Here is a 144,179-nt window from a genome sequence, read left to right as displayed (position 1 = left end):
TGGGTCTTCTGGATTCAAAGTTTCTAGTTGATGGGCAGATCCTGTTTGTGACAGGGAAGGCCTTGACACAACTGGTGACCTTTCGTACCTTTTCTTAGGTTGGGAGAAGGGCTTCAGACAGTCATTCATGCCCTAGTCATCTCATGGTTTGACTACTGCAATACACTCTATATGAGGCTGCCCTTGAAGACCCCCTGAAAACTTCAGCTGCTCCAGAAGATGATCGCACAAGCATTAATGGATGTGCCTCACTATCCCCATGTAACACCTCTTCTTTGCAAGCTGCAGTGGTTGCCAATTTGTTACAAGCTGCAATTCAAAGTGGTGTTTATTACCTCTGAAGTATTTCTTGGTATAGGGCAGTGATGGCTAATCTTTTTGGACTGAGTGTCGAAAACTGGAGCCTGCACGCACCAAAGCACCGGAACCTGAAAGAGAGCAGCTGGCCAGTGTGCAAGCACACAACAGAACCTGGAAGAGCAGCTGGTGATGGCGTGCATTCCCACAGAGCAGGCTCTGCATGCCACTCTGACATGTGTGCCATAGGATCGCCATCATGGGTACAGGGCCTGGTTATTTGAATGAACGTGTATCCTCCACACATTAGCCATCAGATTCAATCCTGCAGGGTTGACATACTCCAGGTTCCTTCAGTTTAGTTCAGTCATCTATTTGAGTCACTGGAGGTGTGCTTTCTCTGTAGGTGTGTTTTCCCTAGAGGAATGAGGTACCCCAAGATCCAATGATCTCCATTTTGCTGTTGTTTAGAAGATCCATGAAAACTTGCCCCTTCATCCAGGATTTGGTGAGAGAAAATGAACAATCTTGCTTCATTATGGTTGCAAACTTTTAATTTTATCATGAATGTTTTTATTGTAATTTTTTGATTATGTTATAATTATCATTGTACAGTCAAAAAATTCCTAAATTCCATTTTTAAAAATTATTTTCATCTGAATCTCACAGAGTTGCTTCACTGGCTAAGGAATTTGTTTATCTTGCAAATGTTAGAAACAATGAGGACTTTATCTGATAGAATTTCTATTTCTAAACTGCATTAAACATTAAATCAAATGCTTGTATGGGTGTCTTCTTCTCAAAATTCTTTTGAGGGCTCCTGTCCATACAACATTCAATTCGGAAGGACTGTTACATACAATTAAAAATATAAGGCAATATTTTAGGGCAGAAACCTCTTTCTTTTCTTTCTGTTTCCAGAGTTTTTCTTGTAATTTCTATTGAAAGATCTAAGAAACTTAAAAATATTGTAATTGACCTTTAAAATAATGTTTGGATAGCCATTAAAAATTACAAAATTTTATTGTAATGTATATTGATTTCACCACCAATAGCAATTGGGAGCATCAACTTATACTGAAGAATAGACATTTTGCCCCCTTGCGGTGATTTTCAAGATCAATGAAGTATTTACTAATAGTTCTCAACTTAAGCCTGTTAGTAATTAATTTGCCTCTCTTTCTTATATCAATTATATAGAACAATTATATCAAAGTACCTTGGTCCTGCTCTTTTTTAGGATTTGAAAGTTTTTAGTGTACTTTTTTTCCCCTGATACTGGTCATGTGACAATATTTCAATGTTACAATTTATACAAGCAATTTTATAATATATTAATAAATACAAAGCTAGCATTAGACTATTTAGAAATTTTTGTATCTAAGCATTAGTTATATCATAATCTTTAAAACCTTCCACTTGTTCATTATTGCAAATAACGAAATTAGCTATAAATGTGAACATACTGTATAGAACTAGGGTTGCTGTTCTTTTTTGGAGGGAAGGACTTTTTCTGGCCAAAACCTTTTTTAATCAAACCCACTTTACTTATCATATAAACTGTATTATGTTAACCAGAAAAAATAAACATATATAGCCATTTCAAACACTGTTAATAATGAATAATTTAAATAAGCAACAGTGCTTAATTATTCTTATACCTATTGAACATATTGGGAAGCAAAATTTAATTCAAATCATTGGATGGTAAGGCATTAAACTTCATGGAATTGGTTCAGCCAAAAGATATTTAAATTTGTTTGGATTTAGGGAATCAAAAGATTCTGAGGAATGCATGGAAATGGCAAGGTGAAAAGAGATGGGAGTATATCCTGTCTGTGAACAAATTGATATTATGATTCCAACAAAGTAGTGATGTTAACCTTTAGAGAAGTTTTGTTATATGGAAAAACCTACTTCAGATTACCAAATTGGTCCCCATAATCAGTTTACTATAACTTCTAATCTATTGCATGTCACTACACTATAATTTCCTTGACCTGTTGACCTGTCAGAAAGCATCAGGCCCTATTGTTCTGCTAATTTGTTTTTTTAAATGTTAAAAATCTTTCAACTTAAATATTGAAATCTGCAATCTGTTTGTCACACAACGTTAGCTGCTCCTCAGGGACTTACACACATAGTTCAGACACAAATTTGGTACCAGGCTGCTTCATTATCACCAAGGCCTTTGAGTTTGATCAAATGATAATTGATCCTACTGTGTTTGCCTTAAACCGCTAGAGAAATTTGCATCACTTTCCCTCCCAGAGAGAGAAAAATATTTCATCTTTGTAATTACCTATGTTGAACTTTTTAATTATCCACGCTGCTGTTTATTAACAACTCCACTAACTATGTATGAAGCAACTCATTAGGCTAATTGCCTAAAATTGCCTTGAAAAACCATAACATTATTTTTTTTTAATGAAATGGCTTTAGCTGGCCAGAAAAAGCTTTTTCTTCTAAAGGAAATTACTGAAGAGTTTTTTAATGAATAGTGAGAACAAATTGACTTCAAGCCAATTAATTCCCATGCAAAGATTTGTATGAAGAATAAATGTAAAAAATAAAAATAAAAATCTACTAAATGCAATTATATTTCCCTTGTATAACACCAACTGTTACTATTTGTTGACCAGAATAAATTATAATAACTATTATTATTCATCCTGCTCAGCAAATAGTAACATTTGGTGTTATTAGTTGCTATGGAATAATTTTATTTGATTTTAATTTATGTAATAATTATTGTTCACACGAATACACTCAAGGGAATGATGAAAGCTAGAAAGACTGTCTGTGGACAGTATCAATCCAGCAGTGGGTTCCAGTGGAAGTTAAATCTCTACATTTACACATAGATTATTTTCTGAGATTCCTACACATTTTTTCTCCAACACTTTAATATATGATTTTATATACTGATTATAGAACACTAGAATTTTGAGCATCTTGTTTTGCACAGAGACAATGTCTCCCACTTCTTCCAGAGGCAAAAGGGGACAAATTACATCTTAAAATAGTTGATCCACTTATATGTATCCTTATATTGCATACAACTTGGCCTATATACAATTGTGAGCAGTGGCGGATTAAAGCTCACTGGTGCCCTAAGCACTGACAAATCTTGGTGCCTCCCTCCCTTCAATGAAGAACCAATCTTCATTGGATTTTTTTCCCCCCTCAACTTTGTGGTGCCCACTTTGGGCCTGGTGCCTTAAGCACGTGTTTAGTCTGCTTAATGGTTAATACACCAGTGATTGTGAGGGCTTATGAAGCCATTCAATTAGATTTTCTTAGGATTTTGTTTGGTACTTCCTAATGCATTCCCAACACAGTATTCAGGCCTGAAACTAACATGCCAAGTATTAAGGCTCAAGCCTAATCTAGAGTTTTACTCAGCACTTGTTTGACTCTAAAGTCCTGATGCTTCTGCTTGTCTCCATTATCTCATTGGCACAGTGTTATTATACAGAACTTTGTCATCTTGGCTCTCTCCTGAATATTTAGGCAGTTAACCCTGGAGAATCAGGGTTAATTGCCTAACTGACATCACCAATGCCCCTGAATTATATCACCAAATGTTAGACAGTCACCAGTCTTCTACTGTGAGGTATCTGTACAACTACAGGTTAACACTAAAAATATAGATGGGCCTTTTTCAGAGCTTGCTTTGATGCCCTCCCATTAGCTTTACTGATGAGAAACTTTGCTCTTGTGGATCCGGTTAGAGTTAGAAACTCTTGTTCATGCCTCAAATGGGCATCTTTTTTATAATACCCCAAAACATGCTGTGATCGCCCCAATCATTTACTAATATATGGACCATATATTATATAGTCATTATTTTTAGGGAAACTAACTCCACAGTCATATACCAGGTGGCCAAATATCTTCACCAAGTTATACAATTCCACAAAACTTTTAATTAGATATATTGTTTTATTGCCTTATTATTTTTTCCTTCCCCAGTAACAAATAGTTGTGCCAAATAATTTCTCCTTTTTTTTATTGTAAAGGTTGGTTAAAGACCATAATATAGTTTTGTTTTTTCTTTTCCCCTCATTTCAATAAAGTATCCAAATAATATTTAATGGCATAATGATAATCATCCTTAAGGAAAAAATACTTTTGTGGTTCTTTTCTTTTTCTAAAGAACAATAGTAACATGCTTCCTGTTGTCACACACGGGTGCAAACTAAGCAACACATGTATTTCTAAACCACATATTTTAAATATTTGGTCAGTTGCATCTTCTTTATTTTCAGCTGTTGGATCTGCCTCCCTGAAAACTGCCTATCAGCTGATCCAGGCTGCGGGGATTTCCATTGCCCATTGCTGTGGTTGCCTCCCATTGCTACTGCCACCAATGGCTGACTCCATGTCTCCATTTTTGGCTTCTGCACATCCTGTTTTTGGCCTCCGTGTCTCCTATTTTTGGCCTATTACTGGCAGTGGAAATCGCCACCTATCCATGCTACCTGGAACGGGCCAAAAATAGAACATGTGGAACATGTGCCGAAAGCAGGATGCACAGAGGTCGAAAATGGAGCATACAGAGGCAGCGATAGGTAGAAGCGGCAATGGGTGGCGATGGTGGTGATGTCCGGTGGTGATCCCTGCAGCCTGGGATAGCTGATAGGTGGTATTCTGGGAGGCAGATCCAACCGCCAATCAGCTTTTGGTGCTAAATCAGGCTGTGCTGAAGCTGACCAGGCTGTTTGCTGCAAGGAGGCAAATTGTTGGAAGGCAGAGGCCGAAGGGTGGGGGCTGGTGGGTGGGTGGGGCTTCAGCAACATTCGCTCTATAAGATGCACATACGTTTCCACTCACTTTTTTTGGGAGGGGGGAGTGCATCTTATATACCTAAGAATACAATAAAAGTCATTTTTCTGAGTTTGAAATCTATCAAATTAAGAGCTTGCTAGATGGAAGATGAAAACTTTTGGAAGTTTAAAAAAAATGGGGCTGGGAAGTAACCAACCTGATTCTATAGTTTATTCCTAAAATCTAGTATTTTGAAGAAGTTTGGCTCTGAAAATGGATGAAAGTACAGAAAGTTTTACAGAAAAAAAAGGTCTTTCGATCCTCTATATACCAAAGTACAGTTGCAACAAATGATTATATCTGAAGTTATTGCACTTCAGAATATACAACATTCAAACAAAATGATCTACGATCTGACTCAATGAATAGCAATTACCCTGCTTCTATGTAGCTTTTGTAACAAATTGCAATTGGTAGAATGACCAATATTATATGTAAGTTTCCCAACAGATTGGTAAACTAAAGAGCAAATTAAATAAAGCAGTGAAAAGTCAAAAGAACTTCAACTGTTCTGTTTTCTAACAATTAATAATACTGCAGTCAGGTAAGTATGTTTTTGATCTGAATTATGATTCAGCATACAACTTTCACATTTTTTTATATTGGCCTCCTACACTACTTTCAAATATTTACAACTCCAGAAATTGAAGTTGGACCATTACTAGAACTTTTTAAGAAGAGATTGCACAGCCAATTATCCGGGATGGTATAAAGTCTCCTGATTGATCAAGGGGTTGGACTAGAAGATCTCCAAGGTCCCTTCCTACTCTTGTAATTTTGTATTCTATTCCTTTCTCTGAAAGAGCTATCTATATAGTATGAAACATTCCACTATAGAATTCTCTTACAAACATTTCTTATCATTTGCTGCCATCTAGTGGACATACTTAAATATATTGACAAATTAATTATTTGGTGTAGTGAAACAACATGTTCATAGTAATCATAAAATATTCTATTTTTTTTGATTTTGGAAGAGGATTAATTATAATGCTTATGATTCAGATTGTTATCATTCTTAATTTTGTAATTTTAATGACACCATTTAACATAACATTAATGAAAGAACATAAATGTTCCTTCTGAGGGGCAACTTAATAATAAAATTAAAAATAGGAAGACTGACTACTAATGCTTGTAGTAAAATTGTGGAATATATATATATATATATATATATATATATATATATATATATATATATATATATATATATATATATATATGTGTGTGTGTGTGTGTGTGTGTGTGTGTGTGTGTGTGTGTGTGTGTGTGTATAGTTAATATTTCGGGTTTCTTCCCGTGTAATTGTGGATATATCCCTAAAAGGGTAGAAGCGACGTTTCGGCAGAATCCCATCTGCCATCATCAGGCTTATGCCAGTAGTCATTTTGCACTAACATATAATAACATATAACTAATATATATATATGTAGGTCTTTGGTTATTCGGGTCTTCTCCCACGTAAAATTGGAAGTGTCTTGGCGACGTTTCAACGAAGTCTCATTCGTCATCTTCAGCTGGTGTTCTCGGCTTCGTGCTTCCAGGAGCAATGTGAGATCGCAGCTGTCTCTTCCTTTTAACTGCTAGTGGGGGTGTGAGCTGATTGGGTGGGAACTTGGCTGTGTTCTGATTGGGTGGAGGTGTGTTCTGATTGGTTAGGGGCTTGGCTGTGCTCTGATTGGATGGGGGGTTGGTTGTGCTCTGATTGGCTGGGGGTGTGTTCTGTTTGGGTGGGGGCTTGGTTGTGCTCAGCTTAGTCTGAGTTGCAGGGGGATTTGAGCTGGTGAGCTGCGTTGTTGTTGTTTGGCTTCGTGTTTGTGGCCGTGCGAGCTCTTCATGGTGGGTGTCAGTCTGCTTCATGTATGGATTGGAGGGGTTTAAAGTGGCTAATGATGCAGCTGCAGTCTGGCTTCTGGTCCTTGGTCGTGGCTCATTATCAGTGTGGGTTTGAGTCTGTTTTCTGCATGGATGTGTGGTGGTGACATCCTGTGTGGCTTTCGTGAGTGTGGGTCTGCTGTCATTCGTCGTGTTGGGGACTCGTTTGTCAATAAGGGCAGGTTTCCAAATGGCTGGTAGGTGGGAGGTATCGTCTCGTTTGTTCATGCTGTGTGGGCGTTTTTCTATCTCGATGGCTTCTCTGATTATTCTGTTGTTAAAGTGTTCAGTTTTGGCAATAGTTCTGGTCTTTTTAAAGTCAATATCATGTCCTGTGGCTTTAAGGTGTTGGACCAGGGAAGAAGTTGGTTCCTCTTTTCTAACTGAGTTCTTGTGTTCTTCTATGCGTGCACTTATTCGTCTGTTGGTTTGTCCGATGTATGTGGTGGGGCAGGCGGTGCATGGGATTTCATATACTCCTTGATTTTCTAACTCAATTTTGTCTTTGGGGCTCCTTAGGATGGTGGATATTTTTCGGTTTGTGCAGAATGCTGTCTTGATGTTATGTTTGTGGAGGATTTTGCTTATTCTGTCTGTGGTGCCTTTTATGTATGGGAGGAGGGCTTTGCCGTTTTCTTGTTCTCTGTCTTGGATTTTAGTTATAAAATCATTATAAAAACCTTCTTGTTTGAGATCTTCTCGATATCTAGAAAGTATTTGCATATATGAAAACCAATCCATCTTATATCCTTGATCTTCTATATCTTGCTTTAATTTAAGTTCACCCTTTTCATCCAATAATTCCTTATATCTTATAATTTGTTCCCCTTTAAACGTCACTGGATATGAGAAAGCTTCAATTGTAGATATCCAGACCGGAATCTTCAAATAATGATGTTTTTTAATCTTCTCCCCGTTCAACCATAAGGCTTCACATATTTTATGTCTTCTAAAATACCCCTGTATTTTAGTTCCTTTATATCACAAAAAGGCATGCCACCCCAAATATTACCTAGAATATTTCATTCTTCTATGAGAAGGGGGAATGCTAACTTTCTACAATGCTTTAATACCTGGACATTGAGTTTCCAAACTTGGAAATTCCAGTTCTTTTTTTCCATAGTTGTTATGCTACCAATATGATTTTAATTTCACATTTCAACACCTTATAGAATGTCATTGTTGGTTTTCCTTCAAGGGTTCCACCTATTAAAGAAACTAAAATTCCAGGAACCTCAGAAGGTCTTAAATTAACCTTTAAACTGTATAAATTGTGAAGCATATATTGAAGTCAAATACAATCTACTTTTTTAGCTGTGGATTATAAAGAATTTTCTCATCTGGAATTGTAGCTACTTCTTAGCCAACCTCCCCTGTCCTGTGACTTCTTGAAGTTTGTTTGATTTTGTTTTTGACTGGCATCTTAATATTTATAGTAAAATACCATTTTTTAAAATCATCCCAGAAGGCTGCAGGGACTTTACCTTCTCAGAATTCAGTCATTGGATGACAGGGGAAAGATTGTTTACTAACTGCTGCATTTTACTCCTTTTCTGACAGTGGCTTCCACCTGCTGATCCAGGAAAAGTTCTGAGTCCTGAACACCCAATTCACCCACCTTCCAGAATAGTGCAACCTTATCAACAAGGCGATAGAAGAACCCTGATATAGAGTCATTGGCTTAGTCTTACTAGGATTCAATAGTATCTTGCACCTACTCTCTTCTATCCAGGCCTGGGTCAAGATGTCAATAGCATCTCCTGAAGTATCATCATAGTATTGTTGATACTAGAACTGTTATATGTTATCCTTCAGGGGCTCCCTAGTTCCTCACATTTTATTAGACAGCATTCCTTGAAGTTAACAGTTTCATAGATGGCTAGATAGTTATTTTGATTTCAATGCTACAAAATAAATTTCAGCAATGCAGTGTGGAATCTCAGATATTCTGGTGACATATGAGTACTGTAGTGGCAGGTAGCAAGAAAAACTCTTTTTGTGTCACTATATGAACACACTAAACACACTAAAGCAAATTACTTACCACCAATAGTATTTTATTTGTTTACTGATTTATTCTAAAATTTCTATGTTCCCCATTTAATCAAATAACTTTGAATAATTAAGAAAACATATATGCACAACATAATAAAAATAGTAAAAGGAACAATGAAAGATTCCCGATAAAAATAAGGAACTTCTCATCCGAATTAGAACAAGGCACACAATATAACCTATGCTAAATGAGGAAAGAGCTAGGTTTTTAAGACCTTTCTTCAATGCCTGGGACATTTCAACTACAAGGGGAAATAAATGCTTGGAATTTTTTCTGCCTATAGAGGCCTTAACAAACAAAAACAAACAAAGCAAAACAAAGCAAAATAAAACAATATGTGAACTATATCATATACTTTTTCCATCTGCAAAAAGGTATTACAAATTGAATATGCATATCTCTAATTTTATCAGAAGTAAATGTTTAAACAATGATGTCTTGGGAATAATTGATTTCTTTTTCTATGTCTTCCCTTGTGAATTGGGTTTGTACAAAAAAATAATAAATGGTAGCAATTGCATATAATTCTGGGAATATAGGACTCTCTTCTCTGTGAATTCTGTCTAGCAAAGCATCTAAAATGCATCTAAACCCTATATGTTTTCTAGCATAGATATAAGGGATACATTCTCCATTGGTAAGTAATGGACCGGTAAGTAATCATAATGGTAAACTCAGTAAGATTATTTTTTGCCTGCACTTGATTAAATTTGAAGGAAACAAAAGAGGCCTTTTCATTGACCATTTGTTTTACTGTTAATTTGTTTTAGAGGAAAATACAGTGATGTTGGGGCTCTTTCACAATGAGATCAGTGAGGTTACAACAAAAGAACAAATCTCATAAAGCATTTTCCAAAGATAAAATATCTGTTCAGGGGAAAGATGAATGACAAGATTGCTGGTTTACTTGTATTGACCAGTGGGAAGTGTGGAATTTTATTTCAGACACTATGACTTGAATGTTTCAGTTGGAGAAAAATGTGTTCTTTCAACTGTTACAAAAGTGTTGTAACAGCCAACACTTTCATGTGTTGGCTGTTACAACTCTCCTCCATGCTGCTTCTCCATGGCATTCTGTAAGTGTATACGTGCACTCGTATGCCTTAAAATAAGTTTTGATTAGTGACTGAAATTTTCTTGGTAAGATTTCAGAAGTGGTTTATCCTTGCCTGATTCCTAGGGCTGAGAGGTCATGACTGGTTTAAGGTCATTCAGCTGGCTTTATGTCTAAAGTAGAACTAGAACTCACAGTCTCCTGGTTTCTAGCCTGCTTCCTTAACCACTACACCAAACTGATTTCCCGTGCCATTATAGACAAAGAAATGTCATATTGTAAGAGATGCATTTATTTTTTTCTTGTATGAACTTGAAAAAGATATTGATACCATCTGATAAGTCATACATTAATGAATGTTTTACCATACTGCAGAATAGTATTATAATATCACACAACGTTACAAAATTGGCATTTTTATTTTTATTTGCCTTTAAATGTGTACTAATATGGAATTAGAGTCTTCATTATAATTAAGCCATTCACTATGAACCTAATTTTTAATTTGGAACCATCAATTTATACTCCATCCATCCATCCATCCATCCATCCATCCATCCATCCATTCAACATGGTTTCTGCCAATTTCATTTTAACTCATATATAGTGGAATTATAATTAACACTTCAATGTACATCACTTTCTTCTTATGCTGAACATTATCTGGATGTTGACATATGACTTACTAGGTACATGAGTTGAGATATATCCTCAACTCTCATTTGGTTTGGGAGTGGGAAAGAGATTTAAAAGAAATCTTAGAAAATGAAATTATTTTTCATTGTACTTTATTTTCTACAGGAAGACACACTTATCCACATCTATGTATGGATAATCGAACTCAAGTTACCGAATTCATCCTTTTAGGATTCATTGGCAATCCCTGGCTTCAAAAGTTACTCTTTGTCATTTTTTTGTTCATTTATTTGATCACCCTTATTGGCAATGTAATGATTATTTTGGCTATAAGAGCTGACACTCATCTTCACAGCCCCATGTATGTCTTCCTTTCATATTTAGCACTTCTTGATATTGCTTTTTCCTCAGTCACAGTTCCTAAAATGCTCCGAGACTTACTTTCTGAGAGAAAGGCTATCTCAGTTCAGCATTGCTTTACCCAGGTCTTCTTTATTATGTGCCTTTCAGTGGGAGAGGGTCTTCTCCTCTCTGTAATGGCCTATGATCGGTTTATAGCTGTGTGCCACCCCTTGCATTATACAGTGATGATGAGGAAACAAGTTTGCACTATCCTGATTTGTAGTGCATTATTCACTGGATTTCTCTATGCTCTATTGAACACTCTTCTACTGAAAACTTTACAGTTCTGTGGGCCCAATGTCATTCATCACTTCAGCTGTGAGGCCCCACAACTATTCAAACTTTCCTGTAGCAACACCTTTGCAAACCAAATGGTGATTTTTACTCTCGGTTCATTATTAGGGATGGGGGCTCTACTTATTATATTGGCCTCCTATATTCTTATCATCTCTTCTGTTTTAAGGATCCGGTCCATGGAAGGGAAACGCAAAGCTTTCTCCACTTGCACATCTCACATGATTGTTGTTTTGCTTTATTATGGAACAATTTTTTTTAGATACCTGAAGCCAACCTCCAAAGATGCTGATAATCAAGAAATTGCTCCATCTATTGTTTACTTCATTGCAACACCAATGCTAAATCCCATAATTTACAGCCTCCGTAATCAAGAAGTGAAAAAGGCATTTGTTAAAATAGTGCAGAGTAAATAACAATGAAAATTGAAGGTGTAATATTAGCAAGCTTCCTCTAGGGCTGTTCAAAAGTACATTCCTATAAGTAAGTAAAATTTACAGTTAAGAATTCTCTGCCTTAGATGTTCAAACAGATAGAATGGCAAAATAAGGCCAGGGCCTTATAGGGTATTTCCTATATATCCTATATCCTATAGGATATAGGATATATTTCCCTCACTTATCACCTGGAAAGACCACTGGTCCTAATACTTTTTTCTAAAAGTTCCTTAGACTGAGGAATTGATTGATTCTATATTCATATGGTCCTTTGACAACAGTGATGCTCATTCTGAGGACTTCTGATGCACATGAAAAGGTTCTCAAAGTGATGTGCTCTGTGTTTCATGAATGGAAGATGATAAGCAGTAAAGTTGGTCAGAGTAGCATTGAGAAGCAATGGCATTCCCATTTTTGACAAAAAATGTTCTTTTCTGTCCATATTCATGAGTTAATGATGAAATAAAATGCAATTAGAAGTAAAATAAAGAAGCAAAAATATTGTAAATGGCCAAAGATGAGTGAAGAAAATAGTGAAATATAAATATTTGATGCTAATTGTTAAATTTACAAATGATTTCTTGTGATTTTTATAGAATGTATTGTTTATACAATATATTGCTTGGAATTGCAGACTTGTTGTATATTTCATTGACACTTGTTTATATGTTGAAACTTTATCCCACATTCCCATCTGTATAATTTCCCCATAAATACATTATCAAGTCACAAATTAGTGATAAATCACAGAATTGTACTGTGGAAGGATAGAAAATCTAAGATTTCTATCCACTAAATCATTTGTGGCAAAATCACCATCAGTCAGGCAACTTGGAACAGTTTATATCCTGCAATGATACCTCTAACACCACCAAACATCAGCTTTGTCTATCCAAAATCCTTTATCCACCTCAGTAGGTGGATAAAATGCCAAATCCAGTCTGCATATTTGGCTGACTTTGAGATGAGCCATAATAATAACAATACCTGAAAGTTGAATCATGACAAGTGGACTTATTTTCTTGTTGGTTTGAAACATTTTTCTGCTTATCGAAGTAGCTTTTTCAGTCTGAGCAAGTTGGTAAAGAGGAATCTGAATAGGCAGAGAATTGCTGGAATATACCAACTCCTAACATTCTTTGCTATTATTAAATGTGACCTTCCTGGTGAACCTGTGAAGCGGTCTTAAACTTCCTGGGAGCTGATGAGACAGCACCATAAAAAATATGGGACAGATTGTGCCTGAGGTTTCCACCTCTGTTAAGGGACGGATTTTCCAATTTGGCATAAATGGATTCCTTCATACCTCTCTCAAATCATCTATCTATTCTGCCCAAATTGTGACCATTATTGTTCTCAAAGGAGTGTCTTTTTTCTTTTAAATGAAAGTATATATCAACAAAAGAATAATACCTGTAAGTAGAAATATATAGAAATAGAACAACTTTGGCAAAAAGAAAGCAAAGGTAGTACCAATAGTAATAGGCACCTTGGATGTCCAAAAGGTACTTTTTCAAGAAGCAACTGAACTTTCTGGTTTTTCTTTAAAGACATTTTACTTCTCATCCAAGATGTTTCTTCAGCTCTGACTGAATGGTGGTGAATGGAAGGATTTATACTCCTTGCAGACAACTAGTCATTTGCATTATTTTAGAGAGTCATTAAGGCCACCTGGAGGTTTATCTGTGTCATTGGGGTCACTAAAAGAATGCAAATGACTAGCTGTCTGCAAGGGATATAAATCCTTCCAATTCCCACCATCATTCAGAGCTAAAGAAGCTTCTTGGATGAGAAGTGAAATATCTTCAAAGAAAAACCAGAAAGTCCAGTTGCCTCTTTAAAAAGTACCTTTCGGACAACCATGACCTGGATGACTGAGAATCTCCATAGACAACAGGAACCTTGGATGCATTTCCAAAACAACTGGAGCACCACTTAAATATCTTCAGCATTGACAAAGTCATCGTCAGTCAATTGCAAAAAGGCAGTTTTACTTGGAACAGCTTACAGCCTGTGATGATATCTTTAACACTATAAAAAAAAAACAATATTTGTCTATCCCAGGTCCTTGGGAAGGATTCAATAGGTGGACAAAAATGCCAAATCCAGGCTGAATATCTGGCTGATTGTGCAATGAACCATAATAATATTATTAAACAAATTTTTAAAAAAGGCCTATAAATATAAGTAGAATAATTGTACCAAAAGAAAGCAAAGACAGTACCAATAGTAATAAGTACTTTGGTACAATCCTAAAAGATCTGGAGCACCACTTGAACATCATCAACAGCCTTATTGGGACAATTTACATCCTGTGATATCTTTAATACCATCAACAACAATATCTGCCTATCCTAGTCCTTGGGAAGGACTCAGTAGATAAATTAAAATGCCAGAACAATTTATAACAAAAAAAATTGTTCACAAATGAAAAAAATAAGATGGAAACAGTCAGTGGGAGATACAGAAAAGTCCCTTCAGCTGCTGGGATTTCCTTGTGCAAAAGAGCAGTAATTCTTCATATTAAGTTAGCTTTGTGTTAAGCTCTATTAGAAAATAGCTAATTATGGAAAGCAAGGGAAAAAAGGGAAGGACAAAGTTTTGCCTTTCAGAAATTGTAGGCTAAGCTGAATATCAGTAAAGGACTGACATCAGGACATTAAAAGGTTTACACCAGAACCATTGCATTTATTTCAGAGAAAAAAAACACTGACTTTTGACAGTCAAGCATTTTTTTTAATAAAGTGGCTTCCAAGAGCTTCTTTGGATCACTGGGAAGTGAGAGATTGGGAGTTTCAAATAAGTTTATGAGGGTCTCAAGTGTTAACTTAATGACTTACTTACTTACTTACTTACTTACTTACTTACTTACTTACTTACTTACTTACTATTTATTTATTTATTTATTTATTTATTTATTTATTTATTTATATATTTAAAAGGGGAGGGGGAAGCCACACAAAATTACAATTGTTAGTTAAATTTTGGTAGAATGGTTTTTGTTGCCCCCAAAATGGAGGGGGGAAACACATGTCTCTCCTCATTCCTTTTTTATGTAATGTTGTTAGTATTAATGTCCTATTCAAAGTTAAGAATGGCAAATGACAGCTTTATGTCAGCTTATTTCTCCTCACAAATAGGCACTGTATGATCTTGTAAGAAATAAGAGGTGATCTCATCTCTACTTATTCATCATTAATATATGAAATGTTGAGAAAAAATTAAATATTAAGATTGCGCTCCTCCAATATTTGCTTGATGGTGCAGAGTTTAACATTGCAGAAACCCATCCTTTCTCCTGAATATATTACCCAATTCAATGTTTTACAGTAAGCTACAGTTGCTAATTACTATTGTTCCACCCTATAATAGCTTTGTGTTCCCTATTTTTAAAGGAGAACTAAATGATACTGCCCACCTTCTCCTTTACAGAACATTAGTCCTTTTGGTCAGAAGATAATATGTGACTTCCTGCCTGCTTATACTATAATATGTTAGCATCTTTTCTATCTTCCTATTTTGCCAGTCATTATAGAAATCTGGACATTTCTAAGCAGCTGTTCCTTCAATACATACCCAAACATATTCTGATTGACTTTTATACAAGCTATTTGGCAATGACCCATAAATGTGATACTTTCTTTTCTCTGTTCTTTAATTTTGAATATTGGAATTCCCACGAAGAATGAATCTGAATTAATAATAACCAGTAAGTTCAGCATTATTTTTGCAGGCTATATGGTTGTGTACATGCCCTTATGTTTCAGTCTGTTACCTTTTAAAGTATTTGAAATCCATTTAATACACTTTTCCAAAACTGGTTATCTATATCTACATCTAGCAATAGCACTTAGACTTATATACTGCTTTACAGCCCTCTCTAAGCAGTTTACAGAATTAGCATATTTCCCCCAACAATTTGGGTCCTAATTTTTCCCACCTTGGAAGGATGGAAGGCTGAGCCAACCTTGAACCTGGTGAGATTTGAACTGCCAAATTGCAGGCCGCCAGCAGGCAGCAGAAATAGCCTGCTGTACTGCAACCACTGTGCTACCATGGCTCATTTATTCTACATCTACATCTATCAACATTTGCATCTACATATCTATCTACATCTGTCTGTCTGTCTATCTCTGATTTATCACTTTATTATTACTATGGAATATCAATTTACAATAAATAAAGAAAAATCAGTACTTGATTTAAAACAGTACTTAAAAATATTGTAATTTTAATAAATAATTATTAAACATCTCTTGGTTTATTATCAAATTATTTTATTTTCTTATTTGCCATGGGATGGGGAAGAAATAGTTGATAAATAAAAAAATGGTACTTTATTTCTGTATCTGTCTGTCTGTGTACTCTTTTGTAGCCTAATTTTACCAGGAAACATGTAAAGCAAATTATTTAGAAGCTTTCAGGAAATCAGTAGTTAAATTTTATTTCTAGTAAAATAGCTGTAGAATTTTATATTCCACATATCAGTATAAATTGATGTACTGATGGAATTATTTTGCCTCTTGGAAGCAAAACATCTGGAGAAGTTTTATAAGAGAGAAAGAAACATCTTGATAATATTATTTTTAAATCTTTTCAGTTTAAACCCAACCATGTTGTTTAACAAATTAAAGCAAGGACGAAAGGAAAGGAAAGGAAAGGAAAGGAGGGAAGGGAAGGGAAGGGAAGGGAAGGGAAGGGAAGGGAAGGGAAGGGAAGGGAAGGGAAGGTCAAAAAATATTTCCAATGAAAGATAATATACTGTATGTAGCACAGGAATGAACTAGACAATGAAATGTCTGCAAGGAAGCAACCAAGTTCAGAAAGGACCAAGATCCAAAAAGGTATTTTTCAGAAAAACTGTGAATTCAACTTCAGGGACTGGCACTTAGTATTTTAGAATTCATGCTACCCAAAACTTTCTTTAATGCTCCCTTAACTTCTTGGTTTCTCAGACAATAAATGAAGGGATTCAGCATTGGGGTGACAATGGTGTATACAACAGAAACTAGTTTGTTAAGATCAAATGGGTGGATTCTCTTTGGGCGAGCATACATGAAGAGAGTTGCTGAAAAGAAGATGACAACCACACTGAGGTGAGCAGCACAAGTTGAGAAGGCTTTCTTCTGGCCCTGGAGAGAGGAAATGGTCAATATAGTACGAATAATGCAGACATATGAAACAATGGTAACTGAGAGTGGAACCAACAAAATGATCAAAGCCAAGACAAAGTCCACTATTTCAGCCACTGTCATATCTTCACATGCCATATTTAACAATGGTGAAATATCACAGAAGAAATGGTTGATGATATTGGGACCACAAAAGGGAAGCTGTGATATGAAGATGACTTTTAACATTGAAGCCAGAAAACCAATTAGCCATGAACCCACAGCTAATATCATACAGAGGTGCTGGGTCATGATGGTTGAATAACGAAGAGGATTACAGATAGCTGCATATCGGTCAAATGCCATTACCGCAAGGAGGATACACTCAGTACATATGAGGGAGCTGAAAAAGTAGAGTTGTGTCATGCACCCTTCAAATGAGATAAATGTGTCTTGCACAAGGAAATTGATTAATAACTTTGGGACAATAACACATATATACCATGTCTCTAAAAATGAGAGGTTGCTAAGAAAAAAATACATGGGTTTGTTAAGCTGAGGAGTGATTTTGATAGCAATAATGATAACAATATTCTCAAAAAGAGTCAGATTGTAGGCTACAAGGCAAATCACAAATAGAAGTGTTTGTAGTTCCATGCTGGTTGGAAATCCAAGCAAAATGAATCCTCGGATAGTACTCTTATTCTGGTGATCCATAGTTCTATAGTAATGAAACCTAATTCAGACATAAGGAGAGAAACAAATTTCAGTGAAGAAAAAGGACATGAAGAATTAGAAGAATGAACACTTCTGAAACATTAAAATCATGAAATGGATATTAATCTACATTAATATATTAATCCACTAGCAGGCAATCTATATACCTTTCTTAGTTTAAGCTCACTTTCTATCTCTACCTATTTAATTTAATCAATATTTGTATGATTTATTCTTCTGTTATAGTATTGTGTGAGATGAATTTTCAAAAACTCTAGCTAAATAGTAAAAATTTATATGGCTTTAAAAGGAGACAAAGGACAATATTGTTTTATAGTTTCTAATATGATTTCTAAGAAATGAAAGAATAGAGAAATTGATTTTCAATTCTTCTGACAGAAAAATTGAAATTTTAGGTCTTAAAATCCTTGTTACTGAGAATCATGTAGTACTATCTTCATTGACTGGAACTGCATTTTGTAGTAAATAAATAATTTTTTAATAAATTCAGTAAATTTATTTGGAAAACTTAGACATCCTTTAGAAATTTCAGCATGACTTTGAAAAGATATTATATATTTTTCTATTAATCAATGGATCTATTAATCAATATAACAAATTGATTTTATATATAAGCATAACACTGGGAAGAAGGAGAAGTAGGAATAACATTAAATGGTTCCTATTTTACTAAATAATTCTAATTAACTTAACCTTTTTAATTTCCTTCAGTTTTTACAAAAGGGTTTGAAAAGATATTCTTGTGTGTATTTCTCTCCCCCCACCTCTCTCTCTCTCTCTTTGTATTTTTTTTTTAAAACTGTATTAAATCTGTTCCAGTTTTTAAACTGCAGTGAAAATTGTGGGAAGTTATAATATTAAAATTCAGTATTTTGCTGCTGAAATTCATGATTATTATTAAAATGACATTCATTAAGTTTGGGATCCCATATCCTGTACCTCTACCACTGCAGGGTGAGAATTCAAGGTTTAGCTACTGAAAAGCAACCAGTATCACAACTTTCTCACAACCAATATTTTTTATCATGGAAGCCTATACACATTGTAAAAATGAGGTTATTTCAGATATTGGCATTAAAAATATAATAACGGATGTCTATCTTTATATCTTATATCAAATATCCTTACATCATGGGCAGGTGGAATTCAAATTATCATGACACAGATTGACAAGGATATCTTGAGATTCTTAAGGCTGATAAAATTTATACTATCCTTCCCTTCCTTAGCTTATCCAAATCATTTCTAAGAAATAGGAAAAGTATTGCAATTATCTTGGTTAAATGATATGGATATACATTTTCTTATAACTATTTCTAAATATAACTATTTCTAAAAATGCATTCTGTGAAAATTCACTCAAATTTGGATAAGTGAATGTATTTAGTCATCTTAGATTACTGTTCAAATCTCTGTTATAGTTGTATTTTTTGTTAAGTTTGAGACAAATGGTAATTATTTTTATATAATTTTATTAAATATTTTAGAACAATTAATAAGAACGAATAAAAATTAAATTACAACAAATAAAATGAAAAAGAAAGAAATAACAGAAAAAGCCAAAAATGTAATAAGAAAATAAAAGAAAGTAGGAAAAAAGACAAACATATAAAGAAAGTTATAAAGAAGTGGTTCTAATATTCTTCAAAACAGTTATAAATACAATTGTAACCACTCTCTCTAAAATTAAATGACTCTTTTGTTTTTATAATCTATCCTGTTTTATCATCAAAATCATAAATCATAATGGTAATTCTTAAAAAATTAAGAGATAGCTTTGTTTCATCTTTAGTATATTTTGAGGAAATAGAATAAAATAAATAGAAACTGTTGAAGCTGAAACAACGTGAAATTTAATGACATTACTAACTGAAAATGCAAATAACAGTTACCTGTGAAAACATCTTTACAGCATATATTTCAATGGAAAATATTCTGTGTATAGATTAATACAGTAGTAATATAAGGATAACAAGGTGAGTCAAATTATGGAGATACCCCACATATTTCATTCTAGCTACTAGTGATTTACCGTCAGTCCCTAAAAATATTGCAGTTGAAATATCAATTTACCTTTTCCCCTAAATTTGGTAGTGTGTGCTCTTATGATACAGAAGTGTCACTCTAAACATACTTATGTGGAATTATTTTGAGCTTACTTCTAAGCAGATTGTATAGGCATTGCAGACATTAATTTTCAGAATCACAAAGCAGAAATAGTAGAAGCTTCTTTTATAAAGGCAGAAAAAAAACATCCCTCTTCTATGGAATGAACATTTTTGTGTAGATATTGACTGTGTTCCTTAACCTTAGAAAATTAATATTTAATTCTCTCATTTGATCATAACATCAGTACCCTTTATTTCACCTCATCTTCTCTTTTATTTCTTTTGAAACATTTTCATTGCCAAAAGTAATGAAAAATCATCAATTTCCTAAATAGAAATTGAATGGAATTCATTAAGCAAGCCAGCAAACACACAAAACTTCTTGCAACCCTTACCTGCATCTGTAAATATTTCATATTATTGCTTATAAACATTTGGTTGAATTTTGAACAAATCAAATATATTTGTTAGTTTTAAAAGAAAGGAGAAATGTAATGGATCTCTGAGCCAGTTAGAAAACAGTTCAACTAAATTTCCTCAAGTTTGATCCACTTTTGATAGAAAATTAGCTATTCAAGTAAGGAACTATAATGACTACAACCATCGGTTGAACTGAAAATTTTCAGGACAGATCCACTAACTTGCCTGAATTGCTTAGATATTTAAAACTTCATCTGGTCTGATTCTTCTTTTAATTAACATGGGAGCTTCAAGTTTTTTTCTGGTTGGAATAATGCACCTGAAAAATAGGTAGCAAAATCAGAATTAAGGGTTACGTTGTTATTGTATGCTTTCTGACAAGTGCAATTTGCATACTTTTGAGATCTATCTATTTTGTTTTCATCTATTATCATTTAACTTGTCTTTTTAATCATTAGTAGATAAAATGGTTTGGGCCTCTGAAAATCTCTACATTTATTTATTTATTTATTTATTTATTTATTTATTTATTTATTTATTATTTATTTATTTATTTATTTATTTATTTATTTATTATTTATTTATTTATTTATTTATTTATTTATTTATTTATTTATTTATTTATTTAATTTGTATACTGCCCTTCTCCAACAGGACTCAGGGACTCAGCCATGGTAAAACACAATATAAAAAATTTAAAAGCAGTTTAAAAGACATTAAATAATTTTGGCCATCAATTTAAAACAACCCAGTTAAAACCAATTACAAATTAAAACCGCAAGGATGGGATCAAGCCAGCCCGGCTAGATGAAATAGATGTGTTTTCAGGGTCCGACGAAAAGTCCAGAGGTCTGGTATCGTGAGTATCTCTGGGGGTACGTCATTCCAGAGGGCAGGTGCCGCCACAGAGAAGGCTGTCCCCCTGGGGGTTGCCAGCCGACATTGTCTGGCCGATGGCACCCTGAGGAGCCCCTATCTGTGCAAGCGAACTGGCCAGTGGGAGGCTATTGGGGGCAGAAGGTGGTCTCATAGATACTCCGGCCCTAAGCCATGGAGCACTTTAAAGTGGTCACCAACACTTTGACGCGACCCGGAAGACCACAGGAAGCCAGTGCAGCTCGCACAGGAGAGGTGTCACATGGGAGCACCCCGTTGCTCCCATAATCCCCCATGTGGCTGCATTCTGGACCAACTGGAACCTCCAGGTGCACCCCAAGGGGAGCCCCATGTAGAGAGCATTACAGTAGTCCAGGCAGGAAGTGACGAGCGCCTGAGTGACCATACGTAGGGAGTCCCGATCTAGAAAGGAACGCAACTGGCATATCAAGCGGACCTGATAAAAAGCCCCCCTGGCCACAGCCATCATATGCTCTTCTAAAGACAGCCGTGTATCCAGCAGGATGCCCAAGTTGCGAGCCCTTTCCATGAGGGCCAATGATTCACCCCCAATAACCAGCGATGGCACCAGCTGGCTATATCAGGATGCCGGAAGCCACAACCACTCGGTCTTGGAAGGATTGGAAGGGAGCCTGTTTCTCCACATCCAGGCCCGCATGGCCTCTAGGCACTGGGACATCACTTCAAGGGTATCATTGGGGTGGCCTGGGGTAGAGATGTACAGCTGAGTGTCATCAGTGTTCTGATGGAACTCCACCCCAAAGCCACGGATGATCTCACCCAGCGGCTTTACATAAATGTTGAGCAGAAGGGGCGAGAGGACCGACCCTTGTGGCACCCCGCAAACAAAGTGCCTCAGGGTCGACCGCTGCCCCCCTGCCAACACAGATTGCGACCGGTCAGAGAGGTAGGAGGAGAACCACCAAAAAATGGTGCCCCCACCCCCAACCCCTCCAACCGGTGCAACATGATACCATGGTCGTGACATGATATCAAAAACCGCTGAGAGATCTAACAGGATCAGGATAGAGGAGCAACCCCTATCCCGAGCCCTCCAGAGATCATCCACCAATGCGACCAATGCCATTTCCATGCTGTACCCAGACCTGAAACCAGACTGGAGTGGATCTAGATAGACAGCTTCATCCAGGTACTGTGGAAGCTGCCGTGCCACCACACTCTCAACAACCTTCGCAATAAAACGAAGGTTGGAGACTGGACGATAGTTAGTCAAAACAGCCAGATCCAGAGAGGGCTTCTTGAGGAGGGGCCTCATCACCACTTCTTTCAAGGCAGCCGGTAGGACACCCTTGCTCAAGGAAGCGTTAATAATCCTCTGGAACCAGCCTCGTGTAACCTCCCGGGAAGCCAGCAACAAACAGGAGGGACACGGGTCCAACAAACATGTGGTCACGTTCAGCCATCCCAGAATCCTGTCCACGTCCTCTGGAGCCACAGGATCGAACTCCTCCCAGATAACACTCTCAAGACCTGCCTCAGTCATCTCGTCTGGACTTACTCAGTCAGAGGCCAGGCCTTCCTGAATCTGAGCAATCTTGTCATGAAGATACTGCACAAAATCTTCAGCTCGACCCTGCAAGAGATCATCCCGCGCTCCCAGATGGAGGAGGGAGCGGGTCACCCTAAACAGAGCGGCTGGGCAATTATCTGATGATGCAATAAGGGTGGCAAAATAGCTAGATTTTGCCACTTTTATTGCCACTAGTTAGGTCTTAATATGAGACCTCACCAGTGTTCGGTCGGATTCGGAATGGCTGGTCCTCCAACCGCTCTCCAGGCATCTTTTCCGGCGCTTCATCTCCCTCAGCTCCTCAGAGAACCAAGGAGCTAGGTGACTTCGGTGCCAAGTCAGAGGCTGCAAAGGCACAACGTGGTCCAAAGCCCCAGCGGCCGCACTGTCCCAGGCGGCCACCAGGTCTTCAGCTAAGTCATGAGCCAGAGACTCAGGAAATGGCCCAAGCTCCATCTGGAACCTATCAGGATCCATTAGGCGCCTGGGGTGGAACCACCTAGTCGGTCCCTCCTCCCTGCGATGGGATGTAACGGTTAGAAAGTCAAGTCAAAGGAGCGAGTGATCAGACCATGACAAGGATTCGATGACTATCCCCTTGATAGGCCACTCGACCACTGACCAGAGATAAAAACTAAGTCCAGAGTGTGCCCGCCCATGTAAATAGGGCCCTGAATTAACTGAGTCAGGTCCATGGCTGTCATGGAAGCCATGAACTCCCGAGCCACCTCAGACGTTTCACCGATGGATGGCAGGTTGAAGCCCCCCATGACCAAAAGTCTGGGGGTGTCAACCGCCACCTTGGCTATGACGTTAAGCAGCTCAGGCAGGGTCATTGCCACATGGCAGGGAGCCAGGTATGTGATCAACAAACCCATCTGCACTCCACGGCCCCACTTCACAAGAAGGGACCCACATCCAGCTATCTGTGGAACAGTGGTCTCCCTCGGATCAAGACCTTCCTTTATAATAACCGCCACCCCCCCGCCCCTGCCCTGAGCTTTTGGCTGGTGGAATGCCTGGAAGCCTGGTGGGCACATATCTACGAGGGGAACTCCCCCCTCCTGGCCCAACCAGGTCTCCGTAATACCTGCCAGGTCCAGTCCCCCCTCCTGAATAAGATCGCAAATGAGGAGGGTTTTATTTACCACAGACCTGGCATTGCACAACAACAGCCAAAGGCTCAGGCCCTAAGAGTCTGTGCAACTAGGGGAACGAGAAGGGCTATGGGGACCGGGGTGTGCCACCGCTTGAAGATAGCGAGTGTGTGCCCCTGCCACGTGATTTGGCCCCCTGCTCCCGCCATATCTGCCCCTCCCACTCAGCGTATTGATAGAAAAGCCCTCAGTAGAGTGAACTCTGATATCCCCCTTACCCCTGGAATCCACACCCCCCATGGCCCAACTGGCAGCCAGGCCAGACCCCTCGCCCTGTGGGTTATCCTCCAAACCCACACAACCCGCCCCCTCCCAGAACCCCTTAAAAATCTGTCTAAAAATTTCCCCCAAAAACCCCTCAATCCCCTTTTTGCGACATGCCACCTTTTGGGGTTCCAAAGCCCGTCATAAAGGTAGGCCCTTGATAGAGTAGAGGGCCACACCTGCGAGAGGGGGGAATCTTGCAGCGAAAGGAGGTCTGCCGAGGTATAGGCCAGTTCACAAACATGGGAGGTGGTTAAGGACGACTATGGGTGCCGGAGCTGGTAATGCCGGGAGGAGTAGATGTAATACAGCTGAGCATGGGGAACTGGGAAATCCACCGCTCTCTCACCACGATGGAAAGTCAACAAGCGGCTGCAACAATTTAGTCTGGGGGGAATTAGCCACAGCTGCCCTCTCACGGCGACTAGACGGTAGAAGAGCCATCAGCGGAGTCATGGTTCATCCTTCCGGAATGAGGCAGCAGACCCAAGACTTTCAACACCAAAGCCCATAGCCTGCTGATCCTCTCCACAATGCTGAGGCTGATAAAAGGCATTGGAGGGAGGCCAAGGTTAACAGGCACAGTACCAGAGGGAAGGAGATCAGGTGGCAACACAAATAGGAGGGGTGATAATAAGGTCCCAAAACAGCTGAGGCTGGCAAGAATGGTCTGGCCAAAGCAGGTCAGGGCAGCAGTCAAGGGAAGCCACAAAAAAGGGGTGAGGAGGGATTCCAAGGGATTTCCAAGGAGGAGACAAGAATGGAGAATTGCCAATCCCCCTCTGGCCCATTTCCATCATCCCCAGTTCTCTGGGCCCACTCACCCTGCAGTCATGTCGTGTCCTCTCGGGGCAATTTTGCCCAGATCTTCCGAGGCCACAAATTGCTCGGGGGGTTACAAAAACCCAATACAATCCCATCCGGGAAAGCATCCCTTTCAGCCTTCAGCTAGAGCCAGCTGCCAAACGATATGGAGCTCTGCCCTCGCCCCAGCACCGGTTTTGCCACCATCCGCCACTTTCGTCCCCTCAGGTGTCTGATGCTTCTACAAGCCGCCAGGGTGCTGCAGAGTTCCAAAATGGCCAGGAGTGGCTTCCACGCCGGCAGGGGAGCGCTAACCCAGCCGCAAATTCTCTGCGGCCTGAGCGCCATTGCGGAAGTCGCCACCGCCCTCCCAGCAGCGCCCAGATGATGCAATCCCTCAGTGGTGTCTCAGGGCCGTCCAGGAGCCTGTCCCCTATCAGGAGCGGCTCATCCAACTCGCCAGGGTCTCACCAGAAGATGAAAATCGGCCTCCCCACCCCTAATAGTCAAAAACCCTCACCATCCTCCCTCAGCCGATACTCCAGAGGACTGCCATCTTGCACATGCGCAAGGGACGGGTTCCTATATATTATGTATATACCATAATTTTTGTAGTATAAGATGCACCAGAGTATAAGACACACCTACCTTTTTTGGTTGTTTGTTTTTATTTTTATTTTTTTAATTTTTTAGACAAACACACATACAAACATACAATGTACTTTCTTTGAACAGAGTGTTTGGCTGGTTCACAAATTTAAACAGTGTTTAGTTATTTCAATTAAATTTACAATTTCTATATTTCCTTTTTGCCATATTTATTCCTCATCTATTTTTTTTAAAAAAAAACCAATATTACCCTTCATTCTCATCTCTAATTTATTTATTTATTTTATTTTATTTTATTTTATTTTATTTTATTTTATTTTATTTTATTTTATTTTATTTATTTTATTTTATTTTATTTTATTTTATTTTATTTTATTTTATTTTATTTTATTTTATTTTATTTTATTTCTATACCGCCCTTCTCCCGAAGGACTCAGGGTGGTGTACAGCCTGATTAAAAGCACAAAGACAGACAAAATTTAAAAATAATTAAAATCATTAAATGATAGATTCAATTATAAAACCCCAAATTTAAAATCCCATATTTAAAAACCAATTAAAATCTTTACATTGATAGCCCAGCCTGACGGAACAACAAGGTTTTGAGGACACAGCGAAATACACGAAGATCAGAGATTATACGAATTCCTGGGGGCAGTTCATTCCAAAGGGCAGGGGCTCCCACAGAGAAGGCCCTCCCCCTGGGTGTTGCCAGCTGACATAATTTGGCCGATGGCACCCTGAGGAGACCCTCTCTGTGGGAGCGAACTGGCCGGTGGGAGGCTACTGGTGGCAGAAGACAATCTCGAAAATATCCAGATCCAATGCCATGGAGCGCTTTAAAGGTGGTAACCAACACCTTGAATTGCACCCAGAAGACCACTGGGAGCCAGTGCAGCTCGCGCAGGAGGGGTGTCACGTGGGCACAATGAGTTGCACCCATAACCACCTGCGCAGCCGCATTCTGGACCAGTTGGAGCCTCCGGGTGCTTTTCAAGGGGAGCCCCATGTAGAGATCATTGCAGTAGTCCAGTCGGGAGGTGACAAGGGTATGAGTGACTGTGCGCAAGGCATCGCGATCCAGAAAGGGCTGCAATTGGCGGATCAGACGAACCTGATAACCCCCCCCGGCCATGGCCGTCATATGTTCTTCTAAAGACAGCCATGCGTCCAGGAGGATGCCCAGATTGCTAGCCCTCTCTGTGGGGGGTAAAGACTTACCCCCAATAGTCAGTGATGGCACCAGCTGACTATATCGCAATGCCAGGAACCACAGCCACTCAGTTTTGGAGGGGTTGAGTCTGAGCCTATTTCTTCCCATCCAGACCCGCACGGCCTCCAGGCAGCGAGACATCACATCAAGGGCATCGTTGGGGTGGTCTGGGGTGGAGATGTACAGCTAAGTATCATCAGCGTACAGGTGGACTCTCACCCCAAAACCACGGATGATCTCACCAGCGGCTTCACATAAATGTTGAACAGAAGGGGCGAGAGGACCGACCCCTGCGGCACTCCCCATACGAGGCGCCTCGAAGTCGACCTCTGCCCCCCTGTAACACGAACTGCGAGCAGTCGGAGAGGAAGGAGGAGAACCACCGCAAAACGGTGCCCTCTATTCCTAACCCCCTCAACCGCTGCAGCATGATACCATGGTCGATGGTATCAAAAGCTGCTGAGAGATCTAACAGGACCAGGACAGAGGAGCAACCCCTGTACCGAGGCCTCCAGAGATCATCCACCAACGCGACCAATGCTGTTTCTGTGCTGTACCCCTGCCTGAAGCCCGACTGGTACGGGTCCAGATAGATAGCTTCATCCAGGTGCCTGGGCATTTGTCATGCCACCACACTCTCAACAACCTTTAATCTTAATCAAATTCAATTTTTCCCTTCTATTCTATATTATACCCCTTCCCATTGTCATCTATTTATATCCATCCTCACATTGGTTGATTATTTAATATTACAATTGTTTAATACAAATTCAACATTTTTATATAAACCCATTAGTTATATAACTACCTTTTTTGTATTTTAATCAATATGAACATGAATATTCCAATTATTTCCATCCAATCCAATTTCTTACAAATCAATTAATTATATTTACCAATAATAATAAACCAAATAATTTTCCCCATATATTCCTCCAGACCACAACTTAACCATTTCTGCTTTCAACACAATATACAATTAATAGTATCTCAATTATTACAATTCCCTAGTTAAATAGAGCTTTTTTTCTTTTGTGTTTTAAAATCTTGAACTCTCCTCTTTTGCCCTAAATTTCCCATTGTTTGCACCTACCTTTTTTGGTGAGCAAAAAGAAAAATAAATCTTTCCCTGTCTCATTTTGTCATGTTGCAGAGCCTGCTTTACTTTCAGTTTTGTTTTTTCAGCATAGCTAGGGGAAAAAAAATCTGCTCCAGCACTCTTTGCAGCTAGCAGGAGAGCCCTGTGCAAAACAACTGAGAGCAAATCAGCTGAGAGTCGGGAGGCCGATCTAATCAACTTGTGATAATTAACCTATACTGGAGGTGAAAGGGGCTGTTTTTTCTTGCTGTTTGCTTGCAAGGAGGTAACTGCTGCGAGGCACAGGCCAAAGGGTGGGGGCCAGTGGGTGGGCAGGGCTACATTCTGTGTATAAGATGCACTTAAATTTTCACCCCCTTTTGGGGGATAAAAAGATGTGTCTTATACTCTGAAAAATACGGTGTGTAGATATATTAAGTAGAATTCAAGGCATAGATGTAATAAAAATCTATTTTTTCCCTGATCTTTAAAGAGAAACTATGGACTTCGAGTTCTCTGAGGAGGGAAGTGCTATACATCCCAATTTGTTTGTTTGTTTGTTTGTTTACTTACTTACTTATTTGGCAAACATATCCAACATAGTTCTTCTATGTTCCTCACAATCTGACAGAGTGACTGGCCCAAGATAGGTTTCATGGGACTAAGGGACACTGAATGTATAATATGTAGCACCATGTTGCCTACCTATAATTTCTCGGCATGGATGAATTTAAATGCTGATTTAATAATAATAGCTATGATCATGTAATGAAAAATCCCCAGCCCTTTTTAATGTGCATTGCATTGCACAATTTTGACTTTTATAAGGTCACTTATATGCATCTAGTCCAAGATTGGCTTTAATGTGGCAATACTCTAAAGAAAAATGTAATGGACAATTTTTATCTTATCTCATTATTGAGAAAATATTTGGACTTCAGTTTCAATGGTTTTGAAAGACGTAAATTATAGTGAATATTGAGCAGGGTTTCTAACTTAGAAATAATACAAAGATGACATTGATTATACTTGTTGATGATCTCTAGGAACAGGATTAATGCATTTATTCTGCCCTTCTTAATCTCTCAGTAGTATTTGAAGCCATCAGCCATAGAATTCTGAAGGTGAACCATAATCATTCTGGTAACCCTAGAAAATAGGTTAATCTCTCAGCCCAGTTTAAGCCTCTGGAGAAAAAGCCTTTTACAGAGACCCAACAGGTCAGAGCCATAAAAGTCACAGATATCATTGGGGATAAAGCTTCTCAATTGATTAAAAAGTCAGGCACACACACTTCAAATCTTTTTAAAATAATAGCCTACTTTTGTTATTCTACTATTGTAGAAACCATACAGAAGATATGAAGCAAGAATTAAGAATTGATAGGACCAATAGCAGTAGGGAAGAAGGGTTCAAACAATGATGTCCTGCATATCCAAATCAAGATCAGGTCATCTCAGAAGCATGATAATAGAAAAGTGATCATGAGAAAGTAATAACACCAAAGCATATTTTCATTTCCATAGTAGATGAGGATGAGAAAGAGGATGGCTTCTGACAGCAACTTTTTGTTTCCACTATTTTTTAAATAAAAAGGAAAACAGTATGGAAAACATTGGGTAGCATGAATAATATGTGAGATATATATATCACCCCCACACTCCCATGCCCACCCACCCACCAACCCACCCACCCCCACACACGTGTGTGTGTGTGTGTGTGTGTGTGTGTGTGTGTGTGTAAAGAAAAAAGCAGATATCCTGCGAGCTCTGGAATTTAAAATTTTAAAATAATTAAAATTTTATTTAAGTAAGCTTTCGTCAGCCATCTGCTGACATAGTCAGAGTATTAAACTACCATTACAGAGATCTCTGCTTTTATATGCCATTAATCAATTTGGCCCTTGTAATAGGCCCTTCCAGCCGTCTCCCACTTGTAATCAGCTGTGTTGTTTTTGCTGTCGTCATGCTGGATGATGGAGGCTTAATCTGGAGCTCGCAGGTTGTCTGCTTTTCTTTACTAATATACCTGGAACTCGTATTTTTAGAATAGTTTGTAATATATGTAATATATATAGAACAAAAGAGCTGTATGAATGGATTGTTGGAATCATACCTATACTCAGCAATGTATTCCTAACTCTGTAGTGAAAACAATTCTTTTCCTTATTTCATTTACTAAGGAAGGAAAAGAAGATCATCAGGCACAAAGAACTAAAGTTTCTTACCCTTTTCATCCTATTCCCAGCTATATTCAGCTAAATATATAGAAAAAAGTCACTAAAAGTAGAATTTCTTAACACTAGACCACCTGATATCTGTCCCTAATTTTGAAATTGGAATTATTGTTTAAGATGGAAAATTTATGTATAAATACCTATTAAATTTAGATCACTTGTTATATTTACTTAAATGCAATTTATGGTGGCTTGTCTCCAGCATTTCCAAATTTCCGACCTTTTTCTACATTTTTTTTATATTTCTTCTACTTCTTCTTTTTTATATTTACTTAAAATTATATATGTTTATCATTTAAGACTGGCTATTACAGGTATACAGTTCTGCAAAAGATATTTGCCAGTGAAATCCAGTTTTTCTCCTACAAATTTTTAGTATTGTTGTCTACTAAGGAGCAATAGCACTTAGACTTATATACCACTTTACAGTGCTTTATAGCCCTTTCTAAGCAGTTTGCAGAGTCAGCATATTGACCCCCCAACAATCTGGGTCCTTATTTTACTGACCTCAGAAGGATGGAAGGCTGAGTCAACCTTCAGCCTGGTGAGACTGGAATTGTCAAACTGCTGGCAGCCTGAAGTACTGCATTCTAACCTCTGAACCACCATAGGTCTTTGTATGTTATGGAATACCAATACACATATGCAAAACAATAAAAATATTATTTTTGCCTGCTGAAATAAATTCCATTAATCATCAGTCTAATGATCACTAATCATATTTTCAGGACTTAAATTGCAAAGCATTTTTTTCAGTGCTTCCTTGACATCCTGATTCCTTAAACAATAAATGCATGGATTCAGCATGGGAGTAACAATAGTGTACACAACTGACACAAGCTTATTCATGTTAAAAGAATGGATTCTCCTAGGTCTTGCATACATGAAGACTGCAGCTGAGTAGAATATAATAACCACTGTGAGGTGGGAGGCACAGGTAGAAAAAGCTTTACTTTTTCCTTGCCTCGTAGGGATACGTAAAATGGTGCCTATGATAAATGCATAGGAGCCCATTGTGACAGAGAGTGGAATTAAAAGGATAAGAAGAGCAAATACAAAGTCAACCATTTCAGCCACAGTGCGGTCAGTGCAGGAGAGATTAAGCAAAGGGGAAATGTCACAGAAGAAGTGGTTGATGACATTGGGCCCACAAAAACTCAAACGTGAAATGAAAAAAACTTTGAGCATAGAAATTAGGAAACCAGTGAGCCAGGAACCCACTGCTAGCTGCAAGCAAAGCTGGGATGTCATTATAACAGGATAGCGCAGTGGGTGGCAAATGGCAACATAACGATCATAAGCCATGACAGCCAACAGGCCACATTCAGTGCAGGCTAGGGATAAGAAGAAATACAGCTGAGCCATGCAGCCTGCATAGGAAATGCTTTTATCTGTTGCCAAGAAATTAATCAGGAGTTTTGGAACAGTCACAGAAATATACCAAGTCTCCAGGAAAGACAAGTGGCTGAGGAAGAGATACATGGGTTTTTGGAGGGGAGTATTTGTCCTGATGAGGATGATGATCATGGTGTTCTCCACAAGAGTGAGGATATAGATACAAAGAAATACTACAAATAGCAATCTCTGAAGTTCTAGAACTGTGGGAAAACCCAGGAGGATAAATATCTGGACTCTGGTTTGGTTGTTCAATTCCATGCCTCATATACCAATCTGCAGGGGAAAATTCAGTATATGTGAAAGGATGAATGGAAATATCAATAAATGAAATGAAGGTTTCTTGCAGTTCTTCATCTCAGAGTTTGCTAAATATTCAGAACTTGGATAATGCTGTTTCTGGATTCCTGAAAAGGCAATGTTATACACAATGAAAAAAAAAATCAATACATAAATTATACAAGTAAAACATGCATATGCACATATACACACAAATTGGGCTTGTCTGTGAATTCCTTTTGGTCAATTATTTACATTTTTATTTAAGTTTTTGAATAGCCACTTTTCCTCATTCTATCCTACTTCTATAATTATAATTCTGAACTTTTTGGATTAGTAATATAGAAAATATTACATATTTTGTGGCTGTATTGAATTCTTTATATAGAACATTGTTCAAACATAAGGCAGATAAGAAGGAAAGAAGGAAGGAAGGAAGGAAGGAAGGAAGGAAGGAAGGAAGGAAGGAAGGAAGGAAGGAAGGAAGGAAGGAAGGAAGGATTTTTAAAAAATTTCAACATTTAATGAACTTCAGAAAAATAATATAAATAATGGTCTAAGTTCATATCTTTTTCATCTGTCTATATTTATATCACCTCTGAATAGCCAAATTATTTACTATGCAAATTAAAATAAAAGTAGTTATAATTATGTAAAAACAAAAATAATTAAGAAAGAGGAAAATACAAAGATTTAAATTAAATTTAAATCATGAGAAGCATGAAAATCGATTAAGTTCTAACATCTAGATATTATATTCTGCTATGTCCAAATTACAATGAAAACATATTGAAATGACTCTTACCTTCTTTTCATTCATTGGCATGACATATTTAAGATCAAGCAATCAGATGAAATATCTTGTTCCCAACCAAGTAAACAAAATATAAATCAGGAGGCAAAGTAAATATGCAATATCTAAGATATAATTTCTTGGATTTCTGTGAATACTACAAAGTGACTTAAGGAAATAAAAACGAAGAGAAGATGAATTTAGCACACATATATGAATACATTTCCCTTCCTTAGAATTTTTTTAAAAAAATAATTATCACTGAAAGAAAATAAAGTTCATCAGAAGTGAGAAAATTGAAAGATTACAGCTTGCAGGTTGCTTTTACTCCAGTACTTTTTTTGCTCAGCAAGATCCTTAATTTAGATTTATTCATCCTAGTTAATATGTCAAATGTTCCATAGTATAGATATGGTTCAGCATCACAGCATGACACATTCATAAAGATAATTTTTGAAGTCTCAACAGAACCTTTATTCCTCAGTGCTTCCTCAACAGCAATCCTGCTTGTAACTTGACTCAAGCTTGTCAACAGTTTGGTCCTGCAGCTTGATATAACATAAAATATTATCAAGCTGAAGCTGTGCAATATCCCCATCTGTGGGCAAGAAACTCTTCAGGGAAGAAAGACTAAATGTCCTTTTAATATGTAACATTTTAAAGAGGCAGAGAAAAAAGTTGAGTAAGTCGAAGACCAAGGACTTAGTTTCAGGGCTAGACCAGCCCATTATAATTGGGAAGCTGAAATTAACCATGTGCAGATAGGTCAAGTGTAAAAAAATATACTATGAAGTACTATAAAGTTTTGTGCATAGCTTTCATCCAGTTTGTGGGGTGTGTCCAATTATAATCAAAAGAACCCTGATAATCCCTTTAACCTAGTGAGTGTTCAGTATAAATAGCATCCAATTTATTTTTAATTTATTTTTATTTTATTTTTTTGCATTCAAGTGGTCAAACTTACAAGAATCTTACTGAGGTATGCATAGCAAACACTTTTGTTTTAGTAAATTGCCTATAACTGCTCATGGCATCCAGAGTCTTTAAAATAGGAATAAATTTAGAGGTTGGTATTTTTCAGCAACCCAATTTTCCAGCATCTTGAGCTCTTTCTTTTTTAAAATAAAAATAGTCAAGTGAAGCAGGAAAACTAACCATCACTAAGGGTTTGCTTTTGTGTGTGACCATGTTCCCATAGGATTCGTATGATGAGCATGTCCGAACACATTCCATGCTGCCTGGAATGAAGTTCCATAACCCAAAGCCATAATCTAAAGCACTAGGAGGGAAATGTTGTTAAACATCTATCATAACTGGTGAAGTTAGCTTCATTATCAGTGGTCTAGATTTCTGCTCTTTTTGATTGATAAAAACCTGCAGTCGGCCAATGAGTACTGCATAGAAGTAGTGGTTAATACTATCTCATGAGAAGTGGTGGAGTCTCCTGCTTTGAAAGAAGAGCTTATTTCCTATCCCTCAAGAAGTCATATCCTGACGCTATAACTTTGGAACTCTATTAGCATTGGTCAACCTGTCCATTGTAGAAGCACTGAATTCAAATCATAATAGTAAAAATAGGGGAGGTTAAAAGAAAATATAACTTTATATGCTTTTCTATATAAGGCAAGGCAGAAAGAGAAATATATAGACATTCTCACCACAATGACAGCAAAACAAAATTGTGGAGGTTTCCTACCAAAGGAGAGAAATCCACAGCTTTTAGCTTTTACATACACTTGCTAAGGGAAAATACATTTTTTGCATGGGTACCATTTCATTTGGAAGTAGAGAAATAAGAATCATATTTCTGATCTGAAGAAAAAAAAACAGAATAAAATTTCCTTGTTAGCTTGTTCAGAGTTCTGGTTTTGAAGGCCTTTGTTACATGGCTCCTCCAATAATTGGAAAGGAAAAAAAGGACAACTTTCTATATATAGATCTCAACCCATCATCCCAATCTATCATTGTTTTACCAAAAATCATCCATTAGCAATGCAAATTGGAAATGTTGAGGGGTTATGTGCATCAATTAGGCTTATTTTTATTCTAGCATACTTTTACTATTATTTTTATTTCATCCTGTTAGTAAAGTCATTGAATGCAAGATGAAGGGACTTTAGAAGATGCCTCACATTGGATCAGGTTTAAATAATTATTAGCTGGGAACAATCTCAGAATTATTAAACAACAACAGCAGTCAGTCACCAAAGGATTTCTAGAATAATTTGGTCTTTGCTGTTTTTTGGTAGACCATCACAATTAGTGTAATATCCAAAGGAATGTGTTCTACAATTTGGAGGTTATACTGCAACTGAGAAAGGCTTCTCCATGTTTGTTTTATTAGATTTATATACCACCCTACTCCCGAAGGATTCAGGGCAGTGAACAGGCACAGAATAAAATACATAAATACAAAAGTTAGAAACAATTTAAAACCAAATTAAATAATTTAGCCCAAGACAATTAAAAATCCCAATAATTTAAAACAAATTAAAATTTCAGTTTAAAAAATTAAAAAGAAAAGGGAGAAAATTAGGCCAATGTCTTCAGTCTTCTTTGTTTAATCAACATTCAGACTTATTAGACAGGGGAGAATTCACTAAGTGTATCTAGAAATAATCACCACTACTTTCCAGGCAGAGGGGATGTTCACCTGGTTTGGACTGGTTCGAGCGAAATGGTAGCAAAAATTTTGAGTAGTTTGGGGGAACCGGCAAATCACACCACCGGCTGGCCCCGCCCACCTCACCCTATATATCTTGCTTTGCCATGCGGCCTAGCTAATCTCTGCACCTCGTATCCGTGCCTCGCCCGCTCTGCTCACCAAAAGTAAGTATGCCGCCCGCTTGCCCTTTGCCTCGGGTTGGGGCCCAGGGACACACCATTCTCCATTCAGAAAGCACTACAGTGGAGATCTTGTAGCAGCTTCTTCCATCCTTTGCCAAGCCTTGGTTGCTTGTGCAGATGCTCCATGTGCTATCCAAGTCAGCAGATGCTTCTCTCCACTGCTGCTCTTGCTGGGAGAGCATCTTGTACAATTTAGCAGTTGTCAGCTGCCACTTTCTTCTAAGTCCATCTGGAAAGCACTATGGCTGACAGAAACAGCATTCAACATGGCTGCTGGTTCTCTGTGCCACGGATAGGACTTAGAGGAAAGCAGTGGCTCACAGCTGCAAAATTGCACAAGACACTCTCTGACCAATGCCGAGAGAAGTGATGCAACTAGATTTTTGCTTTGAGGGCAATACGAGATGTCAACATCAGGAACTGGAGGAAGAATCACAAACACAGTGAACTGTGAAACCATATACTTTTTAAAGGACAGTCTGTTTTACTTCATACAATGGTAAGCTTTCTTGATTACAGGAATATAGATTCATTCTGATTCTCTTAAGGGTTTTTTATTTAAGATTTGTTGCTTCTTCTTGCTCATCTACTCTTATGAGCTATATTTCAAGTATAAATTTATATTAGTAGCATTTATGTTTAAGTAAGCAACCCTAGAACTAGGTTTAATGCTCTGCTTTAATTAACCATACTTTATTGTGTACACCATAATAATTATTTATTCAATACAGAAACTTCAGTTTTATCTGTCAAGATTCATGACAGATGACTGGTCCACCTCCTCTGAGTGAAAGAGAGGCAACATTTTCTCTAGAAAATGGATTTCTAGGTTTTTCTAAATTTTTCTAACACTGTAATTTTATAACTTGGGACACTGAACTGAAACTACATTTATGCTATACCAAATTACCTTAAACAGAATTTAACAATGTGAACTTTTTGGACTTCCGGTTGGCACCGCAGGCTTCGTGGACGGTCTTCTTAGACCACCAGCCCCGCGATTTCGTAAAAGCCGCTTTGACAGTGCAAATCGGCTGTCTGGCAGCTGAAAAACCTCCCCTTCGGGAGAAGAAGGAGAGGTGAGCCGGTGGGTGAGAGTAGAGCTCCCCGAAAGTCCTCTGGAATAACTCCAGAGGCTTGGAGGGTGAGAGCTCCCCAGTCAGCCCGCCAAGAAGCTCCGAATCTGGGACAACTCTGTGAAAACAGAGCTAGAAGCCGCGACCAATCCTGCTGTCAAAAGTGAGTTTGATTGATTACAAGCGCAGGCAGAGTGGAAACAGGAGAACAAGCCGTAAAATAACAGAGCTTAACTCCGGATTTACATTGTTTCAAATTGAATTTTTTTGAGTTGGAGGCTGAAGATGGCACCTTGTTATGGGTGTGAGAGTGAAAGTCAGAAATGAAAGTGCTTATTGAGAACTTTCTGTGAGAGTGGATTAAAGCTGCTGAGAATTGAGAGCTCGTGGAGAAAAGACTATTCTGTCTGATAAATTAGAGACCATAAATTACAAACTTTGCAAAATTGTTCAAGGGACTTTATGGCTTTGAAAGGAAAAAAGATATTTTTTTTTAAAAAAATGGCTTCTAAACAAGTTAAGCCAGGAGTTGTTAAAGGAGGGGGAGGTTCTCCAGTTGTGTCAGTGGTGACACAGAAAGCACAACTTCTGGCTGATTCACAGAGTCAGGAGGCTGCTCTTAATGATCTCAAAGAATTTATGAAAGAAGCCATGAATAATCAAGCTGCAGCAATGAATAACTTAACAGTACTTGTGGAAGGGAAATTAAAGAAAGTTGAGGAGGATATAAAGTCAATTAAAGAAGTTGTTGCAATAAAGCATGATGAAATAAGAGATGATATTGTTTATGCAGTATCAGGTTTGTCAAAACTTTTTATTCAGCTGGATGAGAGAGTGCAAGAAATTAATGACCATATATGGTGGACTTGTAAGAAAATCAAGGCATTTTGGATAAAAATTTGGTGGGTGATGCAGAACATTTTGAAAAAAAGGTTGAAATTTACTCCTCAATTGTTTTTACTGGGTATAATGATGGATTGTACAGTATTAGAGACTAAACTGATTTTGAACTTAATATCAGCAGCTAGGCTGTTGGTAGCGCAATATTGGAAGAAGGACTCTTTGCCTACTATTGAAGAATGGACACTGAAAGTAGCGAATTTAGCGGAAATGGCGAAAGTTTCAGCATATTTGAAGGACTATACAGAAGAAAGATACATATTGGAATGGAGAAGATGGATTGATTATATTCAAAATAAGTATCAGACAAGAAAATATCAAATAGCTTATGAATGAATGTTAAACTTCAGAAGTATTATCTTATCAATAGTGTAATTAAGGTTTCGGGGGGGATTTGGCAGTTTAAGAATAGTTAGCATATGATTGTTAACAAAAATACCCTGTATTTTGCTCTGGGAAGTCTGGGGGGAAGGGGGGATGGGAGGGGGGAAAGGGGTTTGGGGGTGGTGGGGAGGGAATTGGGGTGGAATTTTTCTTTGTAAAACTTTTCAATAAAAGTAATAAAAAAAACAATGTGAACTTTTTAATAATGTATGTTAGAATCTTTCAATAAATTATTTTGCAATCAATGTCTTAACTTCACTACTAACTCACCAGTATTTTGTTTATGTTCCTCTTGTTATTATTACTATTACCAATAGTCAGTGTTGGGATTCAAATAATTTAACCGTTTTGTCCAGGGAAAGGTTGCCTGTTGTGGGAGCCTGGCCCATCCCCATCCTTCAGCTCTGCCGCACATGCAGGATGAGCCATCAGCGACAGCCAAGCTAACCCTGGGCAAACTGGTTGTTAACCCCCCCCCCCATTCATCAAAGTGAATCCTGGGCACTGGGCTGCACTGAAATGGAGAAACAGGCAATGGAGCAGCCATCACGAGGGAAGGAGGAGGGAAAGTGGCCTTATCTTTCCCTCACACCAGCCACTCCATTGTCTGTTTCTTCACTTCAGCAAAGCACAGTGTCCAGGATCGACTTTGATTGTGTGTGTGTGTGTAATTTAACTACTGGTTCACTTGAACTGGTGCAAACCAGCTGAATCCCACCACTCTACACTATGTAGAGTAGTGCATAGAAAGAATTTCGGGTAGATTTTAAGAATATTTTAATTTGGAGATTTAAAAAAAGGCAATAGTCACAGTTAGGTAATGTTTTATGATGTCATTTTTTTTTCTGAAAGTCTATGTTAGTGACATATTCTCACATTTCTATTTCACTTACCCTTAGTTAATAAAAGGGATTTTGCCAAACTATTGCTATATTTATTTTTATTTATTTATTTATGTAATTTATATGCCACCCTTCTCCCGTAGGACTCAGGGCGGCTTACAAAAATAAAACAAAGAATTACATAAACAATTAAAATCAGTTTAAAATATATAATTTATAATATTGTTTTACTGGTATTTGTCTTAAATTATTTTTTCTGTTTGGAATAATTCAGTCAATTGCTATTTTACTTTAAGTTTTAACAAACACATTTGCTCTCTCTCTCTATGTCATACACAGTTTCTATCATGAATGTGGGTATGTGGGATTGCCCGATCCGGTAGCGATGGAGGCAGGTGATTCGGAGAACTGGTAGCAAAAATCCCTGCCCCCCCTCATGCCCAGCTGAGCTGCACAATAATCAGAGGCTCTTTTGTTACCTTCTAAAAGCATTTTTTCTACAACCTCTTTGGCCAAAAAATGCTTTTAAAAGTAAAAAAAAAGAGCTTCCGATGATCGCACGGCTCAGCTGGGATCGTCAAAGGCTTTTAAAAGAAAAAAACCCTTTTTTGTCTTTTAAATGCCTCTGACGATCCAAGCTGAGTTGCCTGATCGGCAAAGGCTTTTTAAAAAAGTCTGCCGATCAGGCAACTCAGCTTGGATTCACCAAAGAGGTTATAGAAAAAATTGTTTTAAAAGTAAAAAAAAAAAAATTGGCCACACCCACCCAATCATATTACCCACACACACACACACCAAGCCACGCCCACAGAACCGCTAGTAACAAATTTTAGATTTCACCACTGGAATAAACTTCTGTTTTGACATTTGTCTGGCAAGGAAACTTTTCATCTACATTAAATGCTTGACTAAGCAATTTCCCTGTAAGCTTGAATTAGCATTTACCCAAATATATCCTTACAACATCATACATAGAAGACCATTACTCTGATGAAGAAACATGTTTTGAATAAAGAAAAAACAACAACTCTGCCTTCTTAGCTATTAGAACTTATAAATAGAAATGCTTGACTTCAATGAAATGTTGGCAAGGAAATAGCCAAGCTCAAAGAGACCAAGAATTCTACAGTTTGACTCTTAACTATGTATATTCTCTTCTACTGGAATTTTGAAACAGTTTGGCAGTAATCTGGGTCCTAGGATGTCCTATTTAAGCACCTTACTTTAATTCACAAATCTTTATTTGTGGATTATTGGCTTTATTTTATTTTTCTTTAAAATGTGGAAAATTAAAATGCACAATATTATGATGAAGACTTTTTTAAAATCTGTGTTTTCCTTTTACTGTTCATTTCTGTTCAGAACTAAGTTTTATACTGCCTACTTTTAATTTGTCTTTTCTCCCAGAGATTTTAAGATTGTAAACTTTATGCTCAGTTGTGAATTGTAAACAAGAGATATTCTGATCAGGTGTAAATTATCAGAAATTATCTTCTGAAGCTACAATCCTTATGAGGGAGATAATCATCTTCAAAATTAGTCCTTTAGTCCCAAGGTCCAGAGATTAAAAAAAATAAATGAACTGAACTGAATGTACAGTATATTAACGTAAAAATCTTTTTTATTGTTTTTCTGAAGTGAATAGTATCAAAAATCTTCAGCCTTTGGAAAGAGGGACAGAGTTGTAAATCATAAATAAAAACTTTATCAATAGAATGGAAGGACAGGATAATAGGAGCATTCATACACAGAGTTAATATGCTGGCCCTCCTCCAGGTGTTGCCATGAAGTTTCAGACACTTAAATAGAGATTAAAATAGTGTAAGTGGTTTTCACCTAAGGAATAAGATGTGCATGCTAGATTTCTAATACAAGAGATTGCTTTTTATCTTCTTAATCCTAGATGCTACCTGAAATAATTACAGCACAAGAAAGCAATCTGGAATGTTTGCTATGTTCCTTTATATTGCATTTTAGGACTGTGAAAAAAACATATTGTCCATGGCTTCAAAACTACCAAATAATTTTGTCTCCCACCATATTAGATTTAGCATCTGTTAAGGCAACAAGTGTGGTTTTATTTTTATATAGAAGATGATAGATAGAATAAAATAGAATAGAATTCTTTATTGGCCAAGTATGATTGGACACATAAGAAATTTGTCTTGATGCATATGCTCTCAGTGTACATAAAAGAAAAGATACATTCATCAAGAGCCTTGATAGTACAGTGGTCTAAGCACCCTGTTATTAACACAGCTGCCTGCAATTACTGCTGGTTTGAATCTCTCCAAGGCTCAAGGTTGACTCAGCCTTCCATCCTTTTTAAGGTAGGTGAAATGAGGACCCAGTTTGTGGGGGCAATAAGCTGATTTTGTATAAATATACAAAAGTATGAAGGCTATTGCTTAATGCATTGTAATGCATTGTAAGCCGCCTGAGTCTATGGAGAAATCAAATTAAAAAAAAAGAATCATAAGGTACAACACTTAATGATAATCATAGCAACAAGGTTACAGTCATACAGTCATAAGTGGGAGGAGATGGGTGATAAGAACGATGAGAAGATTAATAGTAATGCAGACTTAGTAATGAGTTTGACAGTGTTGAGGAAATTATTTGTTTAGCAGAGTGATGGTGTTTGGGAAAAAACTGTTCTTGTGTCTAGTTCAGGGGTGGGTTGCTCCCGGTTCGCACCGGTTCGCAAGAACCGCTAGTAAAAATTTGTAGGAGTTCGGAGAACCGGTAATAACATTGGCTGGCCATGCCCCCAAACTGGTCATCACCCCAGTCGCTTCTCGCTCACCCCGCCCACCTCATTAGAGGCTTTTCTTTTTACTTTTAAAAGCATTTTTTCTACAACCTCTTCGGCCTAAAAATGCTTTTAAAAGAAAAAAAAAGCCTCTGATGATCGCGCGGCTCAGCTGTGATCATCAGAGGCTTTTAAAAGCATTTTTTCTACAACCTCTTCAGCCGAAGAGGTTGTAGAAAAAAAATGTCTTTAAAAGCCGCTGGCGATCCCAGCTAATTTGCCTGATTGTCAGAGGCTTCTAAACATTTTTTCTGCAACCTCTTCAGCCGATACAGATAGTTCTCGACTTACAACAGTTTGTTTAGTGACCATTCAGAGTTACAACAGCACTGAAAAATGTGACTTATGAGCATTTTTTACAGTTATGATCTTTGCAGGATCCCCATGATCATGTGATCAAAATTCAGATGTTTGGCAACTAGTTCATATTTATGACCACTGCTGTGTCCCAAGGTTGTTTGCGACCTCGGACAAGAAAAGTCAATAAGGAAGCTAGGTTTGTTTAACAACCGGGTTTAATTTAATTTAATTAATTCAATTTATATGCCGCCCCTCTCCGAAGACTCAGGGCGGCTCACAATACATTTTAAAAAATCATTATAAAAAAACATTTAAAAATTAAAAACATTAAGAACATTAAAAACTCATTGACGCCATTCATGGCTGGATCTCGCCAGGTCACAAGAGCGAGATCAACTGCCCCAGGCCTTCCGGAAAAGCCAGGTCTTCACCGCTTTCAGAAGGCCAATAGGGTGGGGATGGTCCGGACCTCAGGAGGTAACTGGTTCCAGATAGCTGTGGGCAACCACAGAGAAGGCCTTCACCCGTGGGCCCGCCAGCCGGCATTGTTTAGCTGACGGGACCCGGAGGAGACCAATTCTGTGGGATCTTACCGGTTGCAGGGACTATGCAGCAGAAGGCGGTCACGAAGATAACCTAGCCCTGAGCCATGTAGGGCTTTAACCCATGTAGGATTACTAACTAATCAAATGCAGTGATTCACTTAACAACTGTGCATAAAAATAATAATATGGCAGAAAACTCATTTAACAAATGTATTCCTTAAAAAAAAATGGGTTCAATTGTGGTCATAAGGACTACCTGTATGATGTCTACTACTTTTTCAGATGTAAGGATAGTAATAGGTATGACCTGGGAATCTAATATATATGAGCATATATTGTATATTGTATATTATACAGAAGGAAATGTACCGTATTTTTTGGAGTATAAGATGCTCTGGAATATAAGAATATTAGATTTTGGGGTGGAAAATAAGAAAAAAAAAATCTGCATCTGCCTACCAGCACTCATTGGTATTCATCTGGCTAGCATCCTGTCAGTGTGCGAGAGAGTTGAGGGCTGTTTGGAAACTGGAACAGTATTTGCTTTGTGAGCAACAAGGAATGAGAGAGCAAGGAGCCTGGGCATGGCTTAGCTCACCTGTTATGTACTAAAGCTGCATGCTGTGCTGATATCTGAAACTAAAACTGAAACTGAAACTCCTCTCTTCTGCTTTTGTTTTGCTTGTATTTACTACTACATTGAAAAATCTGCTTTTGGTATTGTATATTTACTTCATGTGTTATATTATTTATAAAGTCAAGTTATTGAATCCTGGTGAATCAGTTACTTGTGTAACTGATGATGAGTTATACAGTGATAAGATGATAAGCAGTAAAGTTGGTCAGAGTAGCATTGAGAAGCAATGGCATTCCCATTTTTGACAAAAATTGTCCTTTTCTGTCCATATTCATGAGTTAACGATGAAATAAAATGCAATTAGAAGTAAAATAAATAAGCAAAAATATTGTAAATGGCCAAAGATGAGTGAAAAAAATGGTGAAAGATAAATATTTTATGCTAATTGTTAAATTTACATATGATTTCTTGTGATTTTTTATAGGATGTATTTAGAATTTCAAACAATATATTGCAGAATTATTGTATATTTCATTGACGCTGGTTTATATGTTGAAACTTTCCCACATTTCCATCTGTATACTTTCCCCATAAATATATTATCAAGTTACAAATTAGTGATAAATCACAGAATTGTATTGTAAAAGGATAGAAATTCCAAGATTTTTAAATCCTTAGTCTAAATCCCACTAAATCATTTGTGGCAAAATCACCACCAGTCAATTGTCAAAGGCAGCTGATCTTGGAACAGTTTATATCCTGCGAGGATACCTCTAACACCACCAAACATCAGCTTTGTCTATCCAAAGTCCTTTATCCACCTCAATAGGTGGATAAAATGCCAAATCCAGTCTGAATATTTGGCTTTGAGATGAACCATAATAATAACAATATTTGAAAGTTGAATCATGGCAAGTGGACTTATTTTCTTGTTGGTTTAAAACATTTTTCTGCTTATCGAAGTAGCTTTTTCAGTCTGAGCAAGTTGGTGAGGAGGAATCTGAATAGCCAGAGAGTTGCTGGAATGCACCAACTCCTAAAATTCTTTGGTATTATTAAATGTGACCTTCCTGGGGAACCTGTGAAGTGGTCTTAAACTTCCTGGGAGCTGATGAGACAGCAGCATAAAAAATGAGGGACAGATTGTGCCTGAGGTTTCCACCTCTATTAACGGAAGGATTTTCCAGTTTGGCATAAATTAACTGTACCAAAAGAAAGCAAAGACAGTGCCAAAAGTAATAAGTATCTTGGTACAATCCTAAAAGATCTGGAGCACCACTTGAACATCATCAACAGCCTTATTGGGAGAATTTACATCCTATGATATCTTTAATACCATCAACAACAATATCTGCCTATCCTAGTCCTTGGGAAGGACTCAGTAGATAAATTGAAATGCCAGAACAATTTATAACAAAAAAAATATATTCACAAATGAAAAAAATAAGATGGAAACATTCAGTGGGAGATACAGAAAAGTCCCTTCAGCTGCTGGGATTTCCTTGTGCAAAAGAGCAGTAATTCTTCATATTAAGTTAGCTTTGTGTTAAACTCTATTAGAAAATAGCTAATTATGGAAAGCAAGGGAAAAAAGGGAAGGACAAACTTTTGCCTTTCAGAAATTGTAGGCTAAGCTGAATATCAGTAAAGGACTGACATCAGGACATTAAAAGGTTTATACCAGAATCATTGCATTTATTTCAGAGATAAACAACACTGTCTTTTGACAGTCAAGCATTAATTTTACAAAATGGCTTCCAAGGGCTTCCTTGGATCACTGGGAAGTGAGTGATTGGGAGTTTCAAATAAGTTTATGAGGGTCTCATGTGTTCACTTAATGACTTGCTTGCTTACTTACTTACTTACTTACTTACTTACTTAATGAGTTACTTACTATTTCTTTCTTTCTTTCTTTCTTTCTTTCTTTCTTTCTTTCTGTATGTATGTATGTATGTATGTATGTATGTATGTATGTATATATGTATGTATGTATTTAAAAAGGGAAGGGGGAAGGCCACACAAAATTACAAATGTCAGTTAAATTTTGGTAGAGTGGTTTTGTTGCCCCCAAAATGCAGGAGGGAACCACATGTCTCTCCTCATTCCTTTTTATGTAATGTTGTTAGTAGTAATGTCCTATTCAAAGTTATAGAATGGCAAATGACAGCTTTATGTCAGCCCATTTCTGTTCACAAATAGGACTGTATGATCTTGTAAGAAATGGGGGGTGATGTCATCTCCACTTATTCATCATTAATATATAAAATGTTGAGGAAAAATTAAATATTAAGATTGCCCTCCTCCAATATTTGCTTGTTGATGCAGAGTTTAACATTGCAGAAACCCATCCTTTCTCCTGAATATATTACCCAATTCAGTGTTTTACAGTAAGCTACAGTTGCTAATTACCATTGTTCCACCCTATAATAGCTTTGTGTTCCCTATTTTTAAAGGAGAACTAAATGATACTGCCCATCTTCTCCTTTATAGAACATAAGTCCATTTGGTCAGAAGATAATATGTGACTTTTTGCCTGCTTATACTATAATATAAGGCTGTCGGCCCCTAGGGGGAGAGCCTTCTCTGTGGGGGCACCGATGATCTAGAATGAGCTCCCCCCAGAGATACGGAGGATTCCGGATCTGCGCACCTTCCGCCGCGAGTTGAAGACACTTTTATTTCATCAAGCTGGCCTCGCCTAAATCTTCTCCCTTTTAAGTGTAAATTCTAAATTTTTAATGTATTTTAAAATATGGGTATCTTAAATTATTGGTATTAATTCAGCCAAATTTATTTAATTCATTTTATTCGATTTTAAATTTTGTATATCTATGTGTTTTATCTCATGGCTGTGCACCACCCTGAGTCCTTCGGGAGTAGGGCGGTATAGAAATTCAATAAAATAAATAAATAAATAAATAAATAAATAAATAAATAAATAAATAATATTTTAGCATCTTTTCTATCCTCCTATTTTGCCAGTCATAGAAATCTGGACCTTTCTAAGCAGCTGTTTCTTCAATACGTACCCAAACATATTCTGATTGATTTTTATACAAGCTGTTTAGCAATGACCTATAAATGTGATGCTTTCTTTTCTCTGTTCTTTGATTTTGAATATTGGAATTCCCAAGAAGAAGAATGAATCTGAATTAATAATAACCAGTGAGTTCAGCATTATTTTTGCAGGCTATATGGTTGTGTGCATGCTCTTACGTTTCAATCTGTTACAGTGGTGAAATTTAAAATTTGTTACTACCAGTTCTGTGGGTGTGGCTTGGTGGTAGTGGGTAATGTGACTGGGTGGGCGTGGCCAATTTTTTTTACTTTTAAAACCATTTTTTACATGTAAAAACCATGTAAAAATGCTTTCAAAAGGCTCTGACGATCCCAGCTGAGTTGCCTGATCGTCAGAGGGTTTTTAAAAAACCCTCTGCTGATCAGGCAACTCAGCTGGGATCATCAGAGCTTGGATCGTCAGAGCCATTTAAAAGAAAAAAAGGTGTTTTTTTTTTCTTTTAAATAGCTCTGACGATCCAAGCTGAGTTGCCTGATTGGCAACTGAGGATCTCTGGATCGTCAGAGCCTAGCTCGTCAGAGGCATTTAAAAGAAAAAAAGCCTCTGATGATCGCGTGGCTCAGTTATGCATGGAGGGTGGGGGCAGGGATTTTTGCTATCGGTTCTCCAAACTGCTCATCGCCATCGCTACCTGCTCACCCGAGCTGGTCCGAACCGGGAGCATTTCACCGCTGATCTGTTACCTTTTAAAGTGTTTGAAATCCATTTAATACACTTTTCTAAAACTGAAGTTATCTATATCTACATTTACAAATAGCAATAGCATTTAGACTTATATACTACTTTACAGGCCTCTCTAAGCAGTTTACAGAGTTAGGATATTTTCCCCAACAATTTGGGTCCTAATTTTACCCACCTTGGAAGGATGGAAGGCTGAACCAACCTTGAACCTGTGAGATTTGAACTGCCAAATTGCAGGCAGGCAGCAGGCAGCAGAAGTAGCCTGCAGTACTGCACTTTAACCACTGTACTATCATGGCTCATTTATTCTACATCTACATCTATCTACATTTGCATCTATATATCTATCTACATCTATCTGTCTGTCCGTCTGTCTGTCTCTGATTTATCACTTTATTATTACTATAGAATATTATTTTACAATAAATAATACTTTAGTTCTTTATTTCTGTACCTGCCTGTCTGTGCACTGTTTTGTAGCCTTACCAGGAAACATGTAAAGCAAATTATTTAGAAACTTCCAGGAAATCAGTAGTTAAATTTTATTTCTAGTAAAATAGCTGCAGGATTTTATATTCCACATATCAGTATAAATTGATATACTGATGGAATTATTTTGCCGCTTGGAAGCAAAACATTTGGAGAAGTCTTATAAAAGAGAAAGAGATCTTGATAATATTATTTTTAAATATTTTCAGTTTAAACCTAACCATGACTTCACTAACAGTAGAATTTCTTAACATCAGACCACCTGATATCTGTTCTTAATTTTGAAATTGGAACTATTGTTTAAAATGGAAAATTTATGTATAAATACCTATTAAATTTAGATCACTTGTTATATTTACTTAAATGCAATTTATGGTGGCTTGTTCCCTGCACTTCCAAATTTCTGACCTCTTTCTATATGTTCTTATCTTTTATATTTACTTAAAATTATATATGTTTTTCATTTAAGACTGGCTGTTATAGGTATACAGTTCTGCAAAAGAAATTTGCCAGTGAAATCCAGGTTTTCTCCTATGAATTTTCAGTATTGTTGTCTACTATGTAGCAATAGCACTTAGACTTATATACAGCTTCACAGTGCTTTATAGCCCTCTCTAAACAGTTTGCAAAGTCAGCATATTACTCCCCCAACAATCTGGATCCTCATTTTACTGACCTCAGAAGGATGGAAGGCTGAGTCAACCTTCAGCCTGGTGAGACTTGAACTGCCAAACTGCTGGCAGCCTGAAGTCCTGCATTCTCACCTCTGCACCACTACAGCAGTTATGGAATACCAATACACATATGCAAAACAATAAAAATATTATTTTTGTCTGCTGAAATAAATTATATTAGTCATCAGTCTAATGATTACTAATCATATTCTCAGGATTTAAGTTGCAAAGCATTTTTTTCAGTGCTTCCTTGACATCCTGATTCCTTAAACAATAAATGCATGGATTCAGCATGGGAGTAACAATAGTGTACACAACTGACACAAGCTTATTCATGTTAAAAGAATGGATTCTCCTAGGTCTTGCATACATGAAGAGTGTAGCTGAGTAGAATATAATAACCACTGTGAGGTGGGAGGCACAGGTAGAAAAAGCTTTACTTTTTCCTTGCCTCGTAGGGATACGTAAAATGGTGCCTATGATAAATGCATAGGAGCCCATTGTGACAGAGAGTGGAATTAAAAGGATAAGAAGAGCAAATACAAAGTCAACCATTTCAGCCACAGTGCGGTCAGTGCAGGAGAGATTAAGCAAAGGGGAAATGTCACAGAAGAAGTGGTTGATGACATTTGACCCACAAAAACTCAAACGTGAAATGAAAAAAACTTTGAGCATAGAAATTAGGAAACCAGTGAGCCAAGAACCCACTGCTAGCTGCAAGCAAAGCTGGGATGTCATTATAACAGGATAGCACAGTGGCTGGCAAATGGCAACATAACGATCATAAGCCATGACAGCCAACAGGCCACATTCAGTGCAGGCTAGGGATAAGAAGAAATACAGCTGAGCCATGCAGCCTGCATAGGAAATGCTTTTATCTGTTGCCAAGAAGTTAATCAGGAGTTTTGGAACAGTCACAGAAATATACCAAGTCTCCAGGAAAGACAAGTGGCTGAGGAAGAGATACATGGGTTTTTGGAGGGGAGTATTTGTCCTGATGAGGATGATGATCATAGTGTTCTCCACAAGAGTGAGGATATAAATACAAAGAAATACTACAAATAGTAGTCTCTGAAGTTCTAGAACTGTGGGAAAACCCAGGAGGATAAATATCTGGACTCTGGTTTGGTTGTTCAATTCCATGCCTCATATACCAATCTGCAGGGGAAAATTCAGTATATGTGAAAGGATGAATGGAAATATCAATAAATGAAATGAAGGTTTCTTGCAGTTCTTCATCTCAGAGTTTGCTAAATATTCAGAACTTGGATAATGCTGTTTCTGGATTCCTGAAAAGGCAATGTTATACACAATGAAAAAATAATCAATACATAAATTATACAAGTAAAACATGCATATGCACATATATACACAAATTGGGCTTGTCTGTGAATTCCTTTTGGTCAATTATTTACATTTTTATTTAAGTTCTTGAATAGCCACTTTTCCTCATTCTATCCTACTTCTATAATTATAATTCTGAACTTTTTGGATTAGTAATATAGAAAATATTACATATTTTGTGGTTGTATTGAGTTCTTTATTGTAGAGCATTGTTCAAACATAAGGCAGATAGGAAGGAAGGAAGGAAGGAAGGAAGGAAGGAAGGAAGGAAGGAAGGAAGGAAGGAAGGAAGGAAGGATTTTTAAAAAATTTCAACATTTAATGAACTTCAGAAAAAAAATATAAATAATGGTCTAAGTTTATATCTTTTTCATCTGTCTATATTTATATCACCTCTGAATAGCCAAATTATTTACTATGCAAATTAAAATAAAAGTAGCTATAATTATGTAAAAACAAAAATAATTAAGAAAGAGGAAAATACAAAGATTTAAATTAAATTTAAATCATGAGAAGCATGAAAATCGATTAAGTTCTAACATCTAGATATTATATTCGGCTATGTCCAAATTACAATGAAAACATATTGAAATGACTCTTACCTTCTTTTCATTCATTGGCATGACATATTTAAGATCAAGCAATCAGATGAAATATCTTGTTCCCAACCAAGTAAACAAAATATAAATCAGGAGGCAAAGTAAATATGCAATATCTAAGATATAATTTCTTGGATTTCTGTGAATACTACAAAGTGACTTAAGGAAATAAAAACGAAGAGAAGATGAATTTAGCACACATATATGAATACATTTCCCTTCCTTAGAATTTTTTTAAAAAAATAATTATCACTGAAAGAAAATAAATTTCATCAGAAGTGAGAAAATTGAAAGATTATAGCTTGCAGGTTGCTTTTACTCCAGTACTTTTTTTGCTCAGCAAGATCCTTAATTTAGATTTATTCATCCTAGTTAATATGTCAAATGTTCCATAGTATAGATATGGTTCAGCATCACAGCATGACACATTCATAAAGATAATTTTTGAAGTCTCAACAGAACCTTTATTCCTCAGTGCTTCCTCAACAGCAATCCTGCTTGTAACTTGACTCAAGCTTGTCAACAGTTTGGTCCTGCAGCTTGATATAACATAAAATATTATCAAGCTGAAGCTGTGCAATATCCCCATCTGTGGGCAAGAAACTCTTCAGGGAAGAAAGACTAAATGTCCTTTTAATATGTAACATTTTAAAGAGGCAGAGAAAAAAGTTGAGTAAGTCGAAGACCAAGGACTTAGTTTCAGGGCTAGACCAGCCCATTATAATTGGGAAGCTGAAATTAACCATGTGCAGATAGGTCAAGTGTAAAAAAATATACTATGAAGTACTATAAAGTTTTGTGCATAGCTTTCATCCAGTTTGTGGGGTGTGTCCAATTATAATCAAAAGAACCCTGATAATCCCTTTAACCTAGTGAGTGTTCAGTATAAATAGCATCCAATTTATTTTTAATTTATTTTTATTTTATTTTTTTGCATTCAAGTGGTCAAACTTACAAGAATCTTACTGAGGTATGCATAGCAAACACTTTTGTTTTAGTAAATTGCCTATAACTGCTCATGGCATCCAGAGTCTTTAAAATAGGAATAAATTTAGAGGTTGGTATTTTTCAGCAACCCAATTTTCCAGCATCTTGAGCTCTTTCTTTTTTAAAATAAAAATAGTCAAGTGAAGCAGGAAAACTAACCATCACTAAGGGTTTGCTTTTGTGTGTGACCATGTTCCCATAGGATTCGTATGATGAGCATGTCCGAACACATTCCATGCTGCCTGGAATGAAGTTCCATAACCCATTAGCTTCTAAAGCACTAGGAGGGAAATGTTGTTAAACATCTATCATAACTGGTGAAGTTAGCTTCATTATCAGTGGTCTAGATTTCTGCTCTTTTTGATTGATAAAAACCTGCAGTCGGCCAATGAGTACTGCATAGAAGTAGTGGTTAATACTATCTCATGAGAAGTGGTGGAGTCTCCTGCTTTGAAAGAAGAGCTTATTTCCTATCCCTCAAGAAGTCATATCCTGACGCTATAACTTTGGAACTCTATTAGCATTGGTCAACCTGTCCATTGTAGAAGCACTGAATTCAAATCATAATAGTAAAAATAGGGGAGGTTAAAAGAAAATATAACTTTATATGCTTTTCTATATAAGGCAAGGCAGAAAGAGAAATATATAGACATTCTCACCACAATGACAGCAAAACAAAATTGTGGAGGTTTCCTACCAAAGGAGAGAAATCCACAGCTTTTAGCTTTTACATACACTTGCTAAGGGAAGATACATTTTTTGCATGGGTACCATTTCATTTGGAAGTAGAGAAATAAGAATCATATTTCTGATCTGAAGAAAAAAAAACAGAATAAAATTTCCTTGTTAGCTTGTTCAGAGTTCTGGTTTTGAAGGCCTTTGTTACATGGCTCCTCCAATAATTGGAAAGGAAAAAAAGGACAACTTTCTATATATAGATCTCAACCCATCATCCCAATCTATCATTGTTTTACCAAAAATCATCCATTAGCAATGCAAATTGGAAATGTTGAGGGGTTATGTGCATCAATTTAGCTTATTTTTATTCTAGCATACTTTTACTATTATTTTTATTTCATCCTGTTAGTAAAGCCATTGAATGCAAGATGAAGGGACTTTAGAAGATGCCTCACATTGGATCAGGTTTAAATAATTATTAGCTGGGAACAATCTCAGAATTATTAAACAACAACAGCAGTCAGTCACCAAAGGATTTCTAGAATAATTTGGTCTTTGCTGTTTTTTGGTAGACCATCACAATTAGTGTAATATCCAAAGGAATGTGTTCTACAATTTGGGGGTTATACTGCAACTGAGAAAGGCTTCTCCATGTTTGTTTTATTAGATTTATATACCACCCTACTCCCGAAGGATTCAGGGCAGTGAACAGGCACAGAATAAAATACATAAATACAAAAGTTAGAAACAATTTAAAACCAAATTAAATAATTTAGCCCAAGACAATTAAAAATCCCAATAATTTAAAACAAATTAAAATTTCAGTTTAAAAAATTAAAAAGAAAGGGGAGAAAATTAGGCCAATGTCTTCAGTCTTCTTTGTTTAATCAACATTCAGACTTATTAGACAGGGAAGAATTCAATAAGTGTATCTAGAAATAATCACCACTACTTTCCAGGCAGAAGGGATGTTCACCTGGTTTGGACTGGTTCGAGCGAAATGGTAGCAAAAATTTTGAGTAGTTTGGGGGAACCGGCAAATCACACCACCGGCTGGCTCCGCCCACCTCACCCTATATATCTTGCCTTTGCCATGCGGCCTAGCTAATCTCTGCACCTCGTATCCGTGCCTTGCCCGCTCTGCTCACCAAAGGTAAGTATGCCGCCCGCTTGCCCTTTGCCTCGGGTTGGGGCCCAGGGACACACCATTCTCCATTCAGAAAGCACTACAGTGGAGATCTTGTAGCAGTTTCTTCCATCCTTTGCCAAGTCTTGGTTGCTTGTGCAGATGCTCCATGTGCTATCCAAGTCAGCAGATGCTTCTCTCCACTGCTGCTCTTGCTGGGAGAGCATCTTGTACAATTTAGCAGTTGTCAGCTGCCACTTTCTTCTAAGTCCATCTGGAAAGCACTATGGCTGACAGAAACAGCATTCAACATGGCTGCTGGTTCTCTGTGCCGCAGATAGGACTTAGAGGAAAGCAGTGGCTCACAGCTGCAAAATTGCACAAGACACTCTCTGAGCAATGCCAAGAGAAGTGATGCAACTAGATTTTTGCTTTGAGGGCAATACGAGATGTCAACATCAGGAACTGGAGGAAGAACCACAAACACAGTGAACTGTGAAACCATACACTTTTTAAAGGACAGTCTGTTTTACTTCATACAATGGTAAGCTTTCTTGAATACAGGAATATAGATTCATTCTGATTCTCTTAAGGGTTTTTTATTTAAGATTTGTTGCTTCTTCTTGCTCATCTACTCTTATGAGCTATATTTCAAGTATAAATTTATATTAGTAGCATTTATGTTTAAGTAAGCAACCCTAGAACTAGGTTTAATGCTCTGCTTTAATTAACCATATTTTATTGTGTACACCATAATAATTATTTATTCAATACAGAAACTTCAGTTTTATCTGTCAAGATTCATGACAGATGACTGGTCCACCTCCTCTGAGTGAAAGAGAGGCAACATTTTCTCTAGAAAATGGATTTCTAGGTTTTTCTAAATTTTTCTAACACTGTAATTTTATAACTTGGGACACTGAACTGAAACTACATTTATGCTATACCAAATTACCTTAAACAGAATTTAACAATGTGAACTTTTTGGACTTCCGGTTGGCACCGCAGGCTTCGTGGACGGTCTTCTTAGACCACCAGCCCCGCGATTTCGTAAAAGCCGCTTTGACAGTGCAAATCGGCTGTCTGGCAGCTGAAAAACCTCCCCTTCGGGAGAAGAAGAAGAGGTGAGCCGGTGGGTGAGAGTAGAGCTCCCCGAAAGTCCTCTGGAATAACTCCAGAGGCTTGGACGGTGAGAGCTCCCCAGTCAGCCCGCCAAGAAGCTCCGAATCCGGGACAACTCTGTGAAAACAGACCTAGAAGCCGCGACCAATCCTGCTGTCAAAAGTGAGTTTGATTGATTACAAGCGCAGGCAGAGTGGAAACAGGAGAACAAGCCGTAAAGTAACAGAGCTTAACTCCGGACTTAAATTATTTCAAATTGAATTTTTTTGAGTTGGAGGCTGAAGATGGCACCTTTGTTATGGGTGTGAGAGTGAAAGTCAGAAACGAAAGTGCTTATTGAGAACTTTCTGTGAGAGTGGATTAAAGCTGCTGAGAATTGAGAGCTCGTGGAGAAAAGACTATTCTGTCTGATAAATTAGAGACTATAAATTACAAACTTTGCAAAATTGTTCAAGGGACTTTGTGGCTTTGAAAGGAAAAAAGATCTTTTTTTAAAAAAAATGGCTTCTAAACAAGTTAAGCCAGGAGTTGTTAAAGGAGGGGGAGGTTTTCCAGTTGTGTCAGTGGTGACACAGAAAGCACAAATACCGGCTGATTCACAGAGTCAGGAGGCTGCTCTTAATGATCTCAAAGAATTTATGAAAGAAGCCATGAATAATCAAGCTGCAGCAATGAATAACTTAACAGTACTTGTGGAAGGGAAATTAAAGAAAGTTGAGGAGGATATAAAGTCAATTAAAGAAGTTGTTGCAATAAAGCATGATGAAATAAGAGATGATATTATTTATGCAGTATCAGGTTTGTCAAAACTTGTTATTCAGCTGGATGAGAGAGTGCAAGAAATTAATGACCATATATGGTGGACTTGTAAGAAAATCAAGGCATTTTGGATAAAAATTTGGTGGGTGATGCAGAACATTTTGAAAAAAAGGTTGAAATTTACTCCTCAATTGTTTTTACTGGGTATAATGATGGATTGTACAGTATTAGAGACTAAACTGATTTTGAACTTAATATCAGCAGCTAGGCTGTTGGTAGCGCAATTTTGGAAGAAGGGCTCTTTGCCTACTATTGAAGAATGGACACTGAAAGTAGCGAATTTAGCGGAAATGGCGAAAGTTTCAGCATATTTGAAGGACTATAAACAAGAAAGATACATATTGGAATGGAGAAGATGGATTGATTATATTCAAAATAAGTATCAGACAAGAAAATATCAAATAGTTTATGAATGAATGTTAAACTTCAGAAGTATTATCTTATCAATAGTGTAATTAAGGTTTCGGGGGGGATTTGGCAGTTTAAGAATAGTTAGCATATGATTGTTAACAAAAATACCCTGTATTTTGCTCTGGGAAGTCTGGGGGAAAGGGGGGATGGGAGGGGGGAAAGGGGTTTGGGGGTGGTGGGGAGGGAATTGGGGTAGAATTTTTCTTTGTAAAACTTTTCAATAAAAGTAATAAAAAAAACAATGTGAACTTTTTAATAATGTATGTTAGAATCTTTCAATAAATTATTTTTCAATCAATGTCTTAACTTCACTACTAACTCACCAGTATTTTGTTTATGTTCCTCTTGTTATTATTACTATTACCAATAGTCAGTGGTGGGATTCAAATAATTTAACCATTTTGTCCAGGGAAAGGTTGCCTGTTGTGGGAGCCTGGCCCATCCCCATCCTTCAGCTCTGCCGCACATGCAGGATGAGCCATCAGCGACAGCCAAGCTGACACTGGGCAAACTAGTTGTTAACCCCCCCGCCATTCATCAAAGTGAATCCTGGGCACTGGGCTGCACTGAAATGGAGAAACAGGCAATGGAGCAGCCATCACAAGGGAAGGAGGAGGCAAAGTGGCCTTATCTTTCCCTCACACCAGCCACTCCATTGTCTGTTTCTTCATTTCAGCAAAGCACAGTGTCCAGGATGGACTTTGATTGTGTGTCTGTGTGTAATTTAACTACTGGTTCACTTGAACTGGTGCAAACCAGCTGAATCCCACCACTCTACACTATGTAGAGTAGTGCATAGAAAGAATTTCGGGTAGATTTTAAGAATATTTTAATTTGGAGATTTAAAAAAAGGCAATAGTCACAGTTAGGTAATGTTTTATGATGTCATTTTTTTTTTCTGAAAGTCTATGTTAGTGACATATTCTCACATTTCTATTTCACTTACCCTTAGTTAATAAAAGGGATTTTGCCAAACTACTGCTATATTTATTTTTATTTATTTATTTATGTAATTTATATGCCACCCTTCTCCCGTAGGACTCAGGGCGGCTTACAAAAACAAAACAAAGAATTACATAAACAATTAAAATCAGTTTAAAATATATAATTTATAATATTGTTTTACTGGTATTTGTCTTAAATTATTTTTTCTGTTTGGAATAATTCAGTCAATTGCTATTTTACTTTAAGTTTTAACAAACACATTTGCTCTCTCTCTCTATGTCATACACAGTTTCTATCATGAATGTGGGTATGTGGGATTGCCCGATCCGGTAGCGATGGAGGCAGGTGATTCGGAGAACTGGTAGCAAAAATCCCTGTCCCCCCATGCCCAGCTGAGCTGCACAATAATCAGAGGCTCTTTTTTTACCTTCTAAAAGCATTTTTTCTACAACCTCTTTGGCCAAAAAATGCTTTTAAAAGTAAAAAAAAAGAGCTTCCGATGATCGCACAGCTCAGCTGGGATCGTCAAAGGCTTTTAAAAGAAAAAAACCCTTTTTTGTCTTTTAAATGCCTCTGACGATCCAAGCTGAGTTGCCTGATCGGCAAAGGCTTTTTAAAAAAGTCTGCCGATCAGGCAACTCAGCTTGGATTCACCAAAGAGGTTATAGAAAAAATTGTTTTAAAAGTAAAAAAAAAAAAATTGGCCACACCCACCCAATCATATTACCCACACACACACACACCAAGCCACGCCCACAGAACCGCTAGTAACAAATTTTAGATTTCACCACTGGAATAAACTTCTGTTTTGACATTTGTCTGGCAAGGAAACTTTTCATCTACATTAAATGCTTGACTAAGCAATTTCCCTGTAAGCTTGAATTAGCATTTACCCAAATATATCCTTACAACATCATACACAGAAGACCATTACTCTGATGAAGAAACATGTTTTGAATAAAGAAAAAACAACAACTCTGCCTTCTTAGCTATTAGAACTTATAAATAGAAATGCTTGACTTCAATGAAATGTTGGCAAGGAAATAGCCAACCTCAAAGAGACCAAGAATTCTACAGTTTGACTCTTAACTATGTATATTCTCTTCTACTGGAATTTTGAAACAGTTTGGCAGTAATCTGGGTCCTAGGATGTCCTATTTAAGCACCTTACTTTAATTCACAAATCTTTATTTGTGGATTATTGGCTTTGTTTTATTTTTCTTTAAAATGTGGAAAATTAAAATGCACAATATTATGATGAAGACTTTTTTAAAATCTGTGTTTTCCTTTTACTGTTCATTTCTGTTCAGAACTAAGTTTCATACTGCCTACTTTTAATTTGTCTTTTCTCCCAAAGATCTTAAGATTGTAAACTTTATGCTCAGTTGTGAATTGTAAACTGATCAGGTGTAAATTATCAGAAATTATCTTCTGAAGCTACAATCCTTATGAGGGAGATAATCATCTTCAAAATTAGTCCTTTAGTCCCAAGGTCCAGAGATTAAAAAAATAAATGAACTGAACTGAATGTACAGTATATTAACGTAAAAATCTTTTTTATTGTTTTTCTGAAGTGAATAGTATCAAAAATCTTCAGCCTTTGGAAAGGGGGACAGAGTTGTAAATCATAAATAAAAACTTTATCAATAGAATGGAAGGACAGGATAATAGGAGCATTCATACACAGAGTTAATATGCTGGCCCTCCTCCAGGTGTGGCAATGAAGTTTCAGACACTTAAATAGAGATTAAAATAGTGTAAGTGGTTTTCACCTAAGGAATAAGATGTGCATGCTAGATTTCTAATACAAGAGATTGCTTTTTATCTTCTTAATCCTAGATGCTACCTGAAATAATTACAGCACAAGAAAGCAATCTGGAATGTTTGCTATGTTCCTTTATATTGCATTTTAGGACTGTGAAAAAAACATATTGTCCATGGCTTCAAAACTACCAAATAATTTTGTCTCCCACCATGTTAGATTTAGCATCTGTTAAGGCAACAAGTGTGGTTTTATTTTTATTTTATTTTTATATAGAAGATGATAGATAGAATAAAATAGAATAGAATTCTTTATTGGCCAAGTATGATTGGACACATAAGAAATTTGTCTTGATGCATATGCTCTCAGTGTACATAAAAGAAAAGATACATTCATCAAGAGCCTTGATAGTACAGTGGTCTAAGCACCCTGTTATTAACACAGCTGCCTGCAATTACTGCTGGTTTGAATCTCTCCAAGGCTCAAGGTTGACTCAGCCTTCCATCCCTTTTAAGGTAGGTGAAATGAGGACCCAGTTTGTGGGGGCAATAAGCTGATTTTGTATAAATATACAAAAGTATGAAGGCTATTGCTTAACGCATTGTAAGCCGCCTGAGTCTACGGAGAAGGGCGGCATATAAATCAAATTAAAAAAAAAGAATCATAAGGTACAACACTTAATGATAATCATAGCAACAAGGTTACAGTCATACAGTCATAAGTGGGAGGAGATGGATGATAAGAACGATGAGAAGATTAATAGTAATGCAGACTTAGTAATGAGTTTGACAGTGTTGAGGAAATTATTTGTTTAGCAGAGTGATGGTGTTTGGGACAAAACTGTTCTTGTGTCTAGTTCAGTGGTGGGTTGCTCCCGGTTTGCACCGGTTCGCAAGAACCGCTAGTAAAAATTTGTAGGAGTTCGGAGAACCGGTAATAACATTGGCTGGCCATGCCCCCAAACTGGTCGTCACCCCAGTCGCTTCTCGCTCACCCCGCCCACATCATTAGAGGCTTTTCTTTTTACTTTTAAAAGCATTTTTTCTACAACCTCTTCGGCCTAAAAATGCTTTTAAAAGAAAAAAAAAGCCTCTGATGATCGCGCGGCTCAGCTGTGGTCATCAGAGGCTTTTAAAAGCATTTTTTCTACAACCTCTTCAGCCGAAGAGGTTATAGAAAAAAATGTCTTTAAAAGCCGCTGGCGATCCCAGCTAATTTGCCTGATTGTCAGAGGCTTCTAAACACATTTTTTCTGCAACCTCTTCAGCCGATACAGATAGTTCTCGACTTACAACAGTTTGTTTAGTGACCATTCAGAGTTACAACAGCACTGAAAAATGTGACTTATGAGCATTTTTTACAGTTATGATCTTTGCAGGATCCCCATGATCATGTGATCAAAATTCAGATGTTTGGCAACTGGTTCATATTTATGACCACTGCTGTGTCCCAAGGTCGTTTGCGACCTCTGACAAGAAAAGTCAATAAGGAAGCTAGGTTTGTTTAACAACCGGGTTTAATTTAATTTAATTAATTCAATTTATATGCCGCCCCTCTCCGAAGACTCAGGGCGGCTCACAATACATTTTAAAAAATCATTATAAAAAAACATTTAAAAATTAAAAACATTAAGAACATTAAAAACTCATTGACGCCATTCATGGCTGGATCTCGCCAGGTCACAAGAGCGAGATCAACTGCCCCAGGCCTTCCGGAAAAGCCAGGTCTTCACCGCTTTCAGAAGGCCAATAGGGTGGGGATGGTCCGGACCTCAGGAGGTAACTGGTTCCAGAGAGCGGTGGGCAGCCACAGAGAAGGCCTTCCCCCGTGGGCCTGCCAGCCGGCATTGTTTAGCTGACGGGACCCGGAGGAGACCAATTCTGTGGGATCTTACCGGTTGCTGGGAGCTATGCAGCAGAAGGCGGTCTCGAAGATAACCTGGCCCTGAGCCATGTAGGGCTTTAACCCATGTAGGATTACTAACTAATCAAATGCAGTGATTCACTTAACAACTGTGCATAAAAATAATAATATGGCAGAAAACTCATTTAACAAATGTATTCCTTAAAAAAAAATGGGTTCAATTGTGGTCATAAGGACTACCTGTATGATGTCTACTACTTTTTCAGATGTAAGGATAGTAAGAGGCATGACCTGGGAATCTAATATATATGAGCATATATTGTATATTGTATATTATACAGAAGGAAATGTACCGTATTTTTCGGAGTATAAGATGCTCTGGAATATAAGAATATTAGATTTTGGGGTGGAAAATAAGAAAAAAAAATTCTGCATCTGCCTACCAGCACCCATTGGTATTCATCTGGCTAGCATCCTGTCAGTGTGCGAGAGAGTTGAGGGCTGTTTGGAAACTGGAACAGTATTTGCTTTGTGAGCAACAAGGAATGAGAGAGCAAGGAGCCTGGGCATGGCTTAGCTCACCTGTTATGTACTAAAGCTGCATGCTGTGCTGATATCTGAAACTAAAACTGAAACTGAAACTCCTCTCTTCTGCTTTTGTTTTGCTTGTATTTACTACTACATTGAAAAATCTGCTTTTGGTATTGTATATTTACTTCATGTGTTATATTATTTATAAAGTCAAGTTATTGAATCCTGGTGAATCAGTTACTTGTGTAACTGATGATGAGTTATACAGTGATAAGATGATAAGCAGTAAAGTTGGTCAGAGTAGCATTGAGAAGCAATGGCATTCCCATTTTTGACAAAAAAATGTCCTTTTCTGTCCATATTCATGAGTTAACGATGAAATAAAATGCAATTAGAAGTAAAATAAATAAGCAAAAATATTGTAAATGGCCAAAGATGAGTGAAAAAAATGGTGAAAGATAAATATTTTATGCTAATTGTTAAATTTACATATGATTTCTTGTGATTTTTTATAGGATGTATTTAGAATTTCAAACAATATATTGCCGAATTATTGTATATTTCATTGACGCTGGTTTATATGTTGAAACTTTCCCACATTTCCATCTGTATACTTTCCCCATAAATATATTATCAAGTTACAAATTAGTGATAAATCACAGAATTGTATTGTAAAAGGATAGAAATTCCAAGATTTTTAAATCCTTAGTCTAAATCCCACTAAATCATTTGTGGCAAAATCACCACCAGTCAATTGTCAAAGGCAGCTGATCTTGGAACAGTTTATATCCTGCGAGGATACCTCTAACACCACCAAACATCAGCTTTGTCTATCCAAAGTCCTTTATCCACCTCAATAGCTGGATAAAATGCCAAATCCAGTCTGAATATTTGGCTTTGAGATGAACCATAATAATAACAATATTTGAAAGTTGAATCATGGCAAGTGGACTTATTTTCTTGTTGGTTTAAAACATTTTTCTGCTTATCGAAGTAGCTTTTTCAGTCTGAGCAAGTTGGTGAGGAGGAATCTGAATAGCCAGAGAGTTCCTGGAATGCACCAACTCTTAAAATTCTTTGGTATTATTAAATGTGGCCTTCCTGGTGAACCTGTGAAGTGGTCTTAAACTTCCTGGGAGCTGATGAGACAGCAGCATAAAAAATGAGGGACAGATTGTGCCTGAGGTTTCCACCTCTATTAACGGAAGGATTTTCCAGTTTGGCATAAATTAACTGTACCAAAAGAAAGCAAAGACAGTACCAAAAGTAATAAGTATCTTGGTACAATCCTAAAAGATCTGGAGCACCACTTGAACATCATCAACAGCCTTATTGGGAGAATTTACATCCTATGATATCTTTAAAACCATCAACAACAATATCTGCCTATCCTAGTCCTTGGGAAGGACTCAGTAGATAAATTGAAATGCCAGAACAATTTATAACAAAAAAAAAAATATATTCACAAATGAAAAAAATAAGATGGAAACATTCAGTGGGAGATACAGAAAAGTCCCTTCAGCTGCTGGGATTTCCTTGTGCAAAAGAGCAGTAATTCTTCATATTAAGTTAGCTTTGTGTTAAACTCTATAAGAAAATAGCTAATTATGGAAGTCAAGGGGAAAAGGGAAGGACAAAGTTTTGCCTTTTAGAAATTGTAGGCTAAGCTGAATATCAGTAAAGGACTGACATCAGGACATTAAAAGGTTTATACCAGAATCATTGCATTTATTTCAGAGATAAACAACACTGTCTTTTGACAGTCAAGCATTAATTTTACAAAATGGCTTCCAAGGGCTTCCTTGGATCACTGGGAAGTGAGTGATTGGGAGTTTCGAATAAGTTTATGAGGGTCTCATGTGTTCACTTAATGACTTGCTTACTTACTTACTTACTTACTTAATGAGTTACTTACTATTTCTTTCTTTCTTTCTTTCTTTCTTTCTTTCTTTCTTTCTTTCTTTCTTCCTTCCTTCCTTTCTGTATGTATGTATGTATGTATGTATGTATGTATGTATGTATGTATTTAAAAAGGGAAGGGGGAAGGCCACACAAAATTACAAATGTCAGTTAAATTTTGGTAGAGTGGTTTTTGTTGCCCCCAAAATGCAGGGAGGAACCACATGTCTCTCCTCATTCCTTTTTATGTAATGTTGTTAGTAGTAATGTCCTATTCAAAGTTATAGAATGGCAAATGACAGTTTTATGTCAGCCCATTTCTGCTCACAAATAGGACTGTATGATCTTGTAAGAAATGGGGGGTGATGTCATCTCCACTTATTCATCATTAATATATAAAATGTTGAGGAAAAATTAAATATTAAGATTGCCCTCCTCCAATATTTGCTTGATGATGCAGAGTTTAACATTGCAGAAACCCATCCTTTCTCCTGAATATATTACCCAATTCAGTGTTTTACAGTAAGCTACAGTTGCTAATTACCATTGTCCCTCCCTATAATAGCTTTGTGTTCTCTATTTTTAAAGGAGAACTAAATGATACTGCCCATCTTCTCCTTTATAGAACATAAGTCCATTTGGTCAGAAGATAATATGTGACTTTTTGCCTGCTTATACTATAATATTGTAGCATCTTTTCTATCCTCCTATTTTGCCAGTCATAGAAATCTGGACCTTTCTAAGCAGCTGTTTCTTCAATACGTACCCAAACATATTCTGATTGATTTTTATACAAGCTATTTAGCAATGACCTATAAATGTGATGCTTTCTTTTCTCTGTTCTTTGATTTTGAATATTGGAATTCCCAAGAAGAAGAATGAATCTGAATTAATAATAACCAGTGAGTTCAGCATTATTTTTGCAGGCTATACAGTCAGGTCCAGAAATATTGGGACATCGACACAATTCTAGCATCTTTGGCTCTATACACCATCACAATGGAGTTGGAATGAAACAAACACAATGTGTGTTAACTGCAGACTGTCAGCTTTAATTTGAGGGTATTTACATCCAACTCAGGTGAACGGTGTAGGACTTACAGCAGTTTGTATATGTGCCTCCCACTTATTAAGGGACCAAAAGTAATGGGACAATTGGCTTCTCAGCTGTTCCATGGCCAGATGTGTGATATTCCCTCATTACCCCAATTACAATGTGCAGATAAAAGGCCCAGAGTTCATTTCAAGTGTGCTATTTGCATTTGGAATCTGTTGCTGTCAACTCTCAAGATGAGATCCAAAGAGCTGTCACTATCAGTGAAGCAAGCCATCATTAGGCTGAAGTAACAAAACAAACACATCAGAGAGATAGCAAGAACATTAGGCGTGGCCAAAACAACTGTTTGAAACATTCTCAAAAAGAAGGAATGCACCGGTGAGCTGAGCAACACCAAAAGACCTGGGAGACCACGGAAAACAAGTGTGGTGGATGACCGAAGAATTCTTTCCCTGGTGAAGAAAACACCCTTCACAACAGTTGGCCAGATCAAGAACACTCTCCAGGAGGTAGGTGTAAATGTGTCAAAGTCAACAATCAAGAGAAGACTTCACCAGAATGAATACAGAGGGTTCACCACAAGATGTAAACCATTGGTGAGCCTCAAAAACAGGAAGGCCAGATTAGAGTTTGCCAAACAACATCTAACAAAGCCTTCACAGTTCTGGAACAAGATCCTATGGACAGATGAGACTAAGATCAACTTGTACCAGAGTGATGTGAAGAGAATAGTATGGAGAAGGAAAGGAATTGCTCATGATCCTAAGCATACCACCTCATCAGTGAAGCATGGTGGTGATAGTGTCATGGTGTGGGCATGTATGGCTGCCAATGGAACTGGTTCTCTTGTATTTATTGATAATGTGACTGCTGACAAAAGCAGCAGGATGAATTCTGAAGTATTTCGGGCAATATTATCTGTTCACATTCAGCCAAATGCTGCAGAACTCATTGGACGGCGCTTCACAGTGCAGATGGACAATGACCCAAAGCATACTGCAAAAGCAACCAAAGAGTTTTTGAAAGGACAGAAGTGGAATGTTATGCAATGGCCAAGTCAATCACCTGACCTGAATCCCATTGAGCATGCATTTCACTTGCTGAAGACAAAACTGAAGGGAAAATGCCCCAAGAACAAGCAGGAACTGAAGACAGTTGCAGTAGAGGCCTGGCAGAGCATCACCAGGGATGAAACCCAGCGTCTGGTGATGTCTATGCGTTCCAGACTTCAGGCTGTGATTGACTGCAAAGGATTTGCAATCAAGTATTAAGAAGGGAAAGTTTGATTTATGATTATTATTCTGTCCCATTACTTTTGGTCCCTTAACAAGTGGGAGGCATATATAAAAAACTGCTGTAAGTCCTACACCATTCACCTGAGTTGGATGTACATACCCTCAAATTAAAGCTGACAGTCTGCAGTTAACGCACATTGTGTTTGTTTCATTCCAACTCCATTGTGGTGGTGTATAGAGCCAAAGATGTTAGAATTGTGTCGATGTCCCAATATTTCTGGACCTGACTGTATGGTTGTGTGCATGCTCTTATGTTTCAATCTGTTACAGTGGTGAAATTTAAAATTTGTTACTACCAGTTCTGTGGGTGTGGCTTGCTGGTGGTGGGTAATGTGACTGGGTGGGCGTGGCCAATTTTTTTTTACTTTTAAAACCACTTTTTACATGTAAAAACCATGTAAAAATGCTTTCAAAAGGCTCTGACGATCCCAGCTGAGTTGCCTGATTGTCAGAGGGTTTTTTAAAAACCCTCTGCTGATCAGGCAACTCAGCTGGGATCATCAGAGCTTGGATCGTCAGAGCCATTTAAAAGAAAAAAAGGTGTTTTTTTTTCTTTTAAATGGCTCTGACGATCCAAGCTGAGTTGCCTGATTGGCAACTGAGGATCTCTGGATCGTCAGAGCCTAGCTCGTCAGAGGCATTTAAAAGAAAAAAAGCCTCTGATGATCGCGTGGCTCAGCTATGCATGGAGGGCGGGGGCAGGGATTTTTGCTACCGGTTCTCCAAACTGCTCATCGCCATCGCTACCTGCTCACCCGAGCTGGTCCGAACCGGGAGCATTTCACCACTGATCTGTTACCTTTTAAAGTGTTTGAAATCCATTTAATACACTTTTCTAAAACTGAAGTTATCTGTATCTACATCTACAAATAGCAATAGCATTTAGACTTATATACTACTTTACAGGCCTCTCTAAGCAGTTTACAGAGTTAGGATATTTTCCCCAATAATTTGGGTCCTAATTTTACCCACCTTGGAAGGATGGAAGGCTGAACCAACCTTGAACCTTGTGAGATTTGAACTGCCAAATTGCAGGCAGGCAGCAGGCAGCAGAAGTAGCCTGCAGTACTGCACTTTAACCACTGTACTATCATGGTTCATTTATTCTACATCTACATCTATCTACATTTGCATCTATATATCTATCTACATCTATCTGTCTGTCCGTCTGTCTGTCTCTGATTTATCACTTTATTATTACTATAGAATATTATTTTACAATAAATAATACTTTAATTCTTTATTTCTGTACCTGCCTGTCTGTGCACTGTTTTGTAGCCTTACCAGGAAACATGTAAAGCAAATTATTTAGAAACTTCCAGGAAATCAGTAGTTAAATTTTATTTCTAGTAAAATAGCTGCAGGATTTTATATTCCACATATCAGTATAAATTGATATACTGGTGGAATTATTTTGCCTCTTGGAAGCAAAACATTTGGAGAAGTCTTATAAAAGAGAAAGAGATCTTGATAATATTATTTTTAAATATTTTCAGTTTAAACCTAACCATGACTTCACTAACAGTAGAATTTGAATACTGAATTTTCAGTATTGTTGTCTACTATGTAGCAATAACACTTAGACTTATATACAGCTTCACAGTGCTTTATAGCCCTCTCTAAACAGTTTGCAAAGTCAGCATATTACTCCCCCAACAATCTGGATCCTCATTTTACTGACCTCAGAAGGATGGAAGGCTGAGTCAACCTTCAGCCTGGTGAGACTTGAACTGCCAAACTGCTGGCAGCCTGAAGTCCTGCATTCTCACCTCTGCACCACTACAGCAGTTATGGAATACCAATACACATATGCAAAACAATAAAAATATTATTTTTGTCTGCTGAAATAAATTCCATTAGTCATCAGTCTAATGATCACTAATCATATTCTCAGGATTTAAGTTGCAAAGCATTTTTTTCAGTGCTTCCTTGACATCCTGATTCCTTAAACAATAAATGCATGGATTCAGCATGGGAGTAACAATAGTGTACACAACTGACACAAGCTTATTCATGTTAAAAGAATGGATTCTCCTAGGTCTTGCATACATGAAGAGTGTAGCTGAGTAGAATATAATAACCACTGTGAGGTGGGAGGCACAGGTAGAAAAAGCTTTACTTTTTCCTTGCCTCGTAGGGATACGTAAAATGGTGCCTATGATAAATGCATAGGAGCCCATTGTGACAGAGAGTGGAATTAAAAGGATAAGAAGAGCAAATACAAAGTCAACCATTTCAGCCACAGTGCGGTCAGTGCAGGAGAGATTAAGCAAAGGGGAAATGTCACAGAAGAAGTGGTTGATGACATTTGACCCACAAAAGCTCAAACGTGAAATGAAAAAAACTTTGAGCATAGAAATTAGGAAACCAGTGAGCCAAGAACCCACTGCTAGCTGCAAGCAAAGCTGGGATGTCATTATAACAGGATAGCGCAGTGGGTGGCAAATGGCAACATAACGATCATAAGCCATGACAGCCAACAGGACACATTCAGTGCAGACTAGGGATATGAAGAAATACAGCTGAGCCATGCAGCCTGCATAGGAAATGCTTTTATCTGTTGCCAAGAAGTTAATCAGGAGTTTTGGAACAGTCACAGAAATATACCAAGTCTCCAGGAAAGACAAGTGGCTGAGGAAGAGATACATGGGTTTTTGGAGGGGAGTATTTGTCCTGATGAGAATGATGATCATGGTGTTCTCCACAAGAGTGAGGATATAAATACAAAGAAATACTACAAATAGCAATCTCTGAAGTTCTAGAACTGTGGGAAAACCCAGGAGGATAAACATCTGGACTCTGGTTTGGTTGTTCAATTCCATGCCTCATATACCAATCTGCAGGGGAAAATTCAGTATATGTGAAAGGATGAATGGAAATATCAATAAATGAAACAAAGGTTTCTTGCAGTTCTTCATCTCAAAGTTTGCTAAATATTCAGAACTTGGATAATGCTGTTTCCGGATTCCTAAAAAGGCAATGTTATACACAATGAAAAAATAATCAATACATAAATTATACAAGTAAAACATGCATATGCATATATACACACAAATTGGGCTTGTCTGTGAATTCCTTTTGGTCAATTATTTACATTTTTATTCAGGTTTTTGAACAGCCACTTTTCCTCACTCTATCCTACTTCTATAATTATAATTCTGAACTTTTTGGATTAGTAATATAGAAAATATTACATATTTTGTGGCTGTATTGAGTTCTTTATTGTAGAGCATTGTTCAAACATAAGGCAGATAAGAAGGAAAGAAGGAAGGAAAGAAGGAAGGAAGGAAGGAAGGAAGGAAGGAAGGATTTTTTAAAAAATTTCAACATTTAATGAACTCCAGAAAAAAATATAAATAATGGTCTAAGTTCATATCTTTTTCATCTGTCTATATTTATATCACCTCTGAATAGCCAAATTGTTTACTATGCAAATTAAAATAAAAGTAGCTATAATTATCTAAAAACAGAAATAATTAAGAAAGAGGAAAATACAAAGATTTAAATTAAATTTAAATCATGAGAAGCATGAAAATCGATTAAGATCTAACATCTAGATATTATATTCGGCTATGTCCAAATTACAATGAAAACATATTGAAATGACTCTTACCTTCTTTTTATTAATTTGCATGACATATTTAAGATCAAGCAATCAGATGAAATATCTTGTTCCCAACCAAGTAAACAAAATATAAATCAGAAGGCAAAATAAATATGTTATATCTAAGATATAATTTCTTGGATTCCTGTGAATACTACAAAGTGACTTAAGGAAATAAAAATGAAGAGAAGATGAATTTAGCACACATATATGAATAAATTTCTCTTCCTTAGAATTTTTTTAAAAAATAATTATCACTGAAAGAAAATAAAGTTCATCAGAAGTGAGAAAATTGCAAGATTATAATTTGCAAGTTGCTTTTAGTCCAGTACTTTTTTTTGCTCAGCAAGATCCTTAATTTAGATTTATTCATCCTAGTTAATATGTCAAATGTTCCGTAGTATAAATATGATTCAGCATCACAGCATGACACATTTATAAAGATATTTTTTGAAGTCTCAACAGAGCCTTTATCCCTCAGAGTTTCCTTACTCAATCAGATACAGGTTTACATAAGTTGTTAAAAAAATACTGTATTAAAGTTTGGCTTTTTTTATTTTTTTTTTTGAGAATTGAAGCGTTTCTTTTCCAAACTGTAATGCGAAATGTAGTCTTTACTGGGTGGTAAATTCAGCATTTTTTGAGGTGTATTCAAATACTTTGTAACTACTGGAGAAACAATTTTCTATCTATCCAGTCTAATATATTTTCAAGTTCATATGTAATGGAAAATAAAGACACAATTTTTTTATGATTACATATCTTCTCTCTCTCTCTCTCTCTCTCTCTCTCTCTCTCTCTCTCTCTCTCTCTCTCACACACACACACACACACACACACACACACACACACACACACAAACAGAGAGGCAGAGAGAGAGAAAGAGAAAGAGGAAACAGCTAAAATTTATCTTTGTAACTATGGTATTCATATTGCGTAAGTTTATTTTACTAACTGAACAGAACTTACAGCAAAATTCAGTTCACTGTTCTTTCTGGATACTAATTTACTAAATGAAAGATTATATAATATTCCTCATGCTGCTCTAATGCTGTCTCTAAAAGTGAGCCAAAAAATTGAAATCTAAATCTCTAACATAGGAATTTCTGCACCAGATGGAAAGATCCAGTCTGCACATGGAACTGATCAGAATCTGTGAAACTGACAGATACAGGATATCAAAACATGCTTCAGCAAATGGTATTCCATGTTTTATCTCAATAAGATATCTAGATGTGAAATGATGTTCTTCTTCATATTAGTATTCTTATATAGGATGTTAAAATAACAAATATCTTATACTGTATTAACGATTTGGCATGGTTTCCACTATATACATTGCTATGTGTTCCTGTTACAAATTGCTTGGGAATGGATTGTTTTCTGAAAGGTAGGTAGTGACATGTAAAACAAATAAACGAATAATTATTAATGAATGGGACTACAAATTTCTAGATTGTTCCCACTAACAGAACAGGAAAGCATCTACAACTGGACATCCAAAATAGACAATATTGTCCTTTATCAATTTCTTACTATCAAAATGGTCATTGGCATGCCTTTCTGCTCCACTTACTTTTTATTTCCATGTTTTATCATCCTGAGCAATCTTGACCATTTTGATTTAGACCATATAAAAGTGGCAGCCTCAAAATTGCTTGAGTGGGAGAGTTACTGAAAGGCAAATACAGTCCCCATTTCCCAAAGTAGCTAATTTTATTTCCCACCCTTCCCCACAAAAAGGGTTATTACTTTTCTTGCTTGACTACAAAACCCAGCAGAAACATTGCTGAATCCTTTTAGTGTACTAAGAAAAACAAATTAACTGGTGCAAAGCCAATTCATCTGCATCTATTCCACAATTATCAGCTACTTAGTTGATGGTATATTTGTCTTGATTTTTTCAAGGCCAGGGTGACATCTATAGCCAACCAAGGTAGATGACCACTCTCCAATCATGACCATATCATAGAAAAGAAAAAACTAACCAAGAGGTAAGGGAGAAGGAGAGACTGACATTGAATGTCGAATTGGGTGTCCACTGGGACACTGTAGCAGCAACAGTAACTCAATAGGGCTGCTAGGATCAAAGATCATGAAAACCTGTCACATTTTTTCTTTAATCCTACCTGGAGCTTGGCTTGGAAGCTTGGCTTGATGCTCAGCAGCAATCCTGCTTGTAGCTTGACTCGAGCTCGTCAACAGTTTGGTCCTGCAGCTTTATATAACATAAAATATTATCAAGCTGAAGCTGTGCAATATCCCCATCTGTGGGCAAGAAACTCTTCAGGGAAGAAGGACTAAATGTCCTTTTAATATGTAACATTTTAAAGAGTCAGGAAAATAAGTTGAATAAGTCAAAGACCAAGGACTTGGGTGTCCTACTGAGGTATGCATAGCAAACACTTTTGTTTTAGTAGATTGCCTATAACTGCTCATGGCATCCGGAGTCTTTAAAATAGGAATAAATTTAGATGTTGGTATTTTTCAGCAACCCAATTTTCCAGCATCTTGCGCTCTTTCTTTTTTAAATTTTTAAAATAAAAATAGTCAGGTGAAGCAGGAAAACTAATCATCACTTTGCTTTTGTGTGTGACCATGTTCCCATAGGATTCGTATGATGAGCATGTCCGAACACATTCCATATTGCCTGTAATGAAGTTCCATAACCCATTAGCTTCTAAGGCACAAGGAGGGAAATGTTGTTAAACATCTATCATAACTGGTGAAGTTAGCTTCATTATCAGTGGTCTAGATTTCTGCTCTTTCTGGAACTTTGGAACTCTATTAGCATTGGTCAACCTGTTCATTGTAGAAGCACTGAATTCAAATCATAATAGTAAAAATAGGGGAGGTTAAAAGAAAATATAACTTTATATGCTTTTCTATATAAGACAAGGCAGAAAGGGAAATATAGAGACATTCTCACCACAATGACAGCAAAACAAAATTATGGAGGTTTCCTGCCATAGCAAAGGAGAGAAATCCACAGCTTTTAGCTTTTACATACACTTGCTAAGGGAAAATACATTTTTTGCATGGGTACCATTTCACTTGGAAGTAGAGAAATAAGAATCATATTTCTGATTTGAAGAAAAAGAAGAATAAAATTTCCTTGTCAGCTTGTACAGAGCTCTGGTTTTGAAAGCCATTTTACATGGTTCCTCCAATAATTGGAAGGAGAAAAAAGGACAAACTTGCTATATATAAATCTCAACCCATCATCCCAATCTATCATTGTTTTACCAAGATCATCTATTAGCAATGCAAATTGGAAATGTTGAGGGGCTATGTGCACCAATTTAGCTTATTTTTATTCTGGCATACTTTTACTATTATTTTTATTTCATCCTGTTAGTAAAGCCATTGAATGCAAAATGAAAGGACTTTAGAAGATGCCTCACATTGAATCAGGTTTAAATAATTATTAGCTGGGAGCAATCTCACAATTATTACACAACAACAGCAGTCAGTCACCAAAGATTTCTAGAATAATTTGATCTTTGCTGTGTTTTGATACATCCATCACAACTAGTGTAATATTCAAAGGAATGTGTTCTACAATTTGGGGGTTATACTGCAACTGAGAAAGGCTGCTCCATGTCTTCAGTCTTGAATCAGCATTCAGACATATTAGACAGGGGAGAATTCACTAAGAGTATCTAGAAATAATCACCATTACTTTCCAGGCTGAGGGGATGTTCAGCTGGTTTGGACCGATTTGAACGAAATGGTAGCAGAAAGTTTGAATAGTTTGGGGGAACCAGGAAACCACACCACCAGCTGGCCCCACCTCGCCCCACCCCACCCTGCCCCACCTCGCCCCACCCACTCTTGCCTTTGCCATGCGGCCCAGCTAATCTCTGTGTCTTGCATCTGCGCCTTGCCCGCTCTGCTCACCAAAGGTAAGTATGCCACCCGCCTGCACCAATTATATATTACTACAAAGTTTGGCTGGGTGCTTTTAAAAATAAAATATGAATAAAAGCAGATGCAGAACAGAATGGAAAAATATGGAAGAGAGTGAAAATAGAGTTCTATTTATTTCTGGACAAGAACAGAATTTTTAAAAATATTCAACACATTTCCTAGCTCAATATAGCTGAACTGCTATTATGAACCAAATTAGAATCAAATAACTGGGGAATTTATATCTAAAGATTATTACATGCATTAGGCGAACTGATTTTTAATTCCTTGTTACATCACTTTTTTAATAGTTCTAGGAGCCAATTAGACAAAGCAAAAACAACCCCCCCCCAAAAAAACTTTTTGAGTTTGTTCTCTTATTGAGGAGTCAATACTCAAATACTGTATAAAAGCTTCCCTATTATTTGTAATCTACATAATAACCACAATGGTGACTTGGACAATTCAGTGGAAAACATCATCTCAAAAGAAATGTGTGACAAATCGTCTGGTTTTGAATATTATTATTTTGAAGTGAAATATAATAGGACTGTAAGTGGTATTTTGTAACACAGTATGAAAGAGATCTTGCAGTTTTCATATCACTGAAATTATTGAAATCACATTTGTAAAAGTAAAGGTAGAAACTTAATAGTAAGCAAACAGTAAGAGGAATATATGCAAGCAATTCTGCTCCATAAGATGGCAGATATCAGAATGTCTTTTCTTTCAGTTCTAAGTTAGTTTATTTACAGATTTTTCTTACTGTTATTTGTATTTATGGTATGAAAGATAAAAGTGTGAGACTCCTCCCTCAAATTGTCATCAGAGACTGAAGATTCATCAGTCTTCTAGAAACTGCCTTTGTCTTGTTTTGGGAAAAATATTAAGTGTCATCATTTGAGAGAGTTCTTCATCAGATGAGAATACTTACATTTTTAAAAATTACTTTCATTGCTATTAATTCAAGCTATTTTCCTCTTTATTTTTCTTCCCACAAAGTAGTACTGGAACAAAACTCCCATAATTTTATTATTTCACACACAAGATCTTCCACACATCTCCTACACACAAATGAAGGAGTAAATAAGTAAGTTAAGTAAGTAAATATATAGATGATTGTTGGGAGTATTATTTTGGTGCAGGCTTTTGTAAATGAGAAGCTTTTCTTTCTTTCTTTCTTTCTTTCTTTCTTTCTTTCTTTCTTTCTTTCTTTCTTTCTTTCTTTCTTTCTCTCTTTCTCTCTCTTTCTTTCCTTCCTTTTATTCCTCAAATATTTTGTTGTGTTTAAAATAGTTACTTTTATTTTCATCAAAAAGTAACATTTTGAACTGAAAGGCATTTTGAGCACCATTTGGGAGCTGAAAGCTAGAATATAAATATGATAATCAAAGAGAGAGCAGCAGATGTCTCATTATTTCAGTACTAATATATTCATATCCCCCCTTCTTCTGTATTCCAGTTTTTTAGAAAATGCCAACCAGATTTTAACAGCCCCATGTCCAAAACATTTGCTGGCAAAGAAATGTCTCCCACCTCTCACACAATTCAAATTACATTTTTCCTCCTTTAGGCCCAAATTTATCACTTGTGGGTTGACATTTTATCTCCTCATAGTGATGCAACTAGATTTTTGCTTTGTAGGCAATATGAGATGCCAACATCAGGAACTGGGGGAAGAACCAGTCAAATACAGTGAACTGTGAAACCATACACTTTTTAAAGGACAGTCTGTTTTACTTCATAAAATGGTAAGCTTTCTTGATTACAAAAAGTCACAAGGAATATAGATTCATTCTGATTCTCTTAAGGGTTTTTTTTTATTTAAGATTTGTTGATTCTTCTTGCTCATCTACTCTTATGAGCTATATTTCAAATATAAATTTATATTAGTAGCACTTATGTTTAAGTAAGCAACTCTAGAACTAGGTTTAATGTTTTGTTTTAATTAACCATACTTTATTGTGTACACCATGTTTGACTGGTACACACAACACATAAAACATGATTTACAAAATACATTAATTGAGAAACAAATCAATGAAATTCAAAGTTCTATACAATGTATCAACCATTCATGTGGTATTTTTCTTAGCAGGCTTTTATGTGTGTGATGTACTTTATATTGTCTCAAATATCAATGAAAGTAATCACTAGACAACTCAATAGCATTTGCAGTATATATTGCAAGTCTACAAACTTCAATTTATCCAGAATTCTCTGTTATTTTTTTCCTTGATTTGGTTTCTTTAGGAAACAACTATGCTAACTTAGTTGCATTAATTGTTCCTGTGGATTTATAGAGTTGACTTTTCTTTTATTATACTGTCTTTCCTTTAAAGGTCTAGATGTATCCCAACTTGTGTAAACATATATTGACATGCTTTTGTATTCTCTCCCCACAATTGTTTTCAACAGGTGAGAGTAAATAAGAATATAACAAATAGCTTCCTATTGTTGGGATTTTCCAGTTTTCCAGGTTTGGAGGGTTTATTCTTTACCACTTTCTTTACCATCTATTTGTTGATCCTGATTGGGAATTCCTTTATCATTGTTATAACACTAGCTGATCAGACACTCCATAGTCCAATGTATTTCTTCCTGAGAAATTTGTCCTGTCTTGAAATTTGCTACACTTCAATAATTATACCTAAGATGCTTGAAAACATTGTCTCTGAAGATAGAACCATATCATTTATCAATTGTGCTTTTCAAATGAGTCTCTTTCTTATCACAGGGGCAGCAGAATGCTTCCTCCTGGCTGCTATGGCTTATGATCGCTATGTTGCCATTTGCCAACCCTTGCATTATTCACTCATTATGAACAGCAGAGTCTGTTCTGGGCTAGTGGCTGCCTCCTGGCTAGCTGGAATTCCAGTACAACTTTCTCAGACTTTCCTTGTGTTCACCTCTTGTTTCTGTAATTCAAATGAAATCAATCATTTCTTCTGTGACATTCCTGCGTTGCTTAGCCTGGTCTGTGGTGATACAGCTATAAACGAGAAGATTGCTCTGATAGAGGTTATTTTGCTTGCATTGATACCCTTTGCTATGATCTTGATGTCTTATGTTTGTATTGCCATTACTATTCTGAAGATACCATCTGTTGAAGGAAGGCATAAAGCCTTCTCAACGTGTTCCTCACACCTCATGGTAGTTCTGGGGTTCTATGGTTCTGGAATAATTGTCTATGTGACACCAAAGTCAAGACATTCTTTAGGTGTAGATAAATATCTGTCACTATTCTATACTGTTCTGTCACCATTGGTAAACCCTCTTATTTACAGTTTGAGAAATAGGGAAGTCCAAATTGCTTTAGGGAAATCCCTTACATTTTTGCTCACGTGTGAAACAAATGCATAACTAACATTATTTTCTAATCATTCCTGATATAGATATTAATAAGGAAGCTGTGTTGCTGATTGTATGTACACTGCCAATGAGTTGAAAGTTCTATTTCCTTTAACCCATATTTTTACTTTTTTAAAAGTGTAATATCTTCCTTGTTAAAGCAAAATGGCTAATATATGAGATGTTTCTGTCATTAAAAACTTATAATATGACAATATAAAACATTAAATTGTGGACTGAGAACAGCATTACTTTAGCATTTCTTTTTTTTTTCAATTCTTATATTGCTTTGTATTCTCGTGATTATTATTCTCTTTACCATCACATCAAAATGCAATAGAAAAATCTACTATGTTTATTTGTAGCATACTTGTTCACAGAGGTTATTGGGTATCTCAGCATCCAAAAATAAAACAGAAAAAAAAACATAAAAAGCAATTACCATATTTTTGAGAACTGAATCATACTACTGACATCAAAATCAGAGACACATCAAGTTGGTATGGGTCAGTGAAGTTATTGAATCCAAATATTTATTCAATACATATTCTTCTGTTTTATCTGTCAAGATTCATGACAGATAACTGATCCACCTCCACTGAGTGAAAGAGAGGCAACATTTTCTCTAGAAAATGGATTTTTGGTTTTTCTATTTTTTTCTAACATTATAATTTTATTACTTGGGATGCTGAAGTGAAACTACATTTATACTATACCAAATTACCTTAAACAGATTTCAACAATGTGAACTTTTTAATAATAATATGTTAGAATCTTTCAATAAATTATTTTTCAATCAATGTCTTAACTTCACTACTAACTAACCAATATTTGTGTATGTTCCGCTTGTTATTACTACTATTACCAGTAGTCAGTGGTGGGATTCAAATAATTTAACAACCGATTTGCCCAGGGTACGGTTGGCTGTCGTGGAAGGCCTGGCCCATCCCCATCCTTCAGCTCTGCCACACATGCAGGATGACCCTCCAGTGACAGCCAAGCTGACCCTGGGCAAACTGGTTGTTAAATTACCCCTCATCCATCAAAGTGGATCCTGGGCACTGCCCTGCACTGAAATGGAGAAACAGGCAATGGAGCAGGCAGTACAAAGGAAGGAGGAGGGAAAGTGGCCACACCAGCCACTCCATTGCTTGTTTCTTCATTGCAGCACAGCACAGTATCCAGGATCCACTTTGATAGTGGGGGGTGGGGGAAGTATAATTTAACAACCGGTTCATTTGAACTAATGCAAACCAGCTGAATCCCACCACTGCCAGTAGTACACTATGTAGAGTAGTACATAGAAAGAATTTCAGGTAGATTTTAAGAATATTTTAATTTGGAGATTTAAAAAAAGGCAATAGTCACAGTCTTAACTTTTTTAAAATTAAGACATGTTTTATGAGGTCATTTTTTTTCTGAAAATTTGAGTGACATATTCTCACATTTCTATTTCACTTACACTTAGTTAATAAAAGGGATTTTGCCAAACTATTGCTATATATAATTTATAATATTGTTTTACTGGTATTTGTCTTAAATTATTTTTTCTGTTTAGAATAATTCAATTTTAACAAACACATTTGTTCTCTCTCTGTGTGTCACACACAATTTCCATCATGAATGTGGGAATAAATTTATGTTTTAACATTTGTTTGGCAAGGAAACTTCTCATTTACATTAAATGTTTGACTAAGCAATTTCCTTGTAAGCTTGAATTAACATTTACTCAAATATATCCTTATAACATCATACACAGAAGACCATTATTCTGATGAAGAAACATGTTTTGAATAAAGGAAAAAAACAACAACAACCCTGCCTTCTTAGCTATTACAACTTACAAATAGAAATGCTTGACTTCAATTAAGGAAGGTCCCTCGTCCTTTAGAGTTTATTTTCAGTCACAGTACTAAATGTCTCTGTCAGGAAACATAGAGTTAAAAACAGATTTATATACCATTCAAAAGAAACAATAAACAAACCTAGAAAGAAAACTTCAAGATTAGAACATATCCTCAGCGAACATTAAAATAAGCAGGTATTAACATCAGAAAAACAATCAGGCAGAAAATGATATAATCAAGGAGCCACTAAGAAGAAAACCACACCACCACTAAAGGCAAGTTACCAGATATGAAAAGGCAGAAAACCCACATTCAGTCATACTGATGAGATTATCTAGGGTTAGATAATTGGGTATTGAAATGTTGGGTATTGAAATGTCAAGGAAATAGCCAAGCTCAAAGAGACCAAGAACTCTACAGTTTAACTCTTAATTATGTATATTCTCGTCTACTGGGATTTTGAAACAGTTTGACAATAATCTGGGTCCTAGGATGTCCTGTTTAAGCACCTTACTTTAATTCACAAATTAAATTATTTGCTTTATTTTTTTTTTTAAATGTGGAAAATTAAAATGCACAATATCTATGATGAAGACTTTTAAAAATCTGTGTTTTCCTTTTACTGTTCATTTCTGACCAGAACTAAGTTTTCCACTGCCTACTTTTAATTTGTCTTTTCTCCCAGAGATCTTAAGGCTGTAAACTTTATGCTCAGTTGTGAATTGTAAACAAGAGATACTCTGATCAGGTATAAATTATCAGAAATTATCTTCTGAAGCTACAATCCTTATGAGGGAGATAATCATCTTCAAACTTAGTCCTTTGGTCCCAAGGTACAGAGATGAAAACATAAATAGTCTTTTATCAATGGAAGAATCCATTTCCATAAGAAGAGCCAAAAACAACTGAACTGAATGTACAGTATATTAAGGTGAAAATCTTTTTTATTTTATTTTTTTTTTCTGAAGTGAATAGTATCAAAAGTTTTCAGCCTTTGGAAAGGGGGAGTGGAGAGTGAGTTGTAAATCATAAATAAAATCTTTATCAATAGAATGGAAGGACAGGATAATAGGAGCATTCATACGCCAAGTTAATATGCTGGTCCTCCTCCAGGTGTGGGCATGACATTTCAGACCCTTAAATAGAGATTAAAATAGTGTAAGTGTTTTTCACCTAAGGAATAAGATATCTGCATGCTGGATTTCTAATACAAGGGATTGCTTTTTATCTCCGTAATCCTAGATGCTACCTGAAATAATTACAGCACAAGAGAGCAATCTGGAATGTTTGCTATGTTCCTTTATATTGCATTTTAGGACTGTGAAAAAAACAGTCCATGGCTTCAAAACTACCAAACAATTTTGTCTCCCACCACATTAGATTTAGCATCTGTTAAGGCAACAAGTGGTAGTTTTATTTTTATTTTATTTTTATATAGAAGATGATAAATAGATGATAGATAGATAGAATAGAATAGAATAGAATTTTTTATTGGCCAAGTGTGAATTGACACACAAGGTATGCTCTCTGTGTACATAAAAGAAAAGATACATTCGCCAAGAATCATAAGGTACAACACATAATGATAGTCATATGGAACAAATAAACAATCAAATTATATTAGGAAACAGTCAATATAAATCTTAAAGATACCAGCAACAAGGTTACAGTCATACAGTCATAAGTGGGAGGAGATGGGTGATAGGAACAATGAGAAGTTTAATAGTAATGCAGACTTAGTAACTAGTTTGACAGTGTTGAGGGAATTATTTGTATAGCAGAGTGATGGCATTCAGGAAAAAACTGTTCTTGTGTTTAGTTGTTCTGGCGTGCAATTCTCTATAGCATCATTTTGAGGGTAGGAGTTGAAACAGTTTATGTCCAGGATGTGAGGGGTCTGTAAATATTTTCACAGTCCTCTTTTTGACTTGTGCAGTATACAGGTCCTCAATGGAAGGCAGGTTGGTAGTAATTGGGTTTTTTTTTTTTTTGCAGTTCTAATTATCCTCTTAAGTTTGTGTCTGTTTTGTTGGGTTGCAGAATCAATACATATATAGATAGATAATAGATAGATAGATAGATAGATAGATAGATAGATAGATAGATAGACAGAAAGATAGATAGATAGATAGATAGATAGATAGATAGATAGATAGACAGAAAGAGAGCATTATGTTTGTATATTTGTGTCGGTTTTTAAAGTATTGCTTCTTTATAATTTTTCTATTATGTAGTTAAAAGTCAGTAATATAAGAAACCTACAATATGAGAATTACTTCTATAACCTTATATTCCATCCCCTATTTTTATAAATAAATTTAAAAAGCAGTTATATTAACTACAAAATAACTACTACATTAAGTATTTCTCATTGTTAAATGAAAAAGAGGACCAATTCTCTAAGTATACATAATGTTGGAGGGGATGTGAAATGAATCTAATCATTCTGTCTTTAGTGTCTGATTTGTGACTTTTTTCTTGATCAATTAATACTGAAGAAGATAGATAGATAGATAGATAGATAGAGAGAGAGAGAGAGAGAGACAGACAGACAGACAGACAGACAGACAGACAGACAGACAGACAGAGACAGACAGGCGATAGATGATAGATTTATCATCAGACATAGCACCTATAAAAGATACATCAAAAACTAATTATTATCAATGTCAGCATCCCATAATCCTCCCTCTAATTTCTCAACTATGGGAACTGGGACAGAAAATTGAAATCAAGTTTTATTTGCTATTCTTCAAACATGAGTAGAACTCTACTGAATTCTGGCTTATTTGGAAGAAAATCATCTAGTGGAATTTTAACTGGATTTATCACATCATTTTTTCAATATTTTGTACCAGATAAAATAGACACAAGGGGAACAATCTTCATTCAGCATTCTGAAGAAAATTATGAAATAAAACATAAAATGGCATTCACTTCAGCGGAAGATTAAAGCTCTGTCAATACATTTTCTGAATGGATAGAATTCTGAAAATATAAAGAGAATGGACTTCCAAGATTTCCATTGAATACTTGTGTATTTAAACAGAATATATTAGTACAGGTAGTCCTCGACTTACAACAGTTTGTTTAGTGACAATTCAGACTTATAACAGCACTGAAAAATGTGACTGATTAACATTTTTTACAGTTATGACCTTTGCAGGATCCCCATGATCATGTGATCAAAATTCAGATGCTTGGCAACTGGTTCATATTTATGACCACTACTGTGTCCCAAGGTCATGTTGCGACCTCTGACAAGTAAAGTCTATGAGGAATCTAGGTTCATTTAGCAACGGGGTTACTAACTAATCAAATGCAGTGATTCACTTAACAACTGTGCCATAAAAGTAATAAAATGGTGCAAAACTCACTTAACAAATGTCTCCCTTAAAAGAAAAGTTGGGTTCAATTGTGGTCGTAAGTTGAGAACTACCTGTATGATGTCTACTACTTTTCAAATGTAAGGATAGTAGTGGGCATGAACTGGGAATCCAATATATATAAGCATATATTGTATATTGTAACAAATGTACCATATTTTTCAGAGTATAAGATGCTCTGGAGTATAAGACACACCTTATTTTTTGGGGTGGAAAATAAGAAAAAAAAAATTCTGCCTCTGCATACCAGCATCCATCAGTATTCATCTGGCTAGCATCTGTCAGTGTGTGAGAGAATTGAGGGCTGTTTAGAAACTGAAACAGTATTTGCTGTGTGAGCAACAAGGAAGGAGACATCAAGGAGCCTGGGCATGGCTTAGCTCAACTGTTCTCTACTAAAGCTACATGCTGTGCTGATCTCTGAAACTGAAACTATCTATCTATCTATCATCTATCTCACATGAGAAGAATTGTGGAAACATGCAAAGACGTCATAGACAACAAGGAAAGTATTTTCATGTGAATTTTGATTTTATAGCTCTTTAAAGGCATAAGGGACTAGTCCTTTCTTTTGCTACATGGAGGCTGCTACATGCAGGCTGAAGTGAAAAATGTTTTGCACTCTCAGTCAGGGATACTTATTTATTTATTTAGTCGCATTTCTATGCTGCCCAACTCCCAAGGGACTCTGGGTGGCTTACAACAAAGAATAAAACAATGCGAACAATCCCATTTGGGGATTGGGACAGCATTCAGAGCAATTGGATTTATTTTGTATTTTAGGATGAAATTATAATTCCAAATGAAACTAGTTCTGTTTCTGCCTATCTCTATCATACATAATGTATAGAGCAACAAGTAACTTAAATCCCATTTCTTCAATCTCATTGAAGCCCTCATATGTCAAGTAACAGGTCAATCTGTATATTTAAGAATGCAGCATTAGTAATTAGCATCTATCTATCTATCTATCTATCTATCTATCTATCTATCTATCATCTATCTCACATGATTATTGTAAAGCCTTTATATTTTAAAATCATTATTTCAAATGATTTTATTATCATTTTATCATAGTAATTACAATATTATTAAAATGATTTTAAATCATATTTCAAAAGTGTTTTGAAATAAAAAGAATAAACAAGAATTATCATTTATCTTTTTTTGTATTGTATTTCATAAATGTTAAAAATATGTAAGTGTTCATATCTTAACTGATGTTGTTTCATATCTTTTTCTATCTCTTTTGAATCACAGATTCTACTTTCAATGGAGGACACCAACCAGACAAATGTCAGCTACTTCATCCTTTTGGGATTTTTTACCAATGCAGACCTTCAGATTCTCTTCTTTGTCCTCTTCCTCTGTGCTTATCTGATGATCATGATGGAGAATATCATAATCCTCATAGTTATTTGTGTCAATAATAACCTTCACAAGCCCATGTACCTCTTCTTATGCAACCTTTCTTTCCTTGAAATTTGGTATATTACTACTATTGTCCCTAAAATGTTAGGAGATTTTCTATCACAAGAAAAACACATCTCCTTCCAAGGCTGCCTAACACAACTGTATTTCTTTGTCAGTTTTATGTGCAGTGAATTTGTCCTTCTGGCTGTTATGTCTTATGATCGTTATTTGGCTATATGCTATCCACTTCATTACCCAGTCCTCATGAACAATATATTATGTGCTTGGCTTTCAGCAGGATGCTGGATGTGTGGTTTTGTAACGTCCATGATCAAACTGAGCTTTATTGGCCAATTGAAATACTGTAGCACTTACAAGATCAATCACTATTTCTGTGATATTTCACCCCTCTTGAATGTTTCTTGCACAGATTCTTCCATAGCTGAACTGGTAGACTTCATCTTGGCTCTAATGGTTATCATGGTTCCCCTCTGCATGGTTGTTACATCATACATCTATATCATTTCAACAGTTTTGAAGATTCCTTCAGCACAAGGAAGAAAGAAGGCTTTCTCTACATGCAGTTCTCACCTCACAGTGGTTATACTCTTTTACTCCACCACACTCTTCACCTATGCAAGGCCCAAAGCTATGTATGCCTACAACTCCAACAAATTTGTGTCAGTGCTCTACACTATAATTGTTCCTCTTTTGAACCCTCTAATATATTGTCTCAGAAATAAAGAGATAAATTGTGCCTTGAGGAAGACATTTTGTCGTTAAGCAAATATTCAGAAAAGCTCTTAATCATCGTAGGAAATAGAACAATATTATAATTTCTGCCTCTTCCTCCATTTTCAATTTTATCCATACCATTTGTTTAAATTTATCAATGAAAGATAGCCAGCAGCTCCTTGGTTAATGTTAGAGAGTGGTTTTTTTTCCCCCAGATTTTTTTCATTTTGTTCTCTGAACAAAATATGGATTAAATTGTATGCTAATTTTTTAAAAAAATAGTCTCTTTTGGTATCATTGGGACATTGGCTAAAAGGTGGCCTAATTAGAACATTTACTTACACAGAGACACAGAGACACCGACACACACAGACACAAAATCATGTCTCTCCATCTGTCCGTCCATTATCTATCAATCTATCCACGTACATACACACACACATTATATATCTATACTGTTTCTAACCTCTATCAAAAAGCAATTATTTTTATGAAGTGTTTTCACTGTTTCATTTGATTAGTATCACAACTCACACATGTGAGTAACACCTGTTACTGTTCATTGCAACAATAGTAGGAAAGTAGCAGAAAATCACAAGGAGCTGTTTAAATTACCCTAATTTGGCAGTAAACAAGGCCTCTATCATGAACAGGGCCTACTTTGTTAGTTGCAAAAAAAGTTCTTGAGGAATTTTTGAATGTGATGTTTCTATTTCATTCACACTTTATTCATAAAAAGGATTTGCCCAAGCTATATTTCTTCATGATTGTTATTAATATTCTGCTTGTGTGCATAAATATCATTTCTAACCCTAAAAGAATTGAGGGCATTTGTTTATAATTCTATTATTTTTATAGTAGATGGAATACATATAATTCTGCGAATCATTTATCTGATATTGTAGTAGCTTCTCTGATGTTGTATAGAAAAATAGATAGTCAAAGTAGTGTTAAGATAGTTACATGGTGTTAAGGTAGCTAATTACCTTTGTAACAAATGCACTTTATCAAGAAAAATAAATTGTGATTATAACCATAGAAGCATAAAGACTTTAGAGCAGGGGTGAAATTCAGCTGGTTCTATCAGGCTTGGGTGAACTGCTAGCCGCGGCTGTGGGAGGCTCTGCCCAGCCACGTGGACTTCATAATGTCAATTTTTTATGACATTTTAAGCCTTCTGCGCATGTGCAGACACAGTGCATGCACATTTGCAAACCGGTAGCGAAGGTAAGTAAATTTCACCCCTGCTTTAGACATAAAGGCTTAAAACACTAGGAGATAGAAACAGTGCTGGGAAACAAGTTTGCCAAGAAATAACTCTTAGCAGATTAACACCAGCAGTAACTCATGTTCAGACAACACAATCTTTGTCTAACCCAATAAACTATGCCATTCATATTTCCTCATGCCATTCTCACTGACTTTCTGATGCATTGCTAAATGAAATAAAATACTTTCTTGCTGTAGCCAGTCAGATGTATATTCAGACTTGCATGACACCATATCATGGGTTGCATCCTTGGCCTTTTTCAGCTTTTAATTTAGCTGATTCACTATTGTAAATAAACACTTTATACTTCAGTGTAAGAATGTATCTCATATCAATTACTAAGAAAGTGCTAGAAATTTTTCCTATTCATCTTGGTATAAATGTTCTGTTGTGTAATAAGAATAGTATTCTTCCTAACTGAATGTAGCTTATAATTTATATCCGAATATAGAATATAATCTACATTCCATATAGAAGAGTGGGAACCAAGTATGATCTATACTATTTAGCCTAGAAATGTAGATCTCCTTTTCCTTATTAAGGGAGTACAATTTACACAATATTGGCCTTACTATAAATAACTGAGCTATAAAATGCTAAGTCTGGGTAGTTAATGCAAAGCTACAATCAGTTTGTCCTCAACTTACAACAGTTCATTAAGTGACTGTTCAATATCTCAACGGCACTGAAAAAAATAACTTATGACCATTTTGACACTTGACTGTTACAGCAGTCCCATGGTCAAGTGATCAAAATTCAGATGCTTGAGATTTATAACAGTTGCAATGCCCTGGGGTTATGTGATCACTTTTGTGAATTTCTGTCACGCAAAGTCAAGGGGGAAGCCAGATTCACTTAACAACTATGTTACTAATTTAACAACTGCAGTGATTCATTTGACAACTGTGATAAAATGGGGTAAAGCTCGCTTAACAAATGTCTTACTTAACAACAGAAATTTTGGGCTCAATTGTGGTCATAAATTGAGGACTGCCTGTATTCTATTAAAAGCAAAGTATTTGAACTTTTGGAATGTCTTTTGGAACATAGGCAATGACAGATGTCTAATTGCATATAGATTATTCACATGTAACGCCTTACAACTTGAAGATCGCATTTAGATTTTGTGTTGCTACTCAGTAGCCAGCTAGGACACAGTAAGTTCTTTAAGAGTCATAAACAATAAATTAAATCCAGGTGAAATTTGTTACTTATTTGTTTATTCTGGTTAGGCCCAATTAACAGACTCTAGACTTCTTTATAACAAAGGTATTTATTTGTTTCTTATCTTCCTCAGAATAACATTTGGACTGCAACTGCTCTGACAGGAGCATCAATTTATATACAGAGGAGGTGAGGCAAAAGGTAAGTAGGGACCAATGGGAAGTAGCGTAGTGACATCATACATTTAACTCATATACAAATATACATATATACAGAAAACAGGTTAGGTATTTTCAATTGTAACAAATCCCCCTCTAAAATACCTAACCAATAATAAAACACTGGTTTTAGATATGTACATTAAATTTAGAAGTCAGATATGTGTGTTGTTTGGTTGCTAAGGGTTTAGTGAGAATGTCAGCAATCTGTTCACTCATATCGCAGTGAATAGCCTTAATAAAACCTATACTTGATAATTGTCTCACATGTTTATACTTGATATCGATATGTCGAGATCTTTGGCCTATTGCCTCAGAAGCTGATATATCTATTGCTGCTTTATTATCTTCATTGATAATAATAGGATAAATGGGTTCGGCCCATATATTGGACAACAAATCATCAAACCAGGTCAGGTTATTGGCTGCCTTAGATAGGCAAATGTATTCGGCTTCTGCCGCAGAAGTGGCAATTAAATTTTGTTTGCCAGTATACCAATGTACTGTGTAACCTTTTATAAGGAAAACATAACCGGAGATACTTTTTCAACTTTTTGGGTCTCCAGCCCAATCTGCATCAGCATAACAAGTCAATATGGGCTTTTCTGAAATAAATGGTTCTAGATATAAACAGACATCAGCACTAAATTTTAGATACCTTAGAATTCTTTTGATTCCTTCCCAGTGATATACACTAGGGCTGCTTATGTGTCTTGACAATAGATTAACAGCAAGAGTGATATCTGGTCTGGTCCAATTAGAAATATACAGTAATGATCCAATAATAGATCTATACAAGAAGAGCCTTGGTAGTACGGTGGTCTAAAACACCCTGTTATTAAGACCAGCTGCCTGCAATTACTGCAGTTCGAATCTCGCCAGGCTCAAGGTTGACTCAGCCTTCCATCCTTTCTAAGGTAGGTAAATTGAGGACCCAGTTTGTGGGGGCAATAAGCTGACTTTGTATAAATATACAAAAGGATGAAGGCTATTGCGTAGCACATTGTAAGCCACCCTGAGTCTCCGGAGAAGGGCGGCATATAAATCAAAATTTTAAAAAAAATGTCAAGAGGATTTCATTGAATAAATATGTTAACAAAGATAAATATGTTAACAGAAGAAGATATGAGATCACGGTGAGATCATCCGTGGCTTCAGGGTTAAGTACCACCAGTACGCTGACGACACCCAGCTGTCAGGGCCACCCCATTGATGCCCTTGAAGTGAAGTCCTGGTGCCTGGAGGCCGTGCGGATCTGGCTCAGGCTCAACCCATCCAAGACTGAGTGGCTGTGGTTCCCGGCATCCCAATATAGTCAGTTGACTCCATCACTGACTATTGGAGGTGAGTCGCTGGCCCCCACGGAGAGGGCGCACAACTTGGGCATCCTCCTGGATATGCAGCTGTCCTTGGAGGAACATCTGATGGCTATGGCCAGGGGGACTTTTTATCAGGTTCGCCTGATCTGCCAGTTGTGGCCCTTCCTAGATCGGGATTCCTTGTGCACAGTCACTCATACCCTCATCACCTCTTGCCTGGACTACGGCAACGCTCTCTACATGGGGCTCCCCTTGAAGAGCACCCGGAGACTTCAGCTGGTCCAGAATGCAGCCGCGCAGGTAGTGACAGAAGCTGCATGGTGCTCCCACATAACACCCCTCCTGCGTGAGTTGCACTGGCTCCCAGTGGTCTTTCAGGTGCGCTTCAAGGTGTTGGTCATCACCTTTAAAGTGCTCCATGGCATAGGACCTGGATACTTTCGAGACCGTCTGCTGTCACCAACGACCTCCCACCAACCAGTGCGCTCCCACAGAGAGGGCCTCCTCAGGGTGCCATCGGCCAAGCAATGTAGACTGGTGGCCCCCAGGGGGAGGACCTTCTCTGTGGGGGCACCTGCTCTCTGGAATCAACTGCCCCCAGAGATACAAAGAATTCAAGACCTCGGTGCCTTCCGCCATGCCCTGAAGACCTTCCTCTTTCAGCAAGCCGGGCTGGCTTAAGGCTTTTTAAAATGTTTTTAATATGTTGTGTTATTGTTTTTTAACTTTGGGGCCAAATTATATATTTCTTTTTAAACTGTTTTTAATGTTTGTATTCATGTTTTTTACTTTGGCTGTACACCGCCCTGAGTCCTTCGGGAGAAGGGCGATCTATAAATTTAATAAAAATAAATAAATAAATAAATAAATAAATAAATAAATAAATAAATAAACAATTCATGTTCTTTAAGCTTGCCAGAAACTTCAAGTATTGCTGAAAAGATCTGTTGGAGCCAGCAGTTGTTCAGTTTTCTTTTAGGACTTTGGGTTTACATCAAAGTTCAAATTGTTTGGGCTTTATATCAATAATATAAACAATAATACCTGGAGAAGTGTTAGTAGCACATCTTATCAGATCATAACAACATAAAGTTGTCCATAACTTTAGTGGACTGTCTACCAGCCCCCTTAAGTAGACCAGACCAGAAAAGCAACTCCAGAAGAAGATTTTATTGAGGTTGTCTATAATACCAGCATTTTGAAAGTCTGATTATATTGTATCTCCTTCCTTATTCTCCACTGGAGAATAATTCCACTGTGTGGAATTTGCCTGATTTACTTCCAATAATATCATTTTTTTCCAGGACTTAACATTTTTCTCCTTTTGACAGGGTAATGTTTTGTGTATATTTCTGTCACGGTCACTTTTCTTCCTCTGTACACTGGCAGAAACACTTTTAAGGAATATAGGATCCCAGAAGACAATATCTGGGAATAGACTGATGGCATCTCTCATCAATAATTTGGAAAGCCAGATAAGTATCTCTAAAAAGTGCTATGTTTTTTTACTGCAAACATTGATACAGTTATTGCTCCTCCTCCTATTAAGTGTTGGACTAAGAACTTATGCTGGTCCATTTTATCTTAACTGGCCCAGACAGGAATATAGATGAAAGACTCACAAGTAAAGATGATATAGCGAAAAAATACACTAAACCTTGTTAAGGGAACTCTAATAGTTAAGACACCAACCTAGAAAGTAGGCAATCATGAGTTCTAGTCCAGTGGTGGGTTGCTAGAGGTTCGCTCTGGTTCAGGGGAACTGGTAGCAGTGGTGGCGGGAGACTCCGCCCACAGAATAAACAAGTACTATTGGTACTTGTTTAACCAGCTGTAAATCTTTATTTTAAGAATAATGAATTTGACTGCAGAAGAAAGTGAGGAATTTAGGCAGCAGCATTTTAAGAACCTACTGATACTTTTCCTAGTTTTAATTTGTCTTTTTCCCCCTAAAACAAATTATAGCTTGGTCTTTGTGTTCAGCTAGGACTCTTAAAAATATATAGCCCAATGGGTGAAGGAATTAAAATATCTTCTGAGGCTACAGTCCCTGAGAGAATTGTAATAATTGTCATGGTTAGTCTCAAGAAGGAGAAATGAGCAAATAAAAAGCATTATTATAGAAACAAGAATCCACTCCATAAATGGACAGAACAAAAAAGAAAAGAAAAAAATCAGTCTGGATAAAACTGAGGTGACTATCCTTATTTCTTTTCTATACACTTTGCAAGTAGCATTCAGCTGAATAGATAATATAATATCTAGGAAATTTTTGTATACAGAAAAGAAACTGGTGCTATAATATTCTTAAGGAGGTCTAAAGGAAGTTGATCAAAATGTGTGTTAAATTGTGATTGAATAGAATTCCTTTTGCTTTCACAGGTATGCATTGACAACTGAAAGCACTGAATTGTGAATTTTACTGACCAGTCCCTTAATGGGTTTTGCATGGAAGCTGAAAACTGGCAAATATATTTTGCACTTTTTGATTGTCTGACAAACTGACAGCATTATATTTTCTTTAACTTTATCTTGTATTCGAGGACAAAATGTAATTCCAAGGACAGTCTATCCTATGGACAACAAATATCTATCTCTCATATATCTAAGTACAATTAATTTAAATATCACTGCTTTAAAACAGTTGATGCCCTTGAATCTGGTACAATTCAGAATGCATATTTCAGGATTGAAACATAGGTTTGCTGGGAATTCATTTTCAATATGTAGGGAGAAAAATATAGTATATTTTTCTTTTTTTAAAAAAAATAAAATATTTTCACTGCCTTATTGTTCAGCCTTTATATTTTCAAACCTAATGAATTATAGTAAAGAAGAATGAAGTAGATTTCTCAGATAGATATTTTTTTATGTCCTGAACTTCAAAAATGGAAAAGAAATGTAAGGGCTTGTAGGTTAATTGATGTTGCATTATACATTTCTCTCTCGTTCTTGTAAATCCCAGACTCTATGCATCATGGAAGAAGCCAACCAGACAAATGTCAGCTACTTCATCCTACTGGGATTCACTACCACTGCAGAGCTTCAGATTCTTCTCTTTGTCCTATTTCTCATTGCATACCTGATGATCCTCATGGAGAATTTGATCATCATTGCAGTCATTTGGGTCAATAATAATCTTCATAAGCCCATGTACCTCTTGTTGTGTAACCTTTCCTTCCTTGAAGTCTGGTACATTACAGTCATTGTTCCTAAAATGTTGGGAGATTTTCTATCACAAGACAAACGCATCTCCTTCCAAGGTTGTCTAACACAGCTATATTTTTTTGTTACCTTTGTGTGCAGTGAATATATTCTTCTAGCTGTGATGGCTTATGATCGGTATTTAGCTATATGCTATCCACTTCGTTACCCAGTCCTCATGAACAATAATTTCTGTGTTCAGCTTTCAGCAGGATGCTGGATATGTGGTTTACTCACCTCCATGATAAAACTGAGCTTTATTGGCCGTCTGAAATACTGTAGCACTTACAAGATCAATCACTATTTCTGTGATATTTCACCCCTCTTGAATGTTTCTTGCACAGATTCTTCCATAGCTGAACTGGTAGACTTCATCTTGGCTCTAATGGTTATCATGGTTCCCCTCTGCATGGTTGTTACATCATACATCTATATCATTTCAACAGTTTTGAAGATTCCTTCAGCACAAGGAAGAAAGAAGGCTTTCTCTACATGCAGTTCTCACCTCACAGTGGTTATACTCTTTTACTCCACCACACTCTTCACCTATGCACGCCCCAAAGCTATGTATGCCTACAACGCCAACAAACTTGTGTCAGTGCTCTACACTGTGATAGTTCCTCTTTTGAACCCTTTAATATATTGTCTCAGAAATAAAGAGATAAATTGTGCCTTGAGGAAGACATTTTTTGGCTAATACTTAGGCAAAGAAGTTACTTAGTGTCACAGAATAATTCTACAAATGTAAACAAAATTTCACTAACAATACCTTTGTAGTTTCTGTAACTGAATGTACAATGTATTTTCATTTTATTTGTTTGCCCATAAATTATTTCAGGTATTAATTTTGTTTTGGGAGATTCACTGATATACTTTTTTTTTTTAAAGAAATCACAATGAATACCCATGCAATGGAAATTGACACTTTTAAAATTGCAAAATATTCAGTATATCACTCTTCATTTTGGTCATCTATCAATGTGAAATAAATGGAATTATATCTAATCAAGAATAATAATTGAAAGTATAAAATAAGTTATTAATAAGGTAGTTATAGAGCTTACTAACACAGAACTGTAGAACCTTTTAACATTAAGATCTATTTGTAAGATTTGTTCATTCTGTTCTGTTTTGTTCTGTTCCGTTCCGTTCTGTTCTGTTCTATTAAGTGGTGGGTTGCTACCTGTTTGCCCTGGATCGGGAGAACCAGTAGCAGCAGCGGCGGGAGCATGCGCACATGCATGAGAGAACCAATAGCAAACTAAAGTGAAACCTACTACTGATTCTATTCTATTCTTGAAAGTAAATATTATACTGTTGTCTTAATTTTTTTAAATATGTGCTTTCACTCTTTGATAGTTTCTTGCTTTTCAGTGAAAACCATAAATTGTATGCATCTGAAACAAATAACATGTTTTCAGTTTCATATTTCCATCAGACAGTCATATCATGACACAGCCTGCCTCCATATCACATGCCATTCTCTGTTGATGATTAAAATTTTGAGACTCTGAAGAAAATAAAATTCATCAGTGGCCCACCTGGCATTTCTTCACACTGCATCTCATGTCAGTCTGGATTTGTATATGTGTACATAGACGCAGATAGATTGTAGATAGATTATCATCTCAGATCACTCCACTGTTTCTGAAAACTATAAACTGTAATCTACCACATTGCTTCACTGCTCTTTGATAGGTAGTTATTTTTTAAACTACTCCGTTTAGGGCTGAACTAGAGCAACTGGCTCAAAGTTATCCAGCTGGCCTCCCCGCTTAAGGCAGGACCTGAACCTGGTTTTCTTTTTCCTAATCCAGTGTTTTAATCTCTTGATCACCATGGTGTAAATATATTTCTTCATTGGTTTTCTTCAAATAAAGTCTATGGTCTGATAAATGTAGGAGGAATAAACCCTAACTGTTAGGGTTTATATTTTAACTTGCTTATTTTACTAGTTCAGATGGAAAGCATTCATTCACTAATTCTTTTCATACTGGTCAATGTTTTCTTTGAAACAACTGAATTCTCAAATGTTGTTTAACACTTCATTTGCTGGTTATGTAAACTTGATTTTTTAAAAAAATCAGCATCTGCTGTTAATTTAATTTAAAATTCATTTTTGGAGTAGACGTTTTGTGACTGTACTTGATAGTCATAAGCAATAAAAGTCGCTTTGTATTCTCTCTCTCTCCTACTCTCTCTCTATCTGCTATCTCTATCTCCGTCTCTCTATCTCCCTATCACCGTATCTCCATCCTCATCTCTCTGTGTGACTGTTTTTGTGCGTGTTACAATATATGTCACTCACTTCACCAAATTCCACATTTCTCATAATAACAAACTTCATTAAAAGTAGCTTTAAAATAATAAGAACCCCATTAACAATAAAATAATAAAAACAAAATAATGATTTTTGCTGTTGAAATATTTTTCATAACATTTCCTTTAAAGCTGTATATCCTTGTGAAAAGGATATGAAGAAGATTGCATAGAGTAATTCCACAAAGTCCTGGGTACAAGGAAGTTGAATCTCCTAAAGTTTTATTTTTCTTTATTCAGAATAAGTTGTTAGACAGATAGATTTATCCATCATATTCAAACTGCTGCCAATGATTCGCAAAGCTCTGTATGACATAACAGCTGTTACATGAGAGATAGTACCTTGTCAGTAATGAATCTATCTGTCTAAAGGAGGGGGGAAACATCTTGGGTAGGTGTTTCAGATTCTTCCAACATCATGGGTTATAGGAAAAGAGATTAATATTGCTGATATTTGCTAAAACAGTCCAGATATTTTGAAATTCCTTATCCCTCAGTTATAAAGATTCTCCCCCAATTGCATTTAAAGGGTAATTGAAGACAGATTTATTTCATTGATCCTTCAACCTTTGTTGTTGTTGTTGTTGTTGTTGTAGGTATTCAAATTCAGGTGTAGTAACTCTTTTGATTCCACAGAGCTACACAATTTCAAATGAATAAATAAATGAATAAATAACAGACGAATGAATGAATAACAAAGAAACAAACAAATAAACCAGATTAATACCATAAGAAACACATATAAAGTATTGTCTCAGTTGTAATTTCATGTGGCTTAAGTATTCTATCTGGATTCAGAGAGCGATGAATTTATGTATCAGACATTATCTGGGAGCATTATTTTAAAGAGGAATAAGAGATGTTTCGGTAAGTATATAACCAGCATATATGTTCAATATATGCATAACATATTCAGTGCATAGAATCAGCATAACAGAGTAACTTTCTTAGAACTAGCTTTTAAGACCTGCCCAGAGTTGTTTGCTGAGATGGCTGGTTACAGAAATCAATCAATCAATCAATCAATCAATCAAATGAATCAAATGAATGAATGAATGAATCTAAATCTTCTGGTTTAATATAAAATTAATTGTAGCTATAAGATGTTGTATCTTAAAAAACTGGGAGAAATGAACAAACAGAATCTTAAAACAGAAATATTTCATAACTTTGCAGTTAAGAAAGCTGCTTCTCCATTAGGTGCCACAACTCTAGGGGATATAATTAAAATGAGCAATTGCTACCTTTAAAGAGAGAGAATTATTGTGGAAAGAGATAATGATGCTTATTTAATGATTGTTGATGGAGATACATGGACTGTATTGCTTTGAAAAATTTTCATCCATTTCAGCAGAATTTTCTGGTTATTTTTATACAATTATGAATAGAACATGGGCAATGTCTCAATATAAGCTACAATTGTGCATCTTATTCTTCAGTTACTGAATAAGAAGGTGAAAGATCATTCCTTTTGATGTTTCATACCAGGAAAAAAACCTATTGTAGATTTTTTTTGTAACATTTTTATTCTGTATAAATATATTTTGATGTACAAAGTTGTCTTTTATTATTTTGAACTTTTGATCCTTGTGTTAAGAAACAGAACATTAAAAACAAGTGATTATGACATGCTGCTGCTGCTGCTATTACATATCCCCTGTTCATAGTTAAAAATATAAATAATCCAAGAGGTTTTTTTGAAGGTGAGGAATGATGATGTGGATAACTCTCTGGAAAAAAAGGGTCTGCAGAGTGTCTGTTTAAGAATGAAAACCACTTCTGAGTTAATGTGAATAAAACAATACGGAAATGACTTGAGAGAAAGACTTCCTTCCTTCCTTCCTTCCTTCCTTCCTTCCTTCCTTCCTTCCTTCCTTCCTTCCTTCCTTCCTTCTCTCTCTCCCTTTCCTCCCCTTTCTCTCTTTCTTTCTCTCACTCTCGTCACCAGATAATGGTGGAAAAATTAGATTTCTTAACTTTCCCTCAGAAATTTGTGCATTTCTAGCTGATTTCTTCTCTGTGAAATCTTTCCAAAACCTGAGTTTTATTGCACTCATTTTAATCTAAGGATGGGATATTTTAGTGGATACATTCATAATGACAGACTTTCTAAGATGACAATGATAGCATTTCTCTCCTATCAAATGTATGAATAAGCTGAATGGAGCAGCACAGAGGAGTGTGAGTCAACATTGCTTGAGTGTGTTTATTTTTGCAAATATTTATTTATTCAAAATAATTACAAATAATAATTATATGTTACCTGCTAATAAGGGAAGGTTTTTTTATATCTCATAGACCATAACATATTTCAGTATAAGTTTCAGTATGGGGGAAGGGGAAATCTCCTAAAAGTGGCATTAGATTTCAGTAACTGAATGCAACAGAACACACACACACAAATGGTTAATACTTTTTATATAGTAGCCCCACATTTTTATAACATGGGTCTACTTTGGAAATGATGAAATTTAAGAAATTTTCATAAGAAAATTCCATTTTACAGCTTTTTTCTGTATGTGTGAATGCAGATTGCTTGTGGTTGGAATTTATTATATCTGGCTATAAGAAATAGAAATTAGAATTTTTCAAGTTCAAAATTGAAATATAAAATATATCACATAAATTGATCTGACTATTAATTTTAAAACATTTGGAAAATGAATCTTGTGGTAAAGTAAAAAACAAAGCTATTACGGTACTTACTATATAAAGGAAAACAAATAGATCAGGAAATTCTTAGATAAACACATAACTGATATTGGTTTAGTGTGGTTGTATCTAAAATGTTTAAATGTAATAATTGAATATTAAATTAAATATTCAAACGGGTATGTTGCTACTCAATGCATGATACATTATGCAAATACGTAAGAGAACGCTCTATCATTTTGCCTTTGGGGCCTAAAGTTATTTATGAACTTGTATTTTAAAAATTTATTCCTTGGTATCTGAAGAAATCCGTAATGTCAATCTCAGCAATAATTGCGATCAAAGCTGGTTTACTTTTTCAGGGTTGAATGATTCCAAACAAAGTATCAACTGTTTTATTGTATTAAGATAGACTTAAAATGGACTGCACTGGGAAGTGGGAAAAACATTTATGAACCTTGATCTGATAACTTATTGTTGTTTGTATCCAACGATAAAAAGGCCACTGTTGCATTATTACTCATTATGTTTTTATCTCATGTGTTCCATTTTTCAGAAAACAAAATGGGAAACCACTCCAAAATCACACAATTCATTTTAGAAGGATTCTCAGGCCCCCTAGAACTACAGCTGGGTTTGTTTTTTCTTTTCATGCTGCTATACATCGTAACACTGATGGGGAATATTGGAATGATCACTATTATTACTCTTGATCCTCAACTCCAAAGTCCTATGTACTTCTTCCTGAAGAATTTATCTTTCTTGGATATCTGCTATTCCTCTGTTATAACTCCTAGAGCCATGGTGAGCTTTGCAACAGGGCAGAAGGGCATTTTCTATAATGCATGTGCCATACAAATGTTCTTTTTCTCTCTTTTTGGAACAACTGAATGTTTCTTCCTAGCTGTGATGGCATTTGACCGATTTACTGCCATCTGCAATCCACTGCTTTACAATATCACCATGTCCAGGAAAACCTGTAAACTCCAAATAACTGTTTGTTATTTCTTTGGCTTCATCAACTGTTGCACACAGACAAGTCTTACTTTCAGCTTATCCTATTGTGAACCAGGGGAAATTAACCAGTTCTTCTGTGATGTCCCAGCTGTAATGAAAGCAGCTTGTTCAGACACTTTTGTAAATGAGATTGTGCTTCTAGCATTATGTGGGTTTATCATAATGATAACATCCACTATAGTTTTGATTTCCTATGTCTATATTGTGGCCACAATACTCCACATGGCTTCTGCAGAGGGGAGACACAAAGCTTTTTCCACCTGTACTTCCCATATCATGGCTGTTACCTTGTTCTTTGGAACAGCTTTCTTCATGTATGGTCAGCCTGGAGCAATGGCTTCTCCAAATCAAGGCAAAGTCGTTTCTATTTTTTATACTGTTGTAATTCCTATGTTGAATCCATTAATCTATAGCCTAAGGAACAAGGAGGTCAAAAATGCATTGGGAAGACAGCTAAAAAAGGTGATTTTCTTCAAATGAGTACCAACCCTTATAAAAATATAAATATAAAAATGATTATAAATACATTTAGCTTGAAGCATTCTTAAACTGAATGTAAAATAAGATCAGAAGTTTTTCTTGTACGTGTGACGGACAAACAGATTGAAAAAGCAAAACAAAAACAAAACATGGAACTTTGTTTTATATAGGACAACAATAGCAAGGGTCTTTTATAGGCAGAGATGAAAGAACTTATAGTCACAATGTAAGAATGGAGAGTGAAATTAATGCAGTTGGTGAAGAAGGTCAAATTGATTTGCTTTGATAAAAGAAAAAAAATCATTTCGTGTTGTTTCTATTTGGAAACCACTCTACAACTTTGTGTTTGAAATTAAATGAAATTTTAATCTTGAATTTCAATTATTAGACTTGTTTGTGATGATAGAATCACTGTTTGTTATTCTAGTTCAAAGGATCATTGATTTTTAGGATTTCATCTGTTTCAAAGAAAGTCAGAAGTTATTTTTTTCTATACTTTTTCTCCTCTTTATTTGCCCTCTCCCATTTTGCTTTTTCTCTACCTCTACCTCTTCCTCTCTCTTTTTTAGCTTCGTTTTTATTTGCTTTTTTGTATCGTGTGTGTGTGTGTGTGTGCGTGTGTGCGTGTGTGTGTGTAATATTTTGAAAAAATGAATAGTGGTATGAAAAAGTTATAATTTATAAATCAAAATGTAGGAAATGGATATCATATCTCACTATTTTATGATGCAAATCAATTTAATGTAGATCTATACATAAAAGTGATATATAATTTATAATACTTTTACTTTTTGCAATAAAGTTTTTAATGTGTTAAGAAACAGTTTGATGGGAAAAGTAAAAACACCTACCACTGCAAAATTTACTGTCCTTAAAAATACTCCCACAAGTATGTAAGAATTATAATATATTCATATTTATTGATAACAAAATGGCTTCACATGGAATATTAGTAGAAAATAGTACCTTGAGACCTATTTTTGTTCCTTCATTATTATTTTTTTTTAATTTGATTTATATGCCGCCCTTCTCCGAAGACTCATGGCGGCTTACAATGCGTTTATTTATTTTTATTTAATGTGTAAAGAAACACATCCATTGACTCAATTATAGTTAGTGTAGATTTTGTCCTAGAACTAGTTACATTTAATTTATCACATTCACAAAATAAGAGACTGGGTATCATTACCCACTTCGTATACACATATGCCTATATTTAAGCTTATGTAATTTTTAAAGAAGAACAGGGATCCATAATGAATATTTTCCACCATTATAACTTTTTATTTCCTGGTTAAGGAAACTTTTCTAATCATAGTGGTAGATCTGACACTTGGAATGTAATTTTTCTGTCATCTGCATCATGTTAAAAAAAAATCTTGTTGCAGACAGTTACCATATGCATGCATAGATCAACAACAATAATAGTAGTGGGAGTACAACTCATCTATAAAAGAACAATTGTGCATAAAAATAGCAGAAAATTTATTTAGAATCTTACACAATTCAGTCTGTGAAAGGTCATAAACTTGCAGGTTTCAGTAGCCTAATAGTATCTAATCTACTTTGTTTTCTCGTCAAAACCATAAGTTATAAACATAAACAATGTTCAAAAACCTTTCATTTGATTGTATATTGTTTTCTAATTTTTTTAAACTATAGTATATATGTTTTTGAGGCTTTTTTTAGATGTCAACCAAACATGATATTTCATAAAGATACATTTATACAATTTTTAAAAATTATCAGGTGACATACACTAACAGTGTATCATCTTATATTGTTTCTTTAAAATTATAATATAATGTAAATTTCAATCCCTACAGCCACATATTTTCCTGTTGTTCCTTCTGCCTATTATAACTAAAGTTTTTGCCCTACTTTATCGTATATTATTTCACTTGTTCTTCTACTTCCAATTTCAATAAAAGTTTATATATTTAATCACTCAGTCTTAGAATGTTCAAAACCATAAATTAATTTGTCTACTTTAAATATTTCCAATAATTCTAAATGAGAGAAATGTTTATAACTATATCCATCCTGCCACCAGTTAATTGCTTTCTTTTGCCACAATCTTTCTACTTCTATTTGAAGTAGAGCTGAGGTAGTACAGTGGTTAGAGTGCAGTACTGCAAGCTACTTCAGCTGACTGGTAACTGCAGTTTGGCAGTTCAAATCCCACCAGCTCAAGGTTGACTCAACCTTCCATCCTTCTGAGGTAGGTAAAATTAGGACTCAGATAGTTGAAGGTAATATGCCAACTGTAAACTGCTAAGAGAGGACTGTGAAAGCACCATGAAGCAATATATAAGTCTAAATGCTATTGCTACTTCAGATTTTTGTATTTTATTGTTTTTTATATATATTTTCTCTTCTCTTCTGTTGTCTCCAGCTACTGCAATGTCCACAATGCAGACTTCTTTTGTGTTTCTTCTTGATAATTATTAATCTGGAGTGTTGTATGGCAGGTACTTGCCTGTTTGAACTCTAATGTCCCAGAGCAATTTAGCTTCCTCAATTTCTATTATTTTGTCTATTTTGAGACCCACCAGTTCTTGCTTGTAGACCAGGGGTGTCAAACTCAATTTCATTGAGGACCACATCAGAGTTGTGTTTGATCTCAGGGAGTGAGTGGGTGTGGCCAGGGTGGGCATGACCAGCTTGACATCCTGCAGCCCTTTGCCAGTGAAAATGGAGCCCAGGCCAGTGCATAGCCCTCCTGAACTCCATTTTCACTGCCAGAGGCACCATGGGCTGGTCTTTTGCTCTTTCCAGGGAAGCTCCATGGGCCAGATCTAAACACTCAGTGGGCTGGATTCAGGACACAGGCCTTGAGTTTGACATCCCTGTTGTAGACTATTATGGCTAGATTGAAATGTAGTGATGCTTAATAAAATAAAAACTTATTTTATATTTTAACCAAGGTGCTTTTGCAACATACTTGTGTGAAACATAAAAAAAATTAATAACAGTAATTATAAATAACAAAAATGAAAACAATAAGAAGTTGGGTCCAAATTCAGTAACCTATTTAAAGTAATACTAGTCATGAATTCAAAAGGATTTTTCCAATTACTCTACTGGAAAGAATGGGATTTTGTTGTTTGAATATAATAGCATGGACACTCCAGGAAACACTTTGGAAGAAAGAAATCAGTACTTTTTTTGTGAGTCCATTATTAAGAGTGCTAGGTTTTGAAAGTTAAAAACAGAAGCCATATTTAAAATTTTGTGAAGTATATACATGAAGCAGCCATTAGGATTAGTCAACAAATAATCTCCATTTAGATTTGTATAATTTATAAGTAGATTATACTCAAGAGATCATATGTTTAATATTGGGCCTCAGGTGTAATGTGATTGTTCATAAATGTGTTATATTTGAACCCAGAAAAGAAAAGAAAAAAAGATTTGCAGAGTGCATTTGCTTCATAGACTGGTGAAGAAATCATGTTAAACAGAAAAACAACATTGCAAGTTTGTTCTATTTCCAGAGGTGAGTAAAAATACTGAAGCTGAAATTTTCTCTTAAGGAAGTGACATGAGTTTCAAGATGAGTTCAGTTAGTTCAGTAATTCAGTATCCATGTGTGTAAAAAGCTTTTTCATTTCATGGCATTTCAAAAGTTTCTCATTTGAGATGCAGGACTTTGACCTTGAAATTAATGTATTTATTGAGTTTAATCCATGCTGTTTACATTGTAACTCAAATGTTTTACAATCAAAATGTAAAAAACAGGAAAGACCATTTCAATAAATTAAAAATAAAATCAATAAGCTTAGCAGAAATTCAGCACAGGAGTAAAATAATTAGCAAAATTAAAATCAACAGTTACTGAAAATAAGCAGCAGCAGCAACAACAAGAACAAATCCAGCAATGATATAATGAGATTGGTTTTCTCTACAATAACAGACAGTTTGGGAGTTGACTCCTTTTTAACTAAATTAGCAGCAAAAGAAAATATTAGGATGGCAATTGTGTGCATTTCTTTCTGCTAGTTTCCCAGTTTTGATGACTATGACTTAATGACTAAATGTTTAGATTGCAGTTTTTCAAACTTCTGCTGAAGTAGTTACCATGAAACGGACTAAAATTAACCATGAAGCTAACAACTTGTAAGGCTAAAAGCATTACAACAGTGTGGCATACAGAGTAATAAAGAAATGATATAGGGTAGATGTGGTTTTGTGTGTGGTTTATTAAACAAGCAAATAACAGCAATGTTCGAGTGTTTTACTACTACATACACATGATATTTCTCATTGCTCACACATATCAGTGACCTTGAATAACAATAGCTAATACTAATTTCATTTTTTGCACCATTTCTTACTATCAGCTGCATTGATAGTAGGAGTGAGGAAGGAAGGAAGGAAGGAAGGAAGGAAGGAAGGAAGGAAGGAAGGAAGGAAGGAAGGAAGGAAGGAAGGAAGGAGAGGTGGGATTCAGCTGGTTCGTACCATTTAGGCAAACCGGTAGCAGAGATCGCGGGTGGGCCTGCCCACCCGTACCAGTGGTTTCAAGGCCGGGCCTATGCGCGGAAGGTGTGCGAGGGAGCAAAGCACATGTGCAGAAGGCCAGCAGCATGCATGGAAGGCACGCACATGTGTGAAGTGAGCATGTACGTGGCAACTCGGTAGTAAGAATATTGGAAACCCACTGCTGCAAGGAAGGTGTCCATAAGAAATTGCATCAGTCTCTACATTCTGACAAACAAGATTTGTTGCTGTCACTAGAAACTGGAATTTATGTTCTGTAGCCAGAGAGTAGGAAATGTTCCAGTTCATGGTAATATGTGGGATATAAATGTCTATAATAGAGTATAGAACTCTTATCTATACTGTTATTATTATTATATTTACAACTATGTGAAATCACAGCTTCTAGTTCTTTAGCTACAGTTGGATTTCATTCATAACAAATTCTTCCCAAAAAACTAAGATATCGTAATGTATCTATGTATCTTTCTTGCTTGTATCCTTATGATTTATATTGACTGTTTCCTAATATGATTTGATTGCTTATTTGTACCCTATGACTATCATTAAGTGTTGTACCTTATGATTCTTGATGAATGTATCTTTTCCTTTATGTACATCGAGAGCATATGCACCAAGACAAATTCCTTGTGTGTCCAATCACACTTGACTAATAAAAAATTCTATTCTATTCTATTCTATTCTATTCTATTCTATTCTATTCTATTCTATTCTATTCTATTCTATTCTATTCTATCCTATCCTATCCTATCCTATCCTATCCTATCCTATCCTATCCTATCCTATTCTGATTCAAGCAAAGTAGCTTTTTGTAATTCAGCAACATAGCTTTTTGAAATTGAGTTATAGTTGGTCAAACAATCAGGCAGATGTTTAGATTGAATTTAGCATTTTTATCCATTTACCGTGTCCTTCCTAAGGATTTGGGATTGATAGAAGTTATTGTTTGATGGTGTTAAAGGTATTATTTCAGGAGGTTAGCTGTTCCAAAGAAAAGACAAGTTTTACCTGAAACAGTTTATAACCTGTGATGATACCTTTAATATTTTTAAAGTTTTGAACGTCAACATAGTACAAAATAAATTTATTTACTTTTAAATACTATATGTCCTTTCTAATTCTCTGGTGTAGTCATTTGTGATGACCATCCTAATAATACAGCTCTGATCACTTGATTATATCATTTTCCCATTTTTATTTAAAATTTCTAACATTGTCACAGTTATATTTTTGCTTTCTAAGAAATTCTAATACATACATACATACATACATACATACATACATACATACATATATATATATACAGTCAGGTCCAGAAATATTGGGACATCGACACAATTCTAACATCTTTGGCTCTATACACCACCACAATGGAGTTGGAATGAAACAAACACAATGTGCGTTAACTGCAGACTGTCAGCTTTAATTTGAGGGTATGTACATCCAACTCAGGTGAATGGTGTAGGACTTACAGCAGTTTTTTATATATGCCTCCCACTTGTTAAGGGACCAAAAGTAATGGGACAGAATAATAATCATAAATCAAACTTTCCCTTCTTAATACTTGATTGCAAATCCTTTGCAGTCAATCACAGCCTGAAGTCTGGAACGCATAGACATCACCAGACGCTGGTTTCATCCCTGGTGATGCTCTGCCAGGCCTCTACTGCAACTGTCTTCAGTTCCTGCTTGTTCTTGGGGCATTTTCCCTTCAGTTTTGTCTTCAGCAAGTGAAATGCATGCTCAATGGGATTCAGGTCAGGTGATTGACTTGGCCAATGCATAACATTCCACTTCTGTCCTTTCAAAAACTCTTTAGTTGCTTTTGCAGTATGCTTTGGGTCATTGTCCATCTGCACTGTGAAGCGCCGTCCAATGAGTTCTGCAGCATTTGGCTGAATGTGAACAGATAATATTGCCCGAAATACTTCAGAATTCATCCTGCTGCTTTTGTCAGCAGTCACATCATCAATAAATACAAGAGAACCAGTTCCATTGGCAGCCGTACATGCCCACGCCATGACACTATCACCACCATGCTTCACTGATGAGGTGGTATGCTTAGGATCATGAACAATTCCTTTCCTTCTCCATACTATTCTCTTCACATCCCTCTGGTACAAGTTGATCTTAGTCTCATCTGTCCATAGGATCTTGTTCCAGAACTGTGAAGGCTTTGTTAGATGTTGTTTGGCAAACTCTAATCTGCCTTCCTGTTTTTGAGGCTCACCAATGGTTTACATCTTGTGGTGAACCCTCTGTATTCATTCTGGTGAAGTCTTCTCTTGATTGTTGACTTTGACACACTTACACCTACCTCCTGGAGAGTGTTCTTGATCTGGCCAACTGTTGTGAAGGGTATTTTCTTCACCAGGGAAAGAATTCTTCGGTCATCCACCACACTTGTTTTCCGTGGTCTCCCAGGTCTTTTGGTGTTGCTCAGCTCACCGGTGCATTCCTTCTTTTTGAGAATGTTTCAAACAGTTGTTTTGGCCACGCCTAATGTTCTTGCTATCTCTCTGATGTGTTTGTTTTGTTACTTCAGCCTAATGATGGCTTGCTTCACTGATAGTGACAGCTCTTTGGATCTCATCTTGAGAGTTGACAGCAACAGATTCCAAATGTAAATAGCACACTTGAAATGAACTCTGGGCCTTTTATCTGCACATTGTAATTGGGGTAATGAGGGAATATCACACATCTGGCCATGGAACAGCTGAAAAGCCAATTGTCCCATTACTTTTGGTCCCTTAATAAGTGGGAGGCACATATACAAACTGCTGTAAGTCCTACACCGTTCACCTGAGTTGGATGTAAATACCCTCAAATTAAAGCTGACAGTCTGCAGTTAACACACATTGTGTTTGTTTCATTCCAACTCCATTGTGATGGTGTATAGAGCCAAAGATGCTAGAATTGTGTCGATGTCCCAATATTTCTGGACCTGACTGTATATATATATCTTCCCCATATTGGAAGCATTTTTTTTTAGTATTTGACAAAGAAATCCATTATCTATATAGCACATTTAATTTCAAGTTTAATTTCAGATTGATTTATATCCATTCTTGTTCCATATCTTTATCAGGTTTCTATACTGTTCAGCTCCAGAAGACTTTGAATGACTTGGATATCACCAAAACATTAATGGGATATGCTCCTGATTGATGGATCTCTTCTGTTATCAGTTTCAGATTCATATGCATTATGCTCTATAATGAAAGTAACATTAGTATTAATTAATATGTATCTTTTTCTGCTTGCAGAATTTCACAAACAGCTTTTATTTCACATGCATGCTAATAATGACCTCTTCAGATTTTCACGTGTGGTACAAAGGCAATTTCTACTCAAACACTAATTTCTAACTTTCACAAAAAATATTGGTAAATGACTATTTATCCTGACATATCCTCTAGCCATAAATAAGTGATGGAAAATCATACTGTAAAAGGCGAAAGATTTATACGATCTGAAGAGAAACCAGAGTATCATTATTAGGCAGAATCGCGGCAATAAAAATGAGCATATTACCCAAGTTATTGTATCTATTCCGAACGGTCCCTGTTAAATTAGATAAAAAATTCTTTCTGGAGCTCAATAGCATCATCAGGAAATTTATTTGGGAGGGAAAGAAACCAAGGATAGCGATTAGGAATTTACAGGACAAGAAGGAAAGAGGGGGTTTCGGATTACCTAAATGGGAGTTATATCAAAAAGCTGCAAACCTAGTATGGCTGAAAGAATGGGCAACCCTAAGAAATAAAAGACTGTTAACTCTAGAAGGGTATGATCTCCAGAAGGGGTGGCATGCATATCTCTGGGATACTGGGAAGAAGATAAAAACTTACTTCCATAGACATAAAATAAGGGAGATCTTGATACAAATATGGGGAGAGATGAGACAGAAGCACTATAGGAAAATTCCGAGATGGCTTTCCACCATGGAGGCTATAATATATCCAAATGTATTAGAAATGGGTAAAACGTTCAGATACAATGAATTATTAGATGGGGGAGGGAACCTTAAAACAAGGGAAGAATTGATGGAACAAGGTATTTCTATAGACTGGTGGCCATATAACCAAATTAAATCCAGATATAAAAAAGATAAGGAGGAATTCGGCATTGAAATGAGCATAAATGGATTTGATAAGATATGGATGGGTACGGACGACAAAATTTTAGCTAAATTATATAATTATTTATTGGAGTATGATATGGCAGAGGAAGTAGTTAAAGAACCGATGTTAGCATGGGCCAAAAATATAGGACAGAATATAAATTTGAACGAATGGGATTCAATATGGAATAACAACCTTAAAATGACAAAGGCGACGGCTTATAAGGAAAACCAATACAAGCTGTTTTATAGATGGCATATGGCCCCAGCCAGGATAGCGAAGATCTACCCCAATTCGAGCCCTAAATGTTGGAAATGTGACCATCAGCAGGGTACTTTTTATCATTGCTGGTGGACATGTAATCAGGCACAAAAATTCTGGAGGATGATATGGGTATGGATTAGAGAAATAATAAAAGAAAATTTTGATTTTGACCCAAAAGCTTTTCTCCTGGGAATTTTGAAAACTGAATATGCAAAAAAGAAAAAGTATTTAATTATACATATTCTGACAGCCGCTAGAATTTCCTTTGCCCAGTATTGGAAAGAAAAACAAATACCACCTCAAGAACATGTTATTGGAAAAATATTGGAGTGCGCCGAAATGAACAAATTGACTTCAGAAATTAATGACAGAGAAGATTCAGAATTTTATAGCGTGTGGGACATGTGGTACGAATGGATGGGGGAAAGAAATAAAGAAGGTAATAGAGATTAAATTTTAACTAATTAACAAAATCTATATGAATAGTATTAGATTTAGTCTTAGGGAGTTGAGCACTATTATTTTTAAATGTTTGAAATTAAATCTAGCTCCAAGAAACAATATCAACAAAAGACAAGCAATAATGTATGCAGATGTATATATGTATATAACTGCACCAATGAACCGAAAATGTACCGATTGTATTACTATATGTTATAATAAAATCAAATTCAAAAAAGAAAAAAAAAAAAAAAAAAAAGGAAAATCATACTGTAGTGACAGAATTTATATTAATTGGCTTTAAGGATCAACCAAAGGTGCACATATCTCTCTTCTTTCTCTTTTTGGTAATATACATCATCACCCTAGTGGGGAACATGGGCCTGATCATAATTACAACTGTTGATGCCCAACTTCATAGCCCTATGTATTTCTTCCTGAAAAACCTGTCTTTTTTGGATATTTGCTACTCTTCAGTCATCACTCCAAAAGCTATGTTGAGTTTTATAACTGGAAATAAGACCATTTCCTACAGTGGTTGTGCAACTCAGATGTTCTTCTTTTCTTTGTTTGGAACCACAGAGGCCTTTTTCTTGGCTGTAATGGCATATGACCGATTCATTGCCATATGTAATCCATTGCTGTATCATATCATCATGTCAAAGAAAAGGTGTGCTTGCCTTCTATCCATCTCTTACTTTTTTGGCTGTATCAACTGCTGCATCCAGACTGGTTTTACATTCACTCTATCATTTTGTGACTCACTTGTAATTGACCACTTCTTTTGTGATGTCCCAGCTGTCATGAAGATCTCCTGCTCGGTTACTTTTGTGAATGAACTTGTGCTCCTTTCAGTGTGTGGCTTTATCATTGTGACCACAGCTATAGTAGTCCTAGTATCCTATGTTTATATTATTAGTACTATAATAAATATACCATCTGTCAAAGGAAAACAAAAAGCTTTCTCAACTTGTACCTCCCATTTGATGGCAGTCAGCTTATTTTTTGGTACAGTTTTTTTTATGTATGCACAACCTGGGGCTTTGTCTTCTCCCAATCAAGGAAAAGTTGTATCACTATTTTATACAGTTGTCATCCCAATGTTGAACCCCATAATCTACAGCTTAAGAAACAGAGAGGTTAAAGAAGCTCTGACCCGACAATTAAGGAAAATTGATACCTAGCTTCTAATGTATCTTTGTTAACTACTGACATTTGAATTGCTATTGAAGTTTATGTTTATATATGTATGACACCATTTCATTTATTAGATGCTGAATTTTCTGAAATTATTATTACATAGGCACACACATACACCTCAAACATGTTTTTAATAAAAGTTAATTCTGAGTTTCATTCAAAAGAAGTAAGTCTGGTAGACTTCCAAGGTTGTTTTCAGTTGGTGTGGATTGGGAGTGAGAAGTCTGACCTGAAATCCATGCTTTGCATACTTCTTCGGGGTTCAATGCTTTCTATACTTCTGTTTAACATGAAGCTACATTTGTTACTGCTGAATGAAATATTATTAGTATGCTTGGTTGTGTTTCTCTAATCATGGTGATTTAAGTGATGCTATATCTTCCCTTTCTTTGTACCTGGAGGTTGCTGGGGTCTGAATGGGGAGAAATATGATGAAACTGAACCAGAGCTACTCCAAGATGGAGTAGCTCTGGATTAGGGACTCTTTGGTTCTTAAAGAATTGTTATATTTGGTCATGGATGGGATCATACTGCCCCAGAATTGTCTGGTGTGTGATCTGGTGATTCTCCTGGATTCACAACTCCTGCTTAAGGAACAATTGGCAGTCATGGCCAGGCGGGCCTTTGCACAAATTTGAGTTTTATACCAATTACACTCATTCCAGGTTGCCGCAGAATTGATCAAGTGGTTGGCTTGAGTGCACATTTTGCCACCATAGGAGTGGGGAATTTATGGGCTTCTGTATTATGAATTTTTAATTTTCTAAACTTCTCCAAGTCATTGTGTTGGAAAGCCATATACATTTATTTAATAAATAAATAAAACAAATGCCTACTGAATGGAAAGGTATAGAAAGCACTGGAGTATAAGAAAGACATATTCTGGGAAGGGGAAGAAAAAAAATCAGAAGATTAGCCTGACTAATCATCTGGATAGGAAGATTAAAAGAAAAAAAGAGAGAAAGGAATGGATTAAAGAAACAAACAAATAAAAGGACTATTGTAAATAAGAATGAAGTAAAAGTGAAAAAGAACTAAGCTTTTTTCCTGTAAATTCTTCCCAGCTAGAATTTCATTTGCTGACAGGGAAAATGAAAAGTTTTGGGAGGACCAAACAAACTAGATTTTTGTTACAGAAAGAAGCTAAAATAACAATAGCAATAGCAATAGCACTTAGACTTCTATATCACTTCACAGTGCTGTATAGTCCTCTCTAAACAGTTTACCAAGTCAGCATATTGCCCCCAACAATCTGGGTCCTTATTTTACTGACCTCAGAAGGATGGAAGGCTGAGTCAACCTTGAACTGGTGCTGGCTGTCATCAGTCAGCAGAATTAGCCTGCAATACTGCATTCTAACCACTGCACCACCACGGCTCTAAAAGCTTCACCATCAAGAAAATCACCCACAGAATCAGCAGTTTTGTAGCAGCAGAATTAATAATGATTATATTAAGGCATGGGATTTACAACCTTGGGGGTTTTTTAAATGCTTTTTAAAAAATAATCAGAAAATAATCAGAAAATAATCATACTGCTGTGACTATTCTTGATATTGCTGTAAAAGTTGAGTGAAATAAGTCCAACATGTTTTGAGATGAAATCTCTGAAACTTAGCAAGGCATTGATTGATTGATTGATTGATTGATTGATTGATTGATTGATTGATTTGTGTCACCAAGTCAGTGCTGACCTTCTGCAACCCAAGTAGACATTCTCTAAGATTATCTATCTCCAACTTTTACCTTCGGGTCTCATAATGATATATCCATTGCCACTGTAATTGAGACTACTCACTTTGTGCTGAGTGTTCTCTTCTCTTTCCACTCTCAACATTATAGACTTTTCAAGAGAGCTAGATTTTCATACAATTGGTCTAAAATATGAGTACTTGTAGCTTTTATTTTCAATGGATTATTGTTCCTCTGAGAATAAAACTTTTAAATTTATTTTCAAAAGGGTTTGCTACAGGTCAGACTAAGAAAGAAATATTGGTGTTTTCGGATGTTTTGGAATAACATATAACATAGAATAATAAAGTTGGAAGAGACCTTGGAAGTCTTCTAGTCCAATCCCTTGCTCAAGTAGAAAAGTCTATACCATTTCGAACAAATGGCTATCCAGTCTCTTTTTGAAAGCTTCCTGTAATGGATCCAGATTAATTGATGGACTCACTGACCCATTCACTGACTAATTGACTCACTGCTTTCAAGTCAATGCTGACTTTTTTTTTAAAGGTTATCAATTCCCAGTTTGACTCTTCAGGTCTTCCAGTGATATATCCATAGCAACTGTAATATTTGCTTTCTAATGCCTCTTTTCTTCTGGAATTTAGTAGACTTAACCAAAAGAGACAAAAATTTACATTTTCTTTAATGCTTATAAAAAGATATTGGACATATTTTCAAAATTATGATAGCAGCTAGACATACCCATCTGAAGTTCCACATCATGCACTACAAATATTTTTTTAATAGTTGGTGGACAATGAATGTAATAATACCATGGAGAATAAACTTTTCCCCTGCTATAGAATATTTCTATCATAAACCCTTGCTAAATGTATGATAGGGCTGGATTTGCTGTTTGCCTTATCCACATGTTGTGGTAAATTAATCTCATTTTTATAGCTCTACCTAAGCACAACCTTCTCTGTGTTGTTCCAATTGAAGCATATGTGCTGCCAAAAAGAGCACCATATAAGTATCTGGCCTACTGGTTTATATGCTGTACTGGAATCCTATTCATTTCCAATGACAAGCAAAGCTTTTCTTCTTTATAGTATGAGAGAGCAAAATTGCCCTAAATATAATGAAAAAATAATAATAGGGAAATTGATCTAAAAAAAAAATAACAGCAGTAAAGTTGATTTAAGGTGATTTAAGAATAGTGATATTTTAAGTACTTAAAAAATACTTCTTTCAACAATTTATGGTACATATATGTCTAAATGAACCTTTATAATTTAATATCTTCTTTTGAAGTTCAAAATCTATGATGATGCTGATGCTAATAATAAAGAAGAAGAAGAAGAAGAAGAAGAAGAAGAAGAAGAAGAAGAAGAAGAAGAAGAAGAAGAAGAAGAAGAAGAAGAGGAGGAGGAGGAGGAGGAGGAGGAGGAGGAGGAGGAGGAGGAGGAGGAGGAGGAGGAGGAGGGGGGAGGAGGAGGAGGAGGAGGAAAACAATGGTTGTACCAAAAGTAATAGGAGCCCTTGGAGCAATACCCAAAGGGTTGCCTAGATACATGGAAAATTTGAACTTATTAGACCTGAATATTCTGATTTAGCAAAAAACCACCTTAGAACTACCTATATACTCAGACATTAACAGCTCTTAGTTAAATCTTGAAATGTTAAGTTTTTACCAGTCTGACTGGTAAAATCAAACTGAAGATCAAATCTTAAATAATAATAGTAGCAGTTGTTGTAGTAAACTGGCAGTTGTGACTTAATACGGTTGTATTCATAATCATAATAATGATAATAATATAATAATAAATATAGTATTTTTATTATAGCGAGTGACCAACTTCATCAAATGACAAAATAGATAGCCAGTTAAATAAAATGTTTTAAGTGTTTCTACACAAATTGCCAGAATAAGAAAAAAGAGGCTTACAAGGGTGGAAATATTAGGCTAAAGGAGAAGATTCAATATATTGAAAGAGCTAAAAATTTGACACTCTTAAATGATTAAAGACAGCCCTTTAGTGCTCAATGGTAAAATTCTAGGATACTAAATTTCATAACTGTTAAAGTATTCATACATTTGACAATGGACTCTGTTGTACCCTAAATTTAAAAAAAAATTACTGTTTTTATCAATATTTAATGGGATTGTCTTGGCACCTGTGCAGAAAGGTAATTTAAAAAATAATAATAACTAAATTGAAATAGAGTGGAATGAAGTGGAGTGGAGTGGAGTGGAGTGGAGTGGGGTGGGGTGGGGTGGGGTGGGGTGGGATGGGATGGGATGGGATGGGATAGGATAGGATAGAATAGAATAGAATAGAATAGAATAGAATAGAATAGAATAGAATAGAATAGAATAGAATAGAATAGAATAATTGGCCAAGTGTGTTTGGACATGCAAGGAATTTTCTCTGGGGCATAAACTTTCAGTGTACATACAAACAACAAATAATGTAATGTAACTAATAGGAGAAGATAGAGAAAAAATGAGAAGGATAATGGTAATATAGCTATTATAAACAATATTTTAAAATATACAATATTTTAAAAGAAGGAAGCAAATGGTTAAAATTTGGATAAAACACCATATTTTAATATAGTTTTGGGTTTTTGTTTTTTTTTAAAAAAAACAAGCTAGTATTACATTAATTGGGCAGGGAAAGGATATTAAGTTTATATAACTGCATTTAAAGAAAATTTGCATAACAGACATTGCAATGAAATAATAATTTTTAAAAAAGCATTTGGCTCATTTACTAGCCAAATGAGAACTTGATAACATATATTTAAGAAGTGAGATAGCTTCAAACAATAAATGTTGGAAAAAGGATGAATATGTATTTATGTTTAAGTAAACAAGATAAGGGCAATTAATTTAAGGTGCAATCTCATTGAATGCCCCCATGCCAAAATGAGCATTTATAGAAATGCACATTGATTCTGAATTTAACTCTTTTTCATGTGCTTTTCATGTATCAATTTGGGTCCATGTATTTTTGCTAATACCTCTAGAAAATTGTAAGCATTGCATGTTTGTTATGTGTCTTTTTATTTTAGGTATGTATCATGGAGAATTGTAGCACTGTTACTGAGTTCATCCTGATGGGTTTCAGAGACCAACCGAAGTTGGTAATAACGTTTTTTACTATTTTTCTGGTATTATACATCACCACACTGGTTGGAAATGGTGGTATGATCACAATCATAAATGTTGATCCTCAGCTTCATACACCTATGTATCACTTCATCAGGAATCTATCCTTCCTGGACTTCTGTTACTCTTCTGTCATTGCTCCAAAAGCTCTAGCAGATTTCATTGAGAAGAAAAATATCATTTCATATGAGGACTGTGTGACCCAGTTGATGCTCTTCACCATCTTTGTTACCACAGAAGGTTTTCTTTTAGCTGTCATGGTCTATGACTGCTTCATTGCCATTTGCTATTCTCTCCTTTATCCATTAAAGATGTAAAAGATTTCTTGTCATCATTTGGTGGCATCTTCTTATGTATGTGGTTGTGCCAATGGTGTGATACAGACTACTGTTTCTTTCCATCTCAAATTTTGCAATCATAGCAAGATCAACCATTACTTCTGTGATGTCCCTGCTGTCATGAATGCTGCTATGACAAATACATACATCAATGAAGCTGTGATTTTTCTCTCTGCAATGTTATCATTGCCATTACTACAGGAGTGATATTCACCTCCTATGCTTATATACTTTCCACCATTCTCAAGATGCATTCAGCAGATGGTAGGCAGAAAGCTTTTTCTACCTGTGCATCTCACATAACATCTTTTATGGGACTGTTTTCTTCATTTATGCTCAGCCAGCATCCATATCTTCCTCTTTCCAGAGTAAAATTGTGTCAGTGTTCTACATTTTAGTTATCCCAATTTTGAATCCCCTTATCTATAGCCTCAGAAACAAAGATGTCAAAAAAGCTCTGAGAAGGGCTTTAGGCAGAAGAAGTTTTGTTTTCTTGAGTTGATGTAAACTGATCAAGCTCTCTAGCTTTGAAACTGGTCTTCATTTTGCATGTGACTTTTGGGAAGAGAAATTAAGAACATTGTCTGTTTTGATGGAATGTAGAAAAATAACTTTTCAACAATTGTTCAAGGTTCTCTGCATATCAATGAGAGTAAAAGTTGTATTAGTTATTTGAACATTGAAAATTGTCTTTGGTTTCTCGAGACATGTAGTATCTGTTTTTCTTTGTTCTCATATTTTAATAAAAAAGAAGTATTATTTTCAACATTTTCCCCATTTGCTTTAGAAAATAACTTTATTATTTTGTACGTATTTTTCTTGTACATTGTGTTTGCAAAGAAATATTTGTTCTATAATCAAACAGGAATTTCTCTCTAGAATTGTAATGAATTAGAAAATGGTTCAGAATGCCAAATTCAAGACCACATTTTGCATTCTGTAATAGTGAATTAGTGTATCCTTATTTCTCTGTAATTAGACTGCTTTAAAGAAAGGTTCTAGAGCATATAGAACCACATCTTTATGAGATAATGATGCAATTTTCCCCCTTTTCCCTTAATTTAGTGATTCAACATTGTCACTCAGATTATGAATAATGTAATTTCAATCAACTCCTCTACACACGTTCTGCAGAAACAGAATGTTTTATATATAATCATCAGAATGGGTAGGATAATTCTATATGATAGTCTTTAGCTGTCGGTCTCTCAGGTTCTATCATCTGGACATATCCTGCTTAACAGACCCCCTTTCTTTGAATCCCTGACATACTTGACACATTACCATTTGATCTATTAAAGTGACACTATGAAAGAAAATAAGGTGTAGTGGTGTGTATTATTTTATGTAGATAGATGGTAGATGATTGATACATAGATGGAAGATGATTGATAGATGATAGATAGATAGATAGATAGATAGATAGATAGATAGATAGATAGATGACAGACAGACAGAATATGTGCCATTAAATGTGTGTTAATTTTTAGTGGCCACATAAAGTTTCACTATAATGATCTCTCTATGATGTAGTCCTTAAAGTCCTCCAATGGTGCACCTTTTCTCATTGTAACAGACTCCACTAACTTTTTCCTCATTATCCTCTTCTTTTTCCTTCTAATGATAGATAATATTTCTATTTAAATTTCAAAGCAAATAAATATAATTATTATTAATAATAACTAATTATAATAGGGTATATGTTAGCCTTTACAATAATCTCAAACAATGTATCTCAGCATAACAAAATGTCCTTAAAAATTCTATATACATGTAAACTCCAGGATCCATTTCCCGCTATATTTATACTAGACTAGAAGTAATGTTGTAAGATTCTTTAATCTATATTTTATGCACATGACAGGACGCTTTATTCAATATATGCTTTAATTTCCAAATGTGGAATAAATTTCTATAGAATTTACTCTAGCAATATGTTCAATGTTTTTTTAAATGTTATGCAAAAAAGTTTGAGACATATGCATCTGTCATTCAACCAGTAAGACAAGATTTTTTTTTAAAAAAACCATCCTTTTACCATTCTTCTTGACAACTGAACTAGAAAGAGAATCTGAATCTGGCAGAAATTTTTTAATTCTATTCTTTTTCCTAATAAATTCATGTTTCACCATTTCATTAGAGAACTTCAGATTAAAAAGAGGTGTCTCAGTAAAAAAAGGGGGGAAAGGCATTATATTTCCCCTCTTATATCCTCTTCCAAAGTACACTGTGTAAAAATCATTTGATGATGATGATGATGATGATGATGATGATGATTATTATTATTATTATTATTATTATTATTATTATTATTAGTAGTAGTAGTAGTAGTGGTGGTGGTGGTGTAAGGAACCTTAGAACATGTTGACATTCAAAATTTGACATCTCAATTTATTAAGTAATTCACATTGTAAGAATATGTAGGATTATGAAACTGTAGTAGATGCATATCAAAATGTAAAAAACAATAAAAAGTCAGGGAAATTATTGTTCTATTAATGGGAGAAAATGGCAAGAAGGTTATGAGCAGCATGGAGAAAACCGAACTGGTTGTCATTCTTTACATTTGTCTTTACAAAAAGGGAAAAACAATCCCATCTATCAAAAACAGTAATGTAAAAGACAGATTAGTAATACAAGTCAAAATAGGCAGGAAAATGATAAAATAACACCTATTCCCTCTAAACCAGTTGAAATCATCAGGTCCAGAAAGATTATATCCCAGGATTCTGAAGGAACCAGCAGACATCTTCTCAGAATCAGTGAACTATATCTTACAAAAAATCAGGAGCACTGGGTAACTACCAGGGGACTGGAAAAGAGCTGACATGGTTCCCATTTTCACATGACATGGTTCACATGTGTGGACATACTATTAGTGATCACATTTCATAGAATATTCTTAAAGTAGTGGACCCATCTTAAAGTAGCAAAAAAATATTGCAACGGACCAACAAAAGAGCAGGATAATTGTCTTCTGTGATGTATCACCACTTTTCAAAGTTTACCCTGACATGTCATTGGCTGAACTCATGACTTTCTACTAGCTTTGTTCATTTTCCTTGTTCCATTCTCTCTAATAATTGTTTCCCATTTTTATATTATCTCCACAGTGCTTCATATTCCTTCAGCCAAAGAAAAACAGAAAGTATTTTCCATATGTCTCAAATATGTTTTTTCAAAAAGCAACTCCACTGTTTTTCTTGAGGAAGAAAAAGAGGATGTTTCACTTCTCATCCAAAAGCTTAATCAGTTGTGACTGATGAATCACAACTGATTAAGCTTCTTGGATGAGAAGTGAAATGTCTCTTCTTCTTCCTCAAGGAAAAAACCAGTCCAGTTGCCTTTTAAAAAAGCATCTTTAAGACAATTATGACCTGGATGATTGAGAATCTCCATAAATATTTTCCATTTATGTGTCATGCCTTTTGATAGTCACTATTTTCTACTTCCCTTTTTACCTATGTACATCCAAGGGCCTTCACATCTGTTGATTCCAACAAGCTAGTATTTGTCATTTATACTGTTCTAACACTTTCTTAATTCAGTCAATTACTGCCGAAGAAATCCAGAATTCAAAGATATTCTTTGCAAAACTATTCTTGGGACTTCTAGGATCTTAATCAAATGGGTTACTACACATCTTGCTTATCGTGATATAAAAGCATCCCAAAACTGTTCGTTGAAAATATGTACCCACAATGTCATCCTCAAACCATTCATCAGTCATAGCCTCCACAGGTCTTTTCTTGCTCTGAGTCAAAAGTGGTGTTTTCTGGCTTCTATAAACAGTGCTATATCATCTCTCTAAAATGATTCATTTTGTGGTAGACAATTTTTCTAATTTTATACCAAGCATTCACTGAGATTGTCGATGAAGATTCTCAGTCATCCAAGTAGAATTGTCTGGCATTTAAATTTTGGCAACTGGACTTTTTATTGTTGGTTCTACACTTTAATAGTTTCTGTAGTTTTCTTTACAGCAGTGCTAAAATAGAATAATGTCTGTAATGTTTGACTAAACTTAAAGCTATTGCTGGCTCAAACTTTTTTTTTTTTAACCACAAAAGAAATTACAAAATTATTATTATTTTACATGTAATTCTGTCAAAGACTCTTATTCATACAATATTTTGAAAGCTATATCATCACTGAGCCCATTGGTGAATGAATGAGCTCTGTATTTTACTAATATTGTACTGTTTTAGAAACTATTTTTATTAATATCTCTTAAAGTTTACATATACTAATGCTACTACCACTAATAATAATGTTACAAGTACATCAGATAATTAAAGGGTGGGGGGGACACCTGGAAACGGTTATATACTGTATCACTGGACTTATTTTAAAAATTCTGAAAGATAAAATTTTTCTAATTCAGAAAGGGTCATCTCAGTAATAAAAGTCATCATCATCATCTATGCTGATTTTAAATCAATAACCTCCTCAAGTTATTATAGTAGAGTATAGTAGAGTAGAAATAGAAAACAAGGTGATCTTTTCAATTTCAAATGTCAACATTTATTGCCATATTCTGGCAATACAGTAATAGTACTTTTAAATATTCAAGAAGAGCAGATTAATGGAATATAGGTAAAATATAAAGATTGTGAAACATAAAACTGTGATATATATTGTTGAATTATGAATTTATCTAACTGTAGTTGAATAAAATCATAAGAATAATTTCTTTGAAAACATTTCTTTTTAATAATTTTAAATTTTCTGCAAAACAGGGGATACACTTTTGTATCAATACAATATACATAATTTAAATATTTTGAATTTAGATACTTCATATCAAAGGGTCTAAACTAAGAACCACATATCTGGAACCAGCTCCTTTATGGTAATATTCTTAAGGCAATCATTGTCCACCAAGATATAATTTTTAAGTTTCAAATATGAAATGCTATCTCAAATATTCTGTTGAATAGACAAACCTGTCACTTTTATTTTATTCCACTCATTAAAACAAATATAAATATATATTTTTTCATTTATACATTACTCCTTCTATGAGGAAGATGGATAGTTAAGAAGCTTGATATATAAACAAATAAAAATAAATTGTCATATACCATTATAGAAAGTGAAAGAAATAATGCACATTAAAAAAAATCATATGTGTATATTCTCATATGACAATTATTGATCAACTAATAAAAAGTTCTCAATCATAACAACCCAATCATACAGACAGCTATAAATAGAATTTTAAAAAGTGATCTTAGATTTATGAAAGATAACATCCAATCATACCAATGTTATTATACTTTTATTTATAATGAAATATGGTATAGTATTTTAAAAATAGATTTCTCTATAGTTTAAATGTAGCGATGTCAGCAGTATGAGGTAATTATGTCAAAATGATAACAAACATGGATGAACTCATGCATATTTGTCACTTGTCCCCCTTGCCCACCGTTGAAGATATCTACGTCTAGTCAGCTTTGTCAGCCTCCCTGAATTTTTGTCCTAAGGTCACATAATCTCTCACCATTGGATAAGAGATTACCATTAATAGCAGATGAATTCAGAGACACTCAGTTTGAGAAACAGAAGTCTAGCAATAATATCTGGGGTACTTTTTTCAAAGCCTCTTTCACTTCCTTGTTCCTCAAACTATATATGAGGGGATTGACCATAGGAATGAGAATGGTATAGAATAGAGAGAAAAGTTTGGTTGAACCTCTTATTAGTGAGTCATCTGGCAGGAGGTAAACAATCATTAATGATCCATAGAAAATGGTGACAACGATTAGATGAGAAGAACAAGTCGAAAATGCCTTTTGCCTCCCAAATGTTGAAGGGATCCTCCAAATGGCCAAGATGATGAAAATGTAAGATGCAATTGTCAACATAAATAAAGGAAATGTAAATATAGAAGATAACAGAAAGGCTATTTCAATAAACAGTGAAGTATCACTACAAATTAACTTACTCAGAGGGACAAAATCACAATAAAAATGGTCAATATAATTGAAGCCACAATAAGTTAACTGTGCCATCCACATGACCACTATTGAGACAGAAAAACCACCACCTACCCAAGAGCCAGTTGCTAAAGAGATACAAACCTCTTTATTCATATAGAAATGATAGTGTAGTGGCTGACAAATAGCTAAATATCTATCATAAGACATCACAGAGAGAAGACATGTTTCTGTAGTCACCAGGAACCCAAATAAATACAACTGAGTAAAACAACCAGAAAATGTTATATTTCTATTCCCTGTTACGAAGCTGGACAGCATTCTGGGCAAGATGGTTGAGGTATAGCAAATCTCCAGACAGGATAAGTTTCCCAGGAAAAAATACATGGGATTATGAAGGTGTCTATCAGTCACTACCAAAATAACAAGGAGAAGATTCCCAGTCATGGTCATAAAATAAATGATAAGAAACAGTAAGAAAAATAGAATCTGCAGTTCAGGCTGATCTCCAAATCCCAGCAAGATGAAGCCTGTGATGACAGTTTTGTTTTCCTAATGGAAAAAGTTTGTATGTCAATATAAAAAAGGCATATCAAAATGCAAAACTGCAATGCATGCATGAGGAAAATTATTTACATAATTTACATAATCTTATATATGCACATGCATATGTAAAATTTTATATTATATATATTATATATTGTATAACATTTTACAGTGGGAGTTGGATAAGAAAATATCAACCTAGATAGATGTCTTTTTGACTTCTTGCTACTGTAGATATACAGAATAATGATGCCTTTATCTAAATTGTACAACACTATAAAATATAGCTGCAAATATAATGCTAATATTACCATATCTAATCTTTCTGAAGCTATGGGTAATTTTATAATAATATGGTCATATTGTTTATGAATTCTTACCAAATTCATTGATAAGGTAGTTCAGTATGTATCTAATCAACAAAGTTATTTGGTTCCCTCGAAAGATACAATAGATATAATTTGTTCATAACTGATTGCTTTTATTTTCTCCAGACAGTTTTAGGCTCATTAGCCAATATTCTTATGGGTATTCTTTTAATACGTTATAGGGATTTCTTTGAACTTTTACTTGTTCAATATTTCCATAATTTCTTCCATTTGAGTTGATCTGTTATTTTCTTGAGAAGGAAAGACATTTCACTACATTTCCACATAAAATGTTGGAACAGCACATCAAAGAAAACGACATTTTGGAAAGTATTTTAGAACCTTCTCTCTCTGCCTAACTCCCTGACTGTCTTTCTTCTTCAAATATCAGATCTTATCTAAGTCTAACAGAAATGTGATGAATTGTTGTGATTGTTCTATTCATTTAAAACAAAGGACACAGATGGAAAGCAAGGATGTAAATCATCCCAGTGATCTGGAGATCATATACAATTAAGAAAATAAACTATTATTAAATGAAACCATAATGAAAAATGGATATAATCAAGAGCAATAATGCTAAATTTTCATAAAGCTTGTATTAGAAGATTTACATATATCTTCATATTCAATTTATTTTTCTACTTTCTACTTTGAAATGGATTGATGCAATGGGATTTAGAACACAATATATAAATTATATATACATAATTTCAAAGGCTTATTGAATCCAGATTAGTAATAAAATATGTAATGAAATTTGATATGGGTTTTTTAAAATCAGTATTATATTAATTGCTATTTTCTTCATTTAAGATATAAAAATATCATAACCTTATTAGGTAAAGGTTACAATGGATAATGCATTTATTGAGATCTAACCTTTTGAAATCTGGAACATTAACTTCCAAGTAAAATATACAGAATTGCATTCAGAAATAAAGTTACATAGTAGCAAAGTACTTTTTGCAATTTGTTTCTGATACATGGGATTGCCATGATAAGTTCCAGACAGAGCTTGGACCATTCCCTGAGGCTCTGGCTCACACCTCGACTGAGGACCTAGTGGCTGCCTGGGATAGGGCAGCCGCTGGAGCCTTGGATCAGGTCGTGCCTTTGCGGCCTCTGACCCGGTGCCAGTCTCACCTGGCTCCTTGGTTTACCGAGGAGCTGAGGGAGATGAAGCGCTGGAAAAGACGTCTGGAGAGCAGTTGGAGAGCCAGCCTTTCTGAATTCGACCGAACACTGGGAAGGTCTCATATTAAGACTTACCTAGTGGCGATAAAAGCGGCAAAGTGCGGGAGGACCCCTTGGAGGGTAGGGCTGAGGACTTTGTGCAATATCTGTATGACAAAATTGCTCAGATTCAGGAAGACTTGGACTCTGACTGGATAGATTCAGGAGGGATGGCGGAGGCTGGGAAGAGTTTGATCCTGTGACTCCCGAAGACGTGGACAGGATTCTGGGTAGACTTAAGGCAGCCACATGTTTATTGGACCTTTGTCCCTCCTGGTTGGTGCTGGCTTTTCGGGAGGTGACACGAGGCTGGCTCCAGGGGATTATGTTGAAGTCGATAGATCTAGCCCAATAACTCAATGAATGGCAGAGCAAGTACTATATCTAATTTATGAATAAGTATATTCATCATATAAATTCTGACACATAACTAATTCAATTCTATCTCTTTCTCTTATAAGTTTTCAATGCGATCTGAGGGAGGATCAAAGGTGGATGGATTTTATACCCCGGAGGGAGGAGTCAGAGGTAAGGTGGAGCTATAATGATGATGTTTATCAGTGGTTAACCCTTGCTGAACTTAATATGTGGATCTATACAGAAGTTAGACATTTCTATTTGACAAAAACCCCTCTAAATGTCTAACGGAAGGTATATCTTAAACAATTATATATGTTTTACATGTCTACACACAGTTTAGTCATTAGATAGGCATGCTGTTTGGATTGTAATGGTTTAGTGAGAATGTCCACTGTTTGCTCCTCTGTTTCGCAATGGATGGCCTTGATGAAACCGATTTCTGAAAGTTGCCTGACATGTTTATATTTAATGTCTATATAATGTGACCTTTGGCCAATGGCATCGGCCTTGGATATTTCGATAGCTGCTTTGTTGTCTTCGTGTATGACGATGGGATATGAAGGCTCTGACCAAATGTCACTGAGCAGATCGTTGAACCATGTCAGGTTGTTAACGGCTTTGGACAAGCACACAAACTCCACCTCGGTGGTGGAAGTGGCCACTAGTTTTTGTTTGCCTGTGTACCATTGTATGGGGCTGTTGTTGAGAAAGATGTGCTCTTTCTGCTTTTGATGTCTCCTGCCCAGTCACAATTGCTAATTTGCATAGTAATTATAAGATTGAAACAAATTGATCCCTTATCTTCTTCCCTAGTCAAATGTGGGAAATAATATTATATACAGTAATCCATTAAATATTGGAATATTGTGTGTGTGTGTGTGTGTGTGTGTGTGTGTGTAGTTAATATTTTGGGTTTCTTCCCGTGTAATTGTGGATATATCCCTAAAAGGGTAGAAGCGACGTTTCGACAGAATCTCATCTGCCATCATCAGGCTTATGTGAAGGGTCTTTTGCTGTAACTGCTGTTACTATTTCAAATCTGGTGCTGGTAGTCTGGGATGGCTCCACCTTTTCATTCTGATTGGTTGGGAGTCCTAGTTTGTGTTTATTGGCTTGGCTTCGGGTGTATGGTCGGTTTTTCTCCATCAGGTGGCAGGGCTTCATCTTTGTGGCTGGTTTGAATATGATTTGGTTGGGACTTGTGACAAAATATGTCTTTTGATTAGTACTTGATCTATGTTTTATATTTGGTGTTAAGATTCGTCTATCTATGAGAGCAGGTTTCCAAAGAGTAGGCAGACGTGAAGTGTCATCCTGTTTATTCATGCAATATGGTCTTTTCTCTATTTCAATTGCCTCTCTGATTATTCTGCCATTGAGATGTTCTATTTTTGCAACTGGTTTTGTATTATTAAAATTAATATTATGTCCTGTTGTATTTATGTGTTGAACTAATGATGATGTGTGTTCTTGCTTTAGTATTGAGTTTTTGTGTTCCTCGATGCGCACACTCATTCTTCTGTTGGTCTGTCCAATGTATGTTGATGGGCAGGAAGCACACAGGATTTCGTATATGCCTTGGTTTTCTAATTCTATTTTGTCCTTAGGGTTTCTCAGAATGGACAATATCTTTCTATTTGTGCAAAATATGGTTTTGATGTTGTGTCTATGTAGTACTTTGCTAATTTTATCTGTTGTTCCCCTTATATAGGGCGAGATGGCTTTCCCATTGTTTTGTTCCTCTTGTTGTTTTTTCTTCTGTCTAGGTGTTGCATGTTGGATCATATTGATGACTTTATTTCTACAGAACCCATTTGATGTCAGTACATTAGTTAGTGTATATAATTCTGTTTGTAAATGTGCTTCATCAGCCAGACGTTTAGTTCTTGTGGTTAATGTTTTGGCAACAGAGTTTATTTGTGCTGGATGGTGGCATTGAGATAGTGGTTCATATGTGTCTTCTTTTGATAGATGGTATGTCCTAAGGTGCCATCAGATTTTTAATAAATTAATACATCGAGGAAAGGTAACTGGTTTTCTGATTCTATCTCCATGGTGAACTTTATTTTGGGATGGAGCTGTTCAAATATACTAAGAAGTTTTCCAGTTTATCTCTTCCATGTGGCCAGATCACAAAAGGGTCATCAACGTATCTGAGCCATAATTTTGGTTTGTTAACAGTTTTTTCTAAAGCATTGGATTCGAATTCTTCCATGAAAAGATTAGCGATGACTAGTGATGATGGTGATCCCATTGGTGCACCTTCTACTTGTTTATATCTCTGTCCTCTGTGTATGAAATATGTGTTGGATAAACAATGTTCTGTTAAATCTGTGATATGTTTCAGTAGTTGATATTTGTTTTTAATTGATGACAGGGCTTCTTTGACAGGTATTTGTGTGAATAGTGATACAACATCGAAGCTTACAAGAAGGTCATTTTCTTTTATGTGTTGCTTTTTTATTATTTGTATGAAATTGTATGAGTTCTGTACATATGAAGCAGTAGATTCTGCGTAAGGTTGCAGGTGTTTTGCTAGATATCTGGCTAGATTTTGTAACGGTGAGCCTATGATATATCCACAATTACACGGGAAGAAACCCGAAACCCGAAATATTAACTATACACACATATATACCCGTGAAAACTTACACACACACACACACACACACACACACACACACATATATATGTGTGTGTGTGTGTGTGTGTGTGTGTGTGTGTGTGTGTGTAGGTCTTTGGTTATTCGGGTCTTCTCCCACGTAAAATTGGAAGTCTCTTGGCGACGTTTCGACGAAGTCTCATTCGTCATCTTCAGGCTGGTGTTCTCGGCTTCGTGCTTCCAGGAGCAATGTGAGATCGCAGCTGTCTCTTCCTTTTAACTGCTAGTGGGGGTGTGAACTTGGCTGTGTTCTGATTGGTTAGGGGCTTGGCTGTGCTCTGATTGGATGGGGGGTTGGTTGTGCTCTGATTGGCTGGGGGTGTGTTCTGTTTGGGTGGGGGCTTGGTTGCGCTCAGCTTAGTCTGAGTTGCAGGGGGATTTGAGCTGGTGAGCTTCGTTGTTGTTGTTTGGCTTCATGTTTGTGGCCGTGCGAGCTCTTCATGGTGGGTGTCAGTCTGCTTCATGTATGGATTGGAGGGGTTTAAAGTGGCTAATGATGCAGCTGCGGTCTGGCTTCTGGTCCTTGGTCATGGCTCATTATCAGTGTGGGTTTGAGTCTGCTTTCTGCGTGGATGTGTGGTGGTGACATCCTGTGTGGCTCTCGTGAGTGTGGGTCTGGTGTCATTCATCGTGTTAGGGACTCGTTTGTCAATAAGGGCAGGTTTCCAAATGGCTGGTAGGCGGGAGGTATCGTCTCGTTTGTTCATGCTGTGTGGGCATTTTTCTATCTCGATGGCTTCTCTGATTATTCTGTTGTTAAAGTGTTCAGTTTTGGCGATAGTTCTGGTCTTTTTAAAGTCAATATCATGTCCTGTGGCTTTAAGGTGTTGGACCAGGGAAGAAGTTGGTTCCTCTTTTCTGACTGAGTTCTTGTGTTCTTCTATGCGTGCACTTATTCGTCTGTTGGTTTGTCCGATGTATGTGGTGGGGCAGGCGGTGTATGGGATTTCATATACTCCTTGATTTTCTAACTCAATTTTGTCTTTGGGGTTCCTTAGTATGGTGGATATTAATTACATTGTAGAAGCATTTCTGGCTGCTCTATATCCCTCTTAGACATTGATACTAGGTGACTAATAGTTCCCCAATATATCTGCCTTTCTTCTTTGCATAATTGATAAGTAAATGTATTTTGCCACAGTTGCTTTCTCTGCTAAACCTTCTTTCCATGCAGATGCCATGAGTTTTCCATCATGAAATACCATAGAATTATATCACTTATTGTATTAATGGGTAACCTTTGATTCACAAACTGCATATCTCCATAAACTGCAACATTCTCAGAGATATTGATAAGAGGTGTATTTTCCATATTGAAGTTGCTGTAATAATAAAAATCAGCATACCAACATTCATATTTTAAAAAGTCAAAGTACCTTATATTGAAAAGTGTACAATGCCTGTAATGGACTTCCATTCATAATTTGAAGTACAAACAAAAATGTAAAACTAAAAATCTTATTAGTCTCATTCAACATGGAAAACGAAGAGGCAAGTATTCAAAAACAGTGCAGTGATGCTGCAGTGATGAAGGTAATGAATAAAGTAAGGTAAGATTGGGGAAACTGAGGATCCAATCCACACTGAAACATAATATATATATATTGGTGGTTTTGTGTTTTCTATCAGCAGAAATAAACTTTCAAGATTATTCTACCAGGAATAAATCTAAATTTTATCTGCCCGTGGGATAAAAGGCGGTATACAAATATAAGAAATGAAATGAAAAAGACAGTTCAAATGAGAATGAAAAGTTTGGGAAGATCAAATGTCGCATTAGTGACAATGAATTATAATGGGTAAAATATATTTTCAGCATTTACTCTAAACAAAAGGTGTTGTTTTAACCCAAATCTTTTTCACTGCTCTTTTAACATCCTGATTTCTCAGTATATAAATAAGTGGGTTCAAAACAGGGGTAATTGCACTATACATAAGAGTCAGTATCATGTCTCGTTGAGATGAGGTACCCACTGTAGGAATCATGTAATTAAGCAACACAGGAACATAAAGTAAAGCCACCACAGACAGGTGAGATCCACAAGTGGAGAAAGCTTTTTGCCGCCCACTTTGGGACTGCATTTTGAAGAGGAGGAAAGTAATAATGTAGAGATAAGAGAGGACTGTGATAAGAAAAGGGCCAATTGCAATGAAGCTGGTCACAGTATTGAGAAGCATAAGGCTGAGTTGTGTGCCACCACAAGCCAGTTTTAACAATGGTTTTGTATCACAGACAAAATGTTCAATATGATTTGGTCCACAAAAAGGTAGATGAGCAGTCACTACTGCATGCATCAAAGCATGAAGAAGACCAGTGGACAGGGAAGCTGCTGCCATCAGGATGCAAATCTCTTTTCTCATGAGGATGGTATAGTGCAAAGGCTTGCATATAGCAACATAGCGGTCATAGGCCATGACGCCAAGAAGAATAGCTTCACTGCTGCCCAGGAAGTAGAAGAAGAACAGCTGGGTCATGCAGTCATTGAATGAAACTGTCTGCAGTTCTGACAGAAAGCCAGAGAGCATCTTTGGTACTGTTGTTGAGGAGTGGAAGATATCAAGGCAGGAAAGATTTCCAAGGAAAAAGTACATGGGGCTGTGAAGGTGTTGTTCAGTTAAAACTACAATACAAATAGCTCCATTCCCAAGTAAAGTTGCCAAATACAACATCAGAAAGATTGCAAAGAGTATTTTCTTAAGTGTCATGACTTTGCTAAAGCCTAATAAGATGAATTCTCTAACTTCTGTTTGGTTTTCCATCACTAAAAAAGAAGCAGAAGGTGATACAAGTAGAAAGAAATAATTGTTCAATGTTACAAAAAATACATACAAGTCAAACATAATAAAACTTAACTAATAAGGTACAAGTCTGTAACAAATGATAGATAAAAAGAAGAAAAATGATGAGGCATGAATTTTTTTTTTATACATTAGGACCATTATTTTATGGTCCTAATAGGAACATAAGACATTTATAATAGCAAAAGGTAAGCAGACACTATTCATGTTTCTCAATCAAAATAAACCTATCCAATGCAAGATGTAGTTATGGTATAATATTCTTTGATGTCTCTGAGAAGAATGCTTTTCTGAATGTACCTCTATATTGGAATAACTGACTATATATCCCAGAATTGGATAAAACTTCTTTTTTTAATTCACAGCAGCTATAAATTATTGGTGCCAGTGACCTTTCTGGGAAACTATTGTTGGTGGTGTTAAACAGGTACAACTTCACATAGTTAAAAAGGAGAGACAAATTTGTACTTGAATGTCAAAGCAATCCTATTTAGTCTCTTTACTTTATCCATGCACTTATTCATTCCTCCCTTGGCAACAGATGATATGTATCTTATCTGGTTACTTGTATGTTTGAAAGATATTTCTGGGTTAGTTTATTGCCATTAGCTACAGTCAGGTCCATAAATATTGGGACAGGGAAGAAGTTGGTTCTATATAGATAATGGATTTCTTTGTCAAATACTAAAAAAAAATGCTTCCAATATGGGGAAGATATATATATACAGTCAGGTCCAGAAATATTGGGACATCGACACAATTCTAGCATCTTTGGCTCTATACACCATCACAATGGAGTTGGAATGAAACAAACACAATGTGTGTTAACTGCAGACTGTCAGCTTTAATTTGAGGGTATTTACATCCAACTCAGGTGAACGGTGTAGGACTTACAGCAGTTTGTATATGTGCCTCCCACTTGTTAAGGGACCAAAAGTAATGGGACAATTGGCTTCTCAGCTGTTCCATGGCCAGGTGTGTGATATTCCCTCATTACCCCAATTACAATGTGCAGATAAAAGGCCCAGAGTTCATTGTGTGCTATTTGCATTTGGAATCTGTTGCTGTCAACTCTCAAGATGAGATCCAAAGAGCTGTCACTATCAGTGAAGCAAGCCATCATTAGGCTGAAGTAACAAAACAAACACATCAGAGCGATAGCAAGAACATTAGGCGTGGCCAAAACAACTGTTTGAAACATTCTCAAAAAGAAGGAATGCACCGGTGAGCTGAGCAACACCAAAAGACCTGGGAGACCACGGAAAACAAGTGTGGTGGATGACCGAAGAATTCTTTCCCTGGTGAAGAAAACACCCTTCACAACAGTTGGCCAGATCAAGACACTCTCCAGGAGGTAGGTGTATGTGTGTTAAAGTCAACAATCAAGAGAAGACTTCACCAGAGTGAATAGAGAGGGTTCACCACAAGATGTAAACCATTGGTGAGCCTCAAAAACAGGAAGGCCAGATTAGAGTTTGCCAAACAACATCTAACAAAGCCTTCACAGTTCTGGAACAAGATCCTATGGACAGATGAGACCAAGATCAACTTGTACCAGAGTGATGGGAAGAGAAGAGTATGGATAAGGAAAGGAATTGCTCATGATCCTAAGCATACCACCTCATCAGTGAAGCATGGTGGTGGTAGTGTCATGGTGTGGTCATGTATGGCTGCCAATGGAACTGGTTCTCTTGTATTTATTGATGATGTGACTGCTGACAAAAGCAGCAGGATGAATTCTGAAGTGTTTCAGGCAATATTATCTGCTCACATTCAGCCAAATGCTGCAGAACTCATTGGACGGCGCTTCACAGTGCAGATGGACAATGACCCAAAGCATACTGCAAAAGCAACCAAAGAGTTTTTGAAGGGACAGAAGTGGAATGTTATGCAATGGCCAAGTCAATCACCTGACCTGAATCCCATTGAGCATGCATTTCACTTGCTGAAGACAAAACTGAAGGGAAAATGCCCCAAGAACAAGCAGGAACTGAAGACAGTTGCAGTAGAGGCCTGGCAGAGCATCACCAGGGATGAAACCCAGCATCTGGTGATGTCTATGTGTTCCAGACTTCAGGCTGTGATTGACTGCAAAGGATTTGCAACCAAGTATTAAGAAGGGAAAGTTTGATTTATGATTATTATTCTGTCCCATTACTTTTGGTCCCTTAACAAGTGGGAGGCACATATGCAAACTGCTGTAAGTCCTACACCATTCACCTGAGTTGGATGTACATACCCTCAAATTAAAGCTGACAGTCTTCAGTTAATGCACATTGTGTTTGTTTCATTCCAACTCCATTGTGGTGGTGTATAGAGCCAAAGATGTTAGAATTGTGTCGATGTCCCAATATTTATGGACCTGACTGTACATTTATTTATTTACTTACTTGTTTATACATGTATGTATGCAGATATGTAGGTATGTTCTTTCTTTCTTTCTTTCTTTCTTTCTTTCTTTCTTTCTTTCTTTCTTTCTTTCTTTCTTTCTTTCTTTCTTTCTTTCTATGCCACCTATCTTGACTAGAGACCACTCTAGGCAGTTTACAGCATTTATAATTTCAGACAATTATCCAATGATCCAAAGCTAGTTTAAAGATAAAGTGCATTTGTGTAATCAAAGATATCACACACTGGTCATATATTATACATTACATGACATACTTTGATACTTATTCTCTTGCCAAGAAATTATATATCTACCAAGTGTGAAGTAATGTCAAATTCATAAAACATGCTGTAATAAGCTAACATGGGGTTGCATAATTTTAGAATTGATCCATGTTGGGTATACTGGTATAAAATGATTATCTTGTGTGAACTTAACCATTTGTCCTCTTCTTTCTCATGGGGTTTGTATTATTGGTCATTGGATTCTTTCATAAAACCATTTCTATGAGGATCTTTATTAAATAGGCAGAAAATATTTAAAATTAATTTAGAAAACAGTAAAATAAGGAAGTTTATTAGTAATATGTGAAATTTTAGCACCTTATTCAGTTCAGAAAAAGGCAGGAAACATCACATTTGTTTCAACTAAGGAAAATTTGAAAATGAGGGCATTGTGAAAACTGATACAATGTTCAGCTACAATGGAATTGATAACAAAGAAAGTGAGACAGTTACTGCAGAACTTTTGAAGACTTCCTGCCACAGCAAAGAAAAAAGAACTTTTCAAATTATAATTTTTGTACAGAGTTCTGGTCCTCAAAAGTCAATGTTAATTGAGATGGTGAACTTTCATTGAAAAGAATTTGCCTATTGGTCTGATAATAAAGAGAATGGATTAAGATGAATTCATAGGCTCTGGCAATATTTATTTCTATATAATTATTGTCATCATCCCTCATTGTTTTTCTAAGACTCAGCAATCAATATGGCAAATATTCAAGGTTGACTCAGCCATCCATCCTTTCGAGGAAGGTAAAATGAGGACCCGGTTTGTGGGGGCAATAAGCTGACTTTGTATAAAAAAGAACACCGCTTGGGGGGGGGGACGAAAGCCCTACTAAGCAGGTATATACAGAAGTATGAAGGCTATTGTTTAACGCATTGTAAGCCACACTGAGTCTCCGGAAAAGGGCGGCATATAAATCGAACCAATAAATAAATAAATAAATATGAAGAGTTAATGGGGATGTTTGAACAATCTTAATGTGGAAAAATGACCGTTGAATCCTTTTTAATATTGTTTTATTTCTAATGCTAATAGAAACACCATATACAAAAGACTAAAGGAGAGCTTTTTTTCCCCCAAAGCTTTTTTTCCCCCAAACTGAACTCCTTTTGTGAACTAAATATGTTTAGATAGATAGATAGAATACATTTTAGTGTTTGTAACTGCTTTTCTGAGCATTGTTTCCTGCTATTACTAGTTCCACTCCATCCTATCTATCTTGATTTTACTATAATTTTATGTTTGAGCAAACATTGAGCCAAACTGGAATACAATATTGAAAGCAAATCATATACAGTTTAATTTTGTACCACAGATATCCCAAGATTCTATTGCTTTCATTAAACGATGAGAGCAGCATTGCCCATCATGCCAAAAGTTCTGAGTTTTTGGTATGTGTGTGAAATATCATGAACCAAGGAATACATTTTATGTCAAGATGGCTCAGTGCTACCTTAGTCAGACTGATACTCCACATAATCTTCAAACAATGCTAATATGAACCCAGAGAGAGTAAAGAAAGTGTCTCAGCATATTTAAAAAAGTGTACAGAAAGTATAAATAGAAAGTCTAAAAGTAGTTATATAACACTATTATTGACTCTAAAAGATATTTGGTTATATCAAATGCCTAGATGATAAACCTATGTTGACTACGATGAACTTTCCAAGGAATAATGGGTTACTACTAACTAATTATATGTAGATGATTTAGATTTAATTGTATTCCAGAAAAATTTCATTAGGTCAGCAATTAAACAGCAATTGAATGTATCCTTATATTTATAATCTTCAATTAGTCCAAGATTTGACAGTTTTAAACCAAGTGCTGCTTGCAACACAGTGTGTTATTATGCATATGTTATTGTTAGCTTCATTTAATAATACAAAACCCTTCAGAAAAAGCACCAAATTTAGTATAATTAAGAGTTGGAAACTACATTAAAAACAGTTTGCAATTATATTGTATTAGAATACTTCTCAGATTATCAAGCAATGCTCTACAATTTTGACAACAGCTGAAATGTTGATAATATATGCTTCACAGAAAAGAGTTAGGCATTAAAATAAATAAATAAATAAATCCATAAAGGCAGAGCTTGATAATATTAATCTATTTAAATACATATAGGCAACAACAAACGTTGTAAGAATTGGGCAAAAGTGTTATATGACATATACAAAGGCATATATATAGAGAGAGATATGTGAGTAGCAACCAATGTTATGTGATTTTATAGTTCTGTTTTAATATTTTTGTTGTTTGTAATCTGATGTTAGCCACATAGAATTTCATTTGAAAGACAGGTGGTCATATATGGAGAGAGAGGGGGTTTATTCTGCCTAGAATAAAGCATCCAAAAGACAATCCAACTAGATTTTTTGATAGTATTAGTTTGAATCAAGCAATTAGTATACTCCATAGATACACAGTGTTTGACTTTGTTTCCACCTCCTTCCCTTCCTTCTCTATTTTACCTATTTCGTTATACACCTAGATTGATCTGATGTTCAAATACCTGTAAACTGTACAGTATACCTGTAAAAAATGTGATTGAAGAAAAAATATTTGAAATAGAAATCCCTGGAATAAAACACATACATATCAACTTTTGATAAATATTCAGACAAGTCATACCTTAATGAAACTTCTTGCTCAATTATGTAAAGTTGATAACTGAAGATGAGAATTAAGAGAAAATAAATGCATTTTTATCTGCGATATACATACATACATACATACATACATACATACATACATACATACATCTCTCAAAGCAGAATATACCTTCAACAATTTTTAACTTTGCTTCTGTATTTGGTTTAAATATAGTATTTACTGCACATGGGAAGAAAACACACACACACAAAGCAGTATGCTCATATGGGAATAAATCTACAGAATTTAAGAACATAAACAACTAGTTCAATCAATTAATACTACTTTAATGGGCAACTTCATTTTTCTAAGTGACTTGAAAAAAAAATCACTTTCCTATTGGTCATCAAACTTAGAAATTCTGTTATGGCATCTGGTTAGGGTTGAACCTTCAATACTTTTAAAGTTAAGGAGCAAACAAACAAACAAACAAACAAACAAACAATCAAACAAATATGGTTGATGCCTCATATCTTCTGGAAAACAAATCTATGAACATTATAAAACTCAGAATGGAAGCATTGATATCACTTATAATATAATAATTTCCCCTCAAAATCCTTTATTCCAGGCAAGGAGAAATATGGCTGTCCATGGCCTGTAAAACCATACATTATAATATCCTACATATTTAAAAATTCTAATATGTGAATTGTATCATTTTATTTGCTTTATTGTTTTGTGGTGGTGAGTTTTGTAAAATGTTTTACTACCTATAGTAAACTATTTACAATTACAATTATTTATATCATAATTTTTTTTATTGGCTCTATTTGGATCTTTACTGATAACTAAGTTGATAAAAGGCACAATATGATTGTTAGAATTCTAAGATAAATATTATACAACAATTTTAAGAAATTCAGATTATACAATGTTTAATGTTTTGCACTACAAAGTTTATTATTATAATTTCAGAAGATTACATTTTCTCCAAATAACTTCATTTTTTGTCCCATGGATTTAAATCAAAACAAAATAACCACCATAAACCATTATGGATAGCCATTGGCAAATGGGGCTTAAAATGTCAGCTGTGTCTTTTAGTGATTCCTTGATTATTTTTTTCAAAGTAACGAGGATATCCACAAAACATGAGTGTAAGAGAATATATTTTATTATGTGTAGAAAAGCATATTTATGCACTTTAAATTTAACGAAGGGGAAGAATGATAGTACTTCTGAATTTAGATTTAGCATGGTTGAAGTAGGAAAGATTTTACTTTGAAACAGTGGTGAAATCTAAAATTTGTTACTACCAGTTCTGTAGGCGTGGCTTGGTGGGGGGGGTAATGTGACTTGGTGGGCGTGGCCATTTTTTTTTTACTTTTAAAACCATTTTTTACATGTAAAACTATGTTAAAAAATGCTTTCAAAAGGCTCTGACGATCCCAGCTGAGTTGCCTGATCAGCACAGGGTTTTTTAAAAACCCTCTGATGATCAGGCAACTCAGCTGGAATCGTCAGAGCTTGGATCGTCAGAGCCATTTAAAAGAAAAAAAAACTTTTTTTCTTTTAAATGGCTCTGATGATCCAAGCTGAGTTGCCTGATCGGCAGGCAAGTCAGCTGGGATCGTCAGAGCTTGGATCGTCAGAGCCATTTAAAAGAAAAAGCTTTTTTTTTTAAAATGGCTCTGACAATCCAAGCTGAGTTGCCTGATCCGCAGGCAACTCAGCTGGGATCATCAGAGCTTGGCTCATCAGAGGCATTTAAAAGAAAAAAAGCCTCTGATGATCGTGCGGCTCAGCTGGGCATGGGGGGGCAGGGATTTTTGCTACCAGTTCTCCGAACTGCCAGCCACCATCGCTATCTACTTGCCCGAGCCGGTCTGAACTGGGAGCATTATACCCCTGCTTTGAAATAAGAATTAAACATCACATATTCAAATGAAACTAAAAAGAAGATATTTCTCTGTTATATACTAAGTAACCTTTTCCTGTGTGATTCTCATGAATTTCAGCAGAAACAAAAACAACTAACACAATGCACAACAAAAAATATTTAAATATCTGCCTAAATGACCAATAAGACATTTATTAAATTTATTTTTTTTTGAAATTTTTTTTATTTATTTTTAAACATAAAACATAAAATACATCTTTTTAGAGCAAAGGTTTGATCTGGCACAAAATAGGTACATACTCCCTTAACCAATTCAATTCCATATTTCAACCATTTACATTTTAAAGAAAAAAAAAGAAAATCTAATCCCAGTTTTTTATCGCACATTCTAGCATCTTATTCTAATTATTTAACATTCTACTATATCACCCTAAATCTTAAACTCCAAATATACACAGCTTATTCTTATATTCAATCATTTCCAAATAAACACCATTCTTGATCTTTATCATTTTAACAATCAGTATTTCATATATATTCCTTAATCCTAAAACCCATTACATCTAATCTATATTTTACCTCTCTTAGATGACCTCTAGTGTCCATAGTCTTAACATAAAATATTTTTCTCCTCTCTTAAAATCATTTCAAAATCATTTCAACATTCATTCAACATTTCCATCTATAATTTATTACTCCCAAAATACTTTATTTTTGCTTACTTCAGGCTTGCTCTCAATTGCTACTAAATCTAATATTTAGCTGGTTTGTGACTTAGATAGCTATTTCCCAGTGATGCTTTCCTCCACTCCTAACCTTACTTATTTAGCTGGTTCACAGTTTGGCTTTAACTGCTCTCCAACATTGTCTCCTCCACTCCTCCTAAATCTATTGTTAAACTGGTTCACAACTCAATTAGTTGTTTTCCAGCAATGCTTTCTCTATTTGTGACTGGTTCACAACATTATTTCAGCTGTTCTCCAGCATCATGCTTTCCTCCACTCTAACTCTATTTATTAAATTGGGTCACAGCTTTGCTTTAACTGTTCTCCAGGATCATGCTTTCCTCTACTCCTAACTTCATTTGTTTAGCTAGTTCTTGGATTTTATTTTAGCTATTGTTTAGCTAAATTTTATTTTAGCCATTGTTTGGCTGTTTAGTTTTAACTAATTCACAATATATTCAAAATATATTACCTATATTATTTTTCAACATATTCTCCTCCATGTCTCCTACTCCTAATTTAAAATAAAAATGTATTATAACAAATTTCTTCTCACCTACTCTCTCCTAAGCTATAAATTCCCTTTAAATTTCTCCCATTTCAAACTTATTTCTTATTTTTCTATAAAAAGCAACATTTTGAACTTTAAATCAATTTTCTATAATTTAAAATCAATTTTCTATAATTGTTAAGTCTATAGATAATTTTTATTAATGTTCCAAAATTCATTCATTCTTTTCATACTTTTTGTAGTTTTTGTATAGAAATCACATTTTCCCACCTTGAAAATTTAATTTTTAAGTCTGTAAAAACTTATTAAAAATTCAAAATTTAGTGTAAGCATTAAGACATTCAAAGATCATATTTTTCTTCAATCATTTGTACTCTTGTTTCCTAATCAAATTAATATTTATATATAGTCAACTTCAATTAAGATAAAGGTAAAGAGAGAGAGAGAATAATAATAATAATAATAATAATAATAATAATAATAATAATAACAACAACAACAACAACAACAACAACAACAACAATAAGAAATAAAAAGGAAAGAGAAAGCAAAAGAAAAAGAAAAAAGAAAAGGATAAAGATATAACAGAATTTTTTTAAAAAAAATTAAAAAAGATAAAAGAGGGGAAAAATAAAGGAAAAAGAAAAGAAAGAAAGAGAAAGAAGAAAGAGAAGGAGGAAGACACTTCCTAGCATTATTCAGACATCAAATACACAGAAAACATTACATCCATTTTAGTCAAACTGTAATATTTTTCTTATCTTGCTACACAATATATTCCATTTTTTTCTTTCTCCAATCTGTCCAAAGATATTTCTTTTTAATTTCAATATAATTAAAGTTAGAGATTCTATAAAATTAGTTCTTTTGTAGTAAGTATTCCATATATAGTTACGATGACATGACATCATCATGTTCTTCTATTGCCATGCCCTTTCCTTTTGTTACTGCGCCCATTAATTCAATTTTCATTATTTCATTCAATTTCTTCTTTCTGGACATCAATAAGTTCCCCAGTAAACAGATTATATATCTCCAAAGTCAAGCCTCCTAAGTTTTTTTTCAAAGTAATCCAGTTTGAGTAACAAGACACAAAGTTTCTCCTTCAAACAACAAGCAATCAACAAGCAATTTGCACTTTCACTTCTCAGCTGGCAACCATTTTGTCCATCTCCATTTGTCTTTTCTCCTTGCTTTGAAAAGTTCCTATTTACTTCCTCCTCTCTTTTTTCTCTCTTGAAAAGTAATCCATTCTCATTAACGAAAAAAAAAGTGCCAAATTTTGTGGTTCAATAATTCCCAAGCAATCAATAAATTCTGTAGTCTATCAATGGGTCTTTTCCTTTTATTGTTGATTTTAAATCTTTTTGCCCCGATAGTTCTTAGCTGCTATTAAGGCTAGGGCACACTTGTTAACATCCATCATTTAAAGGCTGTTCCCGCCTGGGTTTAAATCCACTCACCCAGTTTTCAAACACCTTGCTCTGTTCTCTGCTTCTCCTCCTGCACATCGCTTGTCCCGGTTGCTGTAGTCTCGAGGCAGCCGCCATGGCTGCCGCTCCCACCGTCGCTGGTGCAGAGGGCAATCCTCCAGCCCCGAGGAACCTGCCCATTCCTCTGGGCCATCCGAGGAGTCCCTCTCTAACCCCCTGTTCCTACAGGACAGGGTAGGTCCACAGACCTGCTGGCAGCGGCTTGACAGACGGGGTTTTTGTGGGGCTCCTAGGAGCCCCGCTAATTCCCCATCTGAATCGCCGCAGCACCAACCGGAAGTCAAGACATTTATTACCTTCGGGAGAAGGGCAGTATAGAAATAAAATTATTTATTTATTTATTTATTTATTAAATTTAATGTACCTCCCTAATATACTATAAAACATAATTATCTTGTATTAAATCTCTTACAATTTGTTCCTATATATGAAATAGGAGAATTCAAAAATTCATTTCCATAGACACAGAAGACCATAATTTCTTTCAACAAAAAGTGAACATGTTGTGACCAAAATCATTTTCATCATCATTTTAACCTTCTGGTTTCTTAGGGTATAAATAAATGGGTTCAAAATTGGGATAATTACATTATAAATCAGTGTTATTATCATGTCCTGTTGAGAGGATAGTGGAAGCATGTAGTTAAATAAATAGTCTAATATAGACTAAAGCTACTACAATTAGGTGGGATCCACAGGTAGAGAAGACTTTTTGTCAACCATGCTGGGGCTTCATTTTAAAGAAAAAGTAAGTAATAATATGAAGATGACAGAAGAGAATGAAGATAAAAGGTAATATGGCAACATAGCTGGTAACAATTCTAAGGAGGATGAAATTGAGGTGTATCTTTCCACAGGCCAGTTTTAACAATGGCTTGATGTCACAGATAAAGTGCTCAATTATATTTGGTCCACAGAAGGGAAGGCAAGCAGTCATTACTGTGTGCATCAAAGCATGAAAAAAGGCCATAGACCAGGCAGCTATTGCCATTAAGGTATGTATGTATGTATGTATGTATGTATGTATGTATGTATGTATGTATTTATTTATTTATTTATTTATTTATTTATTTATTTATTGGTTCGATTTATATGCCGCCCTTCTCCGGAGACTCAGGGCGGCTTACAATGTGTTAAGCAATAGCCTTCATACTTTTGTATATACCTGCTTAGTAGGGCTTTTGGCCTGCCCTAAGCGGTGTTCTTTTTTATACAAAGTCAGCTTATTGCCTTCACAATCCGGGTCCTCATATAGACATCTTTTCTCAGAATGAGAGCATAGTTCAAGGGTTGCATATTGCAACCTAGCAGTCATAGCCCTTGATTCCAAGAAGTGTGCCTTCAATACCATCCATGAAGTAGAAAAAAAAGAGCTGGACCATGCAGCCATTGAAGGAGATGATTTGTAGCTGTATTAGAAATCTCCATAGCATCTTTGGAACAATTACTGTGGAATAGATTATGTCAAGGCAGGAAAGATTTCCAAAGAAAAAATGCACGGGTCTGTGAAGGTGAGGTTCAGTTAAAATTAAAATCACAATAGTACCATTGAGTACTAATGTGGTCAAGTACAACAGAAGAAAAATTCCAAAAATTACATACTGAAGTTCCAAATTACTTTTTAGTCCCAGCAAGATGAATTGTTCCACCTTAGTTAGAATAGTATAGAATATCCTTGGATTCAACCTTGGAGGTCTTCTAGTCTAACCCCCTGCTAAGGCAGGAAGCACTATATCATTTCAAACAAATGGTTCTCCAATCTCTTCTTAAAAATTTCCAGTGTTGGAGCATTCACAACTTCTGGAGGCAATTGATTAATTATTCTATCAGGAAATTTCTTCTTAGTTGTAGGTTGCTTCTCTCCTTGATTAGTGTCCATCTAGTGGTTCTTCTCCTGCCCTCAGATGCTTTTGTGATAACCCCTGAGATATCAGAACACTGCTATCATGTCACCCCTAGTTCTTCTTTTCATTAAACCAGACATACACAATTACAGCAGCCATTCTTTAGATGTTTTAGCCTCCATTTCCCTAATCATCATTGTTGCTCTTCTCTGCACTCTTTCTAGAGTCTCTATATCTTTTTAATATCATGGCGACCAAAACTGGCTGCAGTATTCTAACTGTGGCCCTACCAAGGCATTATAAAGTGGTATTAACACTTCATGTGATCTTGATTCTATCCCTCTGTTAATGCAGCCTAGAACTGTGTTGGCTTTTTTGGCAACTGCAGCCCACAGCTGGCTACTATTTAAATGATTGTCTATTAGGACTCCAAAATCCCTCTCAAAGTTAGTCCTATTGAGTGAGGTCCCACCTACAGTATACTGTATCTAGGCATTTTGTTTTTCTTGTTTAAATTAGAATCTTATTTTTTTTAACCATTGAATTTCATTTGTTAGATAGCATCAAGATCCTTCTGTATTTCAAGCCTATCTTCTGGAGTGTTGGCTATTCCTACCAGCCTGGTGTCACCTGCAAATTTGTTTTATTTCATTGGGTAATAAGGATTTAGAACAGAGAAAGCCCAGGTATACCAATGCACCTGTCTTAGTCTCTGGAATCTGTGGTGTGTGTGTGGTTCTGATATAGGATATCATCACATGTTTATCCATATAGATTGCACTGATCTAAATATGCACTTTATAGAGTCCAATCTAAAATTGGTGAACTGAATGTTCCTTTCCAATCATCCTAATATTTATAGATTATTGTTAATTTACTTTCATTAAATTAAATCTGGAATTTATTGTTTACACTTTAAATACAGCATGGTTGCATATAGGAGAATTAACTCTAACTGTGAATGAAACATCCTATTTTGAAATGGGAAATATAAAATAGTAAATATTATAGAAAGGTTTTGTCCCTTGTTGTATTTTCACATTTAAACCAAAGAAATTGTTGTCAAAGGCTCAGTGGATTTTAGTGGAAACACAAAAACTATAACCTTCAAAAGAAAAAAATACATTTAACATACTTGCCATTTTTTTAAAAAGTATTATAAAACATTAACTAGATTATATCACTAATCCACACAACTGTTCAGTCTGATGAACTGAGCAAAAGCTGGGTGTCCCTAGTAACAGGGGCGGGATTTAGATTCTAAGACAGGGTCAGTCCTTTTCTGACCAATGAGCATGTCTGGCTGCTGTCTCCACCCTCAATGGAGAACAGAAGGTTTAATACTGGCTGCTTAAGAACAAGCACTACAAACTAATGCCACAAAAGCAAAGATACAAAAATCCACCGACAATCCAAACTGCCGAGTTTGCAATTACAAAGGCGAAACTGTTTCATATTTAATATGTGAATGCAGCAAAATCACACAAACTTATTACAAAGCTAGGCATGGCTGAGTTGCTAAATTAATCCACTGGTCATTATGTAAAAAATACAACTTATCTGTATCCAAAGAGTCATGGGAACATAAACTGGAAAAAATTATAGAAAATGAGAAGGTGAAGATCTTGTGGGACAGATCAACACTTGGAACACAACACACCAGATATCACAGTTGTCAAAAACCGAAATGTACAATTTATTGACATCGCGGTACCAGGAGATGCCAGAGTCGAAGAAAAAGAACTGGAAAAAATCATGAAATATCATGACCTGGCCATCAAAACTACATGGCTATGGATGAAACATGTAACAGTGATACCCATTGTCATTGGGGCACTTGGAACGATGTCCAAGAATTTTATAAGATACATCAACAAATTGCAACTTCCTGCAATAACACCAGCGGAACTGCAAAAAACTGTGCTACTTGGAACATCGTACATCTTAAGAAGGTACTTGGTTGATACCTAGGACACTGACAGCAACCTGTATCAACCATTAGCACCTGTCAATGGTATTTGTGATGCATTTTTGAATGTTCAGTTGACTGAGTTTCATGTTTAATGAATTAAGTAAATAATAATAATAATATAAATTAACTAAGAACATATACTTAAGAAACAAAGAATAGATTAAAAAGAATATATAACTGAAGCAAAACTCATTTCTCACAATGGTAGAAATAATGAAATGAAGAATAAATAATTGAATAAATCAGGCCATAATTTTAAATATGTAGAATTATTTAGAAAGTCATAATAAAAAAAGCTATGTACACATTATTTGTTAGCAACAATGAACCTCTCCTGTTCCTGTAGTTTTATGTAGATACATAAAATATATACTATATTTAATATAGATAAGGACTGAAAACTGCATCCAAGGATAAACTGTAACTGAATGTCATTTGCAAAACATCATATATCTTTATGAAAATGCTGTCATTGTAATAATACAGAAAGGGTGCATAATATAGTCTAACATGGAGAGACACTGTAACCTGGATAGTATTAACTTTTTTTTTATTATTATTATTCTTAAACATATCACACAGATCAAGTAGAATTCCCCTGAATAAATTAACTACTTGTAGTTAATTTATATTTGCTAAATATCCAAACTATTCATACCTTAAGAACAACTCCTTCCTATCAAGAATAAAAATTTAAAGCATAAGCAGTTGTGTGTATTTAAATGGTGTGTGTATTTAAACCCTAGAGAAGAGTATACTTCTAGTGATTTCTGACTCTTCATGCTTAGTGTTCAAAATGTTATTGGCTGCTATGGGAGGAAAGAAGGAACAATCCTTGAAGCAATGTGTCCCTATGGAGAAAAATCTATGAACAGTTTGTTTCAGCAATTAATGGTATTTTAGTATATTTTTAATGATCAAGGTTATTTTCCAAGGTCTTGAAATAGTGCCACATTTTTTTCTTTTTGGCAATAAAAAGAAATCAAGATACCCATTAAGAAAAAAAAGCTAAAAATAGTAAGACAATATTGCTATTGAATCAAAAAGAAATTCTGATTTTGAATGGAAAGCTCAGTTTCAGTTTCAGATATAAATTATTTTTAGCTTTCCAAGTAATGTTAAAGCACTGATATTTAATTATCCCTTTGTCCACCAAACTTTAATTATTTCATAACAACACATAAAGAGCACTTGAAAATCTTCATGAATACATAAAATTCTAAAAGTTCTGATGACTTCTTAGAACTGTGGTCTGCCTGTAGTGGAGTTCTGGAACTGGTTTGGATTGGGTAATATGATAAAATTTGTTAATGTTTAGGAATTTTGTAAACTAGTTGACTCCATATCTACACTTAGGCTGATCAGCAGTTTGGATATTTGTTAAGATGTGTGATGGGACAATGGAGCTAGCAGGATTGTTCATATTTATTTACTGGCACACCACTGGCTAGATGCCACCCAGTTATAATATTGGCATATATGGTGTACAGGAAGCACACGATTAACTTATTTTCAGATTTAAAGCCTGGGTTATTAATGAAAAATATATTAGAAATAATACTTCATTTATTATAGATTAAACATGTAAAATGCATCCAAATATAGTTTTTATTCTGAGAACTTTTCAGATTTTCAATAAAGGTACCACCAACTTTAGAAATAATATGTAATATGCATAATTTTGCAACAAGAATAATCTAGTCAATATTAAACTTTTTCATTTAAAAAATACACAATAGAAGCTGCTTATCTTTGCTTCCTGAACCAGAACCTCTATCTTGGTTGCCTTGCAAAAAGGCTAAGAAGGATTTTTTTCCTATCTGATACTTTTGAAATCCTACTCTGGACTGATTTTTTTTTAAACAAAACAAAACAAAACAGATAAACACATGAATTGTTTTTTATTATTATTATTTTGTTTTTTGTCTTTTTTCTCTTTTGTGATAGTAGTTTGATTACTTCAAATGTATTAGCTGACTCAAAACTCAAGATTATAACAAAGTAATGAAACAGAATAAGTACAAATATTTTGCTATTTCAGAATAAGTTTAAGTGAGTTAAGTGGGTGCAGCAGCAGCAGCAGCAACTTCAAATTATTTGAGTATTATCATGGTGAGTATTCCATAATTTTCTTATGGTTCTCTCAATGTGAATTAATCCATGTGGATAAATGGATTTATCATAAAAGGATACCTGCAGATTTCCATGATGCAAAGAAAAAGAAATAGATCAAATAAAAATTCTAAAAATAAAATGTCCAAATCAAATATATATTTCTTTTAGATATTTAGACTGTTCATATCATAAAAAATATATTGCCCAATTTGAAGCTGTTACTTTGAGATGCAGGAAATCCCCTCTGTGTATTTAGAAGGGTTGTAAGAAATAAACTGTTAAATATATTCCCAGTAATTTCCTAGATTTCCCCACAAAACACAATTGGTTGCAAATGGAGAAAAGAAAATGCAATTCATGGAGTATTGTGCTCCTTTGTAGAGAACTCTACCAAATTCCAGAATATAAACTATTTGGTCTATCAAATGATAATATTTAAGTATACTTTAATATGCAAGATTAATTTTCCAAGGCAGTGTAACAATACCACAAAACTCTTCCTGACTAATCATCAAAACAAAATCAGTCTGCTATGGTTTCTTTAAAGACAGATCAAAACAATACATTAAAAAAACTCCTTTTTTCTCCCTTTCTCCCCCTCCCTCTTTATACATGAAAGCAATTTAGTAAAATACTCCAGTATAATAAAAAGTAAATAGAGTTCATAAGGTGCATATTAAAAATTATTCACTTATTTAATTTTCTATACAAACTAGATCCAATTTTTTCTAACATTGATTGTAATGGGCAAAAAAATCTATGTACTGCTTTATTTCACTGACTGTATGATAACAACAACACAAATTCTGATTGGGCTCAACCCATTCACTTCAAGTAAATGATGAATCTAACTCTGAATATAAGACTTAAACTAGAATAAAATTTAGTATGAAAATGGTCCTCTCCTAGTCTTCATCTGAGCACACAGTGAGGTGTTTCTGATATGGTATATCACCAGGGTGGGGTTCGCAGAGGTTCGCAGAGGTTTGGGAGAACCTCTAGCTAAGATTCTGTGTAATTTGGAGAACCCCAAATCCCACTCCTGGCTGGCCCCACCCCGTCCCTCCTGCCCCTCCCAGGAGTCCCCACACGGCCCATTTTGGATGCAGGTAAGTGCAGGGTGTGTGTAAAGGCTTGGGGAGGGTGAAGAACGTGCCTACTGGAAGTTCATGAAGGCCAGAACAGGTTTGTTTCTGGCCTCCAGAGGCTGCTGGAGCCTGGGGAGGCCATTTTCACCCTCCTGGAGGATCAAAGAAAACCTTCAGAGCCCGGGGAGGGTGAAAACGCCGCCCCACCATGGTGCAGAAGCCGACTAGGCCACTCCCACCATGGGCACACCCACCCAGCAATTGGGCAGAGAACCTCTTGCTAAAATTTTTGAAGCCCACCCCTGGATACCTCTAAATCTTGAATCTATCTATTTTGTAGATCTCACTGACTTGAATATACACATATAAAAATGCACTTAAAATTGATGAACTAAATGTTCCTTTCCAACCACCTCAATAATTACAGATAAGAAAGCTTATTTAAACATTACAAAGGCTTGAATTTATTATTTCTGATTTAAACATAGCATAGTTAAAGTAAGAAGAAGTTTACTTTAAAATATGAATGAAATAGTCTGCTTTGAAATGGGAGAATATGAAATAGTAACCATTATGGAGTGGGCTTTTTTTATTTTTATTTTTTTCAGTATGTTCAAAAGCTTGTCAAAGTCAATGGATTTGAGTAGAAACAAACAGCAATTAATATCCAGAACAGAAAAAGTACATATTTAAATATTTGCCATTAAAATGGCACTAAACATTAAATAGATTATGTCCTTTATCATTAATTTCTTCAGTATGTCCACCTCAAATCAATATATTAAGTAATGTATTTCATTAAATAGCATGGAATTGTTCCTATGTACCTAAATATGTACTGAAATTTTATTTCTGTACATGTGAGAAAGAGACATATTTTGATATAAAAAGAATTTAGACATATTAAAATGTAAACTTAGAAAAGGTACCTAAAATATTTGCCTTTACTTTAGATAATTCTTGAATTATTGCATTAAAAAAGAGCTTCAAAATATGAATACCTATTTTAAAATGGAAGAATAGAAAGAGGTAAACAACTCAGTATTTCCTCTTCCACATACGATAATTTTTCAAATTAGTTTTCATTATCACTGAATGTCCAAAAACAAACAAACAACAAACAAAAAACCAACAACAACACAATCACAAATATGTCCTTCATAGGCTAAGATGTATTTCAGGGGTTTCGAATCTCAACCTAACCTAACTTTCTTGAAGTGATAAGAAATAACTACATAGCAAAGTAATTTTGGAGGAAAGATGCTAGTTATTGTTGACCTTTAATTGATCTGAGAAATCAGAATGAATGACCAAGTCCACCCTCATTCATGAAATCTCAATGAAAGTGAGGCTTCAATAAATTTGAACTATTCATTTTCTTCCTTCTTCAGACCAGGTTATTTAAAAACAAATTTTGTAGGCACAATATACAGGAAAAGCATCATGTAAAATAAATATTGTGTTTATTAATTAATAATATTATTATAATATATTGAATGAAATTCTTACATGTGTATGTACAAATTTTTTTTAAAATGCCAGTTCTGTGAGGAATATATGGTACACTTATGTAATTATC

General features: G+C 35.7%; 13 protein-coding genes and 1 pseudogene across 13 annotated transcripts; 7 read left to right on the top strand and 7 right to left on the bottom strand.

Moving 5' to 3' along the window:
* Positions 1 to 10,939: 10,939 nt before the first annotated feature.
* Positions 10,940 to 11,894, top strand: LOC117668909 (olfactory receptor 5AR1-like). The gene has a single exon (XM_034422961.2). The coding sequence runs from the start codon at positions 10,940 to 10,942 to the stop codon at positions 11,858 to 11,860; it is 921 nt and encodes a 306-aa protein (XP_034278852.1). The 3' UTR covers positions 11,861 to 11,894.
* Positions 11,895 to 16,755: 4,861 nt separating this feature from the next.
* LOC117668840 (olfactory receptor 6B1-like) lies at positions 16,756 to 17,709 on the bottom strand. Its single transcript, XM_034422895.2, has one exon. It carries the CDS (start codon positions 17,707 to 17,709, stop codon positions 16,756 to 16,758), a length of 954 nt encoding a protein of 317 aa, XP_034278786.1.
* A 13,040-nt stretch (positions 17,710 to 30,749) lies between these two features.
* LOC117658481 (olfactory receptor 6B1-like) lies at positions 30,750 to 32,736 on the bottom strand. The gene is made up of 2 exons (XM_060693646.2): positions 32,527 to 32,736; positions 30,750 to 31,849 (listed from the first exon to the last, which is right to left on the bottom strand). Exon 2 carries the CDS (start codon positions 31,701 to 31,703, stop codon positions 30,750 to 30,752), a length of 954 nt encoding a protein of 317 aa, XP_060549629.2. The 5' UTR covers positions 31,704 to 31,849; positions 32,527 to 32,736.
* Positions 32,737 to 47,880: 15,144 nt separating this feature from the next.
* Positions 47,881 to 49,880, bottom strand: LOC148114029 (olfactory receptor 6B1-like). Its single transcript, XM_087894519.1, has 2 exons — positions 49,667 to 49,880; positions 47,881 to 49,009 (listed from the first exon to the last, which is right to left on the bottom strand). The coding sequence occupies exon 2, from the start codon at positions 48,861 to 48,863 to the stop codon at positions 47,910 to 47,912; it is 954 nt and encodes a 317-aa protein (XP_087750645.1). The 5' UTR covers positions 48,864 to 49,009; positions 49,667 to 49,880; the 3' UTR covers positions 47,881 to 47,909.
* Positions 49,881 to 66,026: 16,146 nt separating this feature from the next.
* LOC148114028 (olfactory receptor 6B1-like) lies at positions 66,027 to 69,911 on the bottom strand. The gene is made up of 2 exons (XM_087893642.1): positions 69,892 to 69,911; positions 66,027 to 66,995 (listed from the first exon to the last, which is right to left on the bottom strand). The coding sequence occupies exon 2, from the start codon at positions 66,978 to 66,980 to the stop codon at positions 66,027 to 66,029; it is 954 nt and encodes a 317-aa protein (XP_087749768.1). The 5' UTR covers positions 66,981 to 66,995; positions 69,892 to 69,911.
* Positions 69,912 to 74,260: 4,349 nt separating this feature from the next.
* LOC117668839 (olfactory receptor 10A5-like) lies at positions 74,261 to 75,264 on the top strand. Its single transcript, XM_034422894.3, has one exon. It carries the CDS (start codon positions 74,261 to 74,263, stop codon positions 75,032 to 75,034), a length of 774 nt encoding a protein of 257 aa, XP_034278785.2. The 3' UTR covers positions 75,035 to 75,264.
* A 6,263-nt stretch (positions 75,265 to 81,527) lies between these two features.
* LOC117668908 (olfactory receptor 6Y1-like) lies at positions 81,528 to 82,532 on the top strand. Its single transcript, XM_034422960.3, has one exon. It carries the CDS (start codon positions 81,528 to 81,530, stop codon positions 82,449 to 82,451), a length of 924 nt encoding a protein of 307 aa, XP_034278851.1. The 3' UTR covers positions 82,452 to 82,532.
* Positions 82,533 to 89,351: 6,819 nt separating this feature from the next.
* On the top strand, positions 89,352 to 90,344 carry LOC117668838 (olfactory receptor 6Y1-like). The gene has a single exon (XM_034422893.2). The coding sequence runs from the start codon at positions 89,352 to 89,354 to the stop codon at positions 90,273 to 90,275; it is 924 nt and encodes a 307-aa protein (XP_034278784.1). The 3' UTR covers positions 90,276 to 90,344.
* A 4,730-nt stretch (positions 90,345 to 95,074) lies between these two features.
* On the top strand, positions 95,075 to 96,046 carry LOC117668837 (olfactory receptor OR9H1-like). The gene has a single exon (XM_034422891.2). It carries the CDS (start codon positions 95,075 to 95,077, stop codon positions 96,044 to 96,046), a length of 972 nt encoding a protein of 323 aa, XP_034278782.2.
* A 7,657-nt stretch (positions 96,047 to 103,703) lies between these two features.
* LOC117668836 (olfactory receptor OR9H1-like) lies at positions 103,704 to 106,562 on the top strand. The gene is made up of 2 exons (XM_034422890.2): positions 103,704 to 103,772; positions 105,618 to 106,562. Exons 1-2 carry the CDS (start codon positions 103,704 to 103,706, stop codon positions 106,560 to 106,562), a joined length of 1,014 nt encoding a protein of 337 aa, XP_034278781.2.
* Positions 106,563 to 111,335: 4,773 nt separating this feature from the next.
* On the top strand, positions 111,336 to 112,263 carry LOC117668907 (olfactory receptor 9S13-like). Its single transcript, XM_087893641.1, is given in 3 exon segments — positions 111,336 to 111,921; positions 111,924 to 112,064; positions 112,067 to 112,263. Coding segments are annotated over 3 exon segments (924 nt in total).
* Positions 112,264 to 117,313: 5,050 nt separating this feature from the next.
* Positions 117,314 to 118,638, bottom strand: LOC117668835 (olfactory receptor 5J3-like). The gene is made up of 2 exons (XM_060693613.2): positions 118,630 to 118,638; positions 117,314 to 118,255 (listed from the first exon to the last, which is right to left on the bottom strand). Exons 1-2 carry the CDS (start codon positions 118,636 to 118,638, stop codon positions 117,314 to 117,316), a joined length of 951 nt encoding a protein of 316 aa, XP_060549596.2.
* A 6,061-nt stretch (positions 118,639 to 124,699) lies between these two features.
* Positions 124,700 to 125,635, bottom strand: LOC117658134 (olfactory receptor 12D1-like). The gene has a single exon (XM_034406254.3). It carries the CDS (start codon positions 125,633 to 125,635, stop codon positions 124,700 to 124,702), a length of 936 nt encoding a protein of 311 aa, XP_034262145.3.
* A 10,396-nt stretch (positions 125,636 to 136,031) lies between these two features.
* On the bottom strand, positions 136,032 to 137,584 carry LOC148114027 (olfactory receptor 12D2-like; annotated as a pseudogene).
* Positions 137,585 to 144,179: the final 6,595 nt, after the last annotated feature.

This window comes from Pantherophis guttatus, chromosome 4, assembly GCF_059756535.1.
Source record: "Pantherophis guttatus breed Tessera chromosome 4, ASM5975653v1, whole genome shotgun sequence".
Classification (NCBI taxonomy): domain Eukaryota; kingdom Metazoa; phylum Chordata; class Lepidosauria; order Squamata; family Colubridae; genus Pantherophis; species Pantherophis guttatus.
This window is presented reverse-complemented; position numbering and strand designations above follow the sequence as displayed.

Excerpts from the sequence above, each read along its gene's own strand:
- LOC148114028 (XM_087893642.1), bottom strand. The coding sequence starts at position 66,980 with ATGGAATTGAACAACCAAACCAGAGTCCAGATGTTTATCCTCCTGGGT.
- LOC117668836 (XM_034422890.2), top strand. The coding sequence starts at position 103,704 with ATGCTCCTGATTGATGGATCTCTTCTGTTATCAGTTTCAGATTCATAT. Across the intron at positions 103,773-105,617 it reads CATTATGCTCTATAATGAAA|AAAAAAAAAAAAAAAAAAAA; the intron begins GTAACATTAGTA and ends AATTCAAAAAAG.
- LOC117668840 (XM_034422895.2), bottom strand. The coding sequence starts at position 17,709 with ATGGATCACCAGAATAAGAGTACTATCCGAGGATTCATTTTGCTTGGA.
- LOC117668837 (XM_034422891.2), top strand. The coding sequence starts at position 95,075 with ATGTTTTTATCTCATGTGTTCCATTTTTCAGAAAACAAAATGGGAAAC.
- LOC117658134 (XM_034406254.3), bottom strand. The coding sequence starts at position 125,635 with ATGGAAAACCAAACAGAAGTTAGAGAATTCATCTTATTAGGCTTTAGC.
- LOC117668838 (XM_034422893.2), top strand. The coding sequence starts at position 89,352 with ATGGAAGAAGCCAACCAGACAAATGTCAGCTACTTCATCCTACTGGGA.
- LOC117658481 (XM_060693646.2), bottom strand. The coding sequence starts at position 31,703 with ATGGAATTGAACAACCAAACCAGAGTCCAGATATTTATCCTCCTGGGT.
- LOC117668908 (XM_034422960.3), top strand. The coding sequence starts at position 81,528 with ATGGAGGACACCAACCAGACAAATGTCAGCTACTTCATCCTTTTGGGA.
- LOC117668839 (XM_034422894.3), top strand. The coding sequence starts at position 74,261 with ATGTATTTCTTCCTGAGAAATTTGTCCTGTCTTGAAATTTGCTACACT.
- LOC117668909 (XM_034422961.2), top strand. The coding sequence starts at position 10,940 with ATGGATAATCGAACTCAAGTTACCGAATTCATCCTTTTAGGATTCATT.
- LOC148114029 (XM_087894519.1), bottom strand. The coding sequence starts at position 48,863 with ATGGAATTGAACAACCAAACCAGAGTCCAGATATTTATCCTCCTGGGT.